Source organism: Cydia strobilella, chromosome 5 (genome assembly GCF_947568885.1).
Source record: "Cydia strobilella chromosome 5, ilCydStro3.1, whole genome shotgun sequence".
Lineage (NCBI taxonomy): Eukaryota > Metazoa > Arthropoda > Insecta > Lepidoptera > Tortricidae > Cydia > Cydia strobilella.
Window position 1 is genome coordinate 23210489 of NC_086045.1, and position 142599 is coordinate 23353087.

At 40.6% G+C, this 142599-nt stretch overlaps 2 protein-coding genes across 2 annotated transcripts; one reads left to right on the forward strand and one right to left on the reverse strand.

The window, feature by feature from the left end:
• Positions 1-63912: 63912 nt before the first annotated feature.
• Positions 63913-77770, reverse strand: LOC134741730 (myrosinase 1-like; the record flags this gene model as incomplete). Its single annotated transcript, XM_063674621.1, has 11 exons — positions 63913-64072; positions 65314-65405; positions 66302-66454; positions 67257-67420; positions 68065-68212; positions 68790-68878; positions 70906-71036; positions 72234-72360; positions 76604-76770; positions 77381-77528; positions 77656-77770. Coding segments are annotated over 11 exons (1479 nt in total), but the record flags the coding sequence as incomplete, so codon positions are not given.
• An 11760-nt stretch (positions 77771-89530) lies between these two features.
• On the forward strand, positions 89531-120051 carry LOC134741636 (glycogen debranching enzyme-like). The gene is given in 24 exon segments (XM_063674490.1): positions 89531-89689; positions 89943-90037; positions 90389-90596; positions 93286-93496; positions 94409-94622; positions 95295-95425; positions 95511-95623; positions 96598-96703; positions 97722-97882; positions 99789-99857; positions 100624-100815; positions 101627-101747; positions 101993-102125; positions 102931-103125; positions 103267-103478; positions 106793-107005; positions 108678-108879; positions 109152-109378; positions 110434-110615; positions 113717-113814; positions 116135-116367; positions 118133-118267; positions 118776-118925; positions 119021-120051. Coding segments are annotated over 24 exon segments (4749 nt in total). The 5' UTR covers position 89531; the 3' UTR covers positions 120011-120051.
• The last annotated feature ends 22548 nt before the right edge of the window (positions 120052-142599 follow it).

Consider the following 142599-nt stretch of genomic DNA (forward strand, 5'->3'; position numbering starts at 1 on the left):
TGCAAACATTCGCTTTTTTCGTTTGCACCGGGTGGTCCCAGGTTCGATCCCCAGTAAATTGTATGCTGCTACATAACTTTTTGTATTTTGTTTTTTACATTTAAAGTTAAATTTCGTATTGTTTTTTTTTTCTATTTTGAAATTAATTGATCAAGCGCGGGCTTAGCGTATTCGTTTCATTTTTACAAGCTTTTATTTAACTAGCCCTAAAAAATATGTTTTATCTTTGTTATTTAATTTTCTAAAGTGTTTTGAACGGCGGAGGCATACATTTAGTTAGCTTTAAGTGGTTCTCTCCTTTTTCCGAATTTCATACAATTTTATTTACAGTTTTTCTTTTAAAATACGTAGATTTCTTGCACCATAAACTTTGAGGTTTATGTAGAATAGATTCGTTTGTCTGAGCGGGTTTATGGAGCCAATTATTCAATAATATTATTGAAAAATTCAATAAAAAATTTAGAAAATATTACTCAACGGCCGTTTGTGTGTGACCTTTACACTATACCTATACATTGTTTAATAATAACTAACAAAGATGTCACTTTAACACAGGTGACCTAACTAAGTAGTACCTAATTTGTTCGACAGGTGGTGACATCGTCAAGTCGAAACGGGCCGATTTTTAGGGTTCCGTACCCAAAGGTAAAAACGAGACCCTATTACTAGGTCTCCTCTGTCCGTCTGTCTGTCACCAGGCTGTATCTAATGAACCCAAATTTTCACAAATGATGTATTTCTGTTGCCGATGCCGCTATAACAACAAATACTAAAACGTACGGAACCCTCGGTGGGCGAGTCCGACCCGCACTTGTGCGGTTTTGAGTTTCGTGCGCTTGATTTCGTGTGGCTCCCTTCGACATATCTCCACAACTAAGCATTTCAATAATTTTAGAAATTAAAAAATCATGGTTTGGGCAAGTTTGGGTCAGTGAGGGCAGCTACCAGATCCCGTGCTGCTACGCGAAAATGGTCTTAGAAAACCTTCCCTCAATTTCAAATTAATGAATTTTGGGATTTACAGATTTTGGAAAAAACATAGGTACCTACAGGATGCGAGAAAAAGGTCATTTTTGACAAACTTTTTTGACGTGAAACGTAAGGTGCACGTCTTTAAAAACCCGTAGAGGGGCTCGGCTCGAAAACCGATATTAACGAAAAAGTGTTATGGCGCGGTGGCGATATATCATGAATGGTTTTGATATCAGTGTATCAACGAAAGTAGCCATTACTCGGAACTGCATGTGCTGCTGACATATATGGCGCTGATTCTGCCCTAGAAACGACGCATTCGGAGCTAAAATTAACCCTATTTGCAGTGTTTATTTAATAATTACTCATCAGTCCATTAACCGATTTCGATACAATTAAGTTCATTTGATAGATCCTTTTGAAATATTATAAAAATAAAATACGCGGTATTATAAAAAGCTGGAAAAGAGTTAAAATGTGGCATTTTTACAGGAATATCACGACTGCGTTTGTTTGAGGCCACCGTGTGCGAAAATTAAGGCATAAAAAGCTCAAATGCGCTCTTACCTACAGGCTTTACAATATAGGGTCGGGTAAAGCCTGATATTCAAGCGCGCGAAGCTCCCGGGGCGCCTTTTATATTGTAAAGATTACATGCAGGGCGCCCGTGGCGCCCTTTACACTGTAAGGTCGGGCGAAATCCGACATTCAAGCGTGCGAAGTGCGCTCTTTCACACAGGCTTCACACTGCAGGGTCGGACGAAGCCCGAAATTCAAGCGCGCGAAGCGCGCTTTCACACAGGCTTTGCACTGTAGGGTCGAGCGAAGCCCGACAATCAAAAGCGCGCCTTACGTAAAGGGCGCCTGCGGCGCCTTTTACACTGTAAAGATTACGTACAGGGCGCCTGCGGCGCCTTTTTCCCTTACCTACAACTTTTTCACTGTAGGTTAGGGTAAAGCCCAACATTTAAGTCTTACATACAGGGCGCCTGCTTTACGCTATGAGGTCCCTAAGCGGCCCTATGCGGTCTTCGCAATGACTGTTTAGATTAGCTACCCAAAATTTTTGTTCCCCAATAGCTTTTGTTCCATTCGCGTTTTTCTCCATTCTGCTTTTTAACCAGGCGTTAATTTTTTTAATAGTTAATTTAATCACACGCGTATGTCCCAGTCGCTTTTTTCCCCAAAGAGTAATGTTTTCACGATAGTCACATTAAGTCGATAGATAGGTAGGTAGGTTAGGTTCGTTAGGTAGCTTCAGATGCCCGAAGGGCAAACCGCCCAGAGATAGGCGCCCCGCGTAGCGGGCCTCCGTCGGCTCAGGGTAAGAAGGGCTTGTTCTCGGAAGTATTACTCTTTGGGGAAAAAAGCGACTGGGACATACGCGTGTGATTAAATTAACTACTGAAAAAATAAACGCCTGGTTAAAAAGCAGAATGGGGAAAAACGCGAATGGAACAAAAGTTATTGGGGAACAAAAATTTTGGGTAATTAATCTATACAGTCTTCGCAATAACTTCCACGTCACGTTTCACATCAACCACTGCGGCTGTATCCCTGATACAGCCCATCGAGGAAAACTTTTCCCATACAGTTTGTATGAAAATTTTTATTTTTCACATGCTATTTTTTATGAAAATTATTTTAAAGCGAAATTTACAAAACTACAATATATTACCTACTGTCTGTAGCTATTCTACCCTCTGAAACGTAACAGGACTGATTGGCGAGATAAAAAAATGTGAATAAAATTTCACGTTTTCTCCATAGTAAATGTATAATTTTGTTACCTACTCAAAAATGTGACTCACACGCCAACAGCACTAAGCTATCAATAGAAGCGTTTTTGTAGTTATCGGTAGAAGAATTCGCGACACTCAATTGATAATAAGAATAACATACACTTAACTTAAAAAAGAATGTTAAATTTATTTAAAAAAAAATTGCACCATGGGTTTGAACCATGTGCGTATCTCAGCTATTATCTGATTTTTTTTTTCAAACAAGAGATCTTTTGGTGGTTAGTCGGCAGGACAGCTCTACACATCCATCTTATCTTAAGCTATGCTCGCGAGGTCTACAGCTCACAGAGCCACTAGTATAGCTTTTATCTCATTTGCAGTCTACGTCGTTTTATCGAAAAACGCTTTTGAAAATAAGTCACAAAAAATATAATATATGATCATTTACATACAACTCATAAGCAAAGAGCAAATTCAAATGAATGTATTTGAATGGGTTGCTTTCATAAGTAAAATATTGCTATATTTATAAAAAAAACTTTTTTCAATAAAAAGACACGTGCAAATGGTTTACCTTTTTTTCTAATGCTAAAAAATAAGTATAGTTTCTACTTATGAACCAAAGAGGAAATGAAATAAATCGTTCGTGTAATATATATTTTTTATTTAATAATAGGGAATATTACGCGAAATTCGGCGTAGGTGGCGCCACTACCACAATCTGAGGGTCTATCGCGAAACAAGAAAATCGAACTTTCGTTATCTAACATCTCTGTCACTCTTGCGTATTTGAGCGATAAAGAGGCAGATAACGAAATTTCGGATTCGCGTTTCCCGGTAGATCCTCTGAAAACTTGTCAAAACCTGTTAAAGTTACAGTATGTATAAGTTACTCTACGGTTTACTAAAAAGGGTGCTGCACTCTGGTGGCAGAACATTGCAGTAATATCCCCTATTCCTCGTCCTTTGGAAATCTGAAATAAAAAGTTGAGTTTTGTCAGATAGGTAAACCAACAATATTAATAAAAGGAACATTCATCAATGATTATTAATGTCTATAGCCTGGCAAACACAATCTGTCAGTAAGTAAGAATTAAAAAAACTATACTCATCGATTAAAATGAGACAATCCTGGGCGAAACTATAAGAAAGCTGTAAATTTATTTATTTATTTTATTTATTTAAGGATCACCAACGGATAATACATCTACACTAGTACATTAGCACAAGGATAATTAACATTGACTGATGTTTAGCCACTTATAGGTGACCACAGCTCACACATGTATATTTCAAAGAGAGTATATAAACAACTAATATAACTTATTGAATAAATTAACTTAAATATTAGATTTACTTAAGGTAGAGAAGATAAGCATGCAGACATGCAGACATAGACTTATAGTAACAATAAAAGAACATGGGATTAAATGTAGTGACAATTCCTCTAATGTGGCTTTAGGTGCGAGACAATAGAGTTTCTGTATTTAGTTTCAGAATCATTAAATATATCTATACTCCCGGAGTCAGGGATTGAGTTGTATAGCCGTACCATTCTAGAGATTGGCGAATTGGTGCCTAGCCTTGTCCTCCTAAAGCGCTCTTTAAACAATTTGTAGGTTCCTTTTCTAGGTAATCTACTAGGTATGGTAAAGTTTACAGATTTTAGCAACTCAGGACAACATATACCTCTGCAGTTAACTAGCTTATAAAGGAACATCAAGTCGTGAACTTTTCTTCTGTTACTGAGGGATGAGAGTTTGAAAATTTTTAAACGGTCTTGATAGGATCTCAAACACCGGGCTTTTCCGGATGTATAACTCAATATAGCCAAGAAGCGCCTTTGCACTCTCTCAATCCGGTTCTTGTGGACTTCGTAACAAGGTGACCAAACCTGAGGACAGTATTCCAGGTTGCTTCTGACGAGAGTCTTAAATAATAGAAGCTTTGTACGGGCTTGTTTAAAATCCTTGGTGTTCCTTGTCACAAAGCCCACCATTGCAGAAGCTTTTTTAGTGATGTAATCAAAATGCGCATTGAAATTTAGTTGATCATCTATCATTATGCCTAAGTCACGCACAACTGTGACTTTTTGTTAGATTAGTCCATTTATATTGAACTCTGTTGGTACTGGGATTTTGTTTCGCGTAAACGTCATGTGGTAGCATTTTCCAGCGTTTAGTGCCATTTTATTACTTTTGCACCACTCGGTTATTCTGTTAACATCGTCCTGCAACATTGCACGGTCTACGTCATTGTTAATAGGTCTTATAATCTTTAAATCATCAGCAAAGAGGTAGGCTTCAGAATTCATGCAACAGTTGACTATGTCATTAATAAAAATTAAAAAGAGCAGGGGGCCTAAATGTGATCCCTGAGGTACGCCTGATGTGGCAGAAAATGGCTTTGACAGCTCCCCATTAACCGCAACAGACAGTTCACGGTTCATCAGGTACGATCTGAACCAACTCAACAATGGCTCACCAATGCCGCATCTTGAAAGTTTATCCAGTAATAGCATATGGTTTACCTTATCGAATGCTTTACTGAAGTCAGTATATATTGCATCGACTTGGGTCCTATTATCCATGTGATTACTCAAAGTCTCGACAAAGGAAACCATGTTTGAGCCAGTTGATCTTGACTTAACAAACCCGTGTTGTTTGTCTGATAGCTGCTGCTTGAAATGACTATAAATAACAGGATAAATCAGGGATTCGAAAAGTTTTGGGATTGTAGACAAAATAGCAATCGGCCGGTAGTTACTTATGTCCGACTTTGAACCGCCCTTATGGATTGGGACTATTTTTGTCTCTTTCCACAAAGATGGAAATGTTCCGGACTGAAGGGATCTATTAAAGATGTACGTCAATGGAAATGAAAGCTGCTTGGCACAGTTAGACAACAGAATTGCTGGCAAACCATCCGGACCACAACCCTTTCCTAAATCTAAGGATTTGATTTTTTTCAAGGTAACACTTTCGTCTATAACGATTTCACTAAGAGAAGTGGGAAAAACGGAAGAAACGCTCACCGATTGACCAGATACAACAGGTTCACTATTGGTGTCATAGAGTGATGAGAAATTTCTCGCGAACAATTCACAAACCCCTTCACAACTTTGAGCAACACTATCTCCCAGATGCATAGCTGCAGGCATTGTAGACTTATTTTTACGCTTTTGCTTAATAAATGTCCAAAAGTGCTTTGAATAGAGTAGTATATTATCTTCCAAATGTTGACAATATGTATTATAGCAAATACGGGCCTGAAGTTCACATCGCTGCTTAAGTAGGTCTAGGCTAATTTGATCAAGGGGATTATGGTATTTTTTTACTTTCTGTCTTAACCTGAACCTTTCTTTCTGCATTCTGATTAGATTTCGCGAATACCATACCGGATATTTCTTCCCTTTTGGTTTTTTAAGTGGAACAAATTTGTTGATGGCAAAGTCTAGTTCATGTTTTAACTTGCTTACCATATCATCTACACCAACACAAGATCCCAGTAACGTTGGCCAGTCTATGTCACCAAGATAATTTGATAGTTCTCCGTAATCTGCTTTGTAAAAATTTGGTCTTGGTTTTATACTAGATGCGAGAGTTGGTTCTAAGTCAATTTCAATGCTGAATTCAATTGGGGGATGGTGGGGATCTATAAGGCTTAAGGCATTACAACTCTTATTCAGATAAACTTTTTCCGTGCAGAAAACGAGATCCAGGATCTTAGAGTTACAGTTACTTTCAGAATTATACTGCCCCAAGTCATTCAGTGCGGCAAACTCCATCACAAAATGTCGATAGGTTAGAATCTGAGGTCGATAAATACACAGTACATCACTATGCCAAAAATATAACCTTTCATAGTTAGCAGAAAATTTCGGAAATATATGCAAAAATCTGTACAGACTTGAATGCAAGTAACAATTACATAAACACCATATCGATTACAATGTTTAGGGTCAGGTCCTATAACTTAATTTCTTCAAAATTGAACAAAACTCGCCGTTTAAAGGTTACCGGTTCGTGCGTATTTTCTTTTCTTCCTGTATGCGATTTACAGCCCTCGATCACAAAAGACATTATCACAAAGGGAACTTCAAACCATTAAAAATAAAAACTCAGCACGTTTTCCAACAATCTTTCAGGAATAACAACAATATAATTAAAATTAAGCAAGACGATCGCTGAAATTCCGCGAAATATTTCAACTAAAATAATACGACTATGTCAAGTTGTTACAGTTTACACCTACCTGTCAAATAACGAACATATATTTTATTTGGCTGGATTATATTAAAACCAATTAGAACCATTTGACATTTTCCTCAGTTCATCTTATGACAATACTGAAAAAAAACGAAAGAACTTGCGGATTGTTGCCTCACTCACTCATAGACAAAAAGTAATAGCGTGTTGTGAATGCGATATCTTTAACCAAGCTTTTATTTTTGCCCGGCTTCTATGCTTTAGTTATTATTCTGAGTTTTTAACGCTTGTGAGAACAGATACACGGAGTTCCGTATGCTCAATTCAATTAACATTTATACAGCGTTCGTGGTCAACGGGTGACTGTCACCCGTTGACCACGAACGCTGTAAAGGGTTCGAAACGTCGGGATGTATTATAAATGAACATGAACATAAGTAATCAGCGATTTAAAATTTCACCTGTTACTAGAGATTTCTTCAAATACATAATCATCAACCACATCGAGTTATACAAAATTTTAATCAATCTCACGAACTCACTGTCACAGTGTGCGACTCAAAAGTGGGTAGGTATTCACTCAAAATATACTAAAACATCCATAGTAAATATAAGATCTCAAATGTTACCACAATCAATATCATTTCAATAGTTGAAATACCATCAAATTCAACTTGATACAAAGTCAAAGTCAAAATATTCTTTACTAAGTTTTACAAATATTACCTTAGTCTAAATATCAGAGCATTTTATTGATGCAGTTATTATTGTTCTTAAAAACATTGAATTATTATAGATATGTCAAACTTAATAATAAAAAATTCACAAAAGGATCGTCAAACATCAAAATTGTATAAAAAATACTAGTCTAGAAACTTTCTAGAATAAAAATCTAAATGTCAAAATATACGGATTACCTAATATAGGTATTAATTAAATTATAAATTTCATCATTATTACCATAATAATAAATAATTAATTATTTTCTATCACAATCCCACGGTGTTTCATCATTCATGTAGTCTTGTGTGCTATTATTATAGCACACAAGACTATTGGCTATCTCTGAAGCCAATATAGTTATTTTTAGTTTAGTTAGCCAATATAGTTTCCTTCTATTATCTCTCATTCCGAGGTTGACCCCCTTTTTAGGCTTAAAATGACTGGCCCTATTTTACACTTTCAGCCAGCCATTCCGCGCCGATTCCTCTAGTCCCAAGAACCCCAAGATCCTGCCTTCTTTCGGTAGTGGTAGGTCTTCTGGCCTTTTTCCGTATTCTTTATCACTCGATAAATTCCTTCCCACACCGTTTCTCTGTTCTGTTTTTGGCAAAAGTGTTTCCAACTGGCAATCTGTGCATTTCTAGCCGCAACTATGGTTTCTATAAACTGTCATTCATTACATGTAACGGAACGCATGTGTATAGCTATTAATAAACCGTAATTAATTAATTTATAGTTTTATTTGGCTCCGAAATCCAATAATGGCGACGAGGATGGGATGAATGACAGTTCATGTCTCAGTGTTGCCACTGTAAACTCTGTGACAGGTTATTACATTCATCATCCCTATTTTCTTGTAGGTACTCCTGGACCACCTTCGCGCGTCGTACAAGCGCCGCGCATCGGGTTCGTCTGTTAGCTTCTTCATTTAGTACAACTCATCGTTCTACCATGGAAGGGTAAGTTTTTGATATTTCTCCCTAATATGTGCTGGGTGCACGCATGTGTTATTTGCATAGTGTAAATGTTTATTATTTGTTCCAGTTTTTATTATTATTGTCTATTGTTTTTATGTTGTGTGGCCTTATGTTATGTTGTGTAACGGAGCTGGGTGAGTTTGTCATCAAGGTCATCCCAAGTTGCCTTTTTTGTGTTATACTTGTGCGTGGTTTGGCTCTATATTCATCTCAAAAAGTATAGACCGTATCCCCTATAGACCGAGCTTATAGGACAACTCGCGGTCACCGCCCGTATGGTGTATAGGTCTTATATAAGATTGCTCGTGCGCCGCTCCGATCAGTTGCGCCCAAGAATACGACCAGCTATTAGCAGTGTGCACGTCTGTAAGAAAATAAATCGGAAATAATTGAATTCGTTCGCTAATAATTTATATTGCAGCGTAAAATGGTGTGGCAAGTCATCTAAGACTATTCCATTTAATAACATTCCAGTTAATTGTCAAATTCATTATTTTGTTGAAAATTGTTTCTTGTCCGCGGGATTCATTTTATACTGGTGAATACGGTTGTACTGAGCAGCAACGAAGTATGCCCGTCCCTTTTCGTCAACATGAAAATGCAATGTGCTATCCCTTTCACGTTAACGACTAGTGATGTGAAGGTGATGCTTTCGTCAGTTGCGAAAACTTCGTGCTTTCGTGCCTACCGTATTGGACCATTTAAAAAAATACTAGCAAAAAGCAGAGCTTTTTAAGGGCTCGCGAAGTTTTTCTACCTCATCATGATATATTTAAGAGTTAGACTCTTGTCGGTGAAGCGATTTCCATGCATGTTGGTTCTCTGCCTTCTCCTTGACAGCCTGCCTACGACGACGCGACGACGACGTTGAGTTTTTCCTTTTTAAGGTTTCGTATCCAAAGGGTAAAAACGGGACTCTATTACTAAGACTCCGCTGCCCGTCCGTGTGTCTGTCTGTGTGTCTGTCCGTCTGTCACCGTATCGTCATGAACAGACAGCTATGCCGCTATAACAACAAATACTAAAAACAGAATAAAATAAATATTTGTGGCGTTCTCAATCAAAAGGTACCACTTTGCCAGCAACCGCTCGGTGTACGTGTCAAAAGGGCTCTACGTGTTGGCTTCGGCTCCACGCAAGCCTCCTAAATGTCCAGAACCATTGTTCCGCGATGGGTGATAGCATTAATATAATTTAAATTTTTCATGTTTTCACCAAGTTATGCTGTAAGTATAATTCGCGTTTAGACAGCAGTTTTTTATGCTTCTGTTAGAGGTACTTATAGATAGGTACCTCATGATGACTGACGCTCCAATAGAATAGTTTTTCTATTTCATGCCAAAAAATTATAACGCCTTTAACATCACATTTAATTATTCAACGATTTTGTTTATTATTGTAATCAGGGTGCGTAGCCCGCATGCCTATCGTTTCCGATCCGTAGCGAAGGAAACGCAGCTGTCACTGTCGCACTAATATGGAGGAGTGATAGAGAGACAGCAAGTTCGGCCGAATTTCACCTTCCCATTCAAACGGAGTTTCGTTCTCATTGTAAAACTACGTGTTGAACTGTAATGAAACTTGGCACATACAATGACATAAGGTGCTAGTACTTAGTGTAAGACAAAGATAGTATGATTAACTCTGTCTATGTTTGAAATGAGACAGTCCTTTGACAAACTATAGTTAATATAGCTCCAGCTAATAAAACAAACGAAATAGAGCAAAAACTAGTTTTGTAAAAAAAAACTAATTCGCTGTATTTTTTTAACTAAGTATGGTATCCGAAGCTACATAAACTAATTACAGGCATATCCTATAGTAAATAGTAAGTACAAAGTTTCAGAGCAATCTAGCTAGTAGTTTAAAAATGAGAGCGTAACTACGTTTGTATGGAGAACCGAGCTTGCTGCGGACAGTGCGGACTCTTAATGGTAATGACACGTGTTTCTGATAAGGTCACGGGATAATGTTCGGTAAATTGTCACAAGTGTGGACCCACCTTTAGGATGCAGCTGAGAGCTAGAAAGAAATATACTGACCGGACCACGGTCGCTGTCCGATACGACGATAGCTTTTATTTTGTCCTTGCCTTTTTTTATTACTAAGACTCCTCTGTCCGTCCGTTTGTCTGTCTGCCACCAGGCGGTATCTCATGAACCGTTTAATTTTCACAAATGATGTATTTCTGTTGCCGCTATAACAAATACTAAAAAGTACGGAACCCTCGGTGGGCGAGTCCGACTCGCACTTATCCGCCTTTGTCCGGTTTTTTACTACTAACGGTATCTGTTAGCAAAATAAAGAAACATTAGCACGAATGTTAATTCATTCTTTTTCTAACAGATGGCGTTAGTAGTAATACAAAGCATTATTCTTTTATTATATTTTTTTATGTTTATAAAATGATATTTTTATGTTTGATAACACATCTAGACATGAATTTAGATTACTTACTATGTTAAATCTCAAAGCTAATAGGTGGATAGTTTTTCTGTAAAGTGTACCACAAGAATGCATAGATTGTCGAATAGTGATAGGGCTCGCTTCGCTCGCCCTAATAAAAGACAACTGGGAGTCTTTTTTATTGATAATAATTAATATGTAGAATATGTAGCTTTATTTAGTTGGTAGTTTATCTTAGTAGGTACTGTAGGTAGATACCTACGTAGTTTAGATTTTAGGGTTCCGTACCCAAAGGGTAAAAACGGGACCCTATTACTAAAACTCCACTATCTGTCCATCTGTCACCAGGCTGTATGTCATGAACCGTGATAGTAAGACAGTTGAAATTTTCACAGATGATGTATTTCTGTTGCCGCTATAACACCAAATACTAAAAAGTACGGAAGTTGGAGTTACTCAGAAGCACCTTATTTTTTTAACGCTTTTACGAAGTACATACTTTGTAAATCTCATGAATGTCAATTTCACCACAAAATGTATGCAACACCGAGTATTAAATTTCATACATATTTTCTGGGACCCTTATTAGGTACTTTACGTTTAGAATCTTATATCATTAATATGCTAAGTAATTTTTTTAGTAAATTAATAAAGTACCTACTTAATGAATTAATATATTGTTTTAATATTATGATTATTGTGATTATTGTTTCTGTAGACTTTATTGCCATGGCAAGACAGGGTGACAAACGAAAGGGTTTTAGAAATTGCACAGCTGCCTAGCTTAACCGCGTTTCTCAAACAGAGACGCCTGCGTTGGCTAGGGCATGTGCACAGGATGGAATGGAGGCGGTTTTTTGTGAGTCCGACCCAGTTACCTCCCTGTCCACTCGCCAACCAAATATGTTTCGCAGGAGATCCGATGTGCACAACGTCACGTCGACCACACTTGTGCAATTTTGCCCTATCTTTCCAAGTCTCCACCTTAAAGGTGGGTATCTGCCGGTGGGTTCACTAACATGTGTTGCAGAAAGTTGTTTATTAGAATTTTATAGGTATTGCATAATGTTACTTGATAAGATAAGATAAAATAAAAAAGATAAGATAAGATAATATAAGATAAGATAAGATACATTTATTGATAAAATTGTACAAATTTTACACGTCAATTCAACCATACTATAATATACAATGTCAACCATATAATTATAATAAATTTATACTACATTACAATATGCAATTTGTGTTCGTAGTTCTATTGATAAAGTTCATTATTACAATTATTATATCTAAATCTCAGTTTTTTATCTAATGTCAGGACTTATTACTTTTCCTTAAAATAAATTCATTCACACTGTAGCAACACAGGTCAAGCAACATTTTCTTAATCTTATTGTAAAATATTTTATCGCTCGCCGAGGTAATTATGTCACTAGGTAGGGTATTATAGATCTTGACATCTAGGATAGCGAGTGACTTTCGAACTTTAGCGAGTCTGCGGCGCGGGACAAGTAGCAGGTGTGCACCACGGGTATTTCTACCATGACACTGACCGCGCGTTGTGTATTGGTTAAGATTAGACCTCACGTGTTGGCAGGCCATCAATATGAAGATACAAGGCAGAGTTAGAATTTTATGCTGCTTAAATAATGCTTGGGCTGGATGATCGTAGGGCTTACCAGATATAATTCTAAGAGCACGCTTTTGTAGTTTAAACGGTCTGTCACAGTCTGCTGACGTACCCCATAGTTCGGCGCCTTGGGTTAAGATTGAGTGAAAGTACCCGAAATAGGCAGTTCTGAGGTTGTCAGGTGTCAGGGTGGGTGCCAGTCTGGATAAAGCAAAACAGGCAGATGCTAACTTGTCGCAAACCGCGTCTATATGGGGTGACCATGTCAAACCTGAATCCATTGTGAAGCCTAGATATTTCACCTGATCAACTTGAGGTAAGTTAATATCATTTATAACAATATTAAATTGACATTCGTTACTTTTACGCAGTTGGAAGTGCATAATATTAGTTTTGTCAATGTTCAGTTGCATGCCGTTAGATAGGAACCATTGGGCAATCTTATGCATAACTTCGTTGGTTTTTATTTTTAAATTATTAAAATTGTCTGCGTTAATTATTATGCATGTATCGTCAGCAAACATAATGTATTCAGGTTCCGAACATGCAGTTGTTATGTCATTAACTAACGTTAAAAAAAGGTTATTCCCCATTATGGATCCCTGGGGCAGAGCAACCCCCGATGGGCTCGAGATTTGATTTTGCACCGAGAACGGAAGTACTCTGCTGTCGATTAGACAAGAATGACGCAATTGTGCTCAAAAAATGTCCTTCGAAGCCGTAGCGATTTAGCTTTTTTAAGAGCAGGGCATGATCGATCATTTCGAAGGCGCGCGACAGGTCGCAGAATATCGCTGCTACCGGCCGCCCGCCCTCGAGGTGCGTCATCACCCGGGTGAACACATCGCGGGTCGCATCCCTCGTTGACCGGCCCGCCTGGTAGGCGTATTGCTGCCTATCTAACGAGTACATTGATCGGGCCGCTTCTGCCGTTACCGCGCCTGCATGTCTCAGAAGAAATAACATTCCATATAGCTCGACTCACATTGCCTTCAGCACAGCACGCTATTTTGTTATTAACATAGTCCTTACGCTCGCTTCGTAATGTTGCCCAGAATGCTATTTCAAGTCTAACCAAGCTCGAACGTAACTCGCTATCATTTGGTTGTTTCGATAATTTCATTTTAATTCTACGTATATTGTAACGCAACTGACGTACACGGTCGTTGACCCACGTGCTAGCGGTGTTTTTAATCGGTTGTCTTTTACCAGGAAAATGAACATCATAAAAATGTTTGATAACGTTTATTACCGATGAGGTTCTATTGTTTGGACAATGATTTTTTGCAAGTATATTGTCCCAGTCGTATGACTCAAGAGTTAATATAAAGCTAGAAATATTATGTTTATAAAATGTTATTTTTAATGTATGCATCACAGAAGATACACTGTTTTGAATGTTTATGATGACATTAACATTCATATGATCGGATAGGTTAAAATCTTTACAGAATACAGTTTTAATTCTACTTATATGTAAGTTTGTATATATGTGATCTATACATGTTTTTGACGTGTCTGTTACCCTTGTGTATATAGACTCCATGCCCTTGTGGGTGTAACAACAAGCTGCCTAAAGTTATATTGTTTGATAGTATTAGTTTGAACATTAAGATTGGTAGAAATATCGTTTGATAGCAATACTTTTGGCATACTGCTGTAGGTAGTGCTTTTCACATAATATCACTTGGAATCTCTATTATTTGGAAGAAAACTAACCTGAAATAAAATAAAATAAATATAAAAAACCTTTTATTTACGAGCCTTACATAATAACAATAACATTTAACAAGTTTGGGAACAAATCAAATTATTTTATTAAATATTTTGATGTGTTTTTTTTAAGTAGTCACACTACTATATATAAATTAAAAACTGTAATAGATGTCATATATTAAAGAAAAAAAAATCAAAATATTTAATAAAATAATTTGATTTGTTCCCAAACTTGTTCATAGATGGTAGCACCAGTCTCTCTCGCTACAACGTAAATCCGTAAGGAGTTCGTTTAGGAGGTGCAAGCGCGCACTGCTTGCCCTTAGAGCTGGTCAAAGATGCCTAGTCTTACTAAGATGGCATATAGTCGAGAAATTCGGACGGGCACCGCCGTGGCGGGGTGGCCTAGGGGTTCATGGCGTTAGCCGCGATAGCTAAAGACGCCGGTTCGAATCCGGGCCGGATTATCCGGCCTTCACCACTGGAGGGCTTCGTCACTTTTTCTTTAATATATGACATCTATTACAGTTTTTAATAACATTTAAGTTTTAAGTTATAGACAGAACACTTTGAAATGTAATGACATATTGTAAATAAAGTTTCTTTTTTTTCCGTATTGTATGTATTTTTATTTTGGGATCCCCTCGTGGGTAAAGCCCGGGTAAAGGCCTCCCCCAGCTTTTGCCACCTATCTCGGTCTTGGGCCACATGGGGCCACCCCATGCCGCCAATTTTCTTGATATCATCCACCTAACGCTTGAGCGGTAGCGGAAGCCGCTCGACCCCAATTTCAAAGGAATACCGCAAATCGATGTACAGGTTAGCCGTTTGGCACACACATACTAGAGGCCAAAACAAAATTTTTGACCCGAAGTTCCTAAAAAAATTTCGCTGTGGTAAAACATTATTTTTATTGTATGGAAAAAAAAATTTTTTTTTCAAAACCTATCGAGTGTGGTATCATACGAAAGGGCTTTTTGAGGCGATTCTAAAAATATATCACATCATTACATTTCGGGTATTTTTTTTTAATTAATACAAAAAGAATTTTCGAAACATACCAAGTTCCTCCAGACACGATATGGCTGATTTTTTTTGTACAATATACCACAAATGATATGTGATATCCTCATGTCTAACCCCAAGAAAGCAATTTTAAAAATAATATCGTTAACAATTTTTTTTTTAATTTTTCAATTTTACAAAGTGATACAGTTCTACTTCAATACCTGTTTCACTAGACTTATGGAACTGTACTGCAGATACGGTACATATTAATCATAAAATGATACGTGATATCCATATATCGAACGGGAAATACCTCTTTAACCCTTTAACTGCGCCTTTTCATCGGTTGGTATAGTTTGTTTTGTTTTTGACACAAAATATCAAGATTGTATCCTTCGGAGTTTTGGCCTCTAGTATGTGTGTGCCAAACGGCTAACCTGTACATCGATTTGCGGTATTTTTATACGAACGGGTTAGACTACGGGCGTCCCGCGTGTCTATCCCCATCCCCACTTCCTGGTCCTCTCCACTCGTCACTCGTTTCGCCCATCTTGAGCTATCGTAGCGTGTAATGTGTCCTGCCCTGCCCATCTCACTTCATTTTCTTGACGTGTTACATAGTGCATCGATGACTGTCGTTCTGTCCCTAATGTCCTTATTTTTTAAATTTAATGTCCTGATTTAAATATAGGTGTCACCCTTTGGAAATTCGCGAAAAACTAAGTTTAGCAATACCTACATTTTATTGATGTTGTACTACACCCGTACTAGTATTAGTATTAGAATTTAGACTTACTGATACTATTTATTTCATCTATGGAGCATGGCTTGAGTGTGTTTCATTCATAGATAGGCTTATCGTGTAAATATGTGAGTATGTATTTCGTTTTGTCTTCGCGCCGGTTATTTTCGGTATTAGATCAGATAACTCTGTTCCAATAGACGAGAAGAACTCATTAAAGATTTCACAAATTTGATGACCATCTTCTACTGTTTGAGAATTAATTATAAGCTTAGGGGAGCACAGATATCCTTCCATTTGTTTTTAGAGAGTGCATTGATCAAATCCCACTTTTTTATTTCCTTCACAATCACAACGTTTGAAAGCTTCTAGATAATATGAATCCTTTGTGCGTTTGATCAATGCACCAACTTTATTTCTTATAGCAATGATCTTTTTATCTTCGTTCCTTTTTTATTCTTTCCATAAAATATTTATTTCAATGATTCCGTTTATTAATCCATTCTTCTCTAGGCAGGTTCAACGTCTTTGTTTTCGTTACTCTATTCTATATTATGTTAAGCATAGTTGTTTCTTTAGGCGTATCTCTGTTATTTCAAGATAACATATATATTGTATACCTACGTCTGATACGGCAGAGCGTGCTAACTAAATTTTGGATGTTATAGGAATTCTATAATTGTTTCAGAAACGTGACACCACACCAACCAAACACTATCGCAGCCGGAGTTATAATTTTTTTCTGTTGTTTAGCATTTGTTTTGAATTTTTGTGTTCTATTGACGATGGGGTTGCATGCAAAAGTAAGTATTAAATTAGTAAATAGTGAATAGTTATAATAGTTGTACAAAACAAAATTTGGTTATTGTTATCGAACGATACCAAATCCCTGCCGCATGTAATTCCAAAACTCATCCATAACTCCATCATCTATAGCTATAATTTATAAATGCATGTGTCCTGCCTGACTGAAGGCCCACACACATACCCACGATACGACGGTCTCACGTTGCGACACTTGCGACGTCGTGTCGAAAAAAATTACGACCTCGTGTCGTAGAAACCTACGACGTAAACAGTAAGTAAACTTTCTACGTCAGGGTAGTACCAAAGATAGATATAACTCCGTAATAGATATATACAGTCTAAGGAAAAAACGTGCCTCGAAAATCAAGAAAATATGATTCTCGTTCAGAGGGCGCTACTAGCTTTGGCTTACTGTCGTATAGATGGCGTTGACGGTTTCGTTTGTTATTTAACAATTTTAACGCATATCAGTGAAAGAACATGGGTCAAAATCATAAAAATAATTAATGCAAATAAAAAAAATCATTTATCTATATTTAAATACATTCTATCGTATTTTTATAAATCTTCATTTTTAGTTTTAAAGTGTGTCGACAGATGGCAGTGAATTTACTGGGGTTACAAAATTTACTATGACAGTACCGCTCTAGTATAAGTTACTCTATGGTATTATTAAACCGCGATTATAATACTATTGAGCACATAATATATGTCGTTTTTTATTTAATACATGAAATAATATTGTCAATGATAGAGTGTGCTGATAAATGAAAATACTTACTTCATAATGAATAATTTATAAAGCTTTAAATATATATATATATATATCTAATTCATTTTACATTTTACAATATTGAATTACTTGTATCATAGAGTAACTTATACTAGAGCGGTACTGTCATAGTAAATTTTGTAACCCCAGTAAATTCACTGCCATCTGTCGACACACTTTAAAACTAAAAATAAATATTTATAAAAATACGATAAAATGTATTTAAATATGGATAAATGATTTTTTTATTTGCATTAATTATTTTTATATGATTTTGACACATGTTCTTTCATTGGTATGCGTTAAAATTATAAATAACAAACGAAACAGTCAACGCCCTCTATACGAGTGTAGGCCAAAACTAGTGGCGCCATCTGATCGAGAATCAAATTTTCGTGATTTTCGAGGCACGTTTTTTCCTTATACTGCATCCATCTATTACGGAGTTATATCTATCTTTGCTTGTATTAACATTGTCTTCGGTTACCGCGATAGTTACTCATGAAATAAAACGGATTACTTCGGATTATTCTTTAGTCACCCGTTGACCACCAACGAACGCGGAAGGGTTCGAAATTTATTTATTTATTTAATCTTTATTGCACAAAATAAAATACAATCGTACAAAAGGCGGACTTAATGCTATGAGGCATTCTCTACCAGTCAACCTTCGGACAAATCAGAGAATTTGTAGGCGGTGCAACATAGTGATTAAATATATACAAGTATACTTTAATAATGCACAGGCATAGACATACATACATATATCGGTATATATAATATTCATATAAATACATACAATATATGATATGATATGATATTTTTCCCCTCACTAGCTCGGAAAGTTGTCTTTTATCCTTCAAAACAAGCGGGGAAAAACGCGTTTTATTCACTAGTGGGGAAAGTAATTTGACCTTGGATGGAGCGTGTTTAAGTAGCTTGACAGATAACAAAACGTAAAATGCTCATGATAATGGTTCGTTCGATATTAATATCTTTATTTATCTTTCATCTTAGGCTAGGTTTTTATAATATGGATATAAAAGTAAAATACAAAAACACTTACAAAACATTACAAAAAAAAATATATAAACACATTATAAAAAACCTAACCTAGGGTACCGCCGGCAGCGGGGCAAGGCCCAAGCTGCCGGTGGTCAGGGCCGCAGAGAGAGGAACCGGCGGACTATCCGCGCCGTGTCCAAGATCACCGCCTTCTGCATCTGACCCTTGATCCAACCACCCAGCGAGAGTCTCTCTAGGTGTTGGTCGAGACTCTTCGCAATGAGACCGTTCGCTGACACGACTATAGGAACAATGATCGTCGAGTCAACATTTCACATGGCGGTTATCTCGTGAGCCAAGTCTAGGTACTTGCTGGACTTGTCCTTCTCGGCCTTCACGAGATTCTCATCATGGGGGATGGTGACGTCGACGAGCACAGCCCGGCGCTGCGTTCGATCTATCAGCACGATGTCAGGCTTATTGGCTACAATAGTCCTGTCAGTGATGATAGACCGATCCCAATAGAGCGTGGCACGACCATTCTCGAGAACTGGCACAGGTAAATACTTGTAGTACGGTACTTCGCGGTCCACAAGGCCATATAGAAGAGCAAGCTGCTGGTGAATAATCCTGGCTACGAGATTATGTCTGTGCAAGTACTCGCCGTTAGCAAGATGAGAACAACCGGAAATGATATGCCTGAGTGACTCTCCGGGACGGCGGCATGCCCGACAAATGTCGACCGTACCGTCCTTCAGGATATATTTCCGATAGTTGTTCGTCATCATAACTTCGTCCGCAATTGCACAGGCAAAACCCTCGGTTTCTCCGAAGAGGTCCCCGAATCGTAACCAGTTCACCGACGCGAGCAGGTCTACATCGGGTCCCGTGAGGGCCTTGTAGAACCGCCCGTGTAGCTGCTTATCCTTCCATACCGCCCTGCGGTCCGCAGTACTTTGTACCACAGGTTTGTGCCAGTTCTCGTTTGCCAAGGAGAGCGGCGTGAGTTTCCTGTCTACTGCCACCACGTCACAATGTATCCCACACTCGTTGTTAAGGAAATAATTCCTGAGATTGCACACCTCGCGGTTGTGGAGATCTTTGGCGTTTAGGAAGCCTCGGCCTCCACACTTCCGTGGGATGTACAATCTCATAACTGACGAGCGTGGGTGTAACATACGGTGTGTGGTGAGCAGTAGCCGGACCCTCCGATCCAGGGCATCCAGCTCGGTCTGAGTCCACCTTAGTATGCCAAAGGAGTATATGAGTAGGGGCATTACCCAGGCGTTGAAGGCGCGCACTTTGTTGCCTCCTGACAAAAGACTGATATTAATTATCATTAAATAAATGGTTTGAGAATCTAATAAAAAATACCAAATTTAGCTTTATTTAATGATTTTAAGTCATAAACCTAAAAATTCCATAAGAAACGTTTGTTTTTTATAATGATGTTAAATATAATTCTGAACGCACAAGTTGAGTCGATGCAATTTCAAAACGCATCGTTGACATGTTGACATATTTCATACGTCAGAAATGTCAACATTGTCAACAAATTTTTTACTTAAAAACTTCTCGTGTAAAAATACACAACTTCCAGAGTTTTTTGTTATAATATCGTAAAAAAATTAGTGATTCCAGTGATGAACATGATCTAACGCCTGTGGATGTTGCACTTTCCTCGCTATAGTGAGATGAAAAGTTTTGTGTTACACACGGGTGCAAATGTATTTTACTTCTCGTGTGTTGAAACACTCGCTACGCTCAGGATTCTATTTTAGAACCACTCGCTTCGCTCGTAAAATACAACTTTGCACCCTTGTATAACAAATAACTATATTTATTTCATAATGTTACATTACATTATAAATTATTATGTCAATATAGATATAAGAATTAATACTATGATCGTCAAGAGTACATTATAAAATACTTCTTCTTCTTCTTCTTCTTCCTGGCTGTATATGTTCCATATCATTTGGGGTCAGCCCTCCTTGTACGTTTACGCCGCAATGTACGGTTTTGTGTTGTCTCCGTATCTACCTCCACCAATTTCAGGTCCTTTTTAATGGTCAGACTCCAAGTCGCGGGGGGTCGGCCTGAACCTCTTTTTCCCTCCTGAATGGCCATTACTTTTCTCGTCATGTGATCTTCACTTCTTCTCATGACATGCCCATACCATCTCAGGCGGTTTTCGCGGAGTTTGTCTTTGATTTTAGCGACTTTGAAGGTTCCTCTTATGTATTCGTTTCTAATCTTATCCATCCTAGAAACTCCGCCAGCCCAGCGCAGCATTTTCGTCTCTGTAGTATGCAGTTTCTGTTCATCTGTCTTTTTCGATGGCCAACACTCAGAACCATACAGAAGAGCGGGTCTTATTGCTTGTTTGTACACTTTGCCTTTGGTTTTTATTGGCATTCGGTGGTCACAGAGGACACCTGTCATGGAACGCCATTTCATCCAAGCTGTAGTGATTCTACTCTGTATATCTTCTGCGGTACTATCTTTAGGTGCTACTACAGATCCGAGATATTTGAATTTATCCACTCTCTTTAGTTGGACCCCGCCTATAGATGGTGTATTATTAGATGTAGTACCAGAGAAGTTGCAGTACATATATTCGGTCTTACTTCTGCTGATTCTAAGCCCTCTCCCCTCCAAGGCCCCCAGCCATGCGTCCAGATCCACTTGCACTTGTTGAAGGGATTCTGCAACGAGAACTATGTCATCAGCATAAAGTAACGTCCATGGTGGCTGATGTTGTATATCTTTTGTAACATAGTTCATAACTAGATTGAATAGTAATGGGCTTAATATCGATCCCTGATGAACCCCAACTCGAACCTCAAAATCACTGCTGTTTCCTGCTGGACTGACAACACGCGTGGTTACGTCGCAATAAAGATTTTTTAGTAGGTCAATGTAGGCTTCTGGGACCAATTGATCTCTTAATGCTTGCCAAATTAGTTGTCTAGGAACACGATCAAAGGCTTTTTCAAGATCAATAAAAATGAGGTGAAGGTCTTTCTTTAGTGATTGGTATTTTTGTAGGAGTATTTTTAGAGTGTGTATAGCATCAATGGTACCAACTCCACTGGTAAATCCACATTGGTTTGGGGTGATAGTGGTAATATTCGTAAGACGTTTGGCGAGAATACACTCCCAGATCTTAAGAGTGTGAGAGGTAAAGGCCCCTTATTTTTATAAAATGGTATCAAGCTGCTGTTTCTCCACATGTTCGGTATCTTTCGTTCTATGAGGATATCATTAAACAGATTAGTGAGCCATAGTATACCATCGTCACCAGCGTTCTTCCAGACTTCTGCCGGTATTTCATCTGGCCCGGCGGCTTTTTTGTTTTTCATCTTTGAGACAGACTTCTTCACTTCATCTGGAGAAATTGCTTCAATAGGTCCATGAACGCGTGCCAGGCGATTATAAAATACGAGATATTAAAACAAACAATACAAGTTCATGGTTTCAGGAATTCGTCCATACAATATATAGTATTTTCTAGCAGTATTTGCTTTAGTTGGGACTGAAATTCCGACACACTGGCTATGTCTTTCACACGTTTAGGTAACTTTTCATAATGGGACGGTCCCATTACTAGGGGATCCTTTGTACATAGGGCCAGCCTTTTACGAATGTTCGTGAGGCGATGAGCATTTCGTGTGTTATAATGGTGGACTTCATCGGCTCGTTTAAATGTTTTCAAGTTTCGCTTCACATTCATCACTGTATCATGTATATACATCGAGCATACAGTTAATATTCTTTTTGATTTAAATAGATCTCGGCACGATGTATTTCTGGGTACACCCGCCACGATTCGAATGGCTTGTTTTTGTAAAATTGGCACTCTTTTACTATCCGTTGAGTCACCCCAAAGGACAACACCGTAAGATATAATGGAGTATATAGGCATAATACACCTGCAGGAGAGTTTTTGTCGACACCAGTTTGCTGAGCTCACGCAGTGCATATATCGAGGTAGCCAACTTGTTACATGAAAAGAATGGTGGTGGTGGAATGGTGGAGTGGTCTATGACATATATTTAAAAAAAACCGCGCACGAAGGGTTCCGTACCATTACGGAAAAAAACGGCAAAAAAATCACGTTTGTTGTATGGGAGCCCCATTTAAATATGTATATTATTCTGTTTTTAGTATTTGTTGTTATAGCGGCAACAGAAATACATCATCTGTGAAAATTTCAACTGTCTAGCTATCACGGTTCATGAGATACAGCCTGGTGACAGACAGACGGACGAACGGACGGACAGACGGACAGCGGAGTCTTAGTAATAGGGTCCCGTTTTTAACCTTTGGGTACGGAACCCTACAAAAAGGGATGGAGACTTTAACTTAAGGGTCCCCGGCAAGCTCGGTTCTGCATAACAAACGTAGTTCCGCGATCCGCGAGTTCCGCGACTAGCTAGTTTGCTTGAAACTTTGTACTTACAATAGGATGACGTATATCTATGTCTGTAATAATTAGTTTATGTAGCTTCAGATACCATACAGCGAATTTGTTTTTCATACAAAATTTGCTTTTGGTCTATTTCGTTATTTGTTTTATAAACTGGAACTATATAAACTAATTACAGATGTACATATACCTCATTTCATTGTATGTGCAAAGTTTCATTACAGTCCAACACGTATGTTTAAAATGAGATTAACATTCTTACACAGATTGACTAAGTCCCACGGTAAGCCCACAAGGAGGCTTGTGTTATGGTACTCAGACAATGATATATATATACACAGACGACCGGTCTGGCCTAGTGGGTAGTAGTGACCCTGCCTGTGAAGCCGATGGTCCTGGATGTTTTCTATGTATTTATATATTATATATATCGTTGTCTGTTGCATTTAGAATACAAGTTCAGTAGTGATACCACCACCTCCAACAGGATCTATATCGAAGGAGATCAACTTCCAAAGGTATCTCAATTCAAATATCTCGGAACGATGCTGACGGCCGATGGTGCCATTGAATCCGACGTCACTCACAGAGTCAACGCTGGCTGGCAAAGATGGAGAGCCCTCTCTGGTGTTCTTTGCGATACAAGAATGCCAATCAAAGTCAAGGGCAAAGTTTACAAAACAGCCGTGAGACCGGCAATGATGTACGGTGCTGAATGCTGGGCAATCAAAAAGGCGCACGAACAAAAATTACATGTGGCAGAGATGAAGATGCTGAGGTGGGCGGCTGGAGTAACAAGACTCGATAAAGTGAAAAATGAATACATCAGAGGTAGTTACAAAGTTGCGCCCATCACAGATAAAGTCACGGAAAGTAGGCTTCGCTGGTATGGCCACGTGATGAGACGCCCCGAAGACCACGTAGTTCGGCAAGCCTTGGCATTGCCGAACAGCAGACAGACAAGGAAGACCTAAAGCCACGTGGTGGTCTACTGTGACCCGCGACTTGGAACGAGCCCAACTTACCCCAAGGACAACTCAGGACAGACGGTCCTGGCGCATGAGAACGAGGAGAGCCGACCCCAAATAATGGGAATAGGGCAAAGAGAAAGAAGAGAAGTTGTCTGAGTACCCACAACACAAGCCTTCTTGGGCTTACCGTGGGACTTAGTCAATTTGTGTAAGAATGTCCCTATAATATTTATTTATTTATTTATTATTTATTATTATATATAACATACTTACATACATAGAAAACACCCATGGCTCAGGAACAAATATCTGCGCTCATCACATAAATAAATGTCCTTACCGGGATTCGAAGCCAGGACTATGGGCTTCACAGGCAGGGTCACTACCCACTATAATAGGCCAGACCGGTCGTCAAAAAAGTCGTCTAGCTAGAACTTTGATCATCAATTTTGTGTATTTTGTTGAAGATTATAATTTTGTGTATTTTGTTGAAGACTATAATTTTGTGTATTTTGTTGAAGATTATAACTTTGTGTATTTTGTTGAAGACTATAATTTTGTGTATTTTGTTGAAGATTATAATTTTGTGTATTTTGTTGAAGACTATAATTTTGTGTATTTTGTTGAAGATTATAATTTTGTGTGTTTTGTTGAAGTTGCGCGTCACTACCGTCGACGTAATACATATGAATCTGTCGTCGGCCAGCCTTTTGATGTCTACAAGTGCCGTATCGTCTCAAGTCTACGCGATGTTTTATGGATGGGACAACGGTTACCTTTGTCAGTTATATGGATTTGTTATGACCCTGTCAGGTAAGTTCCAAAATTAATCCATCCATACTAATATTATAAATGCGAAAGTCTGTCTGTCTGTGTGTTCCCTCTTCACGCTTAAACCGCTGAATCGATTTAGATAAAATTTGGTATAGAGATAGGTTGAGTCCCTGAGAAGGACATAGGATAGTTTTTATCCCGAAAATCATCCCTTAAGAAAGTAAAAAGCGGGGTGGAATTGAGATAATTAATGAAGTGTCTGCTAATTTGTGTGCATAATATGCTCAAATTGAATAATTGCTATGAAATTTTTTCCAGGCGCTATACTTACTTTAGCTGCTGTTACTAAGTCCACGCAGACGAAGTCGCGGGCAAAAGTTAGTGTATAATAATAGTTACCTATGTGAGTTAAGGTAAGATGGGGTAAGACTATCACCGGGATAAGTAAGGCTACCTTTTGTATTTTTTTCGAGCTCCCGATATTTCAACGTATAAGTAGTGAAACTAACCGTGAATAATTCAAAACTGTAAGATAACACTTGTATGGAATCCTCATACTGTTAGTTTTGCCCCGAGCAAAATAAACCCCACCTTACCTCATGTAAGTACTTATTTGTTTTACAAAGGGGGAAAATTTGTTGTTTAACTCCTAGTGGTAATATTGATAACAGGTACCCGAGCAAGCGAAAGATTACAAAATTGGACAACAAGCGTAGCGAGTGTTTCGAAAAGTGAAATTGTTCGGTGCAACGTACAATCAGCATCAATAGTAGCGGATGAAACAACGCGCCAAAAGTATTTCGCATCCCATCCCTAACTTTTCCAAGAAAAGATAAATTTCAAAAATTCAAGTTCAAAAATATAATCTTTACATTCTTAATTGTTCTGTATAACGTTAGTGAGCTAGTTACCGTCCAGCTCCAGTTTGCGTCCACTTGACGGAGTTGCTAAAAAGAATATGAAAGTGGGGGGAGGGAAGGGGGGAACAGATGTAACTTCTCGGCGTATTTCTATAGTCGTTCGATTTATAGCTGGCCCCGAATGGCTTATCCTCTGTCTATTGTTAAGTAAAACCGCACGTGCTACTAGCCTACTACCTGCATAAAAAATGGTTCGGTCACTTTAACCGGTTATTGAATTACAACTCCTATGGAAATTACAATATGATTCAAAATGAACAAATGGAAAAATAATTTGCGATTTCACGTGTGGTCCCTCTACGGTTGCTGAGTGCCGGCGAGTCGAACGCTACAGAACCTATAGAAAGAAACACGTCGGGAAGTTACTTGTTCCCCCCTTCCCCACACTTTTATATTCTCTGTAGCAACTCCGTCAAGTGGACGCAAACTGGAGCTGGACATGGCTGGACGGTAACTAGCTCACTAACCCTATGCAGAACAAATTAAGACTGTGATCCCCAGAAAATTAAAATTGTTGGCGCAGGTTCTTGTGAAATGATGTAGACGACACTTGATGGATTTTTAACAACGTTTACTGAATGGAGCGATTAAATTACATGATTTTGAATACGAGAATTAGCCTCATGCATGAAGTTTATATTTGAACGAAATATGTTTTATTCGGATGTTTGTTACCGTTATATCATGTTACAAATGCATTTCCGTTTTTAAATAACCATTTAATTACTTAAAATTATAAATAAAAAGTACAAAAATTTGCCCGCGAAAAGCTAGTGAGCGAAACGCTCGAAACGCCACGTGACGTCACGCGTTCGACAGATTAGTGTCATTAGTAGCAAACGTCAGTTGGGCCGCCCAACGTGTGACGTCATCACGCTCTGTCGAATTCGCGCCAAAAATAATGAGCGTTTCAACCGCTCAAAAAATTTCAACATTTTAAATATTTTTTAATAAAATAATGTTAAGGTTTACAAAAGTATTTTTATCATTTCCGGTGTTCCAACGATATAAATTATGAATCCAAAAATAAAAATAAATTCATGCATGGAGCTAATTGTATGGGCGCGCGACAGAGCGACGCGTGCTGTCGGCGCTGTAACGGATCGGAGAATGGCGGCGGCCGCCGCTCGCTCGCGGCACCGCGTAGATGGCGTGTGTATGTGTGCGTGCACGCACACATGGATGGAGAGTTAAGGCGCTAGTCGCTATTTTTGGCCGTAAACTCTTACTTTCTAGAGTATATATCTTCTTAACGGTTCAACAAAAAAATATGAAAAAAATATATATGAATCTACATTTTATGTACAACATTCCTAACGTTTGACTATTTCGCTGTGACTTATAGTTTCTCGTGAGTTTCTCCATAAAAGGAACATTACGACAGGCCGTTCTACGACTAACTTTGGTTATATCTCCTAAACGGTTTATTTGATTAAAATTATTTTTTAAACATAATTAAATGTTTTAACAGGTACTACAAATGCAACGTTTCATGATGTTAATTTTTTTTTTAAGAAATCGAATATTATTCAACAATTCGTGCGTATGTAGCTCGAAAAAAGCGTGGCCGGCAGTCGTGTGCTAACTTTGAGACGAGGAGGCTGTGTCGCTCGTGGCTCCGTGCCTGTCTTGTACTCTGTATGCTTGTGCTGAGCCCAAGTGCAATAAAATTGGAGTTATTGTGACCAAAGACTAAATAACTGCAGAAAGTTGATTTGGTTCTGACGCGCTTAACACGGTGTTTCGCAGCCTATTATTAAGAAAATAATGACAATATTTACATTTATGTTTGAGAAAGCTTCATTTGAAATATAAAAATAAAAGTTTTTTAACATGCGCGGATATATTGCCATTTTTACGTTTTTAATAAAGTTCGATTCCTAACAAAACAATAATTAATTGATTAATATAGGCTATCAATTTACGTTGTATATAAATATTTATTTAATTTTTTTAAATTGTGTTGGGAGATTGGGTAATCTCCCGTTGATTGGTGGTGGTTGATGATGAAAACGAACAGTGACGTCAACTTCAAACGCCAGTCACATTCAAACTGGTCAAAAATAAACGTATCACGGGTTGCCATTGCATAGGAAATAAAGTTGTTTATAGGAAAAAAAATACGACAAGTGGTAGAAATTGCTATATTTCTTATTTTAGACAAAAACACGTGAATTTGTTCATTCACTGGGGGGTGTTCATTCACTGGAGGGTTTACCCTATTCGGATAATACAAATTGTATTATTCGAATTATCCGAATAAGAAAATCGGACGGATATAGCAAACCCTTATTGCCATAAAAGAAACCTAACCTAACCTATCTATAGGATAACCTGAGGAAAATCCTAAAAAGTTAACGGTTTCAGAACTATGACTAATGATAATATGACAATCATTACATTATGACTTTCAATAATTATGTCAAACACAGGGACCCTCTATAATTCTTACCAATATACTTCCATAGACAATATTGTGGAGAATTTTATGGAGAATATACTTCTCCTAGACATTTTATAAACCTAAAAATGGGAATATAAAAGTGGGAGGGAGGGGGGTAAACAGTAACTTCTCGGCGTGTTTCTATTTCTATAGGCTGCATAATATGTGACGTTTTCAACTAAAAGGTACCACATTGTCGCTTGTTGATAAGGTTGATTTCAAATTGAAGCTATATGGAAATAGCGCCTTATTGACAACCGACAATAAGTACCCTTTTAGATGAAAATGGCACATATGCATGCCAAGTTTCTTACTTTCTGCTGGATGGGACCATAGTTGAGGCTAAGGAACCGCACTATTTAAGAATTTAGATTAAAAATCGTAAAAACTGCATGTCATGGAATTCATTCATTTTTAGCCCGGTTCTTCCGACTTTTAAGTTTTCTGAAGCAAGTGCAAAATCTAGGTTGTATAGGAGAGCCAGCCAAAGGTACCTAACTGGGCATTTATGAGTAGGCTAGTTTTAGTGTCGCACAGGTCGCACTGACCGTCGAATGTAAAAAGTAAAACCTACTTCAAACGGGAAAAAATAAAATATTATCTCGTTTTATATGCGGTAGCAAACTGACACGTTTGAAGTCGGTGCCAAGTCAAATCTTAAAAGCGTCAAGTTGCCGTCAAACCGAATGCCAAACTTGGTATAGTTTGATAAGAACAAAAGAACCAGTATTGTAACTATTTAGCTTGGCACCGACTTTAAACGGGAAAAAAATAAAATATTATCTCGTTTCATATGCGCTAGTAAACTGATACGGTTTTACTTTTTTCTAAGATTAATTTTATTTTTCCATTTTTAGTTTTTCTTCATCTGTCTGGCCAAACTGTCACTAAACATTTTTGCACTTCGGGTTAGTTTCAAGGTCTGGATCTAAGCTATCAAGATTTGAGGAGTTGGACCTCATGGAACCCGTCATCGGAACTAGACCTTAACACAAATGTTCCTTCAGAACTTACTTGTGCTTAACAAATATAACGTAAGAGGACTTAATTCGCCAAAATTGAAATATGGGTTGTTAAAGAGTCCCGTTCTGGTCATCAAATGCTTTGTTGATGAAAATACTAAAACCGATATATGTATGCCTATAAGATTTGAGGAGTTCCCTGGATTCCTAATGGATCCCGTCATCAAAACTGGGTTTTTACAAAAACGGAACCAACTACGGACTATATACATTCAAAAAAAAAAAAATTTCCAAATCGGCCCAGAAATGACGGAGTTCTGAGGTTTTTTGAAGTCGGTTAAAAATAATAAAAAATAAAGTTTGAATCTAATTTACGTAATCTGTTTTTCAAACTTGTTCCAGGTTTGGCATCCATTACTTCTTTCACTGTCCTGGCCGTCGAGACAACTAAACTAGTGCGCTATCCGACTAGCCCACCGTATTTATCCAAAACAATGGCGCTGCTACTTGTATGGGCCTATGCCATCGTTTTCACCGTGCCGGCATTCTATGTAGGGGGTTTTGGCATCGAATCGTCACATTTGAGGTGAGAAAACCCATTAATTGAAATGTCCTAAAGATCACTGCCGTTTCGAAATTGATAGGTATATTGTGTTGGCTGCCTTATTTCTAAATAAAGCTATTTTAGGTATTTATATTGTGTTTGACAAATATACCTATCTCGTAAATGTATAATGAGGGTAGGGTAATCCCTAATAATTTATTGCCTATTTACAGTGTCAAAAGTAATAGCATTATCCAGTGTCATTACATTGACACAACTGCAATATAGGTGGGGGAAGAAACAAATTTAAGTCGTACAGTTTAGGAAGATTATTCTAATCAATATTTAGGGTTTTCAGACAATCCCGGGTGGCGTAATTAAGCTTTTCAGGAAATTAAAGACACTAGAGTCAATATCTAGAACACCATACTGATTAAGACCTACAGTCGGGATGATGTATCAATTATACATATTTCTAAAGTTATCTTATGATTAATAATAACTAAAGAAATCCCATGTTTATCCAGCGGGTTCAGAAAATTGCACTCAATTTATGGTTCTTTTTTAACAAGCGATATAAATATGTAACTAATGTAACTATAACCTAAAAATTGTACACGATGCGGAAATTTACTAATAAGATAGCTGTTTATGCGCCGGCGCCGATCTAAATGTCTTCCAATAAGCGTCCATACAGCTAAGCCAAGCATACACTATGCTCGAGATTCTAATAAGTAGCCTTTTGATTCGGTCAAATTGTGTTGGTTGAAAAACAAATTATAGCTAGCTTGAACCATAACCATGAAGCATAACCTTTGGGTATGGTAATTCACGCACACTAGCGTCCCATCTCCTCCCCCTGACGCAACCCCCCCCCCCCCCCTTTGGCATGAAATATGTGGTATTTTCTATAAAAAGGGACCTTACTGTCGATGGCGCTTACGCCATTATTAGCAATGCTCCGATATAAATACAATGCCGCGCAACGCTGTGCGGAGTAAGCGCCATCGACAATAAGGTCCCTTTTCATAGAAAATGTCCCATATGTCCCGGTTGACAGTTTTTTACACGACTGCTCAAAAAAGAGAGTGTAATGTTATCAGCGTTCATGTTTTTTTATGTTTTGGAGAAAGTATACATAATAAGAAAAAAGTGTCAATGAAAGAAGTAATCCTTAACAAATTTTTAACAAAAAAGGTTATTATTTTTTGACATGATACACCATATTCATGTTATAGCTAGATGAATTCGACAAAATTTAGCCGTTGAACAAGCTGGTTCTCCCCATACGATTTCTGTCTGTACTATGTTGTAATAAATAAATTGAACTTCAACAAGTTAATACATGAATATGGTAAGTCTTACCAAAAAGTTGCATATAACCTTTTTTGTTTAAAATTTACCAAGGATTACCGCGACACTTTTTTCCTAACTCTAATTAATACATTTCCTTAAAAAAACCGTCAACCGGGACATATTTCATGCTAAAAGGGGGGGTTGCATCAGGGGGAGGGAAAAGGACGCTTGTGTGCGTAAAGCACCATACCCAAAGGTATTTTCACCTCAGCAGCTCGAACAAGCCTACTTTCGTCACTCCCTGGAGTGAGGAAAGTGCGACTCCAGGGAGTGAAACAATGTAGCTTTTCAATTTAGTGAAGGCCATGAACTTCATACTTTTATTAATTTTTTTTATGGTACGGTACGGTACGGTACGGTACGGTCCGGTACGGTCCGGTCCGGTCCGGTCCGGTCCGGTCCGGTCCGGTCTCGTATCGTATCGTACATATTATAATACTTTTTTTTCTGTTTAAAAAAAAAAAAAAACTGTTTATTCTGTGTAATTCGAAATACATTTTAACCTTTAATATGTTCTCACTACTGAGGTGAAAAATTATGTGTGCAACACGAGAGCAAAGTTATTTTACATCTCGTGTTTTTGAGTCCCTCGCTACGCTCAAGGTTCTACCTTAGAATCTTTCGCTTTCTCGGGACTCAAAATAAACACTCGCAAGAAAAACCAACTTTCCTCTCTTGTTGAACAGATAACTATTATCATACTACCAATTAACATTCATTTCATGCTATAGAATAGAACATAACTTGACCGAATGAATCTAAATGATGTTAACCAGAGAGTTTATAACTACCCATTCCTGGCGAATTTATTTTCTAGATAATTGTTTAATTTATTGAATGTTTTTTAATCTATTATGTACAATTTAACGAAACTACTGCTGACATACTATTGTAATTTAATAATTTAGAATGTAATTTTGATTGTCTCTGTTATTTTTCTTATTCAATTATTCATAATGTAAAAAACCGACAATCACAATATAAATTCCTAAGAATCTACCATGTGTAATTTTAAGTGCAATTGTATATTATATCATATCATTGTTTGGGACATTTCTTCAAATTAGTTTCAGTTTTCTTTATTAATAACGCTGTATCCTCTAAAACATGAATGAGCTGTTCGTTAGTAGTTAGTACTCGTATTGCAGTATTTACTAGTTCATTCGCGTAGACAAAACACGTTAACACAACTTAATAATCTTCAGGAGCATTCCACGGGCTGTTCCGTACAAACGCGTGTTATTTCCTGTGTGTTGGTCGGCCGTCGTACTGTCTATGCATGTGAAAATTATATTCACCTTTCGTGTCGTGTGCCTAAGCCTAAACTAAACCCTACTTCACGGATGATCATGCATTGAGATCACCCTGACCCACGCTTAATTTTTTTTTCTGGAAGAGGTGTCACAGTTTAGGGACCTGGGGAAGTCAGCTCCGGAACGACAATGGGAGGAAATTGCGATGAGTAGAACGGTATGGCGCGCAACTGTTCATAAAAGTGTAGAACAATACGAGTTTAGAAAACCTGGATGCTAAGCGCCATCTCCGTAAGACGCGCCCGAAGCCTTCGTACACCTACACCTACAATTCAGCCGGCCAGCTCCATAACGTACCATGTAATCGCATCTTCAAAACCAAGTTTGGCTTCGCAAGCCACATTAGAGCGTTCCATGTTCCCCATTAAAAACAGTTGGAGGAGTCGCCGTCGTCGGACACGGCGAGGAGGACTATATATTATATATTAAAATATTATTTTTTATTTCCCATGTATTACTTAACAGATTTATATAATAAACTACATATTTTTGAAAAGTTAATAAGTGTAGCTTTACTACTATATTTTTTGTGTTGAGATTTCTGTTATATGTGCTTTAAAAAATATATATATGTTTTTAGTCTTTTCTACTTTCGGTATTAATTTTTTTTTGTTGTTATAAAGTGCATAGTTTTTGTTTTAAAAATAGATTCCTTATCCATAATTTATCTGAAAATGATATACCACATGCCCTAATTTGTAGTTTTAGAGAAATGTTGCTTTAATTGAAGCGCGCCCCCCCCCCCCCCCCTTCACTAAATGTGCCCGGTCTAAATCTACTCAAAACTAGCTAAGAATCAACTGTGCCAAATTTCAGCGCATAAAAGTGCAAGGTTCCATACAACGGCGTGCACTATCAAACCAAAGGCCCGTTTATCAAAAGCTTGTAAAAATATTTAGTTTATTTTCTGTAAAATATGTAATTAGTATATTTTTTGTTCACAGCTGCTCAGTCAGGTGGCGGGACCACAGCAGGGCCACGACAGTGTATATCCTGGTGTTAATGTCTGCTGGACATATGGTCCCAGCAGGCATAATCACGGTCAGCTACTTTACCATCTACTGGACCAGGAGATCGGTAAGTACACTAATACATTTTTATATCCGATATCGGATGTTGGAAGGTAGTAAAATGTAAAATATACCTATGTATGTGTTTATCTGTATTTATTTATACATTTAATTAATCATTTTTACTAAAAAAAACTATTAATTACGCAATAAAAGTAAAATTTAAAATTTAAAAACCCCCCGACACAAAAAACAAACTAAAATCTAACAAATAATATTTTAATACGCTTGGAAAATAATAGTACATTTCGATGCTAGTGCGGAAAGTATGTCATTTCCGCACGTGTATCGAACGACGTTTTTTTAATACAGTTGCGAAAAAATAAGAAAAGCAACAAGTAAGGAACGGAATTCGAAACTTTTATATTATTAATTCTGTGACATCATTGACGTTCACGTTATGAAGAAGTGTTTTTCTAGCTTTTATTCGACTAGAATAGATTTTGTTATTATTATTGAACCCACTTCAATGAAAGTTTTTTTTTTCAAATGCATGTTCTATAAGACAGAAACAATTGTAAATATTAAAACATTGTACTATTATTACCTAAATATCGTTATTTACGATTATTTGTGTATCGTATATTTATAAAAACAATATCGAATGTTGCCTTTGGAAACTTAAAACATTATTGCAGTAAGAAAATGCGCCTCTTCTTTGACAGGCGTTCCGTTCCATTCAGACAACTTATTAAGGACGGTTTTTCAACATTAAAAAATAAACGTGTTATAATACTTATAATGATGAAGAGGTAAGTAATAAAATATGAAATATACATTTTTTTGTATTCTTACAATAACAGTAGGTTTTCATGTTGATTACGACGTTTAAAAGAAACTAATATTAACACTCATCAATAAGTAGTCATGAATTGGAACAAGTAATAATTTAAAAAAATCAGCCACGAAAAGTAGCACTTTTTGAGCAACTGTATTAAAAAAAATGTTTTGACTGAGAAGAATTTTTTTTTACACCTCGTGCCTTGAATTGAAACACTCGAAATTGTCAAGATTCCAGTTTTCAAACCACTCGCTATGCTAAAAATATTAACTTTTGAACAAATTTTTGGGCCCGGTTCACATTGACTGGCTGCACCGCTGTGCACATGCAAAGTTTATTGTGACTTGGTCCTGTCAACCTGACGTCAGAATGGCTGACCACTTTATTTTCAATATTTCTCGATTTTTAGCGAGGTACCAATTATTTGATGTCAGGTACCAAATAGTACTAAATAGGGACTGAATCGTGGAGTAACACTCGTTATAAATAGCTGTCGTGGTACTGTCATCCTGATGTTCACCTGCCGAGCTACCGAGACTTATCGCGTTTTTATTTTCCTTTATTTCCTTCATTGTATCGTTTGCAGACATTTCCGCCTAATACAAAATTAATTGAATTGATGTCTGTTTCAGAGTCGGCAGCGTAACAACCGCGAGGTGCGCGGCCATACGACGGGCCTGGCTGCCATTATGGTCGCCACGTTTTACATCGCATGGACTCCGTATGCTATCGTTAGCACCGTACAACATTTCTGGCCTCGAGTCCAAGTAAGTTGCTCAAAAAGTGCTACTTTACGTAGCTGTTTAGCGTGCGGAAAGTTGGTTTTCGCGAACTAGTGCTTTTTATTTTTCCATTTTTTTTTAAATTTATTCTTGTTCCAATTCATGACTACTTATTGATGAGTGTTAATATTAGTTTCCTTTAAACGTCGTAATCGTCGTAATGTAAGAATACGAAAAATATACATATTTTATATTTTATTACTTAAATTAAATTAAATTAAAAGGAATTAAATTAAAGGAATTAAAAAAGGAGTAAAGGAGCCAGTAATTGTGTGTGTGTGTGTGTGTGTGTGTGTGTGTATGTATGTATTTAGTAAGTTGATGTGTGAATCTCTAGTAACATATAGTATTTTGTATTTTATTTTTGTAAGTCTTCTATTTCCTCGTAGCTTTTTGATTTTAACCATTTTGTAATTGTTGATTTGCAATCGTAGTAAAGTTTTGGGTAAATGTTTAGGCACCTATTGACTTTGTTGTACATGCGACTAGACTTCACATTGTATTGTGAGCGCGCAAACTTGGTCTTAGTTTTAGTTATATTTGCAACGTTTTTTATTGTCCTTCTGGAGTCATAGTCGGCATTGTAAGAAAGGGTTTTATGTTTTTTTAAAGTCATTTGTAAAATATATAGTTTCCTTATTGATAATAGGTCGCTTAGATGGTATAATGATTCTGTGGGGAAACGGATCTTTTTAAAATACATTGTTTTTAAGAGTGCACGCTGAGCTCTTTCCAGGTTAATAAGTCGCGTTTTAGCCGCCCCACCCCAGACAGGTTTACAGTATACCAAGACAGATTGCACCAGGGATGTGTAAATTTCTGTTAGTATATTCCGTTGTTTAGACGGGGTTTTTAGTGCTCTACCTGGTACAATATGCCTTAGCGTCCTGAAAATCCAGTGCAGCTTACGGACCCTACAGATTAGTTGATCAATGTGAGCGTACCAATCTAGATGCTCGTCCAAGGTGATTCCTAGGTATTTAATTTTTGATACTTTTTCAATGATCGGGCAGCTACAATTATTTAGATTCGTTCTGTCACAAGTGTGAATTTTTAGATCTACATCAAAGTTGGGTTGGGTGGAATTCGTGATGCTGAAACACATGTATTTTATTTTGTCTGTGTTTAGCGTTAGCCGATTTAGTTTCAACCATCTAGAAATCTGAGCTAGACCCTTTTCAGCACTTGTTTTTGCTTCCATCCAGGTTTTACCAGAGAAGACTATGGCTGTATCGTCAGCATATGAGAAGACTTTAGCATTTGTTATTGCCATGTCACAGAGATCGTTTATGTAAGCCAAGAACAGTGTTGGTCCCAATAAGACACTACCCTGCGGAACTCCGTACGATACATATTCATCGTTGCTTACATGCACACCCAGCTTAACTCGTTGCTTCCTGTCCGAAAGGTAACTTTTAAATAAGGACAGAGCAGTTCCCCTAAGTCTTTTTAAGTTTTTGAATAAGGATAGGGATAGAGACGGTGTCAAAAGCCTTTTTTAGGTCTAGAAAGATTACTTACCTCTTCATCATTATAACACGTCTATTTTTTATATATATATTGAATATTGAAAAACCGTTCTTAATAAGTTGCCTGAATGGAACGGAACGCCTGTCAACGAAGAGGCGTTTTTTCTTTCTGCTTTAAGTTTCCAAAGGCAACATTCGATAGTTTTTATAAATGTACAATACACAAATAATCGTAATTAACGATATTTGGGTAATAATAGTACAATGTTTTTTATTTACATTTGTTTCTGTCTTATAGAACATGCATTTAAAAAAAACTTTCATTGAAGTGGGTTCATGCAATAATAATAACACCCAGCTAAAAAAACACCTCTTCATAATGTCAATGTCAATGATGATTGATGTCACAGAATTAGCATTGTTCATTTTTTTTAACCCCCCATTTTTATTTTATTTTCTGAAAATATAGGTTCATTTAAGATACCAATTTGAATGATTTAGTAATTCATGGCTCGGTTGAATATTTATTTAATTTATTGAAAATATGAGATACGACTTCTCGTAAATTACATGTCGTGGCTGTTGATAAAGCACAAGCAACAACAAGCATTAAAAAGTATGTAGTTGTCATTGTCAATCATGAATCTAGTATAGATCTGGAATAGGCATGAGTGGTGGGGGGAACTGTCAGAACGGGATAGTCTTATGTATCTTTCAGAAGGAGTAGCAGAGAAAGCGTTATTATTGTCACTTCTACAGGATCCTACCTTCTATGTTGTCAATTGATTGTAATTGTCATCTGTCATTAATGTTAGTATAACGCTTTTCTATAAATAATATCGTCGTATTATTTGAATCCCTAAATCAATAATCTCAAAATACGCTAAATTTGTGAAAGCTGATTCCACAAATCTGCCTTAAGTTATATACCTTAGTTTTATTGGATGTATATAATGTACAAATTTCTAGAGAAGGCGGAGAATGTAAAGTTATAGCAAGAATAGTGCCTGGGCGTGGGCATAGATTTAATAATAAACTATACAATTCTTTTCTGGATCAACAAGAGTAGAACCTAAATCAACTTCAACTGAATGCTACTAAACAAAGCCCTCAATGTCAACCTCACGTGCAGAACATGTTGAACATATAATGTATACACTTTTTTGGGAAACAGGTTTTTCCTAAATTAATAAAAAAGTAAAAAATAAGACATGTTTTATTTTTCACAACTCTTTATTAACTTTAGTTTTGTCCGCCATGATCGTGATATCAGCAGCTTGAGCCTTGAACTGCAACTTGTAGGTACCTGGAAATTAGAAATTATCTTTTCAGTTTCATGTTGTATTTTGAGTATAACTATGTATTTTTGTATGTATATGATTTATTGCTTGCAAGATGGTTATAAGTTACATATATGTATGTCTGTTTGTTGAATTTAACTTCAAATCAGTAAAACGGAGCTAGTAGCGGACAAGCTGTGTTAAACGGTTTGTCTTTAGATATTCTGGCCACATCATCACAGAAAATAAATAGGTAATAGTGACCCGACCACCAAAATGGACTTTTAAATATTGGTAGTAAAATAATATTAATTTTATACTTACATCGACGTGAACCTCACAGCAATATTGTGTGTAACACTTGAAGTATTCCATTCCACATTTACTTCACGACAACACCGTCTTTCACGTAGGTCTTCGCGGTCTATAATTTTTGTAAATCATTCCCACAAGTGGAAACAAGGTTTTTGATATATTAAGCAATCAAAATCTACTGTTTAGGTATCAAAAATTATAAATCAAATCGTAAGAAACTAGCGGTTTAACTGAAAATTTTTATTATGACAATTGATGACAATGACGTGATCTTTGTCAATTACGTGAGTGACGGATTTATTTACTATGGTTCGATAACTTTTACTATACGATGACATTATTATATTCAGCCTCGCGAGAAGGTCAAACTAAGGTCATCAGTATATTTGTTGAAATATCTTCAATCCTCGATTATTATATCGCAGCAAATGTCGAAAACTGTTTAAAAACCAAATATCTCGAAATGGTTTTCGAAATAGAACATTTAAAAAAAAATGAACAATCCTAATTAATAATATAAAAGTTTCGAATTCCTTACTTGTTGTTTTTCTTATTTTTTCGCAACTGTATTAAAAAAACGTCGTTCGATACACGTGCGGAAATGTCATTCTTCACTCGACCCGAGTATCTCGGTCGGTACTCGTGAAGTAATGACATACTTTCCGCACTAGCATCGAAATGTACTATTACGATACAAGTGCGGAAAAGAGGAAATTCGAAACGAGTGGCGATAAATTAAAACAATGATACCTTTCTTCTCTAGAGCACTGTACTTTATAAGTACGTGTTTTTCTTTTTTTACGATAAGGAATTATTTTGGTTTTAAATAGTATTGTTGTACAATTTCCAATCTGATAATTAACTCCCTATGCCATAAATAACGATATTTTTACCTTCTGAAAGATCATCTATTTATGGAGCTGGTTGATACGTTGACTCTCCTCGTATTCGAAATGAAAAGTATTGTTTAACTTGGTTGAAAGGCACCAATTCTGACTCGAAACTATTTTCTATTATTATATTATTATTTTCTTTTCAGATTCACAATTTTTTTGCCCTCTGGCCGGCTGTGATGGCCAAATGTAGCACGGTGCTTCACCCGGCGCTGTACATGGCGAAGAAAGAATTGGTAAATACAAATCCCTATTATTTATCCCTTCTATCTATTATTATAATTATCTATTATCTTACAGGGAATAGAAAGCAACTGAGTTTCGGTCGAGCCGAGTGGCATTGCGCGGTAAAGCCATGACTCTGGTACATGGCGTGTGCACAAGCTGAAAACGCTGGTTCGATTCCGGCCTCGGCCACTGGAGGGTTTGGCCACTTTTTAGGGTTCCGTACCTCAAAAGGAAAAAACGGAACCCTTATAGGATCACTCGTGCGTCTGTCTGTCTGTCTGTCTGTCTGTCTGTCCGTCTGTCACAGCCTATTTTCTCCAAAACTACTGGACCAATTAAGTTGAAATTTGGTATACATATGTAAGTTTGTGACCCAAAGACGATCATGTAACGTAAACACATGAAATAAAACTATGAAAACGGATTATATCGCGTATATTGAATTTATAATACATCCCGACGTTTCGAACTCTTTACAGCGTTCGTGGTCAACGGGTGACTCAAACGTCACGATGGAAACGTCGGGATGTATTATAAATTCAATATACGCGATATAATCCGTTTTCATAGTTTTATTTCATGAGTAACTATCGCGGTAACCGAAGACAATATAACGTAAACACATTATTTTTTAATTTTCACATTTACCCCCCAAAAGTGGCCCCCGTGTTTCAAATTCATTTGTTTACGTTACATGATCGTCTTTGGGTCACAAACTTACATATGTATACCAAATTTCACACTCCAAACCAAAACCAAATTTCAATTTGTAACACGATAGTTTGAAAAACTTTATTTTTTTAATTTTCACATTTACCCCCAAAAGTGGCCCCCGTGTTTAAAATTCAAGTTTTTTAAACTATATCGTGTTACATATCAAAGAAAAGAGCTCAGTGTGAGAATCTCAAATATATATTTTTTATAAATTTAGGATGAACAATTTAGAAGTTATTCAAGAAAATAGGCAAAAAATGACCATTCCCCCCCTTTATCTCCGAAACTACTGGGTCTAAAATTTTGAAAAAAATACACAAAATAGATCTTTACCTATAGATTACAGGAAAACCTATTAGAAATGTGCAGTCAAGCGTGAGTCGGGCTTAATTACTTAGTTTTTCATCCGACCCCTACGGGTTTTTTAAAGACATTTCACTCACGTTTAATAAATTTTATTTTATTAATTTTATTAAATCATAAGTCATAGTGGATAAGTACATATTAACTTGTATGTATTTAATAATACTAAAAACACTCTACTATTAGTAAACAAAATAAATTAAAATAAATACTTTAAGTAACAATAACAAAAATGTCTCCTTCAATCTAATATTATTTGGCACTTCTAAATCTCTGATGGCTTTTGGAATCATCTATTAAAATTTCATGTTCATCATTAAAATGGTAGTAAGAATGGATAGGTAATTATTATTTTTACTATATTTTGCGGGGTTAAACGAGCTCTGAACTTATCAAAAACTCTTTTGTGTGTTGAGAACGACCTCTCCACGTCCACTGAAGTTAAAGTTGTATTCTCGAGATTTTTTGCCGATTCGTCAACTTTGTGGTGCGTTGTGGTAAAATTCCGATCTAACACTTTTACAGTTACAGGGTGCATTACAGTTGTTATAATGACTTTTCATATAATATAGTTTGGTATACCGTTACTCGAATAACGTAATAAATGGCATACTACTGTAATACCTACCTAATTAACGGTACACATAATTATGTATTACAGTCAACAATACCATTCGCTTAGCACCTTTGCATACAAACTTCTATGCAGGGGGGGTACCTTTTCTCTGCAGCTGACTGTACTAACATTAGGGATAAGAATTAATATTGTATACTAACAAATTTTATGAGTCATGTTACTTGAAATAAATAAATTTATTATTATTATAATGTAATTATTGGTATAATGTTCATAAGGCATATTTACACTTCGTCTAAATATTGCCATAATTATTACATTCTCTAAACTCTAAAGCATATTATTTGTTATAACAAGTGATATCACATAATTATTTGTGTGGCATAATAGTTGCATGATATAAATTGGTTAGGTTAGGTTGAAACTGCGAGCTTGGAAAAAGCAAGCAAGGTTGAAAAAAAAAGGTGTATATCAAATTTATAGCTAAACTAAAAAAGTTTATAAAATGTTGCGTATGTTATTAGAAAAACCAGTTATTCAGGTTTAGGTTACCGCTTATATTTTAGATTTCTATCAAAAACCAAGAAAGTTATGCAAAAAGAACTAAAGCGCGCCAACAATTCTACCTACAACGGGCTCATATTATGCAAAGCAATGTTCTTACCCGCGACACTTAGAGGACTGTACTTTGCGTAATATGAGCCCGTAACCTAAACCTGAATAACTGTTTTTTGAAATAATATATAACTTTATTAGTTTAGCTATAAATTTGACATACACCTACAAACAAACAATGTATAGATGAATCATAAATACATTTATTAACCTTTCATTACATGTAGCACACGTGTATGTGTGACTCATGGTATAGCTATAATTTACATTTTGCGAATTTCGGCAGTGATTATCTGTATGACGTCATTATTACACAGTCAGCTGACGCGCGCCGATGCGTTCGCATGTGTTATCGCATGACTCATCGACCGTCATAAGTTATCATGACGAGTAATACTGTGGTGAAGTGTAATGGGTGTAATGTGGTTATAAATGAGCTACTTGCATTTGTTAATAATCAAATTAATATAATGAATGAAGATAGTATAAACCGGTTGTGTGTAACTACGTTTTCTTCGAAAGACATCGAGGAGGCTAAGTGTTTGTTGTATCAATCTGTTACGACAAAGGAAAGGATGATCCAACGAAAAGGGAAGGCTGAGGAGAAGTCACGAAGGGACATACAGGACATTATCTCGCTATTTAAATGCACACCTACGGATTTAGTGCCTGTATTCGTAGCGAGAGATCTGCGCAAACTACCCGCGATCAGTTTTGATCATATTGATGTCTCCCGGCTACTTAAAGATATCCTAGTAGTTAAGGAGGAGTTGAGAGTGGTCCAGGAAAAATATGTTACTAATGAACAGTTAAATTTGGTGAAAGCTGATTTATTGAATTTGAAACATGCTTCGATGGTTAACGTTTTTGAAGCAAGTAACTTTGTTAATGCAAAAAGAGGTAGTCAGAGAAATCACCTAAACTATCAAACGTTAGGTATGGATAGTGGGCCGAGCGGTATGATAAATTGGTCTCAAGATCTGATAGAGAACCAATCACAAATACGGGAGCGTTCGAGTTTAGATACTTTTGATGCTAACGGTCCATCATCGAAATACTCACAAAAACAGGCAGAATCGCCAGAGAGGCTAAACGTAAACAATGTTGCCTTGCCGGCCAATAAGGGCGATACTACGATAACAGATAAATCGGCGGAGACTAGTTTTAGTGAGTCTAAGCATAACATGCAAGTACTACCTCGGCCCGAAAACAAAGACAACAACAAAGACAGCGTTGACTTGTTAACGGCTCAGCCGCAGGCACAGTTGAGTCCTACTACAAATAAAAATAATAATACCGGCGCACCGGAGACAAATATGCCTAAGCGATCGTTTTCTCATGTCGCACAGAGTGGTGGCGCGTTTAAAACTAGGTCAACTGATAAGGATGACAACTGGAAATCAGCTGAGTCGAGGAGATACCGGAATCAGTTTATTGGTGTAAAAGGGCAGGCGAGCGATCCCTCGGGCAAGTTTAGAGCGGCAGATGTAAACATTCCAATTTTTATTACGTATGTGGATAGTGGTGTTTCTACAGCTGACATTGCCGATTACATAATGGAAAAAACGCAAGTATCCGTTAACTTAGTGACTATTAAAATGAGGAGGCAAAAAGGATATAAGGCCTATAAAATGTATATACCTAAAAGTAAATTAAATACGTTTTTTGATGAGAACCTGTGGCCAGAGGATATCAGGTGTCGTCGTTTTGTGGAAAATAAATTAAAGAATGCATATGGAAATCCCGAGGCTAATCATAAAAATTCATAAGTGTGATAAATGGATATAATAACAAAAATAGTAAGTTTTAACTGTAAGTCTGTTAAAAGATCCATAGACGGAGTGAGGCAACTGTGTAAGACGGCGCATATATTGGCCCTTCAAGAATCGTGGTTATTACCTCACGAGGAGGGCTTCATAGGAACGATTGACAAGGACTTCGAATTTACCAGCAAGTCGGCCGTCGATACATCGGCGGGAATACTACGAGGGCGCCCCTATGGCGGCGTTGCGTTGATGTGGCGAAAAGGTGTATTTACGTCGGTGTCTGTTATCTCGTGTAAAAGTGAGCGGCTAGCGGCCATTAAAGTGTGCGCGGGAGATCGTAGTGCGTTGTTTTTCTCGGTGTATATGCCTACAAACGGTGTGGAAAATTTAGCGGTTTTTACGGAGGTACTAAGCGAATTGAATGCTGTAATTGACAGTTGTGATGTCGAGTCTGTTTTTATACTCGGTGATTTTAACGCGCATCCCAACGAGTTATTCTTTAGTGAATTAATGAGTTTTTGTAATGAGCGGAGGTGGCTCTGTGCCGACGTGGTTAAGTTAGGTTTGAGTTCGAATACGTACACCTTCATCAGCGAGAGTCATGGTTCCAGAAGGTGGCTTGATCACTGTGTGGTAACAGAGGCAGCTTCGCAATGTATAACGGATGTAAAGGTATGTCATGACATATTTTGGTCAGATCATTTTCCGCTTGAAATTCAGTGTAGATTGGGTTGTCTTACTCCTAAGGTTGTTTACCTTGAAAATGTAGTAAACAAAGTAAAGTGGGGCGAAAGAGATAGTTTTCAAATTAGCGCCTATCATAGGGAATGTGAGGAGAACCTAAGGTGTATTGAATTTCCAGCGGAGTGTTTGCAGTGTGCAGATGCGATTTGCACCAATAATAAGCACAGATTAGTCATTGATAGACTGTACTATTCTATTATTAAAATCCTAAGCCGGTCAGCTGAAATCAGCTATGATGCAAAAAAATCTCGTCATGGGCGTAGGAAAATAATAGGATGGAATAGACATGTAAAAGAGGCTCACGGGCGGGCGCGACTTAGTTTTCAGGAATGGGTATTACACGGAAGACCTAGAAATGGTAATGTGTTTGACAAAATGTGTGAAACCAGAAAGCTCTTTAAGTCTAAGTTGAAATGGTGCCAGGATAACGAAGAACAAATAAAAATGGATATCTTAGCGACTAGGCACTCAACTAAGGACTTCAAGGGCTTCTGGAATCATACAAAGAGGCTGGGAACTGGGGCCTGCGTGCCTGCAAGTGTGGAAGGGCAATGTGAGCCTAAATGTATAGCGGAGCTCTTTAAAGAGCATTTTAAGGTGGAGTCTCCATTGGGCGTAATGCCATCAGAGTCGTCCAGCACTGAGGCTGTGGTGGGGGGTGCGTCGTACACACTTGTGAGTGCCAAGCAAGTTGCTACAGTGATTGGAGACATGAGTAGAGGAAAGTCACCTGGTCACGACGGCCTCAGTGTTGAACACCTGCGTTTCGCTGGTGCGCATCTGCCTAGGGTGTTGGCGATGTTTTTCAACCTGTGTGTTGGCCATATTTACCTTCCTCAGGAGCTTATGAAGACCATAGTGGTACCGATACCAAAAAACAAGACGGGTGATGCCTCCGACAAGAATAATTATCGGCCAATTTCGTTGGCAACCATAGTGGCGAAGGTTTTGGACCGTCTGCTTGATCTACAATTTGCGCGTCATATACACTTGAACGAGGCGCAATTCGGTTTTAGGCCAGGGCTCTCTACGGAAACGGCAATTTTGCGGCTCAAGCACACGGTTCAATACTATACTACGCGAAATACGCCGATATACGCGTGTTTTTTGGACTTGTCGAAGGCATTCGACCTTGTTTCGTACAATATCTTATGGGATAAGCTCTTGAGGGAGACGTCTGCACCCAGAGAGATGGTCTACCTTATGAAATATTGGTACCAGAACCAGAACAACAGTGTCAGATGGGCCGGATCATACTCAAAGGAGTACAGGTTGGAATGCGGCGTGAGACAGGGTGGTCTGACGTCTCCGCGGCTTTTCAATCTGTACGTCAACAACCTGATCGAGGAGCTCAGCAGAGCCGGCATTGGGTGCTCAGTTGGTGGTAAAATAATGAACAATATCAGTTACGCTGACGACATGGCTCTGCTGAGCCCTTCGATCGGGGCCCTCGAGATCCTGATCGGAATTTGTGAAGGGTACGCGGAGGCCCACGGTCTCAGATACAACTCCAAGAAAAGTGAGCTACTCTTGTTTAAGGCGGGTACAAAAAAGCCGATGTACATACCACCACTAAAACTTGGAGGAGTTGAGTTGAAAACTGTCACTCAGTTCAAGTATCTGGGGCACTGGGTCACTGAGGACCTCTCTGATGACCTTGACGTGGAGCGGGAGCGTAGGGCATTAGCGGTGAGAAGCAACATGTTGGCTCGCAGGTTTGCACGTTGTACGGGGAGTGTCAAAATAACTCTTTTTAGGGCATTTTGTCAGTCTTTTTATGCGTGCAGCCTGTGGGTCAAGTGTACGCAGAGATCCCTTAATGCTTTACGCATTCAGTATAATAACGGTTTCAGAATGTTGTTGGGGTTGCCTCGATTTTGCAGTGCGTCGGGGATGTTTGCCGAAGCTCGCGTGGACGGCTTCCAAGCCATAATGCGCAAGAGAGTGGCCTCCCTGATGCGCCGTGTTAGGGACAGCCCCAGCAGCCTTCTGAATACTGTTTTGGACAGGTTAGATTGTCCAATAGTAAACAAATGGAATGCCATGCACATGGACAACAGGAGTGCTGTTGGGCTAAGTTAGTTATTATTTGTCAGTCAAGGACAATAGAGATAGTCCTCCGGCAGTTTTAGTATCCAGGACATAATTATTGCTAATAACATACTAGAAGCATAAGTGGATTAACCTGAAAATGACCAATTTGGATTTTTTAAACTTTAATGCATTTGTTCTAGCAAATACCTGCATTATGATGCATAATTTCCTTATTTTAGGTCAGATGATTTTTTTTGGTATCAATGTGAGGTTTGAGACGTCATATTTAATGTTATAGTACATTTATTACTTTAACCCTTTACCTACGTGTGTCAACCAGAGTTGCAATATAGGTGCAAAAAAAAATCATAATGTTTCGGTAGATGGCTCTGATATAAACATATTTTTAAAATTACCGCTTTTTTGCTGTCGACTGGAGTTGCGCAACTGCAGTACGTAGTACCCGTACTGCAGAAGCGCAAAAAATTGAACTCAATATGGCGGTCCTAGTGTTGTTTTATATTTCATCGACTTGTTGTGGGAGTGAGACGTGTGGGTGTTTTAAATGTTATTTTTAGTTTTTTGACTTTTCTTTGTCCAAATAGTTATAAAATTGGAATATAATATATTTTTTTACTAAAAACATAACTTCCTGAGCTTGAAATCCCGTACTTACAGAAATATCGACAGTTGTACCGATATACGCACATCACTATTTTTCGTCAGTAGCAGAGATTTGTTTCTATGCAACATTTTAAGTGATTGATTTTTTCAATATTTCAATAATTATCATCATTTAAGTATTTAGTTGTGTTACATATATAATAAACTAATACTTTAAAACTTAATTTTGAGAGATTCGCTAATAGTAACTTAAATTTCTTCAATTTCTTAGTGATTGATATTAAGCGTGAAATAAGAAATATTAGTGAATATAAATACACCAAGTGATTTGTTATTAACTAAACATATTATAATTAATGTGTGTGTGAAATTTCAAGCACGTAGCTGTAGTACTTCAAAAGTTACAAGTAAGTGAAATTATGTCAAACCGCTGACTCTCGCCAATACATGCCCGTATTGAGCGGTGACTGGGTGTTCAAAGTCCCCGTAGTTAAAGGGTTAAGGTCCGACTTTTAGTTTGGTTGTAAAACCCGAATAATCTAGCATTTTTTACCTCATTTCGATTTCTTTGTAAATTTCTCTTGAACTGTTGTATATTTTGGTACACAGTGTATAAATAAAATATAGAACATTCAATTGGCTTTTATTTAATACCCCACACGTGTATGGGTAATGCATAGTTTGGGAGCAATATGCAATATTAGCAACCAGGCGGGAGTTATTTTGATGACGTCATTCCGCTGAAGTAGATGGCCGGCACCGCTGTCTCCCGGCAGTTTTGGAGACCCAGTACCATGACCAACAACATACTTAAATTTGGTAGCGGTTTCCGGATCTGAATTATCTCTTCGACAGTTTCCCATAAGGCATAGTACTATTAGGTGTGTCAATTTTAGGTAAATCGACTATAGGTAATCAGAGCTTAGGTAAAACAATATTAGGTGAAACGTGCATTAGGTATTTCGTTCATTAGGTGTTATGAGCTTAGGTTAATTGACCATTAGGTATTTGAAAGAATAGGTGAATCGAGCATAGGTGATTCGATGTTAGAGGTTTAATTTATGTATAGTAGTATAAACCTTCTTACTGTAATCCTGGCCCACGGCATATGACATTCAAATATGATTGACGTGGTTGTTGACTTTTGATTCTTGTTTCTTGTGCTATTAAACTCTGCTATTTATTTTGTTATAAAATATGTGTTTAAATTAACCCATACAATATTCGGCATTAGGTAAATCAATTTTCGGTATTCTGATATGTATCCCTGTTTCACTAGAAACACCGACTTTTTTTCTTTTTTTCGGAGTGGGAAATGCATTTACGCACCGTCCCCCCGGCCGCGGGAAGGCCATTGGTGGGAGGGGTGTGGGACTCGCCGCTCCTGTCCCCTCTCATCTGGCGAGAGGGGAGGGAGAACTTGGCCCTACCCACTAAACCCACTCCGGCGTTCCACCCGTTTTGCCGTTTGCGAGAGCGCCATGGGATCGAGTATGCTTCACTCCACCATGGCGCCCTCCGGACCGACACCGACCTAACCGAGCTACACCGTTCTCCTAATACCGAGCGAGGTAACTAGGAGAGTAGAAACAGACAGTATTGATGCATAAAACTATTTTTTTTTAATAGTTCTAAGTACACTATGGTATGTCTGTTCTGAAATTTCCAATCATATGATACAGATTTATTAAATCTAGCTTCTAATGCAACAGAGTTATGACCAAAAAAGTAAAATTAGTTTCAACTCTCCTCGGTCTCCCCTAATTACTTACACGTTTTTTTATTTACAGATATGGAGCACATTTTTGAGCATGTTCCGTCGCAGAAGAGTGGAAAGGGATGCACTGGAATTGCGTTAAGGTAACCGGTAACAGGTAATACATTTATACAAATAACTCACTGTAAACTCCGTTACCTAACGCTCAGTTTGGGGATAATATAAATCGATAAATAATGAAGTTGATTTAAATACTCACTCAATAACATATCAAAAGATCTGATTCATACTTAACAGAGCTCTGCTATAGTGATTTTTTAAATTAAGTATTATGAAATTAAAGTTTTTTTAATTTATTATTGTATGTTTCATAATTAATTAATTAATAGCATAAAAGCATGCCATCTCCACGTCGAATTCTTATAACTTAAATTTTTGCATTCATCTCCCTGCAAAATTGACGATATTCATCAATATCAAGTAAAAGTATAAAACTCCCGTGAGACTCAAACATATTAGATTATTTTAAACCGGGTCACACACATATTATTAAGTCGAATAGCTCGACATGTTTCGGTCCAATTTACGAGGACCGTCTTCACGGAGACACGACACGTCTTCACTGGTCAAGGGCGCGGCGTGTACTGCGGGCCAAAGCCCGACTCGCCCCGCCCGGCCGCTCACGACAGACGGCGGCGTTGGAAAACGGTTTTGGGTACTGCGTCGGTGGTCAGTGTGGAGCGGCCTTTAGCAAGTGACTCAGTGAGTGTTGTGTGCGATCCGACATTTGACAAACGCAATACGGAGGGTAGAGCTATCCTCGCAACGGTGACGTCGCCGGCACCGCCGACGCAGTCTGTCGTGAGCGGCCGGGCGAGTCGGGCTTTGGCCCGCAGTCGCAGTACACGCCGCGCCCTCGACCAGTGAAGACGTGTCGTGTCTCCGTGAAGACGGTCCTCGTAAATTGGACCGAAACATGTCGAGCTATTCGACTTAATAATACGTGAGTGACCCGGTTTAAAATAATCTAATATGATCAAGTAAAAGATTGGCCATGCTTTCTCACTGTACATATTATAGGTACTATGAATGATTGACAAAAGAAATAATTTATGTCAAAGAAACCGATAGATTTAAAAAATATTAGAAGACATGAAAAAGGGTTTATGACAAAATTATAAAAACAAACTGCTCGTTATTAATAGTTACTATTAACAAAACGGGACTTAATCGTGTACTAAATAATTAATATTTACCCCCGACGTTAAACTGCTCACACTACCTACCTAGACTCGACAATTATTGAATAATACAGAGACGACTTCTCTGTACTATCAATACCTAATTGTCGCCCTACTACCCGATCAAATAGATGCAATGAATGAGATCTCACATTCACAAAAGCATTCACATTCACAAAAGAGCATTCACAAAGGAAAAAAAATATTTTTGACAAATAACTCTTTATAAGTAACTATGAATCGACTAATTATATGTGAAGCAACATCTCTATTTTAGCTTGCCCCCAAACTGAGCGTTAATAACGGGGTTTAATGTTTATAAATAAGCAACATTTAATGTCATGTGATCTTTTACCCGGTATTTGTGATCCTACCTGTGATCCTTGTTTACCCGTGATCTTTTAGCTGTAGTGCATATTTATAAAATATTAATGTTGCTATGTATAAAGTATTAATATCATATACAGGGTGGCCAAAAAATAAGTGCATTCCCGTTGCCAGGGAGGTTTTGGGATTATACTGAGCAAGTTTTACTATGGGACCAACCACGAAATCGCGAAAGAAATTTACCCTCCCATAGAAAATGGACCAGATATTGTATGAAATAGCATATTTTTTTGCGATTTCGGGGTTGGTCCCAAAGTAAAAGTTGCTCAGTATAATCCTAAAACCTCCCTGGCAACGGGAATGCACTTATTTTTTACCCACCGTGTATAGTCAGTGTAAAGTTGTTAATGTTGTTTTTTTTTGCAAAGAAAAGTTTGTATAGATAAGTAAGATCCCACCAAAAATATTTCATGTAAAGTGTTGCCAAGACTAGGCGCATAAAGATTTTAAACTTAAAAGCTATCAGATCCCGTAGTAGGTACCAAGACTTTTACTCTGTAAGTCCTAACTTTATAAGCTGTAACTGTATAAAGCCAACATCTTGGTTAAACAGAACGGCTTGGCCGTTTCGTTGCTGTCAATTATGGACAATCCCGCGTAGTGACACTTTCAGAATTTGAAAGACCTGTGTTATTAATGTTATTATTACTTACTTTACAGTACATATGGTGCAACTTTCTCGCCCTAGTGCGTAAAGAGCACTTTTCGTGCATATGTCGAAAGTTTAAAGGGCCATATGTACTATAAAGCGTTGTACGACACACGTGCGAATAGGTTAGCGCCAGTCGTTTCGAATTTCCTCTTTTCCGCACTTGTATCGTAAATAACTATTGAACGACAAGTCCACCGAGGGAGTGTGATTCAGCTTACTCGACCGATTTTTGTAAATTTTGTGTCCTCGTGTTCTTTAACTACCTATACAGTTTTTGGAAAATTTACAAAATGACGGAGTCGTTGTAGATAGCGCCTAATGAAGCAGCGGTTTCGATGTGTCTTTTTGAGACATGAGTTCTATATGCTTACATCTAATGCAGAAATTTCATCTGTCATGCGCTGACGCATGTCCTCAGAGGTGGTCAAGGTTGTGAACCTTGCAGATGTCGCTAGTGACGTGATCACAGTTGCAATGACTAAATTCGCGTTGATTGACGGATGATCAGCTGGCGCAATTGTTAACGCATTGGACCGGCAAACCAAGGATGTGGGTTCGAGCCCCACGTTGACCAGAGTTTGATGATCATCGTTGATTTTTTCATTGTGATTGACATCTGTATATACAATGTACAGAAGCAGATGGAGAAAGATCGTAAGAGAGAAAGTGATACAAAAGGGAGGTCACGACCCTCAATACTGAGGAATACGACGCAAGGAGGATACAATGTATAGATTGTAATAATGTGGTACATAACGTCCCACAATAAAAAAGGAAAAATAGATTAACATTTAAATTTCATTTATTTAGATGTTTAATTCTCAATGGAGAATATGTAGCCAGATTTCACCTGGGGGACCTTGGTGATGTAGGTAGGTTACATACCTACGTGCTATCATGGAGCTGTTGGAAAAACGACGTTTCGAGTTCAATACCCAGACATTTTCTTTTTTAATTTAAAATTGTATTTTTGACTGACCAAGCGAGTGCGAAGGACGAGATAAGCGTATCCGTTTCAGTTGGGCTAAAATATTTTCTTGTCTCCAGCTGTTCTCCTGTACAAGTCGTACGTATTACTCAACTTATTTTCGCGAAATGTTGTGAGCAGAATTTATTGAAAAAATATTAATATCACTCACTTATCAAACGCGAGTCGACAGGTAAATAAACCGGTATAGTGAGCTCTCCGAATATGCATAGATTGTTACGGATCTTACGGTCGCGTTACGCTGGTGTTTCGAGATCTCTACACGCATGCGAGTCGCCAACCGTTAGGAACTGTTTGATGGTACTGTGACATGCGAAAACAAAAAGTTGTATGTGCCTGTAAACTTAATATTATGATATTTATGATACGTATTACTACATATTTGCCTTTGCCATAGCATTTGACTTTTGCGTAGCTAAATATAGAGAATAATTACAAAAGAATACACACATGTGTATTTTATACACATATGTTCCGAAATGGCTGTCACATACGGACAGACAGACGAACAAAACAAAACTGTAAGGGTTCCATTTTTGTAATTTTGGCTACTGGAGGCCGAATGCCCGGAGAGTATGACAGGGTGCGCGGTGTGCGCTACTACTGGCCTACCGGCAACGTCTCCAAGTATCTTCATGGCGGACGGTTTGGCCGAAGATCGAGCTCTGCGAAGATATTAATGTCAGAAGCGTCAGAGAGAGGTGCTTCTGTAGTGTTTAAACACAAAACTTAGTAAAATTACTAACCTACAAGTGCATAAATGCATGCATGGTTCTTGCAACTTCCACAAATATCTACTTGCGAAGTGCTCGCCATCGGCCTTCCCCTTCAGACAGTTTACCGGCTAATCAGGTTCATAAAAGAATTTTTGTGTCAATATCTAAAGTTTTCTATTTTTTTTCTAATAAACTAACAGTTATTTAGGCTATGTTCACCAGATAGGCAGATAATGTAGAAATTATAAACAGATGGCACCAATATTACAATCAACTCTTAAATGAGGAATTTCCGAGCGAAGATCATGCATCTTTAGAACCCATACACGGACCCATACCGAATATTCATCCGGAAGAAGTTAAAGAAGCGATCGGCAAAATAAAAAACCGGAAAGCACTTGGTCCGGATGATGAATTCCAGCAAACACGAGAACACAAAATTCACGGAAATCGGTTGAGGAAGCTGAATCGAAGACCTTCGCTAACGCTTGGGTCTTTAAAAACAATTCCGATTATGAATGAATGAATGAATGAAATCGTTTATTCACAATGAACATATGGTAACATAAGATCTTAATTTATTTTATTTATTTATTATAGTAGTAAATGCTTTAAAATTTATATAAACTTACAATTTATCATTACATAGTATAAAACAAAGTCGTTTTCCGCTGTCTGTCCGTCCGTCTGTCCCAATGTATGCTTAGATATTTAAAACTACACAACGGATTTTGATGCGTTTTTTTTAAATATATAGTGATTCAAGAGTAAGGTTTATAGGTGTATAATTTATAAAGGTTTTGTGTAAATTAGTTGAACTGCCCGTGCGAAGCCGGGGCGGGTCGCTAGTAATACATTAAATTCCTAACATAATTTATATAGGCCCTGCATAGATGGCGCTAGCAATACGTAACTTTTATAAAAACCTAATGTTAAAATGTTTTAAAATTATGTATGTTTATATGACCCTGTATGATCGTAGGTTCTTTAAACGAATATGTCATTTCTAGCTGTGATATACCAGATATACTAGCTGGTATATCAACTCTTACAAAAATGAATGAAACCCCTCCAAAAACATTTCATGTAAAGTGTTGCCAAGACTAGGCGCATAAAGCTTTTACACTCAAAAGCTATCAGATCCCGTAGTAGTAGGTACCAAGATTTACTCTGTAAGTCCTAACTTTATAAGCTCTAACTGTATAAAGTCAATATCTTGGAGAAACATTACGGCTTGGCCGTTTCGTTGCTGGCGAGTGCTGGAGAGTTTCGTGGCGATATTATGATAATATGGAGCTGATCTGATGATGGAGACAGAAGTAAAGTTGGCCATGGGAACTCTGTGATAAAACAACGCAAACTAATTGTGTTTGGGGTTGTTAGAATTGTCTGGATGAGTATTAGTTGTCTGTGGAAAGATAAGTACAGTCAGCTATAATAAGCTTCTACTAATAATGTAATTTTTGCCAAAAACTTTTTTTATTTAATGCACAGGGTAAAAATATTTGGGGTATAGAATGTAAGAATTTAAAAAGCACTATGTATAAAATGAAAATGTTTGTGAAATTTGTGATGTTTTGTATATGGATATAAATAATAATTGTAATTGTTGTTATTTTGTTCATAAGAATAACCGATCATAAGATTGTATGTGTCATATCTATATGTGTGTATTGTCTTGTCTTTAAAAAATATAAATGAATAAAAAAATATTGAAATAAATGTCATATACGAAGGAAAAAATAACCAAAGCCTCCAGTGTCCAGAAATTTCGACCCATGCCACCGTGACCGGATAGCCGAGCGGTTCAGGCACCTGTCCGGTAAACGGGGTACGCTGGTTCGATACCAGCTCTAGACACTGGAGGCTTTGGTAATTTTTTCCTTCGTATATGACATTTATTTCAGTTTATAGTTTAAATAGTAGTGTGTCTACTTGAAAAACCACAAATTAAAATATTTTCATAGAAAATAATTTAATTTGTTCTTAGAGTAAAAAAATATTATTCACACCTTTTTTTAGTTAGAATGTATGTTAGTGTGTTAGTTAGTGCGGGTCAAATCTTCGAAGCTAAATTTGACCCACCGCAATCTCTTAGATACCGCAAATATCCAAAGTACGAAATTCCTAAAGACAGAACCATCTAAATGTCTAATGTACAAAAAAAAATTGGTCACTGGTCGTCTTCACGACGGCAGTTTCAGGGGCCCATCTAGTCAGCGGCGAGTCACCGCCTGCCTCGATAACGTGTGTTAGCATTGTTATGGCAGGTGTCCAGACTTCTTTACAATAGCCCATTGTCCACCCAAACTTCAATCCATAGACCGGTATACTGTTCACTTTTTCTACAATAGTCCCAATGCCTGCTGCGACCGGTTCATGGGTGTCTATTGTTGCGCCTGTGAACGGGTTCCAGCAGGCGTTCTACATGACATTAAAGCTCTCCAAGGGGCCTTTACGTGTTGGATCTATATCCCCACGCAAGCCTTGATTATCGGACAACAACAACTTGATTATCGGCGATTTCAATGCCAAAATAGGGAAAAGGCAGGACATGGAGGATGCCAGAATCATAGGTCCTCGTGGTTTAGGAGACCGGAACATACGAGGGTCGCGCCACATCCAGTTTGCCTTTGGCCAAAATTTACAGATTGCCAACACATATTTCTATAAAAAACCCAATTGTAGATGGACGTGGATCTCCCCGGGGGTTCACATCCAATAGACAGACTTTTAAGAACATAGAAGCCATAAATAACATAAAGTTTAGCTCCGACCACAGACCACTCCGTGCTAAATTAGTTTTTACACGACTGCCCAAAAAAAGGAGTGTATTGTTACACGACTGCCCAAAAAAAGGAGTGTATTGTTTTCAGGGATCATGTTTGTATGTATGTGAGTTTCTTTATTCCATCATAACTTCTAAACTCCTTAACCGGTTTAGATGTATGATATATCATTAGAATCCTTGCGTCATCCCGGGTGACATAGGCTATGTGACGTCATAATAAAATCAACATGGCGGACGTAATACACAATAACGCGCGACATTTGAAAAAAAAAATCTTGCAAACTTATCGAGTGGGGTATCAAAATGAAGAGCTTCGAGAGACGATTCTAAATATATATGCAACATATGAGTTTGATTCTTATTTTGGTAGAATAAGGATTTTTAAAATATGTTAAGAAATTAAATCCTTCTATCTTATTTTTTAGTGACGTCTTAAAAAAAATTTTTTACCGCTGAACATAAAAATATACGTAGTACATAAAAATATAATAAATAAAATTTTGAAACTAAACACAAACATTTTAAAATCGCGCTATTGAAATATTTGAAATCTAAAATTTGTGTGAACCTCGATTTAACCCTTAAATGCATGATTTTTTCTTTTTGCCTGAAATTAATATATGTCTTACATAATTGTTTACTGATTCTAGGAAAAATAAAAATATAAATTAAAACATCGATTTTCACTGCTTAACCAGTATTAGAATTTACATAGGGTAAATAATAATTTATGTAAATTTATACAATTATTGGTAAAAGATATAAAAAATCTTACTACCATTAGAAATTTATACTATTTGTAATATACCTATAATAAAGATTTTAAATCGTTTGTAGTGTCCCGCCAATTTGGATAAAATGCGTCTAAGTCGTCCCGCCATCTCCTTTTCGGCCTGCCTGCACCCCGGCCAGCACCATCTATGGTGTTCCGTGGGTCCCACTCGGTAACCATTTTGGCCCACCTTTCAGGGTGCATGCGGCAGACATGCCCAGCCCAGTCCCACTTAAGCTTAGCGGTCTGGACACCTACATCTACAACTCGAGTACAGGGTCTACAGGGTCGAGTGGAGGAAACGAGGGGAGGCCTTTGCCCAGCAGTGGGACACTAAATTAGGCTAGTAAAAAAAAAAAAAAAAGATTTTAAATATAAATAATTACAAACCCCGAAAAAACCGCCTAAATTACATATTAAAAATCATTAAATTTGCAGAATTTTCCGCCATTTCGTGTTAAAAGAAATGTAATTTTTTTAAACTTAAATACTGCGCAAATTTCAATAAAACGAAGGAAAGTGTATTAATTTACGATCAAAATAATTATACAGGACCAAATAGAGTTTACCTAATTATGCATAAAATTATATGTTTTTTGTTGTGTACATACATACATCACTATGCATTTAAGGGTTAAACGATGATATTCGTATTGCTTATACATTTGTACTTGTCTACTGATTTAACCCGGTTGTAAAGGAAAAAAAAAACAGATTTTGTTTGAACTCGTGCATAGGTAGAGGTACCTACTAACTCCATTTCATATAGCTTTAGTAATAAACGAATTTTCATGATTGTGAAAAGTGTTTAAGTCACGATGTTTATACTATGTGTATGTTGATTTAACATGTAGAAATTTGTAGAAGCTCGCGACATGAAGTCAACTATGTGTATTAATCTAAGGACAGCGCGCGTTTAGTATTCAAATACAGAAAAATGTTACAATTGTCTAAATGCGAGGGCCGTAGGCCGCGCTCCACCAAGGGCCGAAGGCCCAGAGTGTGCAACAGGTACGCGCTTCCTGCAATTTCCCCTAGTATCTTAATAACGAAGGCGCGCTTAAAGACCGAGCTGTGGGACTCGTGGAGCTCGGCCTTCGGCCTTTGCATAGTTATAAGTCCTACGCATTTCGATACTTGTACAATGGTTTTGTGTTTTAGCACTAATCTCCCGCAGCTTGGCTTTAATAGGCTTTTCATAGAAGCGCGTCTTTCTTGGACGTTTTGGGCCTTCGGCACTACGCTGAGCTTCTGGCTTGTGCAAATGTGCAAGTGTTAATTATACGTTATAATTTCATAGAAATTTCCCATTTAAAATAATACTTGCACAGTCTGGACAATCAAAATCGCTGCAGACTTATCTTTGTCTAACTCGATCAACCTGCTATTTTACCGAAGGCCATGCGTGGGTCGTACCAAATTCGCGTCAAAGATAATCTAATTAAAATCTTTTTAAGTATAAATTAAATTTATGAGACTTTATAGGTTTTCCCGAGCCGCAAACATTCAAAACTACTACTACTTCTTAAAAGCTGTACCTATGTAAATATAAAGATTTGAAATGTCCCAAACCGTGAACATATTGCCCACAGAAAAGATGACCGTATTTCAATTCCGGAACGTTAATTAAAAGGTCAAATTTAATATCCACATTTAAAAATTGTCTGGAAATTTGTATAAATCATAGTTTTAGTTCATTTTGTCACTAAAATGAATAAAATAAAATAAATTAATTAAAAAATTTAAAACACGACTGCGGAATTTTAAGCGAACTGAAAAGCTAAAAATAATTTATTATTAACATTTTAATTAATTTATTATTGACAATAAAATTTACCGCCAACAGTTAATACTCAAAAACAGAATCCGAAATCACGATAAAAATACACTAATTGTACATAAACAAGATTTTATAAAAGAACTTAATAACTATTACACTACCCTGGATACAGAAAACGATATCAACGAACAATATAATCACATAAAAAATTGCATAAATATAACAACAAAATAATAAATTAATTAAAAAATTTAAAACACGACTGCGGAATTTTAAGCGAACTGAAAAGCTAAAAATAATTTATTATTAAAATTTTAATTAATTTATTATTAACAATAAAATTTACCGCCAACAGTTAATACTCAAAAACAGAATCCGAAATCACGATAAAAATACACTAATTGTACATAAACAAGATTTTATAAAAGAACTTAATAACTATTACACTACCCTGGATACAGAAAACGATATCAACGAACAATATAATCACATAAACATAGCAAGCAACAAAATAATAAATTAATTAAAAAATTTAAAACACGACTGCGGAATTTTAAGCGAACTGAAAAGCTAAAAATAATTTTTAAGTTAGTTACATAACTTTATGATTTTAAATTGGAATATAAATGTACACTTACGGTCATTTACAGTAAATACAAAGGTTTATGCGTGATATATGATGTGACTGTACTTGTGTATTTTATTTCGATTGCAGTCGGGGGACCTTGATGTAGGTAGTGAATTTTCCCATTCAAAAGGTCCCCGACTGCAACCGAAATAAAATACACAGGTACAGTCATGTCATAAATGTGCATAAACCTTTGTATTTACTGTAAATGACAACATGAACATTTATATTCCAATTTAAATTCATAAAGTTATGTAACTAACATCAAAATTATTTTTAGCTTTTCAGTTCGCTTAAAATTCCGCAGTCGTGTTTTTAATTTTTTAATTAATTTATTTTATTTTATTCATTTTAGTGACAAAACGAACTAAAACTATGATTTATACAAATTTCCAGACAATTTTTAAATGTGAATATTAAATTTGACCTTTTAATTAACGTTCCGGAATTGAAATACGGTCATCTTTTCTGTGGGCAATATGTTCACGGTTTGGGACATTTCAAATCTTTATATTTACATAGGTACAGCTTTTAAGAAGTAGTAGTAGTTTTGAATGTTTGCGGCTCGGGAAAACCTATAAAGTCTCATAAATTTAATTTATACTTAAAAAGATTTTAATTAGATTATCTTTGACGCGAATTTGGTACGACCCACGCATGGCCTTCGGTAAAATAGCAGGTTGATCGAGTTAGACAAAGATAAGTCTGCAGCGATTTTGATTGTCCAGACTGTGCAAGTATTATTTTAAATGGGAAATTTCTATGAAATTATAACGTATAATTAACACTTGCACATTTGCACAAGCCAGAAGCTCAGCGTAGTGCCGAAGGCCCAAAACGTCCAAGAGAGACGCGCTTCTATGAAAAGCCTATTAAAGCCAAGCTGCGGGAGATTAGTGCTAAAACACAAAACCATTGTACAAGTATCGAAATGCGTAGGACTTATAACTATGCAAAGGCCGAAGGCCGAGCTCTACGAGTCCCACAGCTCGGTCTTTAAGCGCGCCTTCGTTATTAAGATACTAGGGGAAATTGCAGGAAGCGCGTACCTGTTGCACACTCTGGGCCTTCGGCCCTTGGTGGAGCGCGGCCTACGGCCCTCGCATTTAGACAATTGTAACATTGTTCTGTATTTGAATACTAAACGCGCGCTGTCCTTAGATTAATACACACAGTTGACTTCATGTCGCGAGCTTCTACAAATTTCTACATGTTAAATCAACATACACATAGTATAAACATCGTGACTTAAACACTTTTCACAATCATGAAAATTCGTTTATTACTAAAGCTATATGAAATGGAGTTAGTAGGTAGGACCTATGCACGAGTTCAAACAAAATCTGTTTTTTTTTCCTTTACAACCGGGTTAAATCAGTAGACAAGTACAAATACAAATGTATAAGCAATACGAATATCATCGTTTAAATCGAGGTTCACACAAATTTTAGATTTCAAATATTTCAATAGCGCGATTTTAAAATGTTTGTGTTTAGTTTCAAAATTTTATTTATTATATTTTTGTGTACTACGTATATTTTTATGATCAGCGGTAAAAAATTTTTTTAAGAAGTCACTAAAAAATAAGATTCTATCTTATATTTAATTTAATTTATTATTTAATTTAATTTCTTAACATATTTTAAAAATCCTTATTCTACTAAAATAAGAATCAAACTCATATGTTGCATATATATTTAGAATTGTCTTTCAAAGCTCTTCATTTTGATACCCCACTCGATAAGTTTGCAAGATTTTTTTTTCAAATGTCGCGCGTTATTGTGTATTAAGTGCGCCATGTTGATTTTATAATGACGTCACATAGCCTATGTCACCCGGGATGACGCAAGGATTCTAATGATATATCATACATCTAAATCGGTTAAGGAATTTAGAAGTTATGATGGAATAAAGAAACTCACATACAAACAATACACTCCTTTTTTTGGGCAGTCGTGTAAAAAAAATGAAATAAATTAATTTGTATTTGTTAGTATCTTAAAAGAAAGGAATAACGTAAAATGTTTGATTCTTTAATTTACAAAACACAAAATTAATTTAATATGAGATAGCGCATCGTCATCGTCACTGATGTGTTAACAATATGACTTGGAACTCCGGTAGCCGTTTAAAAAGTGTAAGAGTCTTACTGTAGATGTCGCTAGAGGCTAGAGCCTCCCTTATAGCTCATATATGGTGGAATTATACTGTACTAGTGGTCGTGGTTCAAGTCCCACCCAAGGCAGTGAATTTTTCCACTTTTAATTTGTTTCGTAAAAAAATTGTTTTTTCTTCGCAAGTGCGATGAAAAACATTGTGTGAAACTCCGGGGGTAAGAATATTGCAAACTCGGGTCTTGAATTACCAGTTACCACCCTCGTTTCCGAAATTTTACTCGCCCCCCTCTTTGCACATTGTACATCGATTACCATAATTTCGTGCCAAAATTACTCCCCTTCGCTACATAAGGATGACTCACGCTAGACCGGGCCGGGCCCGGGCCGAGGCGTCCCACAACTCAACTTCTATGACGGCTGATCGGTGATCACGTGGTGCTTTCCATAGTTTACACATGAAGCATAAGGACCCTTCTCTGGTAGAAAGACACAAATAGACTAATTACGAATTTAAAATCTTACTGATTATTCGATGTTGTCATTCATTCTTAAGGCCGTTCCATCGGTTTGCCACTGTCTTTGTCACATTTCGCAAGAAAGAACGGGAAAGAACATACGCGCCAAGTGTCAATTTTGATCGAATTTTGTCGGTTTTTATTTATTTTAAAAACGTTACCCTACAATATCGAAATTCTAAAGATATGAAATTACTATTTATGTTAAGATTGTTTTTTCTTCTTTTTTTATTTATAGTATCACATAATAGATAACCGAGTAAAGTAGGATTAAAAGTCCGAGTTAGACGTTACTTTGGGAAATAATATAGTCAAGAACTACATATATTTTTTCCACGTCTACGAATATCAACGCCTCCTAGAAAAACATGATCATATAGGGAGATTTTTCGCCTTCTGGCTCAGGGAACCGCCTTAAGCATACTTTCCACATTTTGGTCAGATATATATTTTTTATAATTATAATTATAATTTTTATTAATTTAATATTTATTTTAGCACTAGTCCTAGTTTTAAGTTTTAACTGCCATACCCATTCCTGGTCCATGTACATTTTACATGTTTTTAACATCTTGTAATTACCATGCATGGTGCAATAAAGAAATAAAGATTTCCATTCTTTCTGTATCAAGCAATATACCTTATATACCTACTTATTGCTTGACAAGTTTTCTTTAATATTGTAGTACATTGCTTTCAAGTCCGACTTTTGGTTTGATTGTAAAACACAAAATAAAAACAGTTTTTATATAATTTTTATTCGTTTTTAAGCAGCTCACACTTGTTGGTCTGTCCAAGCACACTACACTTACAGTGTCACTACGCGTGTATGATTCGGATCGGATACCACTGGTTTTTTACACAAACATATCACAGAATTCCACATTTGACAGTTTCTGTATACCTCACGATTGAAATTTTTGTATGAACACGAACAAGATGCATCTAACTGCGTCGAAATATCGGGAGCTCGAAAACAACACAAAAGGTAATCACGGTCCCAATCCCGGTCAATATAAGTTTAGTGAAACTAACCGTGAATCATTCAAACAGTATTCACTGGTCGTCCGCGACCACGACCAGTGAAACCTGCGTCGAAACGTCGGAATTCGGAAATAAAGGTACTTAATGTAAGCGACGTGAATTTGTTTTTGTATTTTTTATATTTTATTAAAAAGAGGGTGCTTTAAAGTCTGAGTAGTATGTGCCGGTTCTGGGGGTCCGAGGGGAAATACAATAGATACAAAAACCATAAGCGGGAAACAAAGTAAATTCGCGATAGACCCGGTTTGAAATATGTAATCTGACCTCTCTGTAAAATCTTCGCTGGTCTCAGGTGTTGTTCAGGTGTTAAATAATAGTGGACTGTAGTATTAACGCCGGTTTACTTTCCAAATTACAAAAAGAGAATTGTCGTTGGGAATCGAGAAGACAACGGTAAGTTTTTGAAAGCTCTAACTGTCAAAAGCTGCGAATGTAAAAATGCCATAGATAAATTTGAATAAACAGATTTGAATGATAATTGAATTTATACATATATCAATGAATATTTTATTAAAAAAATATACAATTTGGATGACATTAATTGTAACCTGTATAACTTAAAATCAAAATATCACGTAGTATTCGAAATATTTATTTGATATTGTAAAATGGTATTTAGGTAAGTAAAACGAGTTATCAGAAAAATGAAATGGAAAAATATACAAAAACAACCGAGATACCGAAATAGAATACCGGTTAATTTGTATGAAAAATATACCGGTATTCGATCCTGATTGTGAGATTATTTTATTACATGAAATTAGAACTATTTTTTCACCTCAGCAGCTCGAACAAGCCTATTTCGTCACTTCATGGAGTGAGGAAAGTGCGACTTTCCTCACTCCAGGGAGTGAAACAAAGTAGCTTTTTAATTTAGTGAAGGCCATGAACTGCCTCTTCATATTTCTATTACAAATTCTTTTTTTTTTCTCTGTATTATTCGAAATACATTTTAACCTTTAATATGCTCTCACTACGGAGGTGAAAATATTATATGTGCAACACGAGAGCAAAGTTATTTTACATCTCGTGTCGCTCGTGATTTAATTATAGAATCTTTCACTTACTCGGGACTCAAAATCAACACTCGCAAGAATAACCAACTTTCCTCTCTTGTTGCACAACTATTAATTGCAAACATTAATAACTTAACCTAACGAATATACGATCAAAAATGAGTCCATTTTTGACCGATTCTTAACACTCTCTCTCTCTCTCTAGGAGTCTACAGTATTCGTGTAGCGCCACCCCACACTCCCGATTGTCGGCGCTCGGCGGCTAGTCGACTCTATGGCCGCTGCTTGACCCACTTGACGCAACGTTAGCGCAACTGCGCAACGACGCCGTTTTCCATACTTCCCCCACAGCCTAATACTGAGCCAGAACCCTTTTATTTTGCTGTGACGCACACAGCATTTTTATATCAATACAATACAATAATAACATGTTTATATTTTTCTATATACTAATAATTTTCTATATTTTAAATTTTAATTAATTTTAATTTTTATGTTTCACCGCTTTTATGAGCCATGTTGCTTGATGAATAAAGTATATAATAATAATATATATGGAACGGTATTTCAATGTACTTTTTTCTTTCAACTTAAATTTTGTAAAAAAAATTGTTTTTAATTAATAATTAATTTTCTGTGTGTATTGTAGCAAATAAATAATCTATTTTATGATAGCCCTGACTAGAGTAGACCCAAAGCAAACGGACGACCGGGGTCGTAACACTTCTCATTCACGCTCGTGTGGTCGAAGGTAGGGTGAGAGAGATAGAGATATGACCCCGGTCGTCCGTTTGCTTTGGGTCTACTATAGATGCCGACGCTAGTGTGGGGTGGCTCTAACAGTATCAGTTTTTTGTAAATTAACCAGCGCCATTTTGTCTACATCTACAACTCGGCCATCTTGTCGAACTCGTATTTGGCGTCGATGTCCTTGGTGCGCGCGACGGCCGCGTAGTACTTGGCCGAGCGCCGCGCCGTGCGCGTGCGCGAGGGCGACGTGAAGTCCACGTGGTGCAGACCGAAGCGAGACCTGCCACAATGAGACCGTTATGATGCCAATTTAAAATTACACCTGACACCAAAAAGATATCTTTTTAGGGTTCCGTACCTCAAAAGGAAAAAACGGAACCCTTATAGGATCACTCGTGCGTCTGTCTGTCTGTCTGTCTGTCTGTCCGTCTTTCACAGCCTATTTTCTCCGAAACTACTGGACCAATTAAGTTGAGGTACACATTATGTAAGACGTAACGTAAACAAATGAATTTTAAAAATGGGGGGCCCGTAATAGATGGATACAGTTTAAGGAAAAAACGTCCCTCGAAAATCAAGAAAATTTGATTCTCGATCAGATGGCGCCACTACCTCTGGCCTACTCTCGCATAGATGGCGTTGACGGTTTCGTTTGTTATTTAACAATTTTAACGCATATCAAATCAATGAAAGAACATGGGTCAAAATCATATAAAAATAATTAATGCAAATAAAAAATCATTCAAGTTTTAATCGTGTGTCGATAGATGGCAGTGAATTTACTGTGGCTACAAAATTTACTATGACAGTACCGCTCTATCCTATTATATCCTCTTTGATCACTGTCATCTGTCTGGTTACTTTTGAAAACTCGCATCTCACTCAAGTTTGACAGTTTACTTTCTTCATAATAAAAAATGCTGTCATTACGGTTAAAAAGTTTCATGTTTATTAATTAGGTGTTGTAAAATCATGATTGTAGAGAACTAAATTTGTCCTCACCAAAAAGTTAAAAAAATCAGAGGAAGTGTGGTATGTTTCAACTAAATACGACGGTGATCGATCAATCAACAGTTACTAAGTGTGCAGGATTAGTCCTGCTGTCTCATGACTCATCCTGTATATTAAGAAGTGGAGGACCCGCGCGAAATCGCCTTTTCATACAAACGTAGTCATCATTTTCTTCTCTGGATATTAACTTTATTAAAAATATTTTGACACGATTTGTTATATATCAACCACAGCTATGGCCCCGGCTACGTTTTAATTTCTAAAAATTTTAATTTTTATAAAAGTAACCGAAACGCACGAGCGGAAAGATTATAAAAGTTATGAGCATTTAATTGCTACTGAGCTTTTTTCACCTCTAATTTTTATAATATTCAAAAAATGCAAAAATTGCAAATAATAACAAAACGTTTGGTTATTAAATATTTAGTTATTATACATCAAATTATGTAAAAATATTTTGCATTTGCATGCCTGGAGAGGCGGCCGTTTCCTTTCCTCTTAAGTACTCACTGGTATCCGTCCATCCACTCGAAGTTGTCCATAAGCGACCACGCGGTGTACCCCACCACCTGCACTCCGTCCTCTTCCATGGCCAGCAGCACCTGCACACGTTCCAAATTATAAGACAAGATAATCTTTATTGGGACAATACAGTTACACAGTACACACCAAACGTGTTTTTTTTGCCGTTTTTTGCGTAATGGTACGGAACCCTTCGTCCGCGAATCCGACTCGCACTTGGCCGGTTTTTTCATACTATACTGAACTACATGAGAATAACAGCGCCCTCTTGACAATGATCATATAAATTACTGGTCAGGCCTTTCCCAGGTTACTTATTGCCAAATCTTTCTATCAGACTTGAAATAGACGTCAATGAGCAAAAATCGCCCACACTGTTAACTGCTGTTAACTGACAGTGCGTAAACCTCATTACATTCGGCATAAGTTCCACCAACGGACTGTTAAGTGTTGCTGTTTCTTTACATCATACACTCATTTAACAATTATCATTTTTACATATCTGATCATTTTTGTTTCTGCTTAAATCTTTGTGTACGTACAATAAAATGATTTTTACTTTTTTTTTACTTTATAAGTACCTAAACATACAAATTACTTACAAACCTAAGAATGAAGAATGAGTAAAACTAACTAACAAATACAATACAGCCAAATAACACTAGACCCTACTCATAGTGTTGTGTTCCTGCCGATGAGTAAGGTTGCCAGAGCTCAACGAGGGAGAGGAGTGTTAGGGTCGGCAACGCGCATGTAACTCCTCTGGAGTTGCAGGCGTACATAGGCTACGGAGACTACTTAACATCAGGCGGGCCGTATGCTTGTTTGCCACCGACGTAGTATAAAAAAAATTACCCCCCACGTTGATAATGCCGGGCCAAATGTGCCAATAATATTGGCGGCATCATGTCGCTGAATGGCCAGTGAGATCTGTTGGACAAGGAAAGAACCAGAGCGAGGGTATGAAGGGTTGTACCTGCTCCAAGTAGTCCCTATAGTAGTCGACCCGGGGCTGGTCGTCCAGGTCCGTCCCGGAGTCCGACAGCCCGTTCTCCATGATGAAGATCCCCACGTCTCCGTATTGCTGCTTCACGTAGGAGAGCAGGGCGCGGAAACCCGGGGGATACACCTGGATGAACAAATAAGGCGGTCAACAACTTTTTGGTATTTACTATGGGTTCATCCATATATTACGTCACAGCAACAGGGTAGGGGGGAGGGGGGGGGTCATTCCAAGGGTGACAGTACTGTAATGAATGGATGACCCCTTTATAACCTATGACATTAAAAAAGGCGTCGAGCATGACCCCCAGCTTTTTAACTTTCGAAGGAATACTTGCAGTTTGTGAAGAAAAGCCAAAAAAATTAAATAAATGTATCTTTATTTCAGACCCATAAGTCCATATAATGGTTAGTTACATTAACTTAAAAGCTATAATCAGTTAAGTTATGTACCTACACTAAATATTTTCAAAGCGTACCAAGCGTATTGGGTTTAAAACTTTAAACCGTACCAATGAGGTTTTCGGAACTTACGAGTATGTACGATATATCATTAGAGTTAGATTAAGCTAAGTGATTTTGATAGCCCAGACTTGCGTTATTTTAAACGTCAAACTTCTATATAATTATGACGTATAAATAACACTTGCGCCACAGAAATACTTGCGCAATCTGTGCATGCTGTCAAATTTGCTGCCAACTTAGCTCGGTCTTACTCTAGATATTTACCAGTCGCTTTTCGGTGGACATAAACATCGTGTGAAACCGGTCTAATCCCAATAAGCTAGTTTCCCCTGTGTATGATAATCGTTTTCGTAAAAAAACTAGTACTTTGGCCATTTTGCGGGATTAGTTGCCAAGCGGACCTCAGGCTCCCATGAACCGTGTCAAAAGCCAAGACAACGAGAGGAATATGATGACGTGCTTACCGTAAACCAGGTAGACATGGTGGTGGGCCACTCCGGCCTGGCGCCCAGCGTGACGCCAAGCTCCTTCACCCCCTCGAATAGATAAGTACCGATCTCCTCGCCCGCGGCGGCGCGCCGCACCGTGCGCGTCGTGTAGTGATTCAGACCGAGGTAATCGTATGATCCTGTCACGTACGAATACTTGGTTTACTATTTCTGGCTTTCCATCAGAGAAAACTCCTTATGTTTCATGTGCATAAGGACCCTTTTCTGTTGTAAATAAAGGTTGTCATGCAAGGTACTTTTCAGCGGGGCGTAAGAGCGTTTTCACATTGTCCGATCCGATATCGGATGTAGGATCCGACATCCGCGTAGTCAGGCCGCGGGGGCGCGCCCGGGCGCCGTCTTTACACTACAACAAGCATTATACCTATACACAAACAAATATTATCGGTCCGACAGCCGACGGGGGGCTCCGACATGGCTGAATTTATCGGAAGCGCCATTCCGATATTCGATGTCGGAAGGTGCCTATGAGAAAAAGGCGGACTTGATGCCATATGGCCCATATATATGGCATCAAGTCTGCCTTTTTTGTGTTATTTATAGTTTTTTAGTAATAATGTTTGATTAATAAATACAGATAAACACATAATTATATATATATTATATTTTACTTTCTTCCGACATCTGATGTCGGATCGGACAATGTGAAAACGCTTTTAGGTACAAATAATTCATGTTCTCCATATTAATATCTACTTTCTGTGTTTTCATTGCATTAGCCCTTGATCCATCCTTCCGTCTTGATCCGTCTTGCTGGACTCACCCCTAATCAGCTGGATCTCCTCCTGCGTGAAGGGGGGCAGCCTGGAGCGCGGCTCGCCTTCTTCTGCGCTCTTCTGTGCTATGTAGCGCTCCAGCGCCGGCGGCCAGCCCCCCGTCGCAGAGAAGATGGGATAACAGTACCGATCGATCTAAGATAAATACAAACACATACGAACTGAAATAATTATTCCTAGTCTGACTAGAGCTCATAAATGTATTAATGCTATGTGTACACATGGACCCGGGTATGTCCTTAAAGGACCCGGGTATGTCCTTAAACTACGTCCAAAAGAGAGGTATGGGCACTGTGAATGACATCTCGCTTTGTGTGGTAGGGCACAGGACAGCGGATGTCATTCCAGATCTAGAGCAGAGCCCAACTGGGGAGGTACCTCCACCTTACAGAAAACCGCAGCCAAATAACACTAGACCCTACTAATAGTGTTGTGTTCCTGCCGGTGAGTAAGGTTGCCAGAGCTCGAGGGAGAGGAGTGTTAGGGTCGGCAACGCGCATGTAACTCCTCTGGAGTTGCAGGCGTACATAGGCTACGGAGACTGCTTAACATCAGGCGGGCCGTATGCTTGTTTGCCACCGACGTAGTATAAAAAAAAATATGTGATATAAAAGCGCCTGGATAAAATCTCATTCATTTTCTAATTTCCACCCCCCTTTTCACCCTCTTCAGGGATGACTTCCGGCATAAATTCGAGCGTTCTTCCCCTTACCGAAATGGCTTTAACGAGTTCCGTGAGCTCGGTGTCCGCTTCCGTCTCAGGCTCGAACCACATCATGTGGTTGGTCAGCGACACCTGCCCTGTTAATAAATACTACATTGTTAACTAAGGGATGAAAGGCACTCACTTCTGCCGAGGTATTTTGGCGCTCGAACGCAGTGAGTGAGTGTGAGTGTGAGTGAGTAAAGCAATAAAGATTTTTATTATTTATTTTATTATATATCTTACATTTTATTTTCTTCCGACATCCGATATTGGATCGGACAATGTGAAAACGCTCTAACGGACAGAAAAATCATACCAATCACGGTACATTCACCTGCAATAATATGTTACTCAACGAAGGCCGCAAAAATATGTGACACGATCTTATTGTAGAGCCATAAGAGCGTGTCACATATTTTTGCGGCCTTCGAAGAGTAACATATGATTGCAAGTGATTGCACTTTTAACTTTTAACCGGCTTTAAAACCCTACTCGATTCGTGGAGGTTTTTTATTTGTTCTCTAAGTTTCTTGAACACAGCTGGACAGATTCTGACTAGAAAATTTAACTTTTCAAACAAAAATAAGTCTCCAAAACGGTCCACAGTGGACACGGTGGACTTCTTTTTGTTTGAAAACTTATACTTTCTAGTCAGAATCTGTTCTAGATCCGATTATAGGGAGCGTGCTTGAACTATTGGAGGCAGCACAGGAGCCGTCAGAAGTTTCGCGCGAGGCGTATCTAAATGTGAAGTTTATGCGTCCGATGTAATGTAACCCATAATATAAGATGGCAGAACCTACTATATGCACAAGAAAACGTACGAGAACGGTAGATGGCAAGACTTGCATTGGCAATGTACATGTACATGACAGACCACAAGATGGCAGACCCTCCAACGCTCACCTTCGAAGTAAGACAGTAACTCGTGCATTTGTCAGAAAGTACATTGGTGAAGTGGGAACATTCAATGCTAAAGTAAAGAAACATATTCAATCCTTAGAGTTTTGAATGATTCACGGTTAGTTTCACTAGACTTATATTGACCGGGATATAGACCGTGATTACCTTTTGTATTATTTGTGAGCTCCCGATATTTCGACGCAGTTACATGCATCCCGTGAACATGATGCATGTAACTGCGTCGAAATATCGGGAGCTCACAAATAATACAAAAGGTAATCACGGTCTATGTCCCGGTCAATATAAGTATATTCAATCCTTTTGTGAAGTCTTAGCTACATACACGGTGTTATTTGAGCCACTGAAAACCTGAGACACCCAAATAGATTTTTATTTATTTTGAACCCATCTTGAGTATTTATTCTTTAATCCGATAATAACTTAAAAAATATTCGTTGTTTAGTTTGCTTAACAATTCTATTCGATTGGCAATTCTACACAAAATGCTTTGTCGTTTCAGTGACTTCAAACAATTTCTAGTTACCATCGTGAACACTGTTATTGCTGTTAACTGACCATTTGCATACCTTACTGCAACGAGATAAGGATTAATTGACAAACAATGTATCAAATGCTTATTGATATTTTATTTTATTTTTATTTTTATTTGTATATTGTTGCATTACAAACTGGGCATGTGAAAATAATAAAAGAATACCCCCGAATAGAATTAAAATATAGCGCAATCGATTCTGCTGTCGATTCTGAACAGTTTTTAGGTTTTCAGTGGGTCGTGAAACACCGTGTATAGTATGTAGTTTAAACTAAATTACTTTATGAATTGATTTGTTTTTAGAACCGAACGTAGGTATAGAGTAGGTACGCCTCGAAGAATTGCGTTCTGGTTAGAACTATAGATACATTTGGACTCCGTCACTATTTTAAACTGGGGCAGGTTGGGTACAAGATCCTTCTTCATTCGCCGGTACCCCATTACCGAAGATCGTGACATCGTGACCACTTGGTTTGGCAGTTCTGTGATTTGTCTCCATCGGTCTCGATCTAGTAGCCGTCACTGCTTTATAGTTTGCCTTAGGCCTTCTGGACTTGGTCAGAACATCTAGTTGGTGGTCTGAGATCTTTCGCCTTCCACTTTACCGAGCACCATCACTTTTTCTACGCTTGATATATGTGCAGTAAAGCTACTGTGGCTACATACCTTGATATTTAGGCTTGAACTCTTTCTCATACAGCCTGTAGGCCTTCGCGTGCGCAAGCAACACATGCTTCGTGCACAGATACGACCCGCGCCCCTCGGACTCCAGCCCCGGAGCAAGGGCGTCATTGTACCTGGAAAATATATAAGTACAGTTAGCAGCAGAAGTTGCTAAACGGGCGAGGTGTTCAAAATTGCCTTGGCACGCTCTTATTCTCTTAATCGAGCGTTTTCACGTTGTCCGATCCGATATCGGATGTCGGAAGGTAGTAAAATGTAAGATATGTGTTTTTTCTGTATTTATTTATGCATTAAATAAATCATTATTACTAAAAACTGATAAATAATGCAAAAAGGCGAACGTAATGCCAATGACAGCACTCTCCTGCAGCTGTTTTTGTCATAGGCGCCTTCCGACATCCGATATCGGAAAGGCGCTTCCGATAAATTAAGCCATGTCGGAGCCCCCCGTCAGCTGTCGGACCGATAATATTTGTTTGTGTGCGTACCTATGTGTAGGCATAATGCTTGTTGTAGTGTGCGTGACCGCTAAATACGGCGCCCGGGCGCGCCCGCGCGGCCTGACTACGCGGATGTCGGATCCTACATCCGATATCGGATCGGACAATGTGAAAACGCTCTAACGTCGCGTCAACTGCTTAGCAACTTCTGCTGGGGACTTTACCTAATAGTCTGTTTTTCTTATGGATATAGCAGGGAATCAAGCAGATGAATCGCAAGGGACAAAGGGATTACAAGCTACAAGCTTTTGAGAAACGGGCCCCTGGTGGTGAGCAATGATCGCCGCCCATGGACACCTGCAATACCGCATGGGATGCAAGTGCATTGCCGGCCAATTTTGTTGAAAGTTAGAAGGTTGTATCCGGCTGGATATACCGTGGCCTTCCAGTCAAGTTATAAAATATTTACCTATCTTATTTAATCTTATTTCTGGAAGAGATGGCTCTTTAACGATAAGGCCTTTTGTTTACCTCTGTCTTTATGTATTATGTGTGTTTCCTTGTAAATTTATTTTGAGGTCGTGCAATAAAGAGGATTTGTATTTAATAAAATTTCAAAGCAACTCGTATTTCACATCATCTCTATTTTCGACTTCAACTGCCGACTAGTTGCAGACCATTCTCAAAATTTCAGAAAAATTCTGGAGACATGAGAAAATTCTCATGCTAGATTTCACTTAGAAATTCCAGTTCAGATTAGGAATTATTTTACTAGTCCATGTTCTTAAGAGGGTATCGTCCGTCCAGTGGCGCCCTAGTAGTAGCCGGTCGATCCAGACTGGATATATTATACTGTCAAACCTGACATACCCAATGTCGCAGATGGCTGTGGGCTCGTTGAAGGTGACCCAGGTGTTGACGCGATCCCCGTACAGGTCGTAGATCACACGAGCGTAGTCCGCGAACCACTCCGAGATCAACGGGTTGGTCCAGCCTCCTGGAAATAACATTTTATTAGTAGCTGTAGGCGATGGTTCCTTATTTCGTGTCTAATTTAAGTTTATTAGGTATAATCCTGATCATTTAAAAATATATTCATATTCAAATTCATATTATTATTCACTAAATATATACAACAAACTTTTCACTATTTCTAATTATACACAATATATTATATGTAATTTTAGTTTTAAGAAAGCCAAAGATTTGGTTGACCCAGCAAACAGCCTGCTGACGAGAACCGCCCACTTGTGCCCCCCGAGCCGGTCGCGCCCGTTTCCGATCATGCAGCACCAGCACAGCATGTGGACACCGCTACCAGCATCAAGGAGTTGGAGAATTGCTGGCACAATTTCTGAAGAAAGAAGCCAACATGACCCTGGTCACCGGAGCTGTGCAGCCGCGAGAAGTCAAAAAGCCAGCAGCGGCCGAGCCCCATTTTAAACGTGATAAAAACGATGACAAAAGTCGTTATACGCACCACGTACTTGCTACCAGTACACACGAACAGATCATATTTCGTGCTCATTTTGTAAGAAAGGCGAACGTTCACTACCCGAATGTCGCGTGTTTAAACGTGCGATACACAGAGATAAATGGAAATTACTTAAAACACAAAGACTGTGTCTTACATTATGAATATTATGATACAAATGTGCTAAGTTGACCATCACATATTCGGCGATATTGTGTGCGCACGAGCAAAAGCGAGTGCGCCACAAGAAAGCCGCGTACCTATACATATAATGGTCACAGGCACACGTGGCCTGATTTATATAACTCGCTTTTAGGTATAATGTTGAGATTACGCGAGGAGTTCATCATTATTGGTGATATTAAGGGCATATTTTTATACGTATTAAAATTAGTCCAGAAGATCAACATGTTTTTCGATTTCTATGGTAAGCGTTAGCCACTGATCCGATTAAAACATATGTGATGCAAAGCCTTATTTTCGGTGCAAATTGCGCGCCTTTTATCGCGCAACATATAACATGTCCGTCTTTGGGTTACAAACTTACATATGTGTACCAAATTTCAACTTAATTGGTCCAGTAGTTTTGGAGAAAATGGGCTGTGACAGACGGACAGACAGACAGACAGACAGACGCACGAGTGATCCTATAAGGGTTCCGTTTTTTCCTTTTGAGGTACGGAGCCCTAAAAAATAAAAACGCACTTAAATACGAAGACCAGTATCCCGAAGATGTTCAAGTGATTATAAATTCGCATTATATGGACGATTGTTATTATTCCACAGATAGTGAGGAAAATGTTATTCAGTTAAAGATACCTATTACGTACATACATACTGCATACATAGCAAGGGCGGCTTCGAGATACGTAGTTGGTATAGCAACAGCAAAACGGTTTTGAACGCGTTACCGGCCACGGCGCTGGCTCAGTCAGCTGTTCAGTTCAAGGACGGAGCTACGAATATGACTGAGCGCGCTCTCGGTTTAATGTGGCATCCTGCTGACGACACCTTTCTGGGCAGATCTCGCCCGAGCTAAAATGCTAAGCATTATTATGTCAATTTATGACTTGCATAGTTTTCTCACTCCGTTTGTTATAAAGGATTAAATTTTATTTCAAGACTGGAAGTGCCACATCCGGCCTGAAGAACATACTCGTTGGAAGGTTTGGCTCGACGAGTTGACACAGCTGGAGTCGCTGCGTATACCGCGCTGGCAACTGGACGCCGCGCCGGCGTGCTATGACTCACCGCCTACGCCTATCTGCGTCTTGCGAGAAGATAATGGATATACAGATTTTTTGTGATGCATCGATTAAAGCCTACGCTACGGTAATACATATATGGGCGTTTTACGCGTGCTGATGGTTTCGTACTAGTATGTTTGGCTGCTAGTAAAAGCCTCGTAAGTCCTTTACGTCCGATTTCGGTCCCGAGACTCGAAGTACAGGGATGTCTTCTTGGGACACGGTTGGCAAAGACTTGCCACTGAGCAAAAGAATCTGGTGCCCAGTAAGCGATATTTTGGACAGATTCCAGTACTGTCTTACAATGGGTAAGAAGTGACCCCAGGAGCTACAAGCCTTACGTTGCTCATATTAGGCTTGGGGAGATCGATGAGCTGACTAATGTCAATGAATGGCATTACGTGCCATCTCGTTTGAACATAGCTGACATTGCTACCAAGACGGATAACCCTCCGCTGGACTACAGTGACGCGTGATTTCAAGGCCCTGTATTCCTGCGTCAACCCGAAGATCACTGGCCCAAGGACTTGAAGAATACGAAGATCATCGAAGAGGCTACCTGTGAAAAAAGAAGTGTTAATGTGGTCAGTACACTTCAAATACACTTACCTGTATCCGATGAAGGACGTTTCTCCAGCTGGATCCGACGTACGCACTGCTGCAAGAGTTTTATATTTATAAAAATATGCAGTAGACAGAAGTCGAACTCGGCGCCGTCGAATGGACAGAAACGGCTTTGGACAGCGTAACATGGCGGCGGTCTTTGGTGTCGGAGGCCAAGATCCACTTCTGGTCGTCGCGCCACAGCAGTGGAGTGGAGAAGTGGAAGTATGTAGACAGAAGTGTCAAGAAAGAAGACTAAATCAAAGAAGAAAGACACAATACAGCTCGATTCTATGTACATTGATGAAGAGGGCAGAAAAACATATAATAAAAACCGGCCAAGTGCGAGTCGGACTCGCGCACGAAGGATTCCGTACCATTTCGGAAATAAACAGCAAAGAAATCACGTTTGTTGTATGGGAGACCCATTTAAATATTTATATTATTCTGTTTTTAGTATTTGTTGTTATAGCGGCAACAGAAATACATCATCTGTGAAAATTTCAACTGTCTAGCTATCACGGTTCATGAGATACAGCCTGGTGACAGACGGACAGACGGACAGACGGACAGCGGAGTCTTAGTAATACGGTCCCGTTTGTACCCTTTGGGTACGGAACCCTAAAAAAGTGTCAAAGTGATACCTTTGCTGCCGAGATTGCCTGTGTATGTGTGCAACACAAGGTAAACCGCTGCCGTCAAACAGTCGTCTACTAAAAGTGACTCCATATTTAAACGACGATGGAATCCTTCGTGTTGGCGGCCGCATAGATCAAACTGCAGGGGTAGAACTGTCAACTACACGACCACCGATCCTGGATGGAAAACACAGAACCACTCGGTTGTTGGTTGAATAGGTACTACCACCGACGTGCCATGCACGTGGCGAATGAACATGTCGTCGATGAACTGCGTCAGTCTTACTGGATCGTGAATCTGCGTCCGACTGTACGCAGCGTCGCCGCGCAATGTTTGTTTTGCCGCTAATACCGACGCGCTCGACCGCAGCCTCAGAGAATGGGTAATTTACCTGCCGCGCGGTTACAGTACAGTCGTAGGCCATTTTCATACACAGGAGTTGATTTTTTCGGCCGAGAAAAGATATGACATGCTCTTTACATGTCTCACTGTGCGAGCCAATTCACATCGAGATCACAAAATCACTGAGCACGGACTGCAATTATGGCGCTCATACGTATGTCTGCTCGCCGTGGCACCCCGCTGGTTCTATTTTCAGATAATGGCACAAATCTACGGGAACCGACAACGAGCTGAAGACGAGTCTTCTGCAACAACTGAACGTAGACAAACTGCGCGAAGATGGAGTCGTCCGAGGTATTAAATGGCGATTCATCACGCGAGCACTATATTTTCACTTCAAAAACCTAGTTTTTATCCATCTTCAACGTGCGTATCTTACAGTAGCATTTGTCTGGTCTTTATCCACGTCCTGGAGAGGTTGAGGATTATCCCAATGGTACAAAGTGACCACAGGCTCAATACCTTTCTCTGGCAGTCCATCTATCAGGTCCCTTTAGATAAGTTCTTAAGATCTTTCAGATTAGTTTAGTCTAGTAGTATTTGGCTGAACCTGACGTTTTACCTGAGGACTTGTCTTCATTCTAATATTACATCTATGAGGTCCCCGTATCTCTATGGTCTTTTTCCAAAAAACATGCCACCGCTTCGCTGGAAATCAACCCCAAGGATCTCCACAACGATTGGTCATGTGATGTCCTCGTACTAAGGAAGATGATTTTAGTCGTAAGCAAAAAATCCTGAAAAGTCTTTGCCAAGTGCCCAATGGTAAAAGGGTGACCATAGGCTCTAAGCCTTTCTCCAGCATTTCGTCTATCTGGTCCCTATTGTCATGTTTTAGAGATCTTAAGAAAAGAAAAGCTTGTCTTTGCTCTTACCCAAGTCCTGAAGAGGTTGAGGCAGATCCCAGTGATATAAGGTCACCACGGGCTCAATGCCATTCCCCAGCAGCCCGTCGATCAGGTCGCCGTAGTACCGCGCGCCGTCCTCGCTCACGCGGTTCGGGAAACCGGTCGGCAGCACCCGCGGCCAGGATATCGAGAATCTGAGGATGTTCGACAAATAGGAGACAAAAAATTTGGTTAGTTTTATAGGTTCATAGGTGTGTGTGTGTGTGTGTGTGTGTGTGTGTGTGTGTGTGTGTGTGTGTGTGTGTGTGTGTGTGTGTGTGTGTGTGTGTGTGTGTGTGCGCGTGTGCGCGCGCGTGCGTGCGTGTGTGTGTGTGTGTGTGTGTGTGTCTGTGTGTGTGTGTGTAGGGGGTGTGTATACAATACCGTTGGGAGTTTCAAGCGTTAAAAGGCATTATAGTATTCATGATACCGTTTAATATCATGCCCATGTAAATACTTACTTTGCTATTATGTTTTTGTTATTTTCATTCCACTCTTTAAAACGTTTTCTATATAATATTCACTAAAATATACATATAAATTTTTAAAAAAAATTCAGTTAAATCGTGGTTTCCTAAAACCACACAATTTTTTTTAATAGTAAGTATTTATATGTTCACGTTTACTATCAACCGATAATGATAATTTTCCGTTCTGTCGTGACAAACTCTCACGACCCTCGTGATGAATTGGACTTTTGTTCACATACACAATTTTTCAGTTCTCTGTCAAATTTGAGACTCCTGTATTAAAGTTTTTATCTACCTGTAGAAGTCCACATTAAGGTCCTCGAGCAGCTGAATATCATCCCTCCACTTGTGGTAGGAGTCGCAGGCCACGTCGCCGTTGCTCCGGTCGCCGATGGCCTCGGGCCTGGAGTGCACGAACCGGTCCCAGATGCTCTCGCCCTTGTCTGGAAGAACGCTTGCGATTTTGATCGAGCATTAAATATTTCTCATTTAAATTCATCACTTCAACGTAAATTCCACCAGGTAAAACCTCAAAATTTATAATATATCACGAGCTGAAAATTTACTTACCGCTGGCGTTCCACCCGCCCTCAATTTGGTAGGAGGCGGTGGCGGTGCCGAACTTGAAGCCGTCGGGGAAGCACCGCTCCGCCGCCGCGACACACAGCACCGCACTGTACACAAGTTACTAATGTTACTATTGTCATCGTGAGGCCTTTGTAATGTTGTCACACGAGTCGGGACGAGTGGGACAGCATACGATCTCCCTTAGTCCAGACGGGACCTCGGGTTGTCTCTCGACATTTAGGTAGCTCAGGGATGAGAGGGCAGAGGGGTGAATAAAAAGAAGCACTTTTATTTATCACTATACAATCTACGGTCTTTTATGCCGGTTTATTAGAGTTAAACTTACGCTATGACCTATGCTATTATCCCTTATCCAGGAAGTTATTAGTGACGGGCGCGAGTTAATTCCTACTCTATTCGCGACAACTATGCGGAGTTGTGCTGACCCTTGGGACGGTCGTCAGGGTCAGGCTGACAGTATACGGAAAGGGGATATGAATTACCGAAGGGTAATAGCGTGTCTGACGCGTATCCACACGCCGCACCAGGTAGGTAGGTAGGTTTGGCGGGACCTTTTTTCTTAAATATCTCGTTTTAGGGATAGATATACCGATTTCTAATAATAGTTTACGGAGGTACACTACAATTACATACATTTCGCGTGAAATAATGCAAGATATCATAGGTCCACCCGCCAACCTGACGTCAGGATGGCGGGTGGACCTTGTTTTGAGCCTAGCTCGTTTTAGGGATAGATATACCGATTTCTAATAAAAGTTTACAGAGGTACACTAAAGGTACACTATAAATACATACATATACATTTACATTTCGCGTGAAATAATACAAGACTTCATAGGTCCACTCCACCCTCCACCCGCCAACCTGACGTCAGGATGGCGGGTGGACCTTTTTTGTTAAATATCTCGTTTTATAGAGATGTACACTGGTTTTTATTAAAGGTACACTGAAGTTACAAAGAGGTCCCGCCATCCTGACGCTCACCAGAAATAGCTTCGCGGCTTTGAGTATATGCGGGGCTCCGTCTAGTTAAGATCTGAAGAAAATGTTTTGGAAACCAGAAGTCGTGATATTAAATAAAATAATCAGTTTCGTACGGTACTCTTTAAACTAAGGTCAACTAAACGTACAAATGTCCTTAGAAATCTCGCAATTTATACATTTTAAACCAGCGGTTCCTAACCTGGGGGTGATTACCCCCGTGGGGGTAAAACTGGCATTTTACGGGGGTACCTATCTATAAGAAAAAATATTGATGATTATGGAGGAGGGATAAAATCGAGTTCCCTAGTTAGTCAAAGGGGTCACAGTACTAAAAAGGTTGGGAACCACTGTTTTAAACTTAGTTCAAATGGACGTAGAAAAAAAGTTCGTTAGTATTTTCGTGCACTATATCCGCTAGATTTATCATTTGTTGTGAGGTTTTTCCAAAATGCCAATCTGTTTTAAGGCATTATATTAGAAAGTGTTTTTTGAATGTTAATATATAATATCTTACATAATTTTGTTTTGACGACCGGTATGGCCTAGTGGGTAGTGAGGTAGTGACCCTGCCTGTGAAGCCGATGGTCCTGGGTTCGAATCCCGGTAAGGGCATTTATTTGTATGATGAGCACAGATATTTGTTCCTGAGTCATGGGTGTTTTCTATGTATTTAAGTATTTATATATTATACTAGCTGTTGCCCGCGACTTCGTACGCGTGGATTTGTATGTTGGTGGTTATATATTCTACATGAGCCTAATATAGAACATTATGCAGCAAAATATATCAGTAGGGACGGTTAATCATTTTATAATTATACAACGCATGAAATTTCTCTTTCACAAACTACGAAGTTTCAAGACCCTAACTGAAAAAAAATTGTTCCTGATATAATCCCTCTCGACCCTCTTAGAAGATTTACAAGTCCACTATTTAAAAAAAAAAACGCTCCCGAAACTATTAATACAAACTTATCAAAAACGGTGTAAGTAATCAATTTTCGTCTATTTTAATATAATGCCCTTTTTACCAAGTTTCAAGTTCCTAGCTTAAAAGAAAATTTGTACCACATATAAACTTACATCCCCTTTTTAACCCCTTTAGGGGTTGAATTTTTAAGAACGTTGAAAAACTTTTTTGGAATCTTATACAATGCCTTTCTAAGAAGTTTCAAAGCATTAGTAATAGATTCACTTTGAACCCCTTTTTAACCCTTTTAGGGGATGAATATTTAAAAACGCTTAAATTACTTTTCTTGTATTTATACAAAGATTCAATTCCCGCACTCAAAAAAATATTTGATCTCCATACAAACTTTCAACCCCATTTTTACCACCTTGGGGGATGAATTTTCAATAATGCTGAAATAAGTTTTTTTCTCTTTTAATTATATATATTTATATGAAGTTTCAAGTACCTAGCTTAAAATAAAATTAGGACCACGACAAAATTTCAACCCCTTTTTAACCACTTTAGGGGATGAGTTTTTAAACACGCTGAAATCACTTTTCTTGTATTCTAATAGCATGCCTTTATGCAAAGATTCAAGTCGCGCACTTAAAAAAATGTTTGACTTCCATACAAACTTTCTACCCCTTTTTCACCACCTTAAGGGATGAATTTTCAAAAACGCTGAAATTACTTTTCTAGTATTTTAATAATATGCCTTTCTACAAAGTTTCAAGTCCCGCACTCAAAAAAAATTATGGTCTCCATACAAACTTTCAATCCCTTTTTCAGCACCTTAGGGGATGAATTTTGAAAAACCCCTTCTTAGTGGATACTAACGTCATAAAAGCTATCTATTGTGAAAAATTCAGCTCTCTAGGTCCAACGGTTTGGGCTGGGCGTTGATTTAAGTGAGTCAGTCAGTCAGTCAGTTCGTCAGGACTTTTACGTTTATATATATAGATAGATATATCGTTGTCTAAGTACCCATAACACAAGCCTTCTTGGGCTTACCGTGGGACTTAGTCAATCTGTGTAAAAGAATGTCCTACCTATAAAATTTATTTATTTATTTATAATTTAAAAAAAATCTTATACATTAAATTAGAAAACAAACCATATGTAGGTACATTATTTTATTATTATTTATTTTATGCAGTTTAATGTAGGTAGTAATTTTGAAGGATTTATATTCAATACCAGCTCAATGTACCTATTAGTACCTAATATATTATTAAAAACTGTTTACTTCATTAACAAAAATTTGTATATTTTCTATTATATTTTATACATATGAAATCAAATCAATTTGGTCAGTTGGATTTGTGTAAGTATGTACTAAATAAGCCATATTTAATAGTGGTAGAGAATGCCTCATGGCATTAAGTTAGCCTATTATACATTAAGTTATTATTTTTAATGCAATAAAATAAAAATAATTAAATACTTACCCGAAAATTACCGCCTTCATGCAATCCATGTCTCGACTGATCACCGCGAACTAACACGTGTTACCTTATTATAACGAAAACTAGCCGAGCGACCCGCCCTAGCTTCGCACGGGTTACACAAAATCTTAACAAGTTATTCATTTAAACCTTCCTTTAGAATCACTCTATTGATAGGTGAAGGCAGCATAAAAATCTGTTCAGTAAATTATGTTTTAACAAGCTTCTGCTTGCAGACGTTTCTACGTCTGCGAACGATGCTATTCCAGAGGCCTTTTCGCCATCTGTATGATCAATATGACCTCGGTCTCTTTAAAACAAGAGTGAATAGGCTGTTACTGAACCGGTCAGCTCCATCTTAGGCCCTGTCTTCACTTTCCATCAGGTGTGACTAGGGCCAATCGCCGATCAGTTTATAAAAAAAAAAAAAAAGTCACCCAAGGCAGTAATCCACTTTTAAATGTATTCTAAGCTTAATCTGTTCAGTAGTTTTTGAGTTTATCGTAAACATACATGTATACATATTACATACAGAATACAGACGGACGCGGAGAGGGACTTTGTTTTATAAGGTTACGTGTAGCGTGTAGTAAAGAGGATATAATAAGATAGAGCGGTACTGTCATTGTAAATTTTGTAATCACTGTCAATTCACTGCCATCTATCGACATACTTTAAAACTAAAAATGAAGATTTATAAAATTACGTTAAAATGATTTAAATATGGGTAAATGATTTTTTTATTTGCATTGATAATTTTTATCTGATTTTGACCCATGTTCTTTCACTGATATGCGTTAAAATTATAAATAACAAACGAAACCCTCAACGCCCTCTATACGAGAGTAGGCCAAAACTAGTGGCGCCATCTGATCGAGAATCAAATTTTCGTGATTTTCGAGGCACGTTTTTTCCTTAGACTGTATCCATCTATTACGGAGTTATATCTATCTTTGCGTGTAGTGATACAGCGACACGTGTATAGTATAACATATGTTCAATTAATTGAATGTAAATAATGACAAAATAAATACTGCAGTGCCTCCACCATGTTCGCGGAAGCCAGAATCCCTGACTTCTTCGCAGTGGTACGCGCGCGTATTGCTTCTTTTTGGGAGGGGATGCGCCGCTCGCAAAACACCATCCTTATGTCGGTGTATCGCAACGCAACATTAGTTGTGATATGTTTAGGCACTGGCTTTCCGTGCACCAAAACGGGAACAAAAAATAGTGTAATACTATTTTAATCGTTTAACTTTTATTTTAAATGTTTTGTTTTTAGTTAAGTATTCCTTTAGGCATTGTAACTTTTAAATTGTATGTTGATAACTTGATATGGGTGTACAACAGTACGTGTTGCCTGAAATAAAACTTTATTTATTTTATTTTTATTTATTTTTAAAATATAATAGCTAGTTAGGTACCTACTTTTTGGCCCAGTTAAATTAAGGGTTTCACCTCGGAATGAGAGATAATAAGCTGGAAACTCGTATACGCCTTCGTTATCCATACAACAAACGTGATTTTTTTTGCCGTTTCTTTGCGTAATGGTACGGAATCCTTCGTGCGCGAGCCCGACTCGCACTTGGCCGGTTTTTTTACCTAAGATTTCTTTGTTTTGCAAATTAACTATTTTCTGTCTGGTAAGTAAGTAAATAAATAATGTAAAAATATACATTGCATTATCAAAAAATCTGTTAATTCATTAAAATTACTGACATTTTCGTATTCTGGTTGCATTCCTGACAAACGACCAAAATTCCTGACATGTTAGGAAAATTCCTGACGTCTGGTAACCCTACCCTCGCCCCTTAGTAAACGCCCGTAGTATATTGCCAAGACTGAACCCCCTCATCCCGCCTAAACGGGTCACGTAGTATGAGTACGTTCCCTAATGTGTTTATTTTAATTTGAATAACACTGGGGGTCGAGTTGCACCACGTCCGTAGGAATTACCCACCGCTACCCTACACGTGACCCCTGGGTGGTGCTAAAAGTGCAACAATCTGGCAACCGTACTGTCTTCCAGAAGATCTCACGGTTCTTACTACACTGTTCTACCAAAGATGCCTCGCTATGCTCAGAAAAATCGAATGCGTTACCAAATGCCTATATACTACCAGCACTGCACAGTCTGCTCTTTAAATATAGAAGGCATAAGCCCAGCTAAGTCCGAATGCATGCACAGGATTGCCATAGACTATAAAATCGACGTCATTTTGCTCCAAGAGACTCACGCAGCTGACCCCACACAACTCGCTAGAAGGGGTTGGGGGGGGGGGGGGGGGGGGGAAGTATCCCTGGCTTCCTGCTACCGTCTTATACTACCACCACCCTAAATAAGGTACGGCTATATACATACGTGACAACCTTCTACCATCGGCCACAATAATATGCAACTCCATAAACGATGTGAATACCGCAATTACAACAGTACAAGTGGGAGAAACGAAGATATGCAATATCTACAAAACACCGAATAGTTCATGGCCCCAACCTGCACTTCCAAACTTCGGACACCCATCCATCGTAGTAGGAGATTTTAACAGCCATCACACCACCTGGGGTTATAAAGGTAATGACAGTAATGGTGAAGCCATTGTGGATTGGGCAGATGAGTGCAACTACTTTCTGGTGTTCGGGAATAAGGAAAGGCACCTTTAAATCTGCTCGCTGGGGCCGAGAATATAACCCCGACCTAGCCTTGGTTTCCCTTGACTGCAACCGGCGCCCCATACCAGTAAATAAAACTGTACTGCAGGATTTCCCACATAGCCAACATCGCCCAGTCCTTCTGGACGTCGGTGTTAAGATACCAATAATCCAGACATTCCCTGTGCCACGCTGGAATTTCCACAAAGCCGACTGGGAAAGTTACACCCAGGTATTGGATGACTCAATTAGACGGATACCGCCCCTAGTAGAAAATTACGAAAGATTTTTAAAATTAATAATACAGCAAAAAAATACATTCCACGTGGATATCGCAAGCAATACATACCGTGCTGGAACTCTGACACCGAGACCCTGTGGCAAGAATACACCAGCACTGCGTACAGCAACGTCGCTCACGCCCTCATAACACCCCTAAACCGAGCACGCCAGTTGAAATAGGAAAGCACAGTCCAAGGCATGAACTTCACCCACTCAAGCCGTAAAGCATGGCACTTACTGAAACGCCTTACATCTGAAGCTGGTGGCCAGACGAATATAAGTAAAGTAAGCCCAAATGAAATAGCAAGTCGAATCGTAAACCTGTCAAGGTCACCGAGCCACAAAGCCCACACTCGCGCCGTCAAGGAGCTGAAACTGCCGAAGTCACAGTCTGCCCCAGACCCTAACTTCAGTCGCTCGGTGACTGCTGATGAAATAGAGTCCAGGATCAAGTGCATCAAATGCGGGAAGGCTTGCGGAGAAGACAACATCTTCCCAGAGTTTATTAAGCATTGTGGACCTCGCGTGCAAAAATGGCTTGCAAAGTTTTTCACAGCCACCGTCAATACAGAATACAGAATACAGAACTTTATTGGTAAAAGCAAATTTTACAGGTCACATTTTACATTTACAAAAAAATATATGTACATATGTTCGTTAATATAATGAATTACATATTTCATACATTTTTAGATTTAAATATAGTTAACATGAATATATTTTTTTAAACTACCATGCAGAAGTCAACGACCTCATCGAGTATTTATAAATTCGTCAATGCTGTAGAATGCTTTTTCTATAAGCAACAGTTTAAGTTTAGATTTAAATACTTGGTCACTATCGTAATAATTAGTAAATATGTTGACATTTGTAATTGTAATTTCTAATTTTATACTATATTTATCTTCAATATTTATTTTAATTTTGAATAGGTAGGTACAATGTACATAATTTTATTATTAAGAAACTATGTTCGACACAATAATTATTCTTAAGAATAAATAAAGACATAAATAAAAACCTATAGTTGGTCAAGCAAATCTTGCCAGTAGAAAAAGTCCCGAAATTAAAATTTTCTATGGGACGATAACTTCGCGCCTATATTTTTAAATTTGCCGCCTTTTTCTACTGGCAAGATTTGCTTAACCAACTATATTTAACCTACAAATACACACATGAAATTTGACACATTTATTCAAGCCCCTTAGCTTGTCTAAAATACAAAATTTTATAAACGTAGCTCAAACAGTTAGTGATAAATTAACGTTTAAAAACCTGAACGTTTAAAAGACTGAATTATAGATCAAAAACCTAACCCAGATATGACCTAGAAACTTGAAATTTGGCATCATTAGGTGTACATAGAGGGAAAAAACTGAAAACAATTGATAATTCTAGGAAAAATTTAACAGATTATATTGTTAATTACAGCTATTAGATTAATTTAGCTTATAGATCAAAAACCTCACCCACTTTCAGATGACTTTAGAAACTTGATATTTGGCATCAAGGATATAGAGGAAAAATCTGAAAACTGGAAATTATTTGATAATTCGATGATAAATATCATTTATTGATAATACTTACTTACTTTGACTGGCGCGACGACCCAAAGTGAGTCCTGTGGGGCTACCGCGAAAACCGAAATTCGCAAATTGCGGGGATCTTTTCTTTTACTCCAATGAAGACGTAATTAGAGTGACAGAGAAAAATGCCCGCAATTTGCGAATTTCGATTTTCGCGGTTATAGCCCTGGCCTCCAACACAAGAGCACGCCGCTTTGCCCGGTCCAAAGCGAAATCACGCCAGCTTGCGCCGACGCCGAGCTCACGGAGATAATAATAAGATATATTGATAATAAATAAATAAATATTATAGGACATTCTTACACAGATTCACTAAGTCCCACGGTAAGCCCAAGGAGGCTTGTGTTATGGGTTGGTGAGTCCACATCAAATTGTTACATTAGTAATTACTGTGCAATGTACCCATTTCTCACAGACAATAAAGATTATGATTATGATTACATACTTAGACAACGATATAAATACTTAAATACATAGAAAACACCCATGACTCACTCACATGATGACAATTTGACAATAGTCTATAGGTAAAAACTAGCCAAAGCAATTCTTAATAATTTTTAAGAAAAAAAAACCGACTTCAATGGGGGATGCCGCTGAAAGTTTACTTATTGTTGATGGTGCACTCTTATATTCCAGACAATGAAATGAAATAGACAGCATATTTTGCGTAATTATCCTAATCCATCTTTTGACTAATTTTGCATAATTGCCTAATTATTATAATATTGCCTAATAATGTAGAAAAGGAGGTAAAACCACCCACTTTTCTAGTAGCATTTCGTTTTTGTAAGGGTCGAAGTTCAAACCTAACCTAACCTACTTTTCTGATAGCATTTCGTTTCAGTAAGGGTCACAGTTCTAACCTAACCCACTTTTCTAGTAGCATTTCCGGGTCCGGGTCTGGGTCCGGATCCGAGCCCGGGTCCGTGTCCGGCTGTCCGGGTCCAAGTTTGGGTCAAAGTTCGGTCCGGGTCCGGATCCGAGTTGGGGTCCATGTCCGGGTCCGAGTCCGGGTCCAAGTTTGAGTCTGGGTCCATAAGGAAGAGAACAAATCGCCAAACGTGAACTATGTGTCATTGAAGAGTTCCATTCTGATCATCATCAGCAGTTCCACTTAATCAAATGTCACTTTTTAAAATGTAAATGCTGGATTTGTTGATGAAAATACAAAAATCACAATATGTATGCATTTCACATTTGAGGAGTTCCCTCGGTTCCTCATGGGTCTCATCATCAGAACTCGAGCTTGACAAAAATATGCCTTAAAAACTTAAGTTGCTTAACAAACATAAAGAAGAGGACAAATCGCCAAACGTAAACTATGCGTCATTAAAGAGTTCCATTCTGATCATCATCAGCAGTTCAACTTCGTCATATGTCACTTTTTAAAATGGAAATGCTGGATTTGTTGATAAAAATACAAAAATCACTATATGTATGCCTTTCACATTTGAGGAGTTCCCTCGATTCCTCATGGATCCATCATCAGAACTCGAGCTTGACAAAAATGTTTCTTGTAAACCTAACTTGCTTAACAAACATAACGAAGAGGACAAATCGCCAAACGTGAACTATGTGTCATTGAAGAGTTCCGTTCTGATCATCATCAGCAGTTCCACTTCATCAAATGTCACTTTTTTAAATGTAAGTGCTTGATTTGTTGATGAAAATACTAAAATCACTATATGTATGCCTTTAACATTTGAGGAGTTCCCTCGATTCCTCATGGATCCCATCATCAGAACTTGACAAAAACGGGACCAATCTGTATGTATATACTTACAATCAAAAAAATTATTTTCAAAATCGGTTCAGAAATGACGGAGTTATGGAGTAACAAACATTAAAAAAAAAAAAAAAAACAACCGAATTGATAACCTCCTCCTTTTGAAATCTTGAAGTCGGTTAAAAAGGAGTTGTCTGGCTAGTTTTTACGTATAGGCTATTATATATTTATTTATGTTAGTTTTCTAAAATTTGTAAAAACTAGCCAAGTCAAATCCTTTAATTATAATTTCAGGTAGCACAGAACTTGGCTTGGCTTGCCTTGGTTGGCTTGGATATACATCTCAATTCTTTTGTCGGCGAGTGAACAACGACATATTGAACTTGGCTCTCATTTCACATTTATGTGCGATCAACTTTAAATTATGTATAACAATCACATAAAGTCCGCCTCTGTATGCGGTTGGTTGTACCGATGACCTGCTGACCCTACTTTACCTATTACGTGATCGTGAATAATATTATAACATCCAATTAAGTAATATCTTAAATTAAATTAAACTTATCAAAGTAGACTTCTGCCCCCTGCTTTTCGTATGTGCATTATGCATTAATTGCATAAATAACATCGTTTAAAGAAAGAACTTATTCAAAGAGAACAAGGTAAACAATTGCATGACTTTTCACCTGCGATTACCGCATATATGTTGTTGGCACGGCAAAATTACCTACTTGATAATTCTGAGAGTCCGGAGAGCTCAACCCAATCCATTCGGCACTTGGTCTTCATGGGTGTAATTTGTCATAATTATTCCGTCGATACAGAACAGGGCGATCTGCTAAATGTGAGTCTAGGTTTATCTACTTAATCTTAATCTTATTAAAATAATCTTAAATAATCTTATTGCGATAATAATACGAGATTAGTTATATTAGAGATGTCCCTTGCGTACGACCGGTACGACCTCTGGACTGGCATGCATGCACTGTGCATGTACAGCCATCAACGTATTATGAAATTGTAAAAACAGCCACACTTTTTTCTTTCTTGCTTAATTTATAGGAAAACGACAAGAGTGGTGCTAAAATAGGCTAAAGAAGTTAAATACCTTATACATTTAGCTACAAAATGACACTTATTTCATAGTCGTAGAGGCATTACTTTCAGAGTTACAGCTCACCGCGTCTGACTCTGAAAAGAGTACTTCTCTTTTTTTTTACTGTTTTACAATTACCATCTTTCCGTTAACATTGTTTTGCGTAGATAAAAAGTTTCCAATTAGACATAAAATAGTCCATGTGTTAATCCAGGCCATAGTTTATCTATCTTTATAAGTGAGAACCTGTAATTGGCTCTGTAATTCTATTGTAGCTTTAAAAATGTTTATAGCTGTTGGTTTTCCATGTATGAAATAAAAATAAAAATAAAAAATAAAAATGTATATGCAAAGTGGAGTGGACTTCTAATGTTTTTTGCTTAATTTCATAATAGGGCCATAGTGCCATCTAATATTTTTGCTAGATCCTTTGTATCTAGTTAATGAGAAAATAAGTGTTAAATAGATTGTAAGCACTGTGTATCACATTATAAAGACCTAAAAATTCTTACATTCCCCTGCCTACATTTTTGAAATTGCGATGTACATCAAAACAAACCCAACACTATTCAGGACAGTCTCTGAGGTATTTGCTAGAAATTCCAGGTATCCTCAGAATGTCTTTCCTGTTTCCGCAAATTCTGCCCTAATGCGCAAAAATAGCTTAGCTAGTAAGATTTATAACTTTTTGCCTGTCCATTTCAGAATGTTACCCTTAAATCAGTTTAAGCACAACACAAACTACTGACATTTTTAAATGATAATTGTTTTTATACCATTTCTGAATTTTAGTTGTATAATATTCCTTCTTTCTGACATCTGATATCGGAATGGAAAACAAAAACTACATTCGATCTAACCAATTATGGATTTCAGCGACTGACCGCACGATCTTTAACAGCTAGAGAGGCATATACTTACCTACAGCCCTCTGCTACTCTCCACTGCCTCGACTTTTCAGATAGCCAGGGGGTTTTAAAACTAGGGCACTTATTATAAATATTGGCCCACGGAAAAGTAGAACAGCCGATGGCCTGGTCGGGTTAAAAAGCTTGGAGACCCCAGAGTTAGATTGTCACCACTGTTCTCCAGTCAAGATGGCGTTACGTTTTATTTTACGTGTTCAGAGGCAGATGGCGATCGAGCGCGACGCGGTGGCGGAGGTGGTGCCCACCCCGCACCCGCCCTCCCGGCGCGGCTCCAGCCCCGCGCCGGACGAGGCCCGTCCTGAGCCACCCACGCGGCTGCTGACCCTCGCGCACGGCGAGCACCATGACTCCACCATCTACCGGTTAGTAACACCTTGGTCGCCTTCGAGATTTGCTCGACAAGGCCCTTCACCCATACGATGCATGGAGCCGTTCGGCAGATCAAGTTCTATCGCCAACAGATACTCCCCTTGTTTACAAAGCTCAGACCAGAGAGAATTTAATGAAGGATCTGCAACGTGCCAGATACCTACTAATGATGTGCGCGCAGAAGTACGTAGCACGACAGACAACCGACAGGAATGTTTATGTATCTGATACGAGTTTCCGTTACAGGTTTGAGAAGGGGACAACCGTCCGGTTATGTCCGGGGCCCAGCCTACTCGGACGCAAGGTGTTCCTCTACACCAACTACATCATCACCGACAGCCGTAAGTTCTGCAGCATTCAATTTTGTTCAACGATTTTAAAGCTTCATTTCATTCCGATACTGACTTGAATGAATATCGTTGAATGCAATCACGCGTTGCAGGACTGTACGTATTTATTAGATATTTACATGGAATTACGGGATCATGCAAACTTTAAACCCCAAGATCCTCGCCAACGTTTGCACTAATGTGTTCTGACAGTTTTTAGGTCCCATTACCATGTCCGACAACATTAAACGTTGGTTACTGTAATGTACTGTATGTACACTACAGTGACAACATGGTGAGGTTTTTCGGATCTGAACTGTTTCTTGTAGAATTTCCCATACAATTTATTTTGTTTCTGTACAGAGGATGAAAAGGCGGAAGTGTCCGAGTTCGTCCGCAACCAGTACTACGCGCTAGAGTGGCGACGCGAGCGCGAGCGCGAGCGCGAGGACGAGCAGGGGACGGAGGAGGCGCTCGGCACGGGAGCACTCATCACAGACACCGATCTGTATGCGGAGCTGAAGCTGACGCGAGCTGGGGCCTTCCACTACTACTTCGTTTATGACAGCGCGTGAGTTATTTCATTTACTAGCTCAGTAGGTATTACGCATCTAACTGACTAGACTACTGTTCGCGCGCGAATTCCGTTCACGGATGAAGAATGTTAGGAATGTTGGGCGTCATGACCGAGTGGTGTGATTTCGTCGATATTACGTTATCGATAATATGCAACTTGTACTGCCGCCGCGCGCAAGTTAAATAGGTACATAAAGACTAACTACTTAGTATGTTTTGATACAATAAAAATAAATACACTTTTTACTAAATTCTATATAATTTGTATAATGAAGTGAAAATAAATGAAATATATTTATTGTCAGGCAATTATTGCCCTGTAGACAAATCTAGACGTGTCAAGCCAAGTTCAAGCTAACAGAACTGGCGAGCAGCACCGTGTGTAATATTACATGAATCATTTGGAGGCAGTTTTGACCACCTCATAACTCCTTAACCATTTCACATAAACATGTCAAATTTGGCTCATAGGTATATTAAAACTTGCGAGACACTTATGTTCTCCTTTCATAAACACGCCTCGAACGGTTATTTAGATATTACCTAATGTCCAAAAATCGTCATTTTTATCACGTATTGACCTATAGACCAAAACGCTAACCCTGTTTTAGATGACCTAGAAAGTTCAAATTTGGCATCCAGATAGGTAGTTGGGTGAATATAAAGAAATAAATCATAAACTGGTAAATTATCATTTTATTATAATTTTTCAATTAATTGATTCTATTAGGAACACTTACTTGTAGTGCCTGTATTAACAATTACAGCAACAAAATTGATGGCAGCCTGTCTGTATGTGGTCTTCACGTGAATATATAAAGAGTAAAATACCACCCTTAATTTTTTTTATCCAAATATATCTGGAACAGAGGGGCGGGGAGCGGTGCGATAACCTTGACGCGAACGTGCCCGAGCGAGCGAGCGACAGCCGCGCTCATAAGCAGGGACCGGACAACCCTTTCCGCGATAAAACCCTTTCAATGGGTGACACTTAAACACGGCTAACACATTGAAAGACTTTCCCTTTTGAACTGCAAGCCTATTCATACCCTTACCTTTGACTTACCCTTACCGAAAAGCTAACCAAAAATAAGGCTAGCTCTTAATAAGGGTTACCCTTATCTTTAAGCGCTTTTTATAAAGGTTTCCCTTTGCGTGAAAGAGACAGGATTAGTATATATCTACGGTAGTGTATGAAAAGGAAAGAAAATATGTGCCTAGTCAAAGAACGCCGCCGTCGCCGCCGACGATCGCTCGGATTCGAAGTAATGCGTGCTTTATGAACAAGGTAGACGACTTAAATTAGCACGCTTATATGCTAAAAGGGAAGCCCTTTATAAGGCTAACCCTTATAAGCAATATGCAAGGTGTTGGTGAGCGGATGATAAGGGTTTTGTAAGGGTATTTGGGCTACCGATTACTCAAATGTGGTAGCTTTATATAAGGGTTTTTAAAACCAAAACAAAGGGTTTCGTCTGGCAAAGGGTATGGTAAGTTAAGCCTTATGAAATACCCTTATAAAACCCCGATAAGGGATAGCGGGCCGGTCCCTGCTCATAAGCGCTTAATAATTTCTGTACAAAAAACAATGATATCCCATCAAAAACATAAATGTGAAATGAATGCCAAGTTCAATATATTATATATGCCTTGGTAGTTGACTTCAACGACAAAAGAAGTGAGATCTAAATGAGTGCCAAGTTCAATGGTCAGTCCTGAAATTTATTTATAACGACATATAAAATGTTATAATAACTCAAAATATCATTTCTTGAAATAAATATACGCGATATAATCCGTTTTCATAGTTTTATTTCATGAGTAACTATCGCGGTAACCGAAGACAATATTATATCATTAAATTTCTTCTTAAAATTTTGGGATAATACATTGAAGCCTAAGGTTCGACTTCAAAATATAATATAATATATTAAACTTGGCTCTCATTTCACATGTTTTTGATGGGATACATTAAAACTAGAATACGTATTAAAAATAACTTAAAAACTAACAACACACATTGCAGCAACAAACGTGCAGATGGTGCGTAACAGTAAACTCTACAATTGAAATTGAGTACAATCTAGATTTGGGCTAGTGTAGCTACCAGCAAAATGTCTTATTTATATTTATAGAACTTAATTTTTTAATTAAAAAGTTAAAATATTTTTAAAAGACGAGATTTCTTTTCTTTCGATAAACTTGCATTGTTATCGTTGCCAACACTGGTTCCGGGCGAGTGCGGGGTGTGACACCCTCCCACTTCCTCGGCCTTCGAATGCACGGAATTGGCGCGCGGACAGTACATGGGATGGGATGGGATGTATATCGGGATGACAGATGCCACGAACAGTCACGTGATTATCTCCATGCATTATTTAAGTTTGGATCGGCGTTTTCTATCTAAGATCGTCATCTTGGCCCCAGGACCCTGGTCTTTGAAGTTGAGACTGGTGGAACCGGTCCGTTGTTGTCGTATCATGGTGTGGCTTTTTAATTTTAAACCTTAGTTCCTTAAAATTTTCCTGGACGAAAGCTGCCGCTTTCATTCAGTTGATTTTGTGTGGTGCAAGCAGTTTTTAAGTTTAGTATTCCCAGTTCCTAACGAGCCGCCAAAATATGAAGTCGCCTTCGAGATTGTTGCGGTCAGGCTAACCGCTAAAGATGCAGGGCTAATGTCTCAGGGAGTCGTCGATCGGTCCCCGGGGCTCGGGCTGGCTGCAGTGCGCGCCCTCGCTGCGCGTGGGGCCGGGCGGGCGCGAGGCGCTGGGCGTGGAGGCGCTGGCGTGCCAGACCGTGCTGGCCAAGTGTCTGGGGCCGCTGGCGCGCTGGGAGGACTCGCTGCGCGTCGCCAAGGAGAGCGGCTACAACATGATACACTTCACCCCCATACAGGTTTGCAGAGCTTTTTAACTCGCTTGTATGTCAGTCCGACTACTATTTTATGGGCAAGCAAACTCGATAAGGATATGTTACTTTTTGAGGATCCTTAGTCTTTGTAAATTATTTAAAATTTTATAGTAACTTCGTACCTAAATAAGAAACAGGCCCCCTTTGTTTGACATAATTATTGAAAGTGATATTGTAATGATTGTCAGATTATCATTAGTCATAATTCTGAAACCGTTAACTTTTCAGGATTTTCGTAAGGTTATCCTGTTGATAGGTTAGGTTAGGTTTGTTTTATTTTTCCAACGAAAAAAATTGCCCCCAAATTGTTACTGACAAAAATACGGACAAACAATATGTATATTAGAGAGAGAGAGACGTTGGCTCTCTTTGCATGTTCTACCGTCTGTACAATGGGGAATGTTCCGAAGAACTTTTTGATCTGGTGCCATCGTCTCGTTTCTATCACCGCACCTCCCGCCAAAGGAGCAAAGCTCATCCTCACTTCTTAGACACATGGCACACCATGAATAAGCGGGCATCCCGCTCGTTTCTTCCCAGAACGTGCAGAATGTGGAATAAGTTGCCTCCTGAGGTATTTCCTTTGTGCTACGACATGGGATTCTTCAAGAAGCGGGTATTTAGGGTTCTCAAGGGTCGGCAATGCTTAAGTGGCTCCTGTGATGTTGCTTACGTCCATGGGCGACGATGACTGCTTCCCATCAGGCGGCTCGTCTGGTCGTTTGCTGAATATCACATAAAAAAAAAAAAAATTATCACTTAAAACTTTATGGGAAACAATTGACACCCATAAAAAACACCTTATATTCTGAAAGATAGAAATGTAAATTTTGTTCAAAGAGGAGTCGTATTAATATAAATAGTAGTTTCCAAGTGTCACCTCGACAATTTGTCCAGGAACTGGGCGGCTCCAACTCGAGCTACAGCCTGGCGGACCAGCTGAAGCTGAACCCCGCGTTCGGCGCCGACGCCTCCTTCGCCGACGTCGACAACCTTCTCACGAAACTGCGCTGCGAGTGGCGGGTGGCTTCTATATGCGATGTGGTCCTCAATCATACGGCTAATGAAACGCCGTGGCTGACGCTCCATCCCGAGGCCACATACAACTGCGGTGAGTGTCTGTCTGTTATTGTGCCCGTGCCGGGATCACGACAATTAATGAAGTCATTTTAATAACAAACCTACCTACCTACCAACCTTCCGTTAATAACGGGTCACTCATGTATTTTAAGTCGAAAACGCTCGACATGTTTCACTCCGTACCGAGCAGCGTCATCAGGAGCTTGCGTCGACGGTGACGGACCGGCACAGACTGCGGGCCGCAGCCCTCCGCGCGCCCGATGACTCGGCGTATTCGGCGGAGGGTATAAATGTCCTACGGTTTCTGAACGCATTTTAGGCCGCCTTTACACCTGTAAGTTTTACTTACGGAAGTCACTTACGTAAGCGACTTACGATAATGTTTCAAGTGTAAACAGTTATTGTAAGTAACTTATTGTAATTTCTCACAGCTTACGTAAATTGGAAAATTACAGGTCTAAACACGTTCGAGTTTGTTTACGGAAGCGACTCACAGCTTATCGAACTAAATTGATAATAAACACAACTTACGTAAGCATTATTTACGTAAGCATTTATTGCAAGTGTAAATGCAACCATAAATAAATTATGTAAATATTACGCAAGTAACTTACAGGTGTAAAGGCGGCCTTTACTAACGATATGTGCGTAGATAAAATTATTTTAGAATGCAATGTTTATAATGTGTGGTGCGCATGCGCAGTGAACGTGCCTCGCCTGCGCGCCGCCGCGCTGCTGGACGCGGCGCTCGCGCGCGAGACACGCGCCGCCGCGCGGGGCGACCTGCTGCCGAGAGGCATTCCTCCCGTACTCAACAAGAGCGAGCATCTGGAGGTAAGGCTCCCTTCATGTGGACTTGTCGTCGAGACCGTGTCCGCTAGTTTTATTACGATGATGCCCACGAGTACGATTGTTGCAGGCCGTGCGATATTACCTGACGACGTCGGCCGTCCCGGAGCTGCGCTTGCACGAACTGTACACCTGCAATGTCTCCGAGCTGTTGCAGCAGTTTAACTGCCTCGCGAGGAACAAGTACGTTTCTACTTTCACGCGCTAGATAACGATCGGAGCCCGGAACTTTCGCGGCAAAACAAAAGACCCTTTAGGCGGGCCAGGACAGATTCGTATTAAATCAGTTGAGGTTTAGGCCTTAATCTGAGTAAGTACGACTCTAAGGTTGCCAGTTTCTATTTAATTCGGATTTTAAATAGGTTTGATTATGAATAGGGCATTTTCTAAGTTATCCAAGTTCCTAAAATGTTAGGTTATTAAAATCTCAAATTCCTAGCACTTCAGATTCTCATTATGCCGAATTCTGAGTAGGACAGAAAATTACATATTGGAATCTTAGTATGTGTAATTCCGAGTACGACCGATTCGATGTTGATCGGATTCTGTTATAAAAAAAAAAAAAATTATCCACTAAATATGTACCATTATGCCAAAATAGATACTTGTCCATTGAACATTTCCTTCTTACCCTGAGTCGACGGAGCCCCGCTATGCGGGGCTCCTATTTCTCGGCGGTTTGCCCTTCGGGCATCTAAAGCAACCTAACGAACCTAACCAACCTACCTATTGATTTAGTGTGACGTTATTCATCATTAAAATATTCTGTTCAATTTCTTAATCGAATGGTTGCTAATCGGATGAGATAAGAAACTGCATTAGTCCTAATCCAACTCGTTACCAATCTGACGTAGTACTGTCATGTCACGGGACCCCTTTATCGAATCTGTCCTACTCAGAAATTGGTTTAAAGAGAAAGTGACTTCCATATCATAAGTCGTATGTCGAAACTGCTTTATTCAGAAACATATACCTATAGCAAATCAGACCTCAACAGAGTAGTACTTCCTTAGATTCTGGCCTAAAACCCAACTGCCTTAATACGAATCTGTCCTGGCCCACCTAAAGGCAGTAAGACTGTCGCGATCTAGCTACAGGTATATTTATCTTGAAAGCTTTTATTACGTCGTTTAATTGAATGAACTGTTCGGTAACAGGGTGCCCCCGCCGGTGTCGGCGGGCGCGACGGCGGAGCTGGCTCTGGTCCCGGACCCGCTGTACCGGCGGCTCCACGCGACCGTGGACATGGACCTAGCGTTGCAGGTACTTACTACTTACGATCACTTAACATTTATTTACACACATTTATTGCCAGCTAGTATTAAAACTTTTATGATATCTCACAAAAGAAAATTAAAAATCACCGTTCTAGCTGATCATGCGCTCGACGCAACAGAAATCATCTCTTTTTAGGGTTCCGTACCTCAAAAGGAAAAAACGGAACCCCTATAGGATCCTATATGATTAGAGGATCACTCGTGCGTCTGTCTGTCTGGCTGTCCGTTTGTCACAGCCTATTTTCTCCGAAACTACTGTACCAATTAAGTTGAAATTTTGTACACATATGTAAGTTTGTGACCGAAAGATGGACATGTAACGTAAACAAATTAATTTTCAATTCAATTCAATTATTTATTTAATTCGAATCATTTTGATCCATATAGTGTTAGTAAGTACAACAAAACTTAAACAAAACTTAATTTTACCCACGGGGGCCACTTTTGGGGGTAAATGAGATAATTAAAAAATAAAGTTTGTCAAACTATACCGTGTTACATATCAAATGAAAGAGCTCATTGTAAGAATCTCAAAATTGTAAGATAAATAGTTTAGAAGTTATTCAAGAAAATAAGCAAAAAATGGCCATTCCCCCCTTTATCTCGGAAACTACTGGGTCAAAAATTTTGAAAAAAATACACAAAATAGATCTTTACCTATAGATCACTGGAAAACCTATTAGAAATTTGCAGTCAAGCGTGAGCCGGACTTGATACTTAGTTTTTGATCCGACCCCTACGGGTTTTTTAAAGACATTTCACATAAAAAATACATTGTTTAAATTGTGTAATGTACGGAACCCTTGAAACGCGAGTCCGACTCGCACTTGGCCGGTTTTTTTAATTAAGTTTTAGGACTATGAAGTGGCAAAGAGGCTTGCACTGTGATTCATTTTTTTTCCGTTTGATACGATAAAGGGTTAATTTTAATTCATAAGCAGATCTCATATCGATGAAATATTAAGGTATAGGAATGTTCAATAAACTGCATGTATCTTACACAGTTATACAACGTGCACCACGCTGACTGTTACGACGAAGAAGCGCGTCTCAAGAAATGCTGCGAGGAGCTCCGCAAAAAGCTCGACCAACTCAACTCCTCAGCCAGGGAGGAAGTAGACGGGCATCTCCGCTCCGCCATCGACGCCTGTATCGCTGGCATGAGGTGTGTAGCTAGGAGCCTCAACAGGAGTCCGCAGGTTCTAGCAACACAACTCCTCAGCCAGGGAGGAAGTAGACGGGCATCTCTGTCACTATCCATGTCAACTTTGTAGACCACGTCGAAGATGAGCTAGATGCAGGTCGGCAGGTGGATGCGGCTTATTTCGACTTCAAAAAGATATTTGATCTGGTAGACAACCACATCCTGCTTCAAACATGTAGTGCCCTGGGTTTTACGCCGCACCTACTGAACTTTCTATCTAGTTACCTTCGTAACAGAAACCAGTATGTTGAGTGGGGTGCATATAATTCAAGGCCCTTTTTCACTCGGTCCGGCGTGAGTCAGGACAGCTCTCTCGGCCCAACATTATTTACGATAATGATAAATAACTTGCCGAGGGTGGTACAGTCAAGGACATAAATATACATTCCCAAAGTTTCAAAAATATGTGTACGCTCTTACACCTTAGACAATAAAGTCGTGTTCACATATTTTTGAGCCATTACACTGTACACACTGCTGGCTGTTTGTTGTTCGCTGATGGCTTGAAACTGTATCTGGGAGCAGGAGTCAAGTCTGATCTAGAAGATCTCGAGAGGGACATTCACGCGGTGAGCGAGTGGAGTGAGAACAATAAAGTGCATTTTAATACCTCTAAATGTAAAGTTATTACTTAACCCCACATTAAAAATTAAAGACGCATGGATGGATCGCGTTGATGAGATAACTGACCTGAAACTGGCCTTGGAATCGAGACTTGACTTTAGGACGCACGTTACCAACATCTGTAAGCAGGCGAATAAGGTCCTGGGGTTTATCATGAGGATATCGAGCCAGTTTCGTGACACTCGTGTTTTGCAGCTGCTGTACAACGCCTATGTTCGAAGCAAACTTGAATTTGGCGCTTATGTCTGGGATCCAGGGGAAATTTGCTCGATTTCTGTATGCGAAAAAGTTAGAATATTATCCTTATTTGTATCCATCATTGTTTGTCAGTGGTATGGTCGAGATGGATACATTAGAGCTGCGGCGGAAGTTGTTAGTGATGGTGCATTACTATAAGCTACTTCGCATATATAATCGAATTTGTTCCTGTTTTTGTAACGGTGACATGTAATTTTTATAGTGTAAGTGTAACATAGCATGTATGATATAATTTTTTGCAGTGGCTTGACTGAAAATCATTATTCTATTCTATTCTATTCTATTCTATACTTATAAACGCCTTGTTTATTAGACTTACATTTGTGAATAAAATGAAATCTCCGCCCCGCCGTCGATAACTGCATTGCTGGCATGAGGTGTGTTTGTGTAACTGTAACTAGCCTCAACAACTGCTTCAACGAGCCGAGATTTGGGTGAATCAACTTTTACAACACTTGATTTCGTGTCCCTAGGCTCCCTAGCAAAGAAAAATCGATTATTCAAAAACCATGTAGATTTTTTTAACTTTTTTGTTTACACGGGCATTATTAGATATGTACATAAGTATGCAGAAAAAAGGTTTTTCCCATACAAAAATGTGGGTCACACCATTTTTGTATTTTTCTGCTCCGTTACCGTACAAAAGGTAACTTTTATCTGATCAAGTTGTTAATTTTAATGTGTTAATTAAATACTTATATATCTAACAATGCCCGTGTAAAAAAAAGGAAACAAATCAACATGGTTTTTGAAAAATAGATTTTTCTTTGTTAGGGAGTCTAAATAGGGAGTAGGCAACTAGGCAGGGAGTAGGGACACTAGGGACACGAAATCAGTGTTCTAAAAGTTGATTCACCCATTTACGTCTGTTACAAAACAGGACGTATCTTATTCCATACTTCACCTAACTACCTTCAAACTAGTATAACAAAAATTTCATTCACAAAAAATTGCAAGTGCAAAGTGATTTTTTTTGGATTCTTAGATACGTCCGCTTGCAGGCCGACGGGCCTAAAATAGAAGAGGTCAGCGAAAAGAATCCACTGGTGCCTAGGTGAGTGCTGTTTTTTATTTCTGAAATTATTAACATTGAAAATGTTTATCGGATCGTTTTCGTGGGAGAGTGTAATTCGGCTATATTTCCAAAAGTTACAAAGATGTACGAAAGGCAGTGGTATTAAAAGATGCAGGAGCTTGCGGAGCATCATAGGATACCTACAACATTTTTTTAAATCGGTTGGTAACTTTTTTGGAAAATTGAAAATCGTGGGGAAAATTTTCAAAATGTTTCTGTTTTTTTCGGGGAGAAAGTAGATTATTCTGAAAACAAAAGCCGATATATACCAAAAAAGCTTTCGTGGCAGATTGTATCGTATGAAAAAATAAATTTTGGAAATCGTGGGCTGGGCAGGTGCCCTTATCTTATCATTGAATGACCATCAAATTAGTTACCCCGGAGAGTGACATTCGGCTATATTGCCCAAAGTAATAAAGATATAAAGATTTAATTTAATTATACGTTTTAAAAATTAAACATATCTAATATTGATACGGTTTTAACACCCCCTGGCACTGAGTAAAATAACCGACTTGGTTTCACATTACATTTAAAAACTTTTTTGTAGTAGATAACTTTTTGACAGTGCGAGCCTTATAGTTTCGTCTTGGCAACATTTTACATGAAACTGTTTTTGGTACTAGGGAACAAATCAAACTATTCCCGTCTCGGCCACCGGTGGACTTGGCCACATTTTCTTTAGTGTATGATATCTATTTCAGTTTATTCTCTTTTGGCCCTATAATTGATAATGTTCGTGCAGATACTTCACGGCTGTGGGCGAGTGCGGCTCGGCGGCGGAGGCGGAGGCGCTCGTGTACGGCGACGGCGGCCGCTTCGTCATGGCGCACAACGGCTGGGTCATGGGCGCCGACCCGTTCATGGACTTTGCCAACGCTTCCAACGTGTACCTCCGGAGGGAGCTCATCGCCTGGGGTGACTGCGTCAAGCTCAGGTATAGAGGGCGCACAACGGCTGGTTCATGAACGCCGACCCGCTCATGGACTTCGCCAACGCTTCCAACGTGTACCTCTGGAGGGAGCTCATCGCCTGGGTCAACTACGCCAAGCTCAGGTATAGAGGGCGCACAACGGCTGGGTCAAGTCTCAGTTTTCATTCCACGGCACCACGGCACTAACCCAACCTACCGAAGCAGGTATATCTCATCACACCCGCAGCCGCGAGGCGGGCTGCGTGTCACACATCTGGCTGTGAAGCCGGCGTCGACGACGAGGCGTTGATGACAGAGCCCGCGACGGCCAGGGCAGCTGCGACGCCGAGCTACGTGTCTCCAGGTCAAGAGTATGTGGAGGCTAAGCAACTACCCTAGGGATAGCGCTGAGCGCCTGGCTTGTGGATTATATCGCTGTAGGTATACAGCTGGTGGCCCATAAGTAATATACTAGCTGTCCAAGTACGGCAATCCAGGATTTCCTGCTTTGTCTGCTGCATTCCTCATTTGTTAGACCACAGGGCGGGAATCTCGAAGATTTCCTGCCTTTGTAGTCTGGTGGCTCACGTCGGGGATCTAGGATTTCCCGGCTTTGTACGCTTCATTTGGTTACCCATGTCGGGGAGACTGGATTTGTAAGCTTCAGGCTGCCTTTCCGCTGAGGCGGATATGAAAGGAGACGTGCAGGAATCAACCATTTTTGTAATCCAATTCCACTTTGCTGAATTACATCCAATTGAACCAATCAATATATAAGAATAAAAGTCCACAAATTTATGACACACGTGACAGATATACTATCAATCATGTTTAGATACGGCGACAAGCCGGAGGACAGCCCGTGGCTGTGGGCGCACATGCGCGAGTACGTCGAGCTGACGGCCGAGCTGTTCGACGGGCTCCGGCTTGACAACTGTCATTCGACCCCGCTGCACGTGAGTTTAGATATTATAGCGACGGCGTACTTCACTTCAGTTTTTAAAACAAACTTGTTAGGGGTATATTTATATAAAGTTCAAAATTAAATGTTGTTTTTATTTTTATTTACTATTTTTATCCTTCAACTTCACTAAATACCACAAATTAATTTAAAAAATCTGCTGCTGAATAGTTCTGCTTTTTGGATTAACTAACGCACCAATGTGAACGTTATGATTATCGGTTTGTGTGTGTGCGTCAGGTGGCGGAGTACTTGATGGACTGCGCGCGCAACGTAAAGCCGGACCTGTTCGTGGCGGCGGAGCTGTTCACCAACTCGGATCATGTCGACAACATCTTCGTCAACCGGCTCGGCATCTCCGCGCTCATCCGCGGTGAGTCTCCGTGACGTTTACTGTAGCGTGCGTGTGTCAGGTGGCGGAGTGGAGCCGGACCTGTTCGTGGCGGCGGAGCTGTTCACCAACTCGGATCATGTCGACAACATCTTCTTCAACCGGCTCGGCATCTCCGCGCTCATCCGCGGTGAGTCTCCGTGACGTTTTGCTGTAGCGTGCGTGTGTCAGGTGGCGGAGTGGAGCCGGACCTGTTCGTGGCGGCGGAGCTGTTCACCAACTCGGATCATGTCGACAACATCTTCTTCAACCGGCTCGGCATCTCCGCGCTCATCCGCGGTGAGTCTCCGTGACGTTTACTGTAGCGTGCGTGTGTCAGGTGGCGGAGTGGAGCCGGACCTGTTCGTGGCGGCGGAGCTGTTCACCAACTCGGATCATGTCGACAACATCTTCTTCAACCGGCTCGGCATCTCCGCGCTCATCCGCGGTGAGTCTCCGTGACGTTTACTGTAGCGTGCGTGTGTCAGGTGTCGGAATGGAGCCGGACCTGTTCGTGGCGGCGGAGCGGTTCACCAACTCGATCATGTCGACAACATCGTCGTCAACCGGCTCGGCATCTCCGCGCTCATCCGAGATGAGTCTTTATATTACGTCTTGGTGGTCGGTCTTTGTTATGCGCTATTTCTGAAAGGTATTTGCCATTTGGCGATCATTAGCTTTTTTAAGCCATCAAGCTAATTTAAAAAGTCTCCATGCCAATAACTTTTTCCCCCTTTTTTTCATCGGACCTATTTTTTTGTGGTTTATGTTAGAGAATCAATTTTTAAGCTAATTAATATTTCCGTAGAGGCGCAGTCCGCATGGGATTCTCTTGAACAAAGTCGCCTGCTGCACCGCTTCGGTGGGCGCCCGGTGGGAGCCTTCCACCGCGCTCAGGTGGACGCCGCTCGGCCCGGCGTCGCGCCCGCCATGCTGCTCGACCTCACGCACGACAACCCCTCGCCGCTCGAGAAGCGGTGCGTGCACGACGTTCTGCCCACAGGTACGCCGCGCCGTTCAACCGAGGTCTTCACATTCCGTCGTACTATTCGAAGACATCAGCGTTACCGTATAGATCGCGACTGGCATCTGGAGTCCCACTATCGATTCTAGGTTCGATATTACAGTCGTTTTTATTTTGCAGCGGCGCTAGTGACCATGGCGTTCTGCGCATCGGGCTCGACGCGCGGGCTGGACGAGCTAGTCCCGCACCACATACACGTGGTGAACGAGGCAAGGCTCTACCCCGAGTGGGGCACCAATGAGGGCAACGTGGGCGCCTCCCACGGCCTGATACAGGCTCGGAAAGAGCTCAACCTGCTGCACTATCAGCTCGCTCTACAAGGCTACGACGAGGTACGTTGTAACATGAGGGCATTACAAAAGTGGAAACCCCCGACGGGAAAAGGGGGTGTTATGACCCTTTAGGCGGGCCAGGACAGATTCGTATTTATAAGTTTATCGCATGTATCTTTCACTTGGGCGTTAGTAGCTCGCCAGCGGATGAGCAGATTTGATTTCGTTTTCTGTAAACAAAAGTATTCAAAGGGCAGATTTGTATAGACACTGGCCCTGGAACCAATAAGAACAAGCGACAAGGAAAGGTTTTTATATACATACTTAATGTTTTTGGGTGGCGACTATGGCGAGACTTGTTAAATCTCTGTTTAAAAAAAATCTTATAACACAAAACAAACATGACAAAACAAAACAAATATAAAACTAAAATGCCGTGACACAAAATCATTGGCAATAACAAAACTTTATGATCTCTGCGACACAGGAACTTAGTCGTTGGTATCAAAAACAAAATGTCATGTCAAAACACTACTTTTTGCGGCGATGACTTTTTTCACGCAAAGATTTGAGACTACCTGTGCCATATAGTATTTCAATTTCAATATCTTTAATGTCAAAATAACACGTCAAAAATCACAAAAAAATTAATATACAAAATATACAACTAACACTAAATTAAAAATACATAACCAAATAGAGGAAAGTAGAAAAAAAAATTATAATAATGACATTAAAGCTCTCCAACGGGCCTCTACGTGTTGGATCTATATCCCCAAGCAAGCAAGCCTATCAAAGGACCGGGATTTATATGCCCGTGAAATCCAAAATGGAGACAAATAATAATAATACTACAAAAGAGGGCCGTTAGCACATTGTATTCTTGTTAGTATATTATTGGCTGGGGTTCCGCCTTTTACTCCACAACGAAACAATTAATACTTCCAAAAACTTAACATTCTGACGGTCCCTAGTTTATTCATTCTGGAAGGCGCGACAAGGGCAAATTTTAAATGCGTCGCAAGGACAGAGAAAAACGAGAAGAGATGTCATTAAAGCGGTATTTGCGCGATTACCGAAATCATCCAACTCATTGAGGGTAGTTTAGGATCCAGGGTAGTTGGTGTCAAAATATTCAATAGCTTGAGCCTGGAAATCAAAGAGGCAAATTCTTATGAGATGTTTGTCAATAAACTCAAGAAATATTTAATTGATAAAGCCTTTTCTAGTGTTAATGAATATTACGGACATTAATTTGTTAGGTTACCACCGGGTTGATGATCAAAACTAATACTTGTAACAATATTTTAACTTTATTCGTTCGCTACCAACATAATAACAACCAATTTACAATAAATATCCCAAGACGTCTACACTGTAACTCGTTTGTCCACGAACTGCCCCTTGTCACAGTGTACCCGCCTTTTAATAACAATTCAAGATGGCGGGAACCAGTGACAAGTAAGGGTCAACTGATACTCTTTTTTAAGCTAATCGTAAAAGTAAGAATGATCAAAATAAAAGCTATTAATAAATAATGATCCTTACAAACAGTGTTGCTAACAAATTATATAATTATTTTAGGAATTCAATTTGTCGGTATTAATATTGTGTAATGTTTTTTCTTTTTTCTTTCAATTAATTGACTTAACGCGTGTGTAGTTTAGGTTTAATTAGTTTTAGGTGTGTGTGTGTGTGTTTTTATTTTTGTATGTTTTTGACATGTACGTTTTAAATCGTTTTAAACGAATTATTGAATACTCCTTTCACACTCCTTTGGCATACTAAGGTGGACTCAGACCGACCTGGGTGCCCTGGATCGAAGGATCCGACTACTGCTCCCCACACACCGTATACCTATAGGTATATGGTACACCCACGCTCGTTAGTTATATATGAGATTGTACATCCCACGGAAGTGTGGAGGCCGAGGCTTCCTAAACGCCAAAGATCTCCACAACCGCGAGACGCCGCTCTCTTTGGCAAACGAGAACTGGCACAAACCTGTGGTACTAAGTACTGCGGGTCACAAGTCGTCATGGGAGAATAAGGTGCTACACGGGCGGTTCTACAAAGCCCCGCGGGACTTGTGGCCCGCGAAGTCGTCCGAGTAAATGGCGGCACCTCGGACAACATTCTAACAGCTCTAAAATAATTGTTGTAAAAGTTTTACAAACATAGTTGGCCGTCCGGTGACATACATTCGCGCCTTTTTATGTCTTAAATTTTGAAAAAAATACAAAATTAATGCTTAAAAAAAAGTAAAACCGACTTCAAACGGGATAAAATAAAATATTATCTCGTTTTATAGGCGCTAGCAAACTGATACGTTTGAAGTCGGTGCCAAGCCAAATCTTAAAAGCGACAAGTTGCCGTCAAACCGAATGCCAACCCTGGTATAGTTTGATAAGAACAAAAAAAACAGTATTGTAACTATTTAGCTTGGCACCGACTTCAAACGTACCAGTTTGATAGCGCATATATAAAACGAGATAATATTTTATTTTATCCCTTTTGAAAGCGCTTTTACTTTTCTTCAGCTGTCTTGCCAAACGGTCACTAAACATTTTTGCACTTGCAAGGTCTGGATCTAAGGCATGATTTGAGGAGCTGGACCTCATGGAACCCATCATCAGAACTAGACCTTAACACAAATGTCCCTTCAGAACTTACTTGTGCTTAACAAATATAAGGGAGGACTTAAATCGCCAGAATTGAAATATGCGTTGTTTCCCGTTCTGGCCATCATCAGTAGATCCACTTCATCATATGGTACTGTTTTGGATGAAAGTGCTTGGTTTGTTGATGAAAATGCTAAAACCGATATATGTATGCCTATAAGATTTGAGGAGTCCCCTGGATTCCTAATGGATCTCTTCATGAAAAACTGGGTTTTCACAAAAACTGGACCAACTAGGGACTATATACATTCAAACGAAAAAAAAACAAATCGGTTTAGAAATGACGGAGTTCTGAGGTAACATACATACAAAAATATCTAAATATGGTTGAATTAATAACCTCCTTTTTTGAAGTCGGTTAAAAATAGTTCTTTACCTATAGATGACAGGAAAACCAATTAGAAATGTGCAGTCAAGCGTGAGACGGACTTAATTACTTAGTTTTTGATCCGACCCCTACGGGGTTTTTATTGACATTTCACTCACGTTTCACATAATAAATACATTGTTAAAAATTGTGTAATGTACGGAACCCTTGAAGCGACTCGCACTTGGCCGGTTTTTGATCAAAACCCCTCCCCACCCTCCTTTAACAAAAATTATTGCCTATCAAGACGGTTCCTGATGACTATAGATGGCACTTTTAAAATTTTGTCGACGATTTTAAATTTTGAAGGTTCTATATATGTGCAGGTATACGTGGATCAGATGACGGACGCAGTGACAGCGGTAACCCGCCACTCATCCACATCTCGGCGCTCGGTGCTGCTGGTAGCACACACGGCGTTCTCGGCGCCGCAGGGGGATGCTCCCCTTCCTCCACCGCTGCGCTTCGAGGGAGATCTCGAGGAAATACTCTTTGAGATGGAGCTTCAGCCCAGGTAAGGCATTATGAATCATATGAATGTGCAGTACATGGATCAGATGACGGACGCAGTGACAGCGGTAACCCGCCACTCATCCACATCTCGGCGCTCATGCTGCTGGTAGCACACGGCGTTCTCGGCGCCGCAGGGGGATGCTCCCCTTCCTCCACCGCTGCGCTTCGAGGGAGATCTCGAGGAAATACTCTTTGAGATGGAGCTTCAGCCCAGGTAAGGCATTATGAATCATAGAATGTGCAGTACATGGATCAGATGACGGACGCAGTGACAGCGGTAACCCGCCACTCATCCACATCTCGGCGCTCGTGCTGCTGGTAGCACACACGGCGTTCTCGGCGCCGCAGGGGAATGCTCCTCTTCCTCCACCGCTGCGCTTCGAGGGAGATCTCGAGGAAATACTCTTTGAGATGGAGCTTCAGCCCAGGTAAGGCATTATGAATCATAGAATGTGCAGTACATGGATTAGATGACGGAAGCTGTGACAGCGCGCGCTGGCGGGCGCTCGGCGCTTCATCTTACTTGTGGCCTTGTGGCACACACGGCGTTCTCGGGTTAAAGTTCTCGTTGAGATGAAGCTGCAGCCAAAGTAGGAATTACGAGGCATGTGTGAATTACGACTTATGATGACACGAGTATGTTCAATGTATTGATTTTTTAAAACTTCTCAATAACTTCTCAACAATAGTAGATTTAGATTTATTTATTTCATAATACAGATAACATTATTTATTTGCAGGCATGTTAATCTACAAGAATTCATATTATTATCGTCAAAACAAATTTACAAGAACATGATCAACAAAATATCAAATCAAAAATTAAATATAGTTGGTCAAACCAAATTGGCAGTAAATAAGAACAAAAATACTCATCCTTTTCTTTTGGGTGCTAGTACTAGTGTAAGACAATGATTGTATGATTCTCTCTGTCTATGTTTGAAATGGGACATCCTTTGACAAACTATAATTACAGGATTTCAAAATAATGTCGAGATCGTATCTCCTGTAGAGGATCGTCAAAATCTATTACATCTTTCATAAATTCACTAACAGAATCATAAACAGAATCACTAAACGATCGATCCAGTAAAAAATCTCTTAATCGGCGTTTGAATTGAATGTGTGATGAAACAGTTTATGAGTTCACTTCTTATAACGGCCGGAATTCGTTCATAATAAGTAGGTCCTAACACTCGAGGGTTTTTTTAAGCTAAGGCCATACAGCGGGGAACAGTTCTCAGCCGCCCCGTTGAACGGACATTTATACCCTCAACATGAACGCGTTTGAATTGATTCTTATTTCTAACGAACATTATGATTTCGTTATCGAAAATAATAATATATAATGAAAAAATGCCTCATAATGCGTTGATGTTCCACGAATACATCTGTAACAAACGTACTAATTTATTTGTATTACAACTCACAGTGATTTACAAATAATTAATGAAAACATTTTTTTTTGTGTTTATCCTGGTCACGGCACCAATTGTAAGAAACCCACGATACTTTTGTTACACAAGTTTAACCACTTGAGTACTGGTACTCAGGTTTCAAATCTCTAGGGTTCTAAATTCTAAATATTCTAGCGAAAACATGATTTGATTAAAAAATAATAATTGTACTTCAATTGTCATTGACCAAATGTTGCATCATTGGCATTCACTAGTAAATTTTTCTATACGATCTAACAAGCCACGTGACTCGTACAGGAGCGACGCGGTCTACACCAAAAATGCACGCTTCATCAACGGCCTGGAGCAGTGGACGGCCGCCGTACGACGTCGGCCCGTAATGGATGCCGCGCAGTTCGTGTCGGCCGCTCGAAGGGACGGGGCCTACACCGTGCTGGACTGGCGCGCCTTCCCCCCCGGCGCGGTGATAGCCGTGCGAATAGGTGAGAGACTGTAGTATGCTCGCTACGTTTAGGAGCCGGATCCATTTCGCCGTGTGCAGAGACGCGAGTAATGCTATTTTCAACTGGCGCGCTGTTTCGCCCGGCTTTGTTTAATTTAGTAACCCATAAATATTATTTTTGTTATTTTTTTTCTTAGTCAACTGCATGGAGCTAGCTGAAATGGTTACCGACTATTTTGTCAGAAAGCAGTCGTAATTTATTTATGGTCACTTATGCCAATATTTTCTTAAAATTATGATCATGTTTGCCAGCGCCTCGCGCTGCGCACCGCGCCGCCCTCGACACCATCACTCGCACGCTGTCGGCGTGGGAGGCGCGCGCGCCCGACGCGCTCGGCCTGGAGCGCGCCCTGCAGCCGCTCGACCTGGCCGACTTCAACGTGCTGCTGTACCGGTGCGACGCGGAGGAGCGCGACGCGGGCGCCGGGGGGGTCTACGACGTGCCCGGCCACGGCCCGCTCGTCTACGCCGGCCTGCAGGTCGGTATTCTGCACTACAGCCGCTCGACCTGGCCGACTTCAACGTGCTGCTGTACCGGTGCGACGCGGAGGAGCGCGACGCGGGCGCCGGGGGGGTCTACGACGTGCCCGGCCACGGCCCGCTCGTCTACGCCGGCCTGCAGGTCGGTATTCTGCACTACAGCCGCTCGACCTGGCCGACTTCAACGTGCTGCTGTACCGGTGCGACGCGGAGGAGCGCGACGCGGGCGCCGGGGGGGTCTACGACGTGCCCGGCCACGGCCCGCTCGTCTACGCCGGCCTGCAGGTCGGTATTCTGCACTACAGCCGCTCGACCTGGCCGACTTCAACGTGCTGCTGTACCGGTGCGACGCGGAGGAGCGCGACGCGGGCGCCGGGGGGGTCTACGACGTGCCCGGCCACGGCCCGCTCGTCTACGCCGGCCTGCAGGTCGGTATTCTGCACTACAGCCGCTCGACCTGGCCGACTTCAACGTGCTGCTGTACAGGATAACAATAAAATCTAAAGTATGAGAGCTATGCAGTTGAAATTTTATGTTTACCAAGTCCACTATATACAGCGTATCCCGAGAATTGTGTTTATCTCGCTTGGCACGTCTTGGCGCGTGCACGGTAGTGCAGATATTTACTTGTTAGATCTTTTTACAATTACTGATGATTTGAATCAGATTTTCAATGAGTTTAAACCATTATTGTAAATTTTAAACCATTCCAAACTAATTTATTAATCATAAACCATTCCACTTCGAAGTAATGTACAAATAATTAATTTAAAGTAATTTGTTATTAGTTATCGTGACCACGGCACTACTAGAAAAAACCGCTCTATAACTATCGATACGATTGCCATTTCTTTGCCACTTGTATGCTTTTTACAATTACATAAATCAATTCGCTTAATATATACGTCAGGCCAAGGTTAATAAGTTAATAACTCGCATAAAATATAAAATGTTTTCTTGACACAGCATGAATAGGTGGTTAAGTATGTAACCTGGCCTGCAGTGGTGTTGCGAGTGTATAAGATACATGTATAGGTACATGTATAACACACAGGGCCTGGTGTCGCTGCTGGAGGAGGTCCGCGCCGGCGACGCGCTCGGGCACGCCGTGTGCGACCACCTGCGCGCCGGCGACTGGCTACTGGACTACACGTGGCGCCGTCTGGCGGCGCCGCGGCTCGCGCACGTAGCCACCAGGCTGAGGGAACTGTTGTCGCCGCTCAAGGACCTGCCAAGGTACACAGTACAAGGCGTGCACCATCAATAATACATTCAAGAAAAAAAAGCTATCTTTCTAACTCGTCACGTGAACAAAAACTCATCAAATACTACCACGAATTCAGAGCCGTAGTGAACCTTTCTAGTTACAAAACGAGGATGATTTTTGTTTAATTAGTGAGATCTGGTTGTCACTTGACGAAATTACTATGCATAGGTAACCAGGTATACATCAGTCAGTCTGTAATGTTATTTATTTATTTTAGAAAGAAACATTCTTCTATAGTTATACCTATACATAACACTGGAAAGTTTTCTTAAAGCTAGACTTACAGTTTCCTTAATGAAAATATTTTAACATCATGTTTAATAAAGTTTCTACAGAGTAAAACAGAGCTATTTGTGCAAACAAGAACAAAAACAATAATGAAAATAAAATGCAAGAGTATCAGAGTGTTAACAATTAATTTGTATATAAACTGAATACTAAAAAGGTTTTGTTATTCTTATTACTTATTAACGTTCAATACTGAGATTTTTTCTTCATAGCACCAAACTAATGATTTGGGTTATTACACTGCATAGATAGTGTTTTAAATCTATTAAGTTTCTCGCAGAAAATATCGAGATTCAGAAATTGCCCTTCTACCAAAACTATTTTTCGCGTAAGCAGACCGACTTAAGGGGGATGTAAAAGAGGGGTTTTTTCCTGCAAGCGCGTTCAAAACGTCGAGGAACTCTGAAGGAAAGTGAATGTAATAGAAACGGAACATCAATAATATTATTAATAATTGTATAAGGGAAGTAATTAAATGATCAGCCATTTTTAAAACTGATCTGCAAAAAATCACCATTAGATCATTTGGGCAGCATACAATTTTTTTTGCCGGCAATAAATAAAAATCGAGCTGCAACTTGTTCAGCAAATAATTCACAAACGGTCAACATTATAACCAATATCCATCTGCTTAATAAATAGTTGAGCGGCAAAATTATTAAACATATTAATAACAGGTCACTCACGTTAACAAAATGAAAGGGAAGTCTAAATTGATAACCAATATTTTTTTTGTTTAAAAAACCGGCCAAGGGCGAGATGTACTCGCGCACGAAGGGTTTGCGTGAGGGTTTCGTACCATTACGCAAAAACGGCAAAAAAATCACGTTTGTTGTATGGTAGCCCCACTTAAATTTTATTAGGTTTTTTTGTATTTATTGTTACAGCGGCAACAGAAATTCATCATCTGTGAAAATTTCAACTGTCTAGCTATCACGGTTCATGAGATACAGCCTGGTGTCAGACGAGACGGACGGACAGCGAAGTCTTAGTAATAGGGTCCCGTTTTCACCCTTTTAGTACGGAACCCTAAAAATCAGCTGATCCGCAAAGGTAATACCCCCTTCAGCTCAGCATCAGCTAACCAATTTTTGCGAATTAGTTAATTTGTTTACCCAAAATGAAATAATCCGCTTACCCACTGAGGCACTGACTGCTTAACAAAATTTGATTAATGGTGGATCGCTTACTGCCGATCAAATAATTAATTTGCCAACCAAATCAATTTAGAGCAGCTCATTATGACATAAATTGCGAACTGATTTTGAAATACTTGCTAACCTTAAGTTGCTGATCAAATACACATTTTGGCTGACCAAATATATATTTTTGTTTATCAAAATAGGAATTATTTGCAGATCGATTAAATAACACCCATTTTATAAAGGATTAAGATATCGGTACGTTCTCGGCGATAACTAAGGGATGTTATATTGTGTCACAGGGCGGACACGCCATACATCAAAACTCGCTTGCGTTTATATGTGTGAACGGCACGTTTGTACACGCGTCTTTGTGTGCGTAAGCTGCTTAGGGCTGCCATTAGATGTGTTTGAGTTCACGGAGCGTTGTCGTAATACTCGTAATGTAAATATCTAGGGAATAGAAATATTTTTATTCCTTAATTAAAGAAACAATTTTTAAGTTCGCAAAATTTACATTACGCGGTTCTATTCTTCCCATTTATGACCGTCATATTTATGAGAATACAGCGCAGCGTTCATATTTCTATTCATGGTTTGAGTATTAAAGTTTCAAATACAACACACACAGCCATACGGCGAAGGCGAAGCCGAACATTCTCGAGGCCTGCCGAAGTGACACGAGCGGGCCGCGGCCGGCCGTGCACACGCAGGGTGACACGCAGGATAACCCGACCGAAACGTAAACAAACGAAATTGTATGGGTAATCTACCGTTCACCAAGCAATTGGTCCTTGGTCGGTTTATAATCTTACACTCAACTGTACCTACTTTGAAAGCGGAATTATTATAAAATAGGTTTTTGCATTATTGTTTTTATTAATTTAAACGATTATATAAATATTAGATATTATATTTTGTTAGATATGATAAAAGTGTAACAAAAAACAAAATATTTACGAAGGAATAAAATCTATGTACCTAGTGTACCTACCTGTAGGTAGTTGAATGTTAGCTAACATTCGTAAGTTCAACGAAATCCTATCTAAATATTATCACACCTTTTTCACTGTTATATTGACGTACATTTGGGTTTTGGGGACAAATTGTAGTTTAAGTGAATGTGATTGTAGAAAACGCGTTATTTGATGTATTATTAGTATTGTATAGGTACCTACATGTTAGGTATAAGTATTATTAAGTACATATTTAAAAAAAACTTCTTTATTTCTCCAATTTGGTAGGCATCCATACATCGCACAATACATCGGCATTTTGAACGTTCCGTCATCGCGTGACCGCGTCGCTAACCGAACTGAGCGGCCGGCGAAAAGCCAGCAATCTGGTGTCGCGGGGCGAGGTAATTCGAGTCGGGGCGGGGCGGTGCGTGGCCGTTCTGTATGATAATACTATTATTTATTCTGTGATTGTGTTGCTCTCATTGCGGTGACGTAATCTGAATATTTATCTCTAATTCTGTATTCTATATTGTCTTAGAAAACTTTTTTTGAACTCTCTCTGTCCTATACCTACTCGTATTATGTTACTAATATTCATAGTGATGATCCTATGGAGTCTTGAAAATGGTTGTAACGAATTTATAGAATGTGTTAATGTTTTTAAGCGTCTGTTTGTTGTAGGTACTTGGTGCCGGCGTACGCGGAGGCGACGCTGCGCGCGGCGCACGACGCGGTGACGCGCGCCGCGCTGGCGCGTATGACGCCCGAGAGCCGCGCCGGTAAGTAACATAGATATAGCACATTGTTACTGCGTACGCGGAGGCGACGCTGCGCGCGGCGCACGACGCGGTGACGCGCGCCGCGCTGGCGCGTATGACGCCCGAGAGCCGCGCCGGTAAGTAACATAGATATAGCACATTGTTACTGCGTACGCGGAGGCGACGCTGCGCGCGGCGCACGACGCGGTGACGCGCGCCGCGCTGGCGCGTATGACGCCCGAGAGCCGCGCCGGTAAGTAACATAGATATAGCACATTGTTACTGCGTACGCGGAGGCGACGCTGCGCGCGGCGCACGACGCGGTGACGCGCGCCGCGCTGGCGCGTATGACGCCCGAGAGCCGCGCCGGTAAGTAACATAGATATAGTACATTGTTACTGCGTACGCGGAGGCGACGCTGCGCGCGGCGCACGACGCGGTGACGCGCGCCGCGCTGGCGCGTATGACGCCCGAGAGCCGCGCCGGTAAGTAACATAGATATAGCACATTGTTACTGCGTACGCGGAGGCGACGCTGCGCGCGGCGCACGACGCGGTGACGCGCGCCGCGCTGGCGCGTATGACGCCCGAGAGCCGCGCCGGTAAGTAACATACATATAGTACATTGTTACTCAATTCCAATTTTCCAAAAACTTTCATCTTAATATAAAATGAAAAGTATTTATATTATATTATATTTAAAGTCCGATTGTGTTAAGGGGTCGATCAACTTTTTCATGTAATCGAGAAAGATTTTTATCCAAAAAAAAATGTGTTGAATTTGTATGTGTTTTTATATATTATTTCACGCAGAGAACAATAATCAGTTTTGTATTGCGCAATTTGCGAATACGAGCCGCGCATAAATTTCATTATTTAGACAAAATATTGTTGTAACCGCGATAGCTACTCATGAAATAAAATGAATGAATTTAAAATACACCCCGATGGTTCGAACCCTTTACAGCGTTTGTGGTCAACGGGTGACTGAGGAAAAGCTACAAAGTGCAAAAATACCCACATACAAAAATAAAAATCCGATATAATCCGTTTTCATAATTTTATTTCATGAGACTTCCGGTTCGAGCGCCATCTTGATAGTTAGCATCGTGATTAATTACTTTGTTTTTTGCTCATTAATATTGTTTAAAGTGTAATATCGATAGCTTATTATACAGTAAACTAATGTGGTAGTGTGCAGTGAATGGAGAATTAATTTTGAACCGCGTTTAACCACCATCTTGGAGTCAACGGCCGGTAGTCCACGTGCTTGTTGTAAAGTCTAGCTATCGATTTACAAGAGCTAACAAATCACCGTACACTGTCTTGTACAACCGTACAATATTTGTCGTTTTTAAACCTCTTAATACCTTGATACTGGCGAAATAGTCCCACTGGGCTGAAGCCATAATTTTTAAAGAAGAAGAAGAAGAAGAAAATTTTATTTCATAAGGTCTACAGTCCTTAAAATTGTGTATGAAATTACAAGCAAATATCAGCCTTAATAAGTTAAGTATTGTATCCGTGATGTTCAAAAACAAACAGTCGTATGCTTATTTTAAAGACTATGAATGGAATAAGGCAGAATTTTACTAATGCTGATGCATCACGCGACATGCTAAAGTGTACAGAGGATCTACCGGGAAGCGCAAATTCGAAATTTTGCTATCTGCCTCTTTATCGCTCGAATATGCAAGAGTTGTCACTTGTTACAGATGTTACTAACGAAATTTTGATTTTCTTGTTTCGCGATATACCCTCAAATTGTGGTAGTGGCGCCCCCTGCGCAGTTTCGCGTAATATTCCCTATTGAAAGCAATAAAACTACTTATTTTTTGCCAAGAGGATTTGATTTATTTTGCCAAGAGGCGGTCTGACGTGCGGGGCAGTCAACTACCCACTTACTTTTTTTTTTTTTTTTAATTTATTTACTTTACTATTATGTTTTTGTTATTCACTTGCATCGTGGTTTCCTAGAACCACACATTTTTTTTAAGTTACGTTACAGAACTATAGTGCTGATATGCGATAGGGACACGCTCGTTTTGTATTGAAGAAAAAAATTCTCCTGGGTCACCAAGAATAATCGACATATTAAAATAATTCTGTTCGTTTTTAAGTTCTAGTTAGATAGACTTTTTGGTTAATTCATTATAACATAAGTGATAAATTATAAAAACGCGTAGATGTGAAAAAGTTAATCGACCCTAAAAAGGTAGGTACATACGTCTAGAGGTTTGAGTCTTAAATCTATAATAAAAATAGTGTAAATCAATGATAATAGAGATGACGGGGACGGCACGCGGCACGCTGACAGGTGATTCTTGTTCGTATTCGTGCAGGTGAGCTGTCGCGCGCGCTGGCGCTGTGCAGCGTGCAGTTCGCGGGCGCCGTCCCGAGCGCGCACCTGCCCGCGCCCTCCCCCGCGCTCCCCCCGCCGCACCCGCCACAGCCGCCCGCCTCCGTCACGCTGTCCGCCGGCCTCCCGCACTTCGCCACCGGCTACGGGCGCTGCTGGGGCCGCGACACCTTCATCGCACTGCGCGGCACCTTGCTGCTCCAGGGGAGATACCAGGTGTGTGCTGTACTGTGCCCCCTCCCCCCCCTCCCCTGTCCGCCGGCCTCCCGCACTTCGCCACCGGCTACGGGCGCTGCTGGGGCCGCGACACCTTCATCGCACTGCGCGGCACCTTGCTGCTCCAGGGGAGATACCAGGTGTGTCCTGTACTGTGCCCCCTCCCCCCCCCCCCTCCCCCGTCCGCCGGCCTCCCGCACTTCGCCACCGGCTACGGGCGCTGCTGGGGCCGCGACACCTTCATCGCACTGCGCGGCACCTTGCTGCTCCAGGGGAGATACCAGGTGTGTGCTGTACTGTGCCCCCTCCCCCCCCTCCCCTGTCCGCCGGCCTCCCGCACTTCGCCACCGGCTACGGGCGCTGCTGGGGCCGCGACACCTTCATCGCACTGCGCGACACCTTGCAGATCCAGGGGAGATACCAGGTGTGTGCTGTACTGTGCCCCCTCCCCCCTCCTCTGTCCGCCGGCCTCCCGCACTTCGCCACCGGCTACGCGCGCTGCTGGGGCCGCGACACCTTCATCGCACTGCGCGGCACCTTGCTGCTCCAGGGGAGATACCAGGTGTGTGCTGTACTGTGCCCCCTCCCCCCCTCCTCTGTCCGCCGGCCTCCCGCACTTCGCCACCGGCTACGCGCGCTGCTGGGGCCGCGACACCTTCATCGCACTGCGCGACACCTTGCTGCTCCAGGGGAGATACCAGGTGTGTGCTGTACTGTGCCCCCTCCCCCCCTCCTCTGTCCGCCGGCCTCCCGCACTTCGCCACCGGCTACGCGCGCTGCTGGGGCCGCGACATCTTCATCGCACTGCGCGGCACCTTGCTGCTCCAGGGGAGATACCAGGTGTGTGCTGTACTGTGCCCCCTCCCCCCCTCCTCTGTCCGCCGGCCTCCCGCACTTCGCCACCGGCTACGCGCGCTGCTGGGGCCGCGACACCTTCATCGCACTGCGCGACACCTTGCTGCTCCAGGGGAGATACCAGGTGTGTGCTGTACTGTGCCCCCTCCCCCCCTCCTCTGTCCGCCGGCCTCCCGCACTTCGCCACCGGCTACGCGCGCTGCTGGGGCCGCGACATCTTCATCGCACTGCGCGGCACCTTGCTGCTCCAGGGGAGATACCAGGTGTGTGCTGTACTGTGCCCCCTCCCCCCCTCCTCTGTCCGCCGGCCTCCCGCACTTCGCCACCGGCTACGCGCGCTGCTGGGGCCGCGACACCTTCATCGCACTGCGCGACACCTTGCTGCTCCAGGGGAGATACTAGGTGTGTGCTGTACTGTGCCCCCTCCCCCCCTCCTCTGTCCGCCGGCCTCCCGCACTTCGCCACCGGCTACGCGCGCTGCTGGGGCCGCGACACCTTCATCGCGCTGCGCGGCACCTTGCTGCTCCAGGGGAGATACCAGGTGTGTGCTGTACTGTGCCATGTTTGGATTAAACTATGCCATAGTAGAAACAGGGCAAAGTATGTTATCTTCATACAAACGCACCGCGCGCGATTTGTATGTGTGCGCGACTTATATCTATGGTCGCCGCACGCACACTCAAACAAAATCTCAACCTGCGCACTGAGAAACCCTTCATTTTTCCCATTGGAATACTCCGGGTCAAATCTGGCCTGCGAACTCTAACTTTTGCTCTGCAGAAAACAAGACGCCGATAAAAGCCATACAATCTGGCAAATGAAAGTGAAACCGGAAAGCCGGAGGCCGATGGCCGTCTGGTAAAAAAAAAACGTTGAATAACCACGTTCTCGAATTGACTCGTGTCCGCAGGAGGCCCGCGCGCACATCCTCGGTTTCGCGGCGTGTTTGAGACACGGCCTCATCCCGAACCTGCTCGATGGTGGAAACAACGCGCGCTTTAACTGCAGGGACGCCGTCTGGTGGTGGCTGCAGGCCATTAAACAGGTAAATACTTGTTTTTTTTTAATTATGAAACAAACAGTCATGCAATGATATATTTATTATGGTTACAGTCTCTGTTTAACGTTAAGACCTACAGTTTCCAATGTAGACTTGTCAAAAGAAATCTCTGTTAAATATGAAGTTAACAGATAAAAAAATAGTCCACGACTCCACTCTTCTACAAATCATGCCGCTCCACGAGAACATTGCCACGAGAAGATCTTCGAAGTCTTGCTTCGTCTGAAGAAATGATAATTATTTTCGACAGAGGAAATGATAATAAAGAGGAAATGATAATTCAACGGAGCCACGACGTTCTATTGCCAAAATAGTGTTTAGTTTTTAAGTTGCATCGCAACCGCGCCCACTTCATCGAGGCACGTCTCCGCCGTTAGAGCCGTTTCGGGTGGCAATTTCCTTTGTTTCTGAGTCATATTCTTACATATCACGTCCTTTGAGAAAACAACGTAATCCAAGCGAAAAGAAAAGCTCACATATTGGTCGTTTTTAGTACGTGACGGAAGCGCCGCAAGGCGGAGCGCTGCTGTCCGACCCGGTGTCGCGGCTGTTCCCGACCGACGACAGTGCGCCCGCCGCGCCCGGCGCCCGCGACCAACCGCTCTGCGACGTCATGCAGGAGGCGCTCACCGTGCACTTCCAGGCGAGTAACTTTTACAGGACTTTTACTTAAAGCGAAATAGAAACCCCCATCCTCTAATAAAGTCTTTAAAATGAACCACCTCGCTGTACTCGCAGGGGCTGGTGTTCCGCGAGCGCAACGCCGGGCGGCAGATCGACGCGCACATGACGGACAAGGGCTTCAGAGTGCAGATCGGCATCCAACTCGACACCGGCTTCCCCTACGGCGGCAACGACGCCAACTGCGGCACCTGGATGGACAAGATGGGCTCCTCCGATAGGGCCGGGACGAGGGGGAGACCCGCCACACCGAGGGACGGGAGCGCCATCGAGCTGGTGGCTCTGGCGTACGGCGCCGTGTCGTGGCTGGCGGAGCTGCATCGCGTCGGCCGCTTCCCGCACGAGGGCGTGTCGCGAGTGCACAAGTACCGCTCGCTCACGTCGTGGAGCTACGCGCAGTGGGCGGAGCGCATCCGGCGCTCCTTCGAGCGCTACTTCTGGGTGCCCGCCGCGCCCTCCGCGCAGGACCTGCGCCCCGACCTGATAAACCGCCGCGCCATCTACAAGGACTCGCACGGCGCCTCGCAGCCCTGGGCCGACTACCAGCTCCGCTGCAACGCCGCGGTCGCCATGGCCATAGCGCCCGACCTCTTCGACCCCGAGCACGCGTGGCTCGCGCTCGACAACACCGAGAGACTCCTCCTCGGCCCGCTCGGATTGAAAACTCTCGATCCGGGGGACTGGTCGTACCGCCCCGAGTACGACAACTCGGACAACTCGGACGACCCGACCGTCGCGCACGGGTTCAACTACCACCAGGGCCCCGAGTGGGGGTGGCCGCTCGGCTTCTACCTGCGCGCGCGGCTCGCGTTCGCGCACGACGCCGGCCGCCGGGCCGAGACGCTCGCCGCCGTGCACCGCGCGCTCGCCGCGTCGGCCGCCGAGATCAAGCGGTCCCCGTGGCGCGGCCTGCCCGAGCTCACGGGCCCCGGCGGCGCCCCCTGTCCCGACTCGTGCCCCACGCAGGCCTGGTCCAGCGGCTGCCTGTTCGAGCTGCTGCACGATCTGCGCGCGGCGCATCGAGCGCGCCCGCTGCTCGCCGACTGACGCCGCCCGCGCCGCCTCCGCCGCGCGCCGCCGCCGCCGCCGCCGCCGCCGCCGCCGACCGCATCTACGCCGAGCCCTACGAGCCCGCGGCCGGGCCGCGCCTGCAGGCGGTGCGCCGCTTCCTGCGCCGCCTACAACCTGCTGACGGGGTCGCGCGGCGCGCTCGCCACCGTCGCCTACAGCGACCGCTACTTCCGCTACGGCCTGCCGCTGCTTCCGCTTCGTTCCGCTGTCGACGCCCCCCCCCCCCCACCCCCGCCGCTCCGGCGCGTTAAGGCCCATTTACATTGTGCGAATTTCTCGCACGTTTTGGGGCGAGTAAAGTTTTGTTTATACGGAGACATCCAATCATCAAAGGCGAGGAGATTATCGCCCCTACTTGTACGATATCGTACGTATAGTTGATGATGCCATATTTTTTCTCGTGCTACGATAATTGCATGGTCGAGGCGAGAAACTCGCACCATGTAAATGGTCCTTTACGCTCCCATGCGCCGCGACCTCCCTCGCGTGTTCATCGTCGACGGCGACGGGCTGACGGGCACGAGGCGGCCGGCTACCCGGCGCCCGGCGCGGGTGCTGCCGCTCAAGTACCGGCAGTCGCGGCGGGGCGGTAGGCGTCCGTCCGCAGACCTAACAGACAGAGACGGTCTCTCCGTTGTCCCCATCTCTTTGTCATATCAATAATAAAATAATTATATTAGTTTATACGACGAAATAACGTGATCGAAAATGAGTCGAATTTCTTTTCATAGACGAAATAAATCGATTGTTTATAAAATGATTGTTTTAATGCCACCCATTATTATTATCTACTCCGGCACTTGTATTTGTCAATTAAATATACCGTGATATCAAAAACAACTGAATTAGAAACGCGGCGCGGTGCGTGGGGCGACCCGGCGCTTGTCATAGTAGCAGTGTGAATATTCATACAATATAGTACAACAATTGTATTTTATTTTTATTTGTTTGCTGCTGTCTTAGAAAAAATATTGCGTGCAACGGTATATAAGCAGGTCTGAAGATTCTCGGGTTTTCTTTACAAAACTCGACTTAAGAGTTTTGAATATAGCTAGACAGTTGAAATTTTCAGTTTTTTTTTTTTATGAAATAGGAGGCAAACGAGCAGACGGATCACCTGATGGTAAGCGATTATCGCCGCCCATGGACACCCGCAACACCAGAGGGGTTGTAAGTGCGTTGCCGGCCTTTAAGATGGGAGTACGCTCTTTTCTTGAAGGTTTGAAGGTCATATCGGTCCGGAAATACTGCAGGCGACAGTTCATTCCACAGTTTAGCTGTGCGAGGCAGGAAGTTTCTAGAGAAACGCACAGTTGAGGACTGCCAACCATCTAAGTGGTAAGGATGGTAATGTTGTCGCGTAGGGCGATGGCGAAAAGAAGCGGCAGGGATTAATCCGAACAATTCCTCGGAGCACTCCCCGTTATACACGCGATAGAAAATGCAGAGCGAGGCCACATCTCTACGCAGCGCCAAGGAGTCAAGCCGTTCCGAAATACGCTGGCAGTCGACAATTCGAGTCGCTCTTCGTTGGATGCGGTCCAGAGGGAGAAGCTGGTATTGGGGTGCCCCTGCCCATAGATGAGAGCAGTATTCCATGTGCGGGCGAACCTGCGCTTTGTACAGCTGTAGGCGGTGGGCCGGCGTGAAATACTGTCTCGATCTTGAGCACACCAAGCTTTTTTGAGGCTAATTTGGATTTGGATTTGGTTAAATGTCGACGCCGAGGATTCCGATGCTGGCTGCGGCAGTCAGGGGAGTGCTCTCAAAACGAGGTGACACGACAAACTCTAACTTTTTTGCGGTAAACGCGCAAACCTGTGTCTTGGCAGGGTTAAAACGGACTAAGTTTAGTCGACCCCATTCAGAGATTTCTTTTAGGGAAGTCTCAATTTCAGACACAAGTTTGTTCCGGCTCTCGATGACGTTTTCCCGAGAGATATTGGTGCGGCCGGTGTAAGAGGCATCACCCGTACTATCATCAGCATAACAATGAATTCCGCTGATTTGCAGCATGTCATTGATATGCAGAAGGAATAGCGTGGGTGATAGCACACAGCCTTGGGGGACACCAGCATTCACAGACATGGAGTCTGAGCATTCACCGTCAACTACGACCTTTATGCTTCTGTCTGCTAGAAAGCTACTGACCCATACACATAATCTCTCGTGAAGCCCATAAGACGGTAGCTTCGAAAGAAGTGCTTTGTGCCAGACGCGATCGAAGGCCTTCGCTATATCCAAACTAACAGCCAATGCTTCACCCTTGATGATGATGTATTTAAACTTTGTTGCCGCTATAAGAACGAAAAATAAAAATAGAATAAAATAAATATTTAAGTGGGGCTAATGTTACGTTTTTTGCGTCATTACGCACTCGCGCACAAAGGGTTCCGTACTATTGAACGGAACCCTTCGTGCGCGAGTCCGACTCGCACTTGTCCTAGTTGTCCTGTTTATATTATACTAGAAATGCCTAATCAAAATTGCATATCTTCCATCTCTGCAACATTTTGTTTCATTTTAAGATACAAGTAAATGTTTAATTAGTTTAGGTATTGTTATCAAATTTCCATGAGCAACAGAAAATACAAATTCGTTCGGTATTAAAGTTTTTTTTTAACTTGACCTGTACCTATTTTGAGTTGAATCTATGAATGTACTAGTATTTAAGTATAAATTGTATTTTTACCACTGTATAAAACCAATTAGCATAAGTTTTAAATGAATAAATATTATCTTATCTTATTTTTTACCGATTTCAAATCAAATCCCATAATAGTTTGCTTCCCATCCCATAATTATCTCATAAAAGGTATGCTTGCATTATTGTTAGCGCTCGGTACAAAACTTTGTTAACGGAGCACTTGGGACCACTTCGGTCTTGCAAATCGGTTGGATAAATGCGTTTTTTGTTAAGGAGAGCTACAAACTTTTTCAGTAAGGCGTCATTCATTTATTACGTAAGAAGATTTACGGGGGGAGAGGGGCGAACATTTTTTTTTGAAGAATAAACACTAAAACAAACCAAATGTGTATTATTTTTCTTCCTTTAGATTCTTACATAATTATAGGGGGAAAGTCACTTCTTATTTTTTTCTTACATAGGGGGTCAAAAACTGTGCAAAATACGGTTTACGTAATAAATTAATGGCGCCTAAATTTTGTATTTTAGCGGAGGCACGTGCGAGGTGAGGTGGGAAACGAGGAACTCAACGTGATATATAAGGTGGGGTTTTTCACCTTTTAGAAAACTCACTTACACATGGGGAGTCAAGGAACAAACCCCACAGCCAAAAGATCTTAAACGCGTTTCACGTACGAAATACGAATCAAAATAGACTAATAATAGATTTCAAATTCAGATTCAGATTTTTTATTTATAAACTTTTATTTATATTTTTTATTTATTTACAAACATTTATTGAGCACTTGGGTATAAAGATCCCTTGTACTTAACACCATTACAGCTTTTAATTAGCAGGTTTTAATATTCAAATATCTACTTTCCCCAGTTTCAGAATCTGGTTTAAATATCGGATATACTAGTGCCCAACGGCATCTATTGCCAGACGGTGGTACTACTTAAAGTTCTGCCTCATGCCCCTGGAGGTCGCTAGTTACTCGTAAAAGCATACATTTTACAGATGTCTATAGGTTCCTAAGCCTAATTGTCTTATCCCGTTCCAGGATTTAGCAAATTGCTTCTAGATTTCTCAGCTCTTCTGGCTTTTATCCGCATTGAATGTCCTTAGTTCTACTCCTCGGTAGATGGCGCTAGTAATAGTGTGTTTGCGATATAATCGCATCGTAACAAGTGATAAAAACGCGACCTTGCTACGCCACCAGCACTGAGAGCAATATAAAAATCATTCCCATCCCCAATGTTAGAATCTGGTTTTAAACATCGGGTACTTGATTACTAGTGGCGGCATCTATTGCCCGACGGCGGTACTAACTTACGTTCTGCCTCTTGCGCCTGGAGGAAGTTAGTTACTCGTAAATGCATAAATTTCACAAAATATCTGTAGGTTCCGGGCCATGGAAAAATTACCACAGCCTAATTGTCCCATCCTGTTCCAGGATTTGGCAAATTTCGTCTAGTTTTCTTATCTCTTAGAGCCTTTATTGGCATTTAGATGTCAATAGTTCTTCTTCTCGGTAGGTGGCGCTAGTAATAGTGTGTAGTAATTGTCTTAAAAAGGGCCTCCTACTGCCACCTATTGATGAGTAGAATCACTATCGGAGTGGAATACTATGGAACCGTCAGAAAATCCAACTTAAGCTTAAAACAAGCTATACTCTGAGTAAATATTCTGAAATATTTAAACTTACACCGATAGCATAATAAACACATCAATAAAACGATCAACGCGGTACGGATTGCGTAAACGAACCAGAAAATTAAAAGTGTTGTTACAATAAACAGTTCATAGATGGAATTAGTAGTCCTCTGTCCTCTTTTTTTTTTTTTTTTTGGTATTCGAATTGTCTATTCAAAATGTACCTATTCATTTGTATGACTGAAATTTTAATTTTACTTTTAATACCTATTTAAATAATTTATGTGATCCATAAAATAAATAAATAAACAATAAATATATTGTTATTATAAATGTGTTCATATTTTTTTTTTTTTATTTAGAAACAAACAGTCTTATAAAACATGTAGGTGAATAAGCTGACAGCTAGAATTTATTACAATGTAGACCTATAGTTTCCTGTATGTAAATTATTAATAAAACTTAATACTATGAAATGCTATCTGAGACAACAGTGAAATTAACAAATAATGAGACAACTTAACCTAACTTTAATACTAATTTAATAGAGAATAAACTTTCTTCTTAAATAACCCTAACGAACTGCCAAATATATCCGCGTTCATACACTTTTCATTATACAACCTGCATGCGCGTTGAATATATGATTGCTGTGCATATTTAGTGCGATAGATGGCACTAAATTAATAAATACGTCTTTTATAAATGGCGCTGTTAAAAATTTTCCCCGAGTCATGGACTGATTTTAGAAATACATGGGTTAGGTATGGTTCGGAGTTAGGTTAGGTTTTGATTTAGGTTAGGTTTTGAGTTAGGTTAGGTTTTGAGTTAGGTTAGGTTTTGAGTTAGGTTAGGTTTTGAGTTAGGTTAGGTTTTGAGTTAGGTTAGGTTTTGAGTTAGGTTAGGTTTTGAGTTAGGTTAGGTTTTGAGTTAGGTTAGGTTTTGAGTTAGGTTAGGTTTTGAGTTAGGTTAGGTTTTGAGTTAGGTTAGGTTTTGAGTTAGGTTAGGTTTTGAGTTAGGTTAGGTTTTGAGTTAGGTTAGGTTTTGAGTTAGGTTAGGTTTTGAGTTAGGTTAGGTTTTGAGTTAGGTTAGGTTTTGAGTTAGGTTAGGTTTTGAGTTAGGTTAGGTTTTGAGTTAGGTTAGGTTTTGAGTTAGGTTAGGTTTTGAGTTAGGTTAGGTTTTGAGTTAGGTTAGGTTAGGTTAGGTTAGGTTAGGTTAGGTTAGGTTAGGTTAGGTTAGGTTAGGTTAGGTTAGGTTAGGTTAGGTTAGGTTAGGTTAGGTTAGGTTAGGTTAGGTTAGGTTAGGTTTTTTTTTTTTTTTTTTTTTTTTTTTTTTTTTTTTTTTTTTTTTTTTTTATTCTCTGTATCCTCCAACATGATCGGAGCCTATGTTAGCAGTGTATCTTTCATTCCAGTTCTCACTTTTATTCTTCTCGCACTTTCATGCTTCATACTATCTTTCTTTCATTCATCGTCTTGCATTGCTTTTTCTGGGTGGGACTCCCAGCTACGTTTGCCTATTCTATACTATATATTTATTTCTTCCTTTAATTGTTTCAGGGATTGTACTTGGTGGTCCTTTCATTGGGGGTTGTAAATAATCAAGAATACAGTTGTGTCCATTCAAGGTGGTTCGGGTTTTACATTTCTCTCTGTAATTTTTACTCTACGCTATTTACATTTTTTGTTTCCTTATTCTATTATTTTATGTTTATTTTAATATACTTATTATATTAATCAAACATAACTTTCTTATCTAGTTTTGTTTCTATTGATTACTATTTTTACAATTTTTATACAGTATTTTACAAACTCCTCTTTATTTTCTCCTGAAATTAGTTCCCTTATTACCTCGGATGTTAGGTTGGTCGCTGTTCTTTGTTCGAAATCAAATCGTTCTTTTGCATGTATCGGACATTCCAGTAGTATGTGTTCAACTGATTCGTGTTTTGCCGGGTCGCAGATGCACGAGGGACTCTCCTTGCACCTAAAGCGGTTTAGGTATTCAGAGAATCCTCCGTGCCCTGTCATAAGCTGCGTCGTAACATTTGTTGGTTCCATTTTGCGAATTACATTGTATGCCGCCACTATGTCCGGGAAAAACAGCTTAGTTGTAGATGCGGTTTCGCCTGACTTATATCTGTGGTTCCATTCGTCAAGCGTTGCCATACGCAGGCGTCGCTTTACGTATGCGATCGGACATTGATCGTAGTCTGGTTTTCGTTTTGAGTCTGCAGCTGCTCCTTTTGCAAGCTCATCCGCTCTCTCGTTCCCTTCCAACCCCGCGTGTGCTTTAATCCAATGCAAAATCAATATTTTTCCTTGGAGAGATATTGTTTTCATATTTTCTCTTGCTTCCACTGCTAGGGGATGGAGGCATCCGTGATTCTGGATGGTCTGGAGTGCCGCCATAGAGTCGCTGTAGACCCCAAACGTTTTTTCCCTGTGCTTCACCACTTCTCTGGTTGCTATACACAGTGCTAGGAGCTCCGCTTGGTAGACGGTGCAGAACTTTGGTAATGTTAGTTTGCGCGTCCTTATTTCGACTTCTCCCTTCCAGATTGATAACGACGCCCCAACCCCACCTCCGATCTTGCTACCGTCCGTAAATATTCTGACCTCATGTTCACTATGTCTGTCAACGTCTTCTTGGTTTAAGAGGCGTATTACTTTTACATCGTCACGTTCAGCAGGGTGCGGTATTTTTGTTGCTGGTACCATTCTTTCTACTTCCCAATCGCCCAGACCAGGCACTGGCACCCCCTTCTTTGCTTCGTATAGGGCTGCTGCCTCTCGCACTCTGAGATCAAGTGGGAGTATACCTGCCAGCACAAGGGCTGAGTTAAGGGATACTGTGCGATATGCCTTACATATTTTTTGTGCTATTCCGCGCTGAACTGTCCCAAGCTGCTTTATTATTCCTATTTTGTTGGCTGCAGGGGCCCATACACTGGCAGCATACAGTATAATGGGCTCGACTGTAGCGACATATATTGTTTTGATTATTTCGGGGTTTAGTCCCCAACTGGTTTTGGCTGCTCTGGCTAGCCTCTTGTGTATACCTATCGCCTTCCTACAGACATTCGCTACGTGGGTGTTGAACGTCAGTTTGTTGTCAACGGTTACTCCTAGCATCTTGATTTCTTTGGACATGGTGATATCCGTTCCTCCCATGTTCAGACGTGGTGTGTCATATTTCAATTTCCTTGTGATGACCATTCCTACGGTTTTATGGGGAGCGAATTTAAGTTTGTTATTCACACCCCACCTCTGAACATGTTCAAGTGCGGCATTTGCCTGCCCCTCGATGTCGTGAGCTGTTTTCCCGTCGAAGACCAGGACGACGTCGTCCGCGAATGCTTGGCACCATACGTGTTTTCCCTCTAGAGATTTTAGGAGCGGGTCCAACAGGAGGTTCCATAACATTGGGCCGCCAATCGAACCCTGCACACACCCTTTGCTTGTCTTCATGCTATATTCTTCTCTCAGGTACCTCACTCTAACCTTCCTGTCTTTAAGGTAGCTGTCGAAGACCTTTCTTAGGTCGGGTGGGCAATTTTCTTCAGCTAAGCGGACTCTGATGGCCGGCCACCAGGCGTTGTCGAAGGCTCCCTCTATATCCAGTGACACAACGGTGACAATTTTCTTCTCCTGTAATTTCTCTTTGATGTGTTGTATCATGGTATAGAGGGAGTCCTCGGTACTTCTTTGTGGCATGAAGCCAAACTGGCGGGCGCTTATTCTTGGGACAAGATAATGCTTGAGTCGAGCAACCAGGAGTTTTTCGTAAATTTTTCCGAGAATGGGGAGCAGTCCGATCGGTCTGTATGACTTTGGATTTGTATAGTCCTCTTTTCCTGGTTTTCTTAATGCTACGACTGTCGCTTCCTTCCAGGACAGAGGGAAGTGGTGGAGGCTCAGGCATTTGTTAAGAAGAGCCAGGAACATTTCTGGTTCACTCCGGATGACATGATTACATATATCAGCAGTGAAGCCATCTGCTCCCGGCGCCTTCTTGGGATTGAAGGATTCCGTGGCCCATTTGAGTTCTGCCATTGTGAACAGAGGTTTGCAAACTTCATGTTGCTCTCCTTCGTTCACGTTTTCAGCTTTAGCTCTGATGTTACAATGGTGTTCGTTGTCGCTGTCGCTTGGGTCCTTCGGATAGAAAGTCTCTGCCAACAGCTTCGCCGAGTCCACCGCGCTCTGTGTTTCTCCTCCTTTCTCAAGTGGCGTGTCTTCCTCTCTCTTTGTGACCCTACCGATGACTCTGTAGATACCCTCCCACATCCCTTCTCTATCCTGTTTCCTGCAGAATTCCTTCCAGCTTTCTACTTGGGCTTTGGCTGCTCGTAGTTCATATTCTTCTTTCTTTACCAGATATTCTTCTACTACCTTCGATCTCCGTGCCGGGGCTGCATTGCGTATCCTGCGTTTTCTAGTGGCAACCTCGTGTTTCATCGAACTGAGCTCCTCGGACCACCATGGTAAGGTTAGTTTCTCGTTGTTTTTCTTTTTTGGAATTGTTATGTTGCATGTTTCTGTTATTATTTCCGTGAGGTTATTGACTGCTAGTTCAACTTCGCCCACCGTGTTAATCTCGTCTATTTTTGATTTTGTCAGGTTTCTGTCAGGTAGCAATTGTCTTAATTTCTCATGAAATGTTGTCCAATTGGCCTTTTTTGTATGGTAAATTCTTGTAGTTCTGTTTATTTTAATTCCCGGTGATTTTCGTAGATAGATTTTAAAGAGTATTCCGTTATGGTCCGAGCTTGTGAGTCCTTCGTTTATGTTCCAGTCGTCCACCAGGTCCATTATGTCTGTAGAGCAGGCTGTTACGTCTACATGACTGCTGTAGCGCACTGTGCCCCTGATGGTGTCGAAGGTCGGTATAGTTCCTTTGTTCATGATATGTAGGTCGAGTTCATTGAGCGTTGCCAGTGTGCTTGGAATTGTAAATTACTCGGTAACCGCTTGACATAGAAAAGTCGGATTTTCGCCTTAGACAGTGTATTTTGAGCAGGAACCGAACTTTACCGGTTTCAGGCGAAAATCTCGACAAGTAACTTTAAGGCTTGAGACCACTCTCAAACGATAGAGGAGGAAAAGCCAGTTGCAGGAAAGGAAACCCGAAGTTTCTCCGGCAACCCACTCCCGAGATATCGACCCTCAAACATTGAGTTTGACAGTTCGGCGGCCATCTTGCCTTTTTTCAAACTATAATATCTCGACGACTGAGTGGCCTGGAGACTCGCGGTTTTTTCCCTGCAGGAAGGCATAGGATTGACTAGCACATCCGGCACTTTTCGGGAATTTTCAGGAAAATTTACAACTGAAAATTCCTGAAAATTTTCGAGAGTTGAAAGTGGTCCCAATCGATTGCGTAGGTTAAGTTTAGGTAAGCCGTCGAAAACCCGGGCTTTCTGCGACGCCGGGAACCGGAGATATTAGCGACCAAAGTTCAACTTTGACAGCTCCCGCCGCCATTTTGGAAAATTTCAAACAGCGATATCTCCCGAACGAAGGGTCGCAGAGGATCGTGGTTTTCAGTGCGGATATTAGTGGGGTCGACAGCAGGTTAGGAAGAGGTTTTCAGGACCCTCCAGCTATTTTCAGGAAACTGAAAACTGAAATTTTTCCCTCCCAGAAAGTGATTCCACTGGATAGAGCTCCTCGAGCCGAGAAAAACGAGCCCAGGCACGGATCTCTAGGACCGGCGGAAACGGAGATACAAACAGATACCGAATCTGGAAACCGGTTTTAGTACCGAAACCAGAAACTTTGTACTGCTGTAGCTCCGAAACCAGTGGTAATAGTAGAGCCGTGTTTGGTATCGTTAAAAAGGGCTGAAGGAGGGCTATCTCGTGAGCCCCACAAATCGACTCTACATAGAGTCGAAATTTCTTCTGAGTTGGAAATTACAAATAAGTATACAGAAGGAGACAGAGACCCCCTCTAACCCAATTTGGGGAGATAAGAGTACGATAGAGTCTGCGACTCTACATAAAAGAAAAATTTTGTAGTTATCTACGTTGTGTTAATAGATTTAAGAGATTACTGCCTCCCCTGTACAGAGGTAACCTTAGTTATTATCTACTCTACATAGAGCGAATTGTTGACCGTAATCGGTGTTCTTTACAAACTCCGATTTATTTATTTACTTGACAAAACCTCATTCCCTATAAAAATTGCCGACACGGGGAAATCCTCCTGCATGTATCGGACGCCTATAGCACAGGCAAAAACGTCACCCAAGACGTCAAGGCCAGGCAACAAAGAACAAATGTACAGGACACCCAACAAGGACGTGGCTTCAAACATGACGCCCACAAAGCCGGATAAAACCGACCCGCGACCCTCAGTGAGGACAAGCATTGGGGAGTGGGAGAAGGAGCTGGGCAGGACATTCCACCTGTCACCAAGCCCATCGTCGGAGGAGCCCAAGGGTGCCGACGCGGCATCAAAGCTAGCTCCCGCGGCCCTCCCGGCGCCAGTCGCAGAAACCGACAGTGCACAAAAACAGTCGCAGGCTGGCCCCTTGAAAACAAAACAAGCTATGTTCCCAAAAACGGCGGAGGCCAGACGACTGATGGAAAAAGCAAAGAGCGACATGGACAAGTCCGGGAACATAAAGAGAGACATAAAAGCCTCAGTAAAAGAAATAATAGAAAAACTATACAGGCTGGTGAGGGACGTGGAGCAGGAGAAGAAGCGCCTGGAGAACTCGCAACCATGCTTCTCAGAACAGGCCTCCAAACAAAAAACACCAGCGACCCCAGGACCAGAACCTGACCAAGAATCAGACCAACAGATGTGTACGGAGAAAATAAAGGAAAATACAAAATTATTGATCAAAAACAACAAAATGATGGAAGACCTAAAGGAAGAGATGAAAAAGCAGAGAGAAATAATGGAAAAGATGACAGCGATGGGAACAACCTACGCCAGTGTAGCAGCAGCTCCAATCTCTGCATCCAACAGGAAACCAACTGTCGAGCGGAAAACACTACACTCTGTTGTCGTCACATCAAAGAACGAACACGAGACCGGCGAGGAAGTGCTGGACAAAATAAGGAAGACGATAGACGCCAAAGAAGGATGGATCAAAGTCGAGAAGGTACGCAAGGCAAAAGACAGGAAAATTATCATGGGATTTGGGACCATAACCGAGAGGGACAAACTCAAAGACAAGCTCGGCAGGGAAGGCGCCGAACTAACTGTAGAAGAAGTCCAGAACAAAGACCCGCTGCTGCTCTTGAGGGACGTCCTCTCGGTTAACACCGATGAAGACATCCTAGTGGCCTTCAGAAACCAGAACAAAGTGATCTTCACCAACCTCAGTGAGGAAGACAACAGAATGATGGTCAAATTTAGAAGGCGGGCAAGGAACCCACACACAGGTCATGTCGTCATCAGTGTCTCACCAACCATATGGCAAAAAACCTTAGATATAGGGAGTGTGCACATTGATCTGCAACGGATCAAGGTTGAGGATCAATCCCCGCTAGTCCAATGCACACGATGCCTCGGCTTTGGTCACGGGAAAAGATTCTGCCACGAACCAGAGGACTTATGCAGTCACTGTGGCGGGCCTCACCTGAGAGCGACGTGCGAGGAATGGCTCGCCAGAGTTCCACCCAAATGCAAGAATTGTACCAAAGCCAACCTGGAAGACACGGAACACGATGCCTTCAACCAGGCATGCCCAGTACGGCGGAAATGGGATGCACTGGCACGGTCGACCGTTGCCTACTGCTAAGGGCACCCACGGCGAATACACCCCATACCAAGTAGTCCAAGCAAACCTTCAGAGAAAAAGACTCGCAACAAATGAGCTCTTGCTGGAGGCATCAAAGCGTAAAATAGCATTGGCCCTAATACAGGAACCTTACGTTGGGGGAGCAAGAGAAATGAGAAGTTGTGCGGGCGTTCGTATTTTCCAAAATGCAGGAACTAAAGAGGGGACCGTAAAATCGGTCATAGCCGTATTCAACAATGAATTAAACGTCACACAGTACCCAAAACTCACCACCAACAACATCACAGTGGTGGGGATAAGTACCAGCGTATGGAAAATAACGATTGTCTCCTTCTACTTCGAACCCGACGAGCCAATAGAACCGTACCTAGAACACCTTGCAAAAATAAAACAAGAAACCGGCTCCAGCAACCTAATCATAGGCGGTGACGCCAATGCAAAAAGCACTTGGTGGGGCAGCCTGGAAATAGACCACAGAGGGTTAGGTTAGGTTAGGTTAGGTTAGGTTAGGTTAGGTTAGGTTAGGTTAGGTTAGGTTAGGTTAGGTTAGGTTAGGTTAGGTTAGGTTAGGTTAGGTTAGGTTAGGTTAGGTTAGGTTAGGTTAGGTTAGGTTAGGTTAGGTTAGGTTAGGTTAGGTTAGGTTAGGTTAGGTTAGGTTAGGTTAGGTTAGGTTAGGTTAGGTTAGGTTAGGTTAGGTTAGGTTAGGTTAGGTTAGGTTAGGTTAGGTTAGGTTAGGTTAGGTTAGGTTAGGTTAGGTTAGGTTAGGTTAGGTTAGGTTAGGTTAGGTTAGGTTAGGTTAGGTTAGGTTAGGTTAGGTTAGGTTAGGTTAGGTTAGGTTAGGTTAGGTTAGGTTAGGTTAGGTTAGGTTAGGTTAGGTTAGGTTAGGTTAGGTTAGGTTAGGTTAGGTTAGGTTAGGTTAGGTTAGGTTTTTTTTTTTTTTTTTTTTTTTTTTTTTTTTTTTTTTTTTTTTTTTTTTTTTTTTTTTTTTTTTTTTTTTTTTTTTTTTTTTTTTTTTTTTTTTTTTTTTTCTCTGTATCCTCCAACATGATCGGAGCCTATGTTAGCGTGTATCTTTCATTCCAGTTCTCGCTTTTATTCTTCTCGCACTTTCATGCTTCATACTATCTTTCTTTCATTCATCGTCTTGCATTGCTTTTTCTGGGTGGGACTCCCAGCTACGTTTGCCTATTCTATACTATATATTTATTTCTTCCTTTAATTGTTTCAGGGATTGTACTTGGTGGTCCTTTCATTGGGGGTTGTAAATAATCAAGAATACAGTTGTGTCCATTCAAGGTGGTTCGGGTTTTACATTTCTCTCTGTAATTTTTACTCTACGCTATTTACATTTTTTGTTTCCTTATTCTATTATTTTATGTTTATTTTAATATACTTATTATATTAATCAAACATAACTTTCTTATCTAGTTTTGTTTCTATTGATTACTATTTTTACAATTTTTATACAGTATTTTACAAACTCCTCTTTATTTTCTCCTGAAATTAGTTCCCTTATTACCTCGGATGTTAGGTTGGTCGCTGTTCTTTGTTCGAAATCAAATCGTTCTTTTGCATGTATCGGACATTCCAGTAGTATGTGTTCAACTGATTCGTGTTTTGCCGGGTCGCAGATGCACGAGGGACTCTCCTTGCACCTAAAGCGGTTTAGGTATTCAGAGAATCCTCCGTGCCCTGTCATAAGCTGCGTCGTAACATTTGTTGGTTCCATTTTGCGAATTACATTGTATGCCGCCACTATGTCCGGGAAAAACAGCTTAGTTGTAGATGCGGTTTCGCCTGACTTATATCTGTGGTTCCATTCGTCAAGCGTTGCCATACGCAGGCGTCGCTTTACGTATGCGATCGGACATTGATCGTAGTCTGGTTTTCGTTTTGAGTCTGCAGCTGCTCCTTTTGCAAGCTCATCCGCTCTCTCGTTCCCTTCCAACCCCGCGTGTGCTTTAATCCAATGCAAAATCAATATTTTTCCTTGGAGAGATATTGTTTTCATATTTTCTCTTGCTTCCACTGCTAGGGGATGGAGGCATCCGTGATTCTGGATGGTCTGGAGTGCCGCCATAGAGTCGCTGTAGACCCCAAACGTTTTTTCCCTGTGCTTCACCACTTCTCTGGTTGCTATACACAGTGCTAGGAGCTCCGCTTGGTAGACGGTGCAGAACTTTGGTAATGTTAGTTTGCGCGTCCTTATTTCGACTTCTCCCTTCCAGATTGATAACGACGCCCCAACCCCACCTCCGATCTTGCTACCGTCCGTAAATATTCTGACCTCATGTTCACTATGTCTGTCAACGTCTTCTTGGTTTAAGAGGCGTATTACTTTTACATCGTCACGTTCAGCAGGGTGCGGTATTTTTGTTGCTGGTACCATTCTTTCTACTTCCCAATCGCCCAGACCAGGCACTGGCACCCCCTTCTTTGCTTCGTATAGGGCTGCTGCCTCTCGCACTCTGAGATCAAGTGGGAGTATACCTGCCAGCACAAGGGCTGAGTTAAGGGATACTGTGCGATATGCCTTACATATTTTTTGTGCTATTCCGCGCTGAACTGTCCCAAGCTGCTTTATTATTCCTATTTTGTTGGCTGCAGGGGCCCATACACTGGCAGCATACAGTATAATGGGCTCGACTGTAGCGAAATATATTGTTTTGATTATTTCGGGGTTTAGTCCCCAACTGGTTTTGGCTGCTCTGGCTAGCCTCTTGTGTATACCTATCGCCTTCCTACAGACATTCGCTACGTGGGTGTTGAACGTCAGTTTGTTGTCAACGGTTACTCCTAGCATCTTGATTTCTTTGGACATGGTGATATCCGTTCCTCCCATGTTCAGACGTGGTGTGTCATATTTCAATTTCCTTGTGATGACCATTCCTACGGTTTTATGGGGAGCGAATTTAAGTTTGTTGTTCACACCCCACCTCTGAACATGTTCAAGTGCGGCATTTGCCTGCCTCTCGATGTCGTGAGCTGTTTTCCCGTCGAAGACCAGGACGACGTCGTCCGCGAATGCTTGGCACCATACGTGTTTTCCCTCTAGAGATTTTAGGAGCGGGTCCAACAGGAGGTTCCATAACATTGGGCCGCCAATCGAACCCTGCACACACCCTTTGCTTGTTTTCATGCTATATTCTTCTCTCAGGTACCTCACTCTAACCTTCCTGTCTTTAAGGTAGCTGTCGAAGACCTTTCTTAGGTCGGGTGGGCAATTTTCTTCAGCTAAGCGGACTCTGATGGCCGGCCACCAGGCGTTGTCGAAGGCTCCCTCTATATCCAGTGACACAACGGTGACAATTTTCTTCTCCTGTAATTTCTCTTTGATGTGTTGTATCATGGTATAGAGGGAGTCCTCGGTACTTCTTTGTGGCATGAAGCCAAACTGGCGGGCGCTTATTCTTGGGACAAGATAATGCTTGAGTCGAGCAACCAGGAGTTTTTCGTAAATTTTTCCGAGAATGGGGAGCAGTCCGATCGGTCTGTATGACTTTGGATTCGTATAGTCCTCTTTTCCTGGTTTTCTTAATGCTACGACTGTCGCTTCCTTCCAGGACAGAGGGAAGTGGTGGAGGCTCAGGCATTTGTTAAGAAGAGCCAGAAACATTTCTGGTTCACTCCGGATGACATGATTACATATATCAGCAGTGAAGCCATCTGCTCCCGGCGCCTTCTTGGGATTGAAGGATTCCGTGGCCCACTTGAGTTCTGCCATTGTGAACAGAGGTTTGCAAACTTCATGTTGCTCTCCTTCGTTCACGTTTTCAGCTTTAGCTCTGATGTTACAATGGTGTTCGTTGTCGCTGTCGCTTGGGTCCTTCGGATAGAAAGTCTCTGCCAACAGCTTCGCCGAGTCCACCGCGCTCTGTGTTTCTCCTCCTTTCTCAAGTGGCGTGTCTTCCTCTCTCTTTGTGACCCTACCGATGACTCTGTAGATACCCTCCCACATCCCTTCTCTATCCTGTTTCCTGCAGAATTCCTTCCAGCTTTCTACTTGGGCTTTGGCTGCTCGTAGTTCATATTCTTCTTTCTTTACCAGATATTCTTCTACTACCTTCGATCTCCGTGCCGGGGCTGCATTGCGTATCCTGCGTTTTCTGGTGGCAACCTCGTGTTTCATCGAACTGAGCTCCTCGGACCACCATGGTAAGGTTAGTTTCTCGTTGTTTTTCTTTTTTGGAATTGTTATGTTGCATGTTTCTGTTATTATTTCCGTGAGGTTATTGACTGCTAGTTCAACTTCGCCCACAGTGTTAATCTCGTCTATTTTTGATTTTGTCAGGTTTCTGTCAGGTAGCAATTGTCTTAATTTCTCATGAAATGTTGTCCAATTGGCCTTTTTTGTATGGTAAATTCTTGTAGTTCTGTTTATTTTAATTCCCGGTGATTTTCGTAGATAGATTTTAAAGAGTATTCCGTTATGGTCCGAGCTTGTGAGTCCTTCGTTTATGTTCCAGTCGTCCACCAGGTCCATTATGTCTGTAGAGCAGGCTGTTACGTCTACATGACTGCTGTAGCGCACTGTGCCCCTGATGGTGTCGAAGGTCGGTATAGTTCCTTTGTTCATGATATGTAGGTCGAGTTCATTGAGCGTTGCCAGTGTGCTTGTGCCTCTGTGGTCTATTTCCAGGCTGCCCCACCAAGTGCTTTTTGCATTGGCGTCACCACCTATGATTAGGTTGCTGGAGCCGGTTTCTTGTTTTATTTTTGCAAGGTGTTCTAGGTACGGTTCTATTGGCTCGTCGGGTTCGAAGTAGAAGGAGACAATCGTTATTTTCCATACGCTGGTACTTATCCCCACCACTGTGATGTTGTTGGTGGTGAGTTTTGGGTACTGTGTGACGTTTAATTCATTGTTGAATACGGCTATGACCGATTTTACGGTCCCCTCTTTGGTTCCTGCATTTTGGAAAATACGAACGCCCGCACAACTTCTCATTTCTCTTGCTCCCCCAACGTAAGGTTCCTGTATTAGGGCCAATGCTATTTTACGCTTTGATGCCTCCAGCAAGAGCTCATTTGTTGCGAGTCTTTTTCTCTGAAGGTTTGCTTGGACTACTTGGTATGGGGTGTATTCGCCGTGGGTGCCCTTAGCAGTAGGCAACGGTCGACCGTGCCAGTGCATCCCATTTCCGCCGTACTGGGCATGCCTGGTTGAAGGCATCGTGTTCCGTGTCTTCCAGGTTGGCTTTGGTACAATTCTTGCATTTGGGTGGAACTCTGGCGAGCCATTCCTCGCACGTCGCTCTCAGATGAGGCCCGCCACAGTGACTGCATAAGTCCTCTGGTTCGTGGCAGAATCTTTTCCCGTGACCAAAGCCGAGGCATCGTGTGCATTGGACTAGCGGGGATTGATCCTCAACCTTGATCCGTTGCAGATCAATGTGCACACTCCCTATATCTAAGGTTTTTTGCCATATGGTTGGTGAGACACTGATGACGACATGACCTGTGTGTGGGTTCCTTGCCCGCCTTCTAAATTTGACCATCACTCTGTTGTCTTCCTCACTGAGGTTGGTGAAGATCACTTTGTTCTGGTTTCTGAAGGCCACTAGGATGTCTTCATCGGTGTTAACCGAGAGGACGTCCCTCAAGAGCAGCAGCGGGTCTTTGTTCTGGACTTCTTCTACAGTTAGTTCGGCGCCTTCCCTGCCGAGCTTGTCTTTGAGTTTGTCCCTCTCGGTTTTGGTCCCAAATCCCATGATAATTTTCCTGTCTTTTGCCTTGCGTACCTTCTCGACTTTGATCCATCCTTCTTTGGCGTCTATCGTCTTCCTTATTTTGTCCAGCACTTCCTCGCCGGTCTCGTGTTCGTTCTTTGATGTGACGACAACAGAGTGTAGTGTTTTCCGCTCGACAGTTGGTTTCCTGTTGGATGCAGAGATTGGAGCTGCTGCTACACTGGCGTAGGTTGTTCCCATCGCTGTCATCTTTTCCATTATTTCTCTCTGCTTTTTCATCTCTTCCTTTAGGTCTTCCATCATTTTGTTGTTTTTGATCAATAATTTTGTATTTTCCTTTATTTTCTCCGTACACATCTGTTGGTCTGATTCTTGGTCAGGTTCTGGTCCTGGGGTCGCTGGTGTTTTTTGTTTGGAGGCCTGTTCTGAGAAGCATGGTTGCGCCTTCTCCAGGCGCTTCTTCTCCTGCTCCACGTCCCTCACCAGCCTGTATAGTTTTTCTATTATTTCTTTTACTGAGGCTTTTATGTCTCTCTTTATGTTCCCGGACTTGTCCATGTCGCTCTTTGCTTTTTCCATCAGTCGTCTGGCCTCCGCCGTTTTTGGGAACATAGCTTGTTTTGTTTTCAAGGGGCCAGCCTGCGACTGTTTTTGTGCACTGTCGGTTTCTGCGACTGGCGCCGGGAGGGCCGCGGGAGCTAGCTTTGATGCCGCGTCGGCACCCTTGGGCTCCTCCGACGATGGGCTTGGTGACAGGTGGAATGTCCTGCCCAGCTCCTTCTCCCACTCCCCAATGCTTGTCCTCACTGAGGGTCGCGGGTCGGTTTTATCCGGCTTTGTGGGCGTCATGTTTGAAGCCACGTCCTTGTTGGGTGTCCTGTACATTTGTTCTTTGTTGCCTGGCCTTGACGTCTTGGGTGACGTTTTTGCCTGTGCTATAGGCGTCCGATACATGCAGGAGGATTTCCCCGTGTCGGCAATTTTTATAGGGAATGAGGTTTTGTCAAGTAAATAAATAAATCGGAGTTTGTAAAGAACACCGATTACGGTCAACAATTCGCTCTATGTAGAGTAGATAATAACTAAGGTTACCTCTGTACAGGGGAGGCAGTAATCTCTTAAATCTATTAACACAACGTAGATAACTACAAAAATTTTCTTTTATGTAGAGTCGCAGACTCTATCGTACTCTTATCTCCCCAAATTGGGTTAGAGGGGGGTCTCTGTCTCCTTCTGTATACTTATTTGTAATTTCCAACTCAGAAGAAATTTCGACTCTACTGTAGAGTCGATTTGTGGGGCTCACGAGATAGCCCTCCTTCAGCCCTTTTTAACGATACCAAACACGGCTCTACTATTACCACTGGTTTCGGAGCTACAGCAGTACAAAGTTTCTGGTTTCGGTACTAAAACCGGTTTCCAGATTCGGTATCTGTTTGTATCTCCGTTTCCGCCGGTCCTAGAGATCCGTGCCTGGGCTCGTTTTTCTCGGCTCGAGGAGCTCTATCCAGTGGAATCACTTTCAGGGAGGGAAAAATTTTCAGTTTTCAGTTTCCTGAAAATAGCTGGAGGGTCCTGAAAACCTCTCCCTAACCTGCTGTCGACCCCACTAATATCCGCACTGAAAACCACGATCCTCTGCGACCCTTCGTTCGGGAGATATCGCTGTTTGAAATTTTCCAAAATGGCGGCGGGAGCTGTCAAAGTTGAACTTTGGTCGCTGATATCTCCGGTTCCCGGCGTCGCAGAAAGCCCGGGTTTTCGACGGCTTACCTAAACTTAACCTACGCAATCGATTGGGACCACTTTCAACTCTCGAAAATTTTCAGGAATTTTCAGTTGTAAATTTTCCTGAAAATTCCCGAAAAGTGCCGGATGTGCTAGTCAATCCTATGCCTTCCTGCAGGGAAAAAACCGCGAGTCTCCCGGCCACTCAGTCGTCGAGATATTATAGTTTGAAAAAAGGCAAGATGGCCGCCGAACTGTCAAACTCAATGTTTGAGGGTCGATATCTCGGGAGTGGGTTGCCGGAGAAACTTCGGGTTTCCTTTCCTGCAATTGGCTTTTCCTCCTCTATCGTTTGAGAGTGGTCTCAAGCCTTAAAGTTACTTGTCGAGATTTTCGCCTGAAACCGGTAAAGTTCGGTTCCTGCTCAAAATACACTGTCTAAGGCGAAAATCCGACTTTTCTATGTCAAGCGGTTACCGAGTAATTTACAATTTAATTTTGATACCGTAAAAAACAAAATGGCGGTTTTTCGGTTTCTGCTCAATTTAAGTGGGACAAGGTTCGCGTTTTCGGTATCCCTGGGTAATATGACTGTTCTAAAGCTGATTTTAATGTGAAATTTAGTTATTTATTATTAATTTTGAATATATGACCAAAAATAGGTTAAAATTCTATAACTTTGGAACCACTTGACATAAAAATACACAAAAAACGTCAAAATTAAGGGCACACCAATGCCTACAATACACAATAATATAATATTACAGTTCTATAGAAATTTATTTTGAAATTTACAATTTTAGAAAATTTTGAAAAAGTTCGTTTTTCCGGGTGGAAAACTGTCGGAAATTTGTCCAGATGCTGTGGTCCTCTTCTTTATACTAGCGCGCAACAGATTTCACCAAGAAAAGTATATGGTCTGACTGAAAGTTTTTTGTTTTTTCACTTTGAATTTTGGATTTTGAAAAGTCTATATCTCAGAAACTAAGTGTCCAAAAATTATGATCTAAATACCGTATTTGTCGGCGAAGTGTACTCCTTCTGATGGCGTCCTCCAAATTAGCCGCACGACGCTGGATCTTCGACCACGCCGCCACGTGGTTTTTGTTTTTTTGGCTTTTGTGCTCCAACGGTGCGTCGCCCGGAGGCGTGCGGGGTGTCAAATTGTGGGGCTCGTTGAGACGCTTCCGGCGATGTATCGAAAGTAGCGATACCGATGTCCTGTGAGGCTGTAGACGGCTGTTTGAAGGTGTTTAACCTCTAAAAACGTGGTTTATTGCACTTTGCGGTTTTCACTGAGCACTGCCGTACACTCACTGTAATCCAATAGATCGGCCGCACTATTCCGCACACACTGACGTTTATTTTGTCCCGATCGGGTAAGAGTTGCCACGTCCACGAATTTTTAACTGCGGAGCTCGGCGGAAAAGATGTTGCTACGACGCAGGGTGGCACGTGACTGGTTAGGTTAGGTTAGGTTAGGTTAGGTTAGGTTAGGTTAGGTTAGGTTAGGTTAGGTTAGGTTAGGTTAGGTTAGGTTAGGTTAGGTTAGGTTAGGTTAGGTTAGGTTAGGTTAGGTTAGGTTAGGTTAGGTTAGGTTAGGTTAGGTTAGGTTAGGTTAGGTTAGGTTAGGTTAGGTTAGGTTAGGTTAGGTTAGGTTAGGTTAGGTTAGGTTAGGTTAGGTTAGGTTAGGTTAGGTTAGGTTAGGTTAGGTTAGGTTAGGTTAGGTTAGGTTAGGTTAGGTTAGGTTAGGTTAGGTTAGGTTAGGTTAGGTTAGGTTAGGTTAGGTTAGGTTAGGTTAGGTTAGGTTAGGTTAGGTTAGGTTAGGTTAGGTTAGGTTAGGTTAGGTTAGGTTAGGTTAGGTTAGGTTAGGTTAGGTTAGGTTAGGTTAGGTTAGGTTAGGTTAGGTTAGGTTAGGTTAGGTTAGGTTAGGTTAGGTTAGGTTAGGTTAGGTTAGGTTAGGTTAGGTTAGGTTAGGTTAGGTTAGGTTAGGTTAGGTTAGGTTAGGTTAGGTTAGGTTAGGTTAGGTTAGGTTAGGTTAGGTTAGGTTAGGTTAGGTTAGGTTAGGTTAGGTTAGGTTAGGTTAGGTTAGGTTAGGTTAGGTTAGGTTAGGTTAGGTTAGGTTAGGTTAGGTTAGGTTAGGTTAGGTTAGGTTAGGTTAGGTTAGGTTAGGTTAGGTTAGGTTAGGTTAGGTTAGGTTAGGTTAGGTTAGGTTAGGTTAGGTTAGGTTAGGTTAGGTTAGGTTAGGTTAGGTTAGGTTAGGTTAGGTTAGGTTAGGTTAGGTTAGGTTAGGTTAGGTTAGGTTAGGTTAGGTTAGGTTAGGTTAGGTTAGGTTAGGTTAGGTTAGGTTAGGTTAGGTTAGGTTAGGTTAGGTTAGGTTAGGTTAGGTTAGGTTAGGTTAGGTTAGGTTAGGTTAGGTTAGGTTAGGTTAGGTTAGGTTAGGTTAGGTTAGGTTAGGTTAGGTTAGGTTAGGTTAGGTTAGGTTAGGTTAGGTTAGGTTAGGTTAGGTTAGGTTAGGTTAGGTTAGGTTAGGTTAGGTTAGGTTAGGTTAGGTTAGGTTAGGTTAGGTTAGGTTAGGTTAGGTTAGGTTAGGTTAGGTTAGGTTAGGTTAGGTTAGGTTAGGTTAGGTTAGGTTAGGTTAGGTTAGGTTAGGTTAGGTTAGGTTAGGTTAGGTTAGGTTAGGTTAGGTTAGGTTAGGTTAGGTTAGGTTAGGTTAGGTTAGGTTAGGTTAGGTTAGGTTAGGTTAGGTTAGGTTAGGTTAGGTTAGGTTAGGTTAGGTTAGGTTAGGTTAGGTTAGGTTAGGTTAGGTTAGGTTAGGTTAGGTTAGGTTAGGTTAGGTTAGGTTAGGTTAGGTTAGGTTAGGTTAGGTTAGGTTAGGTTAGGTTAGGTTAGGTTAGGTTAGGTTAGGTTAGGTTAGGTTAGGTTAGGTTAGGTTAGGTTAGGTTAGGTTAGGTTAGGTTAGGTTAGGTTAGGTTAGGTTAGGTTAGGTTAGGTTAGGTTAGGTTAGGTTAGGTTAGGTTAGGTTAGGTTAGGTTAGGTTAGGTTAGGTTAGGTTAGGTTAGGTTAGGTTAGGTTAGGTTAGGTTAGGTTAGGTTAGGTTAGGTTA